The following is a 137,211-nucleotide window of genomic DNA, read 5'->3' as shown; positions in this document are numbered from 1 at the left end:
TGCCAAGAAGCTTTAATACAACAAAGAACCAATTGACCAAACACAAATTTTATTACTTAGTCCAAAAAATGAACAAGCAACAAAACAGTGACTAAAATCCATCCCACCATTTCTGTTCAAATCAAACAGATTTTTAATCCTTTGTTTTTTTTCCTAATATTTAAGACCCGATGCCTGAAGAAACTGGAAAACTATTTTTATGTTTAAATCAATAATTGAAGTTGTGGATTAGTTCAAAAATAGGTTTTCATTGAACGTAAACAACCTATTTTCCATAGTTGTGTATAACCTCATGTTTGATTCTGTGTTCAACAGTTTATCTGCTGAACACGAAATCAAACATTTAAGTTCATGGGATGAAGAAACTTCAACAAAAAAATAATTTGACAATTAAAGTATGACGCTGCAATAATGCTATAAATTGCAGTCGCTTTAATTGTTAAGTTTCGATCATGGTACTTAATATGTTCAATGAACATGAGAACTAGTTTTAAATCCAAAGCATTATAAATTTAGTTTGTTTTCTGAAAAATCAAGGGAGCCTTGTCTTTTAAAAAATGACTGGAAATCTGATAACCTTGCACGGAAATATTGAGACCGTTTAAAAAAAACGAGCAACAGGGATGTGTGTGGAAAAATGGGGAAACAAATGCATACATTGCATATCCTGCAGTAGAAAGCATCCTGTTAGGGGTGTAACGATACACAGAAATCACTGTTTCCTGTGGTACACGTGTGCTGGACCTCTAGGTTTATATTGAAATGTTTCAGTATAAATACGTGTACTGCTACACCCTTAACCTCTACCTTGAACCACTTTTAGTTTAGAGATCCCAGGTCCTTTCACGCGTTTTATAAGACAACAAACGTTGGATCAGACTGGATCAAAAGGAATTTGATGGGTTTAAAGTATGCAAAATTTAATTCAAGTGTGTGAATATAAATAGGAATGTGTCATTCGGTACATGTTGTCGTGTAAGTTAACAATTTGCCTCCTTTATTCCTGTACACGGAGCTAAACATGGCACAGGAAAAAACGTTGACCTGTTTGCCTTTTGAAAGATAAACATTCATAAGAGCCGTAGTCACTGGAAGTGTCCTGTGGGGGTATTTGTGTAAACAAGTTTCTTAATTAAATATAACTAACAGGCTTGTTTTTCTCTGCCATTCTTGGCATTAGGACATTTTTTACTACAGGAACGAGTGGACTGTCCACGCTTCATGCACATTTTAGACATGAGGATGACTCCAGTAAGACGAGATTACTTTAGGGGAAGAAAAAAAGGACCTACTTGTGGTCGACGTGATAAATCGCTGAATGGAGATCAACTCCGAGTGGCTAAACCTGAGCGAGACATTTATGGAAAAGTCATCAAATCATTCAGAAACCAGCGAAACACCGTAACTTCCTGTCTCATTAATTGTATAAATGCTTCCAGGTTGACACAACCGTGCAGCTCCCATCACTGCCTTTTTATTTGTTTTGATAGTTGCTTTCATAACTTCGGTTGTTTGTGGTCATGTAAATTTATCTTGCAGCTGAAGCTCTACAGAACCTCACAGGTTCTTTACAGCTGAGGTAACAAAAATATTAGGAGGGAGAAATGTAGAGCCGCCTTTGTCACTTTGTGCCAGTTCATTGTTGTTTATCGCGGCACATTAATAAATACATCCGTAGAACTTTTTAAAACAACTTTTAAGTCCAGATTTATTTTTCAAACTTTACTTTTTGTTGTTTTTTTTGGTCCCCATATTCCCATGATTATCACGGAGATGTGTGTCGTACATTATCACAAGAATTAAACTCCTGTGTCATCAGCATTAAAGGGATAGTCCGGTCATCTTTGAAGTGATGTTCTGGTTAATAATAGTTATCAATAGTTAGAACTAGATGGGGTGATGAAACTCCCCCCTCTAATTCACTGCTCCTAACAGGTCATGTTAAACATTACTGAATTATATTCACTTCCCAATCGTCCTTGAGACCCTGTTTAAACTGATATAAATGCTACTGTACAAACATTATTTTAAAAAGAGGTTTTGAGTTCACTTCTAAAACTTAAAGCTTAAACTTAAAGAAGACCGTGGAGAAAAGGCTCTGCTCTGCACAGTCTGCCTCCAACTTGTTGTTTGTTTTCATCACAGTGCTTTTCGTCTCGTTCTTCTTTGTTAGAAGACTGTGTCCAGTCTTGGCAGATGAGGGACTCGATGGTAGACATGATGGGCTGTTCACCATGAGACAGAGTGATGATAGATAGCCCTCATACTAACACTCAAACCAAACACCTGGAGTCGTGCAGACATGTAAAGGTTAAATGTTAGCTAATGTAGCGTTCTCTCACACTGGTATATTGGTTTTTTTAAGCCTAAGAAATGGTTCAAAGTAGCACTCATTTAGCTCGAAATTAGCCATACTGTTAGACAGAACGTCCTTTCAGAGTTGACTGGATTGTCCCTTTAAGTCGTTAAAAGAAAAGTCAACTTCTCTTAATGTCCAGGTCTGTAAAGTTTTGCACAGAATGTGTCTCTGCTCAAATAATAGACAAAAAAAGACAACTAGGAGTGGGCATTTCAAGCAAAACGACTTCATGAAAATCACTGATAATCATTTAATTCTTGTTCAAACACCCCCGATCCTCCCACTGTGGTGAATACAGTCTATTTCTCACATTTACCACCACAGAAAACATCGGGAGTGTTCGGAAGCAGAAGCTTTAATCAAAGTATGGTGGCTAAAAATCCTCTGACATATTAACTTCTTACTGGTTGGCTGAGGCTCCAGTAGGTGATTTTTTTTTTTTTTTTTATTAATTTGAAGCGGGCTCGTATCTGGCTTCTTGACCCCATCTACTTTGTGCTTTTGTCTGTCGTGTTCACCTGGACTCACAAGCCTGTAACACACCCGGTGTGTGTCAGCCGTGTGTTCCTCTGATTGTTTGTTTGTTTTGTTTCTGCATTAAAGCGAAGATGAACAGGTTAACCACTATTCTGTATGCCAACTCTTTAAAACGCTGGATTGTACTTTTTAAAATCTCTCTGTCTCATATAAAAAGCCTCCAACAAGCCTGAAACAAAAAATCTTGGAAGTTTCAGCTTTTTGCTGTAACTAACCTACCCCAATAACGACAGCAGGGTTTGTGTTTTGGAATCACACATATATAATTATCAGACGTTTAACGATAACCATGCAGATCGAATCAAGCAAATATTTGAACTTTATTATTGTCAGCAACATTTAGAAGACACAAGCACAATCTGAGCTCTTCAGTTCTTAAAACATTTAGAGAAATACACAAAACGAGGTGTTGAATGATAATTAGCTTACTGGAAAACGAAGCATTACAGCCGTTTGTTGTTGTCTGATTTCTTTTAGTAATTAGCCAAAACATTAGTCCTAAAAAGACCATTTAGTCACAGCTTGCATTTAAATTGTGTTTAATTGTCTGCATGCCGGTGTTAGCAGTGTTTCGTATTTAACTAATGAATTCCGTTTCATTCCAGTTGTGCTTGTTGAATGTCTTTTTAACGTCTGATAAACCAGTCTCCTCTCTTTCCAGCCAGTCCCCTGTCCCCGCTCTTTTCTCTCCCCCTTTAACCCCTGCGTTGGCCAGACTTTTAACTGCTGCAGTGTTTCTTTAACGTAGGGCTATATTCCAAAAAGCAAATGGGAGATGGACACGTCTGAAGCCAAACTTGGTAGGTATTCTTTTCTGCAAGTCTTGATTTCGTAGCTCACATTCTCTCTCTGTGGTTTAGAGGCTTTCGCTTCAGTATATTGCATTTTAAGCCTAAAAAAAATTGGTTTTGTTTTTACTTGTTGTAGCTAGGGCTGGGCAATATAGTTAAGATATTTAATCTTGACTCATTTGCATAAATTCAATTTGTAAATATTTACAGCTTGATACTTTAATGTGATTTCTAACCCTCATGTGTCTGTTTTAATAAAAACCAGACATGTAATTCCTTCCACCAGAGTCCCATGTTGAATAAGAAACATAAAAATACTCAATATAGGTCGTATTCGGACCTGACACATTAGGTCGGGTTTAGTCGAAGCAGAGTTTGTTTCCAGCGTTGGTCTGGACTTTTTGTGCAGGTGTGAATACAGTCATGCGAACTCCGGTGCGGATCAAACAACCGGACCGAGACCCGCTTTTTGAGGTGGTCTCGGTCCGCTTCAAATCGAACTCTGGTGCAGACCGGACTTGAACCGAACTAACTACGTAAAGCACGCACCTTTTTGGACCTCACGGGCCACCGTTGCGAAGCATCATGGGACAAATAGCATTATTGTTGCTAATGCTAACACCACCAGCATTTGCCGGCGCCGTTCCAAAATTCGAAGTAAAATGTCATTAAACCGACGTTGAACGAGCTGCTCTTGAATTTCAAAATGGTGCTGTAATCGTACCAACAGAACGAATGTGCACATAACAAATACAGCACACAGGACTTCCATCTTTATTTCGGGGTCTGTGCTCTAACCGCTGCCCCCGTCTTTCTGTCCAATGGGATCGATGAGCGTCACCCACGTGGCTTTGTTTATAAATTATAGTCCGCTTACAAAAAGGCACAATGTGAATGCAAACCGCACCAAACGAAGAAAAAAAAGTCCACTTTTGGTCCGGACCAAAGGGCTTTCCTGGTGTGAATACACCCTTAGTTCAGGCTGCAACAAGATTGTTAGCCTGCTACTTAAAGTTCATAAAGACCATTTTTAATTGTGTCCAGTGATTGTTGTTTAAGATGACTGTTGGCTGACTGAGCTCGTGTGTTTTAGTGAATCTGAGGATGTCAAATACCTAAACTATATTTAACATATTGCCCAGCCCTAATCACTGTGTCCTGTTATTACTTGATGGTACAAAAAGCTGAATGAAACGATCCCGTTGGTGAGTTAAGCACCCAGATGGCACCTAAAAACAGCACCCGGCGTTTCAATATGAAAGTCCCGGTGTTGCGTTTTTTTCCTTTGAGTGTTGCTAAAAAAGAACGGGGGGGGGGGATGATTGCTGAGATCGAAAGGTTGAAGCTGTTTTTGATTTGAGGGCACAAAAGACCTGAACAGTGATCTTCCTTTTATGAAGACAAGTTGGACGGTCTGGGGATCAGCGGGAAGAGGAAACGTGAAGGCGATCACCTGTCGGGCTTGGAGGACTTCCTTCAGCTGCCGGACGACTACGCCACACGCACGTCTGAGCCCGGGAAGAAACGGGTAAATTTCCATTCTACGCGACCCAATCGTTCGATACGGGAGGGGGCAAAGTAATGATTTATATGCACATTTTTAAAAAATTAAAAGGGTTGTTTGAACACATCCTGTGAAATGTTGTAATTCAGCTCATTCGTCCATTTCATGCTCACGATGTAACGCCCTGTGTTCCCCACCCCCCTGTTTGCTCAGGTTCGATGGGCTGACCTGGAAGAGAAAAAGGATGCGGAGCGAAAGCGTGCTATTGGTTTTGTGGTGGGTCAAACGGACTGGGAAAAAATAACAGATGAGAGCGGCCAGCTGGCGCAAAGAGCTCTCAACCGCACCAAGTATTTCTAAGAAGATGATCTTTACCTTCTTTTTTTATTACTTCATGAAAAGGTACGTAAGTTGGTTCTTTCTTTTAAAAAAAACCCCATCTCATTTCAATCATTCAGACATGAATGGCTTTTATAAGTTTGTAGTTTACTCTGATTCTGTACAATAGATGTTTATATTCAGTGGATTTCCTGCTGGGATCGAAACAGTAGCAATAGTTTAACAGCGTAGGATAATTTAAAATGCTTTTTACCGCTTTACCTTGCCTTTCAATAGAAACTACAGGTCTAATTATGTTTTAGCAGATTGTACAAACGTTAACTTTAAAATCTCTGACAAATCATTGGGGACAAATTTCAGGATGAGTTGTGTTCGGATCGAAATATGAAGAGCAAGGAAAGATAATGAACCTTTTGTAGAAAATTATGGTTCCTGCTCAGAGAGCTTTTTTTTCAGCATGAAATTCCACTTTTTTTAAGTAAATTTACTGTGTTTGATTAGTTTTATATTGTGTGTTAAAGTTATCAGAGTGGATTGAGTCCAGGGACTTTACCGAGGAAGATCTCTACTTCTTGCACAAAGCTTGTATTGTGTTGATAAATCTGACCGATCCGACACAGAATGACCTGATTTTACTCTCCACAGGTGTCCAGAATGTGAAGAAGCTGCCGCTCTCTGACGGCGAAGCAGAAGTGGAGGTGATATTCCCAACACTTATCAATTTTTAGTCAGTTTGCTAAGATCAGCTTAACATATTGTTTTTTTTCCCCTCTTGATAAATGACTTTAAATTTGTATTTCATAAACTGTTTCTCTTCTGGTTAAACATCCATTCGTGGTTTTTTTGTTGTCGTTGTTTTGTTTTATACTTCAATTCATGTACTGTAAATCTGTAACACTGTTACTCAATGTGTAGTGGAAATAAACTAAGTTTCACATCAACTTCTCAAAAAACCACAGTTCTTAGTTGGGTCTTTCTGATGAAAAGGTTTGTTGTAATCTCGATGTGATACGAGTGACATCATATCAGTCTGACCTACATTTGGGACGACTGATTGTTTGTTTGTTTACAGCTTGTTGTTCTGTTTGTGTATATTCTGTTTTAGAGTTCACGAGGCCAAGTGAACTGTACCATGAGGTATTGTCTTGAGGATTTTGTCTCTTGGCTTATTTTTGTTTTTTATTTTAAATTCCAAAGCAAATGCAACAAAACCACAACCTTTAAAAAACCTAAATTTAAGCAGTTTTAATGACTTCCAGTCGATCCTTTCAAGTACTGTTAATTTTGGCGTTAATGTCTTCTTTTTTCCTCTCACGTCTTAAGGTTCGTTTTAAATCAGCTGGTCGTTACCATTGCACTCCCATGTGCAGAAACTTGGACACTTTTGATTTTTTTGAACTTATTGGTGATGCCAGGGTGAGTTCAAAGAGGACTCATTTAATTTTAGCTCCTTCTTCCATTAGTTTGCTTTTCTGCAACAAAAGAGCAACACCATAACATAATGTTAAACGTCTTTTTAAATATATTGTTGAGACTAAAAGTTTATTTGTTCCATGTTACAGTGTAGTCTTACTCGACACTCTTATCCTAAAACAAAATTAGAAGGACAGAGAAGCATGAAGTGGTTATACCAAATCTGAGTTAATACTGTTCAAAACGCAAAAAATATATATATTTGGGACTTCTGTTGTAGGTTGTGTTGCTTATTCAAACAATTTCTTAAAGCAACAAAGCATGCCAGTACATGAACTACTGTTTTACTAATGTTTAGCTGTTCTTCACACTCAGTGATACATTTTCTGACCAATCACTGGTCGTTGAAGGTTACTACTCGCTTGGAAACCTTGTTGACGGTAGAATCTGAGTTAGTTCTTGTGGTTCTGCCTACATGCCCATCTACACTCTGTATAGATTGGAAAATGGATGTACTTATATGGAGCCTTTCTAGCCAATTAGGTCACTAAAAGCGCTTTACAACACAATCTGTCCTCGTTTACACATCCATCCACACACACACACAGCTCTACAAAGCTAGTCTGAATGAATCATCCTACAGAGACTAATCAGGGCTTTGGATCACATTCATACATGGATGGGGCTCATCAGAGGCAATTAATGCTTCAGTGTCTTGTTCAGGGGCACTTGGACATGTGGCATACTGGTGGAATCGAACCTCCAACTGTCATTGGAGGACGACCGCTCGAACCACTGATCCATTTAAACAGATTTTTCTTTTACGTATTCAAATAATTGTAACAAAAATGCTAAAAGCACCCACCTTCTGCCACATTGGCATATCGGAACACGCTTCACAAGGCGAAAGATCTCCCCCAAACCAATACTAACACTTCTTTTCTGTTGTTTTCTTTTAGTCATTTTCAGCACACAGTTGAAGTTTAATCGTGACAGTTTGGGATAAAGCTAGACGAGTTTAAAAAAATAAAAATAAAAACTTTAAAAACAGCTCCATTGTTGTTTTGCTTTCCAAGGCACAAAGTAGTCGTTAGCATGTGCTGCTACATTTCTCAAAAGATCTGTATTTCATGTTCATACAGACACATAAAACAATTCAATTTGTTAACCAATCCCCACATTAGAAAGTGTTTTAAAGTGATAATGTCATACCAAAAACTGCAACGTAAAAAAGGAAGAACCATCTTTTTGTTCGATACCAGCTCCTGCTTGTGTTCAAAGCTTGCTTTATGATACCGGCTCCAAACTAGAGCTGAAACTTTCTGAATAACTTGTTACAGAACGCATCCTTAATTTCTATGATCTCAATTTTCCTCATATTGTGATCAAACACTTAAATGCAACTTTTGTTCTTTTCTCAGTCCAACACTTTGACTTTTATGATTATCACAATTCACTGAGGGTCTATTCTGCCTAATTAAACTAAAAAACCCAAAACATTCCTTTTCAAAACCTGACAGCTACGTCCACTTTTTATAGTCAGTGGCTAAAATACAGCGCTGATGACTCTGTTTTTTTTTCTTTCTTTAATCTTGAAATTTGAGCACCGGACGAACCAAGAATTTGACCTTTCACACACTTGAATTTAATCTGGATTATCGACGCCTTCACTGAGAGGAACTGAAGACGAGCGGCGCGGCAAACGAAAAAGCACTTTGCTCCCGATGAAGACATTTATTTTGTCTGCGAACAGCCAGGAACTGTGGAAGAATCCGGATGGTAAGTATGAAGGAGACAATGTTTTAGCTGTTTTTTTAAAGGAACCAAACACAAAAGTTGTAAAACAAAACAAGAAATTCTGACATTTTAAAGAATAACTGTACATAATTCTGTATATGCAAAGAAAATACAGCTGTTTACTGAATAATAAAAACACTTCCTCCCCTTGGTGTTTGACTATATTTTGTTTGAGAAGTGCCTCTGATACCAAATGTTTGCTCTGTGAGTTAAAAATGTTTCACTGAGAACTTTTTCACTCACTTAGATTGTGTTGTGATTTTTTTATTTTTCCTTTTTTATCATCAAACGAAACATGTAAGATGGTAAAGTCAGTATCTCACCGGGCTGTGAATGTTGGCGAACGGCAAGGGCTTCACAGAACGTCTCAAACGTTTGCGGAGAGGAGGGGGGTTCCCCGTTTCACGGTGTTGTCACTTAAGTTTTGAACACATTTGGAAAATTTGTTGCAAAATTAAAAAAAAAAAAAAAAAAGCGTCAGACTTGTCATAGGCGTCTCTAATCTGTCTCAAATCCTTCTCAATTTGGATTCTTTCGCGTCCAGAGCTGGATTTTTACACCAACTCAAGAGCTTTCTTATGACAGAATGTTTAAAAACCATGCTGAAGATAAATTAAAAAAACAAATTGAAATCAGCCTATCTTCATCTCAAAAGTGTACGCTATAAGGTCCAAACATAAACGTGGGGGCAGCTGAGGCGGGTATTGTGTGCGGAGGAAAATAATGTGCGTGACCGAGAATACAGTCTTGCAAACTGTACACAAAATGGTTGCAAACGCTCAGAAATTGACCAGTTTTGGAGCCTAATTTCCAACAGTCACAGCTCGGTGAGACGTTAACAGATGCAGTCGTAAATGTTTGTGTTGGCTGCAGTAAACGGTTAATGATGCTCATTGCGTCCTCGTTACATTTAACAAACAACATTTTACTTTTCCAGAAACAAGTAAGTCCACATTTTAATGACCGCTTGTGGCACATGTTGTCCCCCTTGTTGGGGTTTTATCCAGAGTAATGCCTCTTAAACTCAGCTGGCACGTCGCTGTCCAGCTTGCAGATCACCTTGTAGATCGCTTTCTTCCAGGACGGATCGTGATCTTTGCCCAGCGAAATCGCGACGTAAAACTCTCTCAGTGTAATCTCAGCCACTTCCAGGAATCTCTCGGGGACCTAAGAACCCATGTGAGAAGATTGGGGTGAAGAATTAGACTTTTTACCATGCATGTTGTCCACTCTGTGTGTGTGTGTGTGTGTGTGTTTGGCAGCTCAATGGTTTGGATGATTGGCAGCACTTTTGACATAATTTCTTTCTGGTCCTGAAAGTCCAGGTAAGTAACAGAACAAGACTGGCTTTATGTGTTGTTCCCAAACTTTCCAGCTTCTGATCCATAACATAGGAGGAACAAGGACTTGCAACACTGTCGCTGGTTTAACAATTCTAAACAACCCACTCATTTTTTATTTAAAAAAAATATATATATATTTAAAGATTACTGATGCCCCTTCCTTTGGTGTCTCCCAACAGACGAGCAGGGTTCCAAATCCAATATGGGGAATCACTGACTACACCACGGTCGTCTTTTGTATTTTATGATACAGTTTAAGTTAATCACACTGTTAAACATCATGTTTAGTTTGAATAAGGTGACTCTAGAATGCATCGTTTGGATAGTTGAAAGCAGTGAGTTGTAAAATTAGTTTAAGCGATGGGGTTCCTTCGTTAACAGACTGGATGATTACCGAACACGAGCAGGTCCCGTTTGTCTCCAAAAGACAGCCTGTCTTCCCGATCATTAAAACTGAGATTGATTTGACTGCTGCAGGTAAGACACTGACTGCCCATAAGTGCTCTGTACAACCCCACTTTAAAAAAATCAGCCAGTTGAGTTTAGGTTTTTAACAGCAGTGCCAAAGTGTAATCATATTAATAGCCTTAATACATAAAAAATACACTATTTTAATAAATAGTAAGTAATCACTTCCTGGTTGTTTCAACATATTAGGGGGCGTGTTGGACTCTTCATGCTTGTTGCCGCGATTCGTGCCATGTCAGAAAAACAGAGCAAAATTTTTAAAATGGCTAAAATTTTTGTCTGTAGCCAATAAATGACCCGACACTGCTGGGTAAAGGAGCTGACAGAAGCACATTCACCCACAAAGTGAGTGAAAGGTGTTTTTATTTTTATTAAATTATTATTGTCTAAAAATCTAACTTATAAAATTCTACGGCCACTAATTGTACATCAAGTAAGACCCAAAGCCTAGTTTTCTAAGTGAAAGTTGTGTAGGAAATATTCAATTCAGTCTTCTTTAAAACATTTTTTTACTTTACTCTGTTTTATTTTTCTTTCTGACATAAAGGCATGAAGCTAAATATTTTCCACTTTATGGCCACAAAAGTTTTGCAAAGTAAACATATTTAGGAAATTAGGCAATGACAATACTTTCTTTAATATATATATATATTTAAAACAGCTGTCTTGTCCCCTTCATCAGCCTGCACCACCACTTTATTCCACTTATACTAATATTATTTGAATTAGTCATCAAAGACAGCAAAATCTAAAACTAAATTTATTGGTTTCTAAATACAAACACAAATCATACAGCTTTTTTCTTTACTTCTCTGTTGAGGGTATTTTTTCATTATCTTTAACTTTAAAATGTTGGCAGTATTTTATTTTCACAACTCCAGTTTTCCTACAGTCTGGAAAGGTCTGAGTATTTGACGGTCTGGATACATTTGTTTCCAGACTCGGTCTAATGTTGCTCAAACAGACGAGGTTTTGACTGTGTGTAAAACAAAAAAAACCTGACAGGTATTTTGATGTTCATGTTTTCTTTTTGTTTCCTGACTTGGGTTGCCAGAAATGAAAAAAAACAAAACATTTTTGTTCTTGGCCCCCCGTGTCCCATTTCTAATGTCACAAATAAAAAGGCAACAACTTTGTTCAGCTGAGAAGCGTAAACAGACCCAGGTAAATGACTTGAACGATTAAGAAAAATAATTATTTTTGTATGCTGGAGTGACGAGAATTTGCATAATTTTGTCTTGGCTAAAGTATTCACGTAGAATATTTCCTCAAAAATGAACAAATGAACACCTTTTGCAGGAGTAGTTAACTGTATATCCTCACAAAGCCAGTCAGAAATCTCTCCATAGTTTTCTACAAACATACAGATAATAAAGCTGCACGGCTGTACAAACTTAAATTACAGAAACTGTACAGATGGTTTGATTTTTTTTTATTTTTTTTTTAAATGACTCAAAAATCTGAGAATTGGAGTCGTGTTTTAATCAAATGACTTGTTCAGAATGGTAGAATTTGATCACTCACAGAGACATATGTTTCTCAGTAACCTTTTATAATAAACTGTACTGGTTGTAAATTATCGTTGAGGTTAGTTAGGTGTTAACTTCACTATTTAAAAAAGCTTGGAGTATTTCTCTGGTAAAACAGTAAAAGCTTTCGTCCCAGTCGCCTTTGTTCCCAGTTTCTGTGTAAAGAATAAATAAATTTAAAACCTACTTGAACCCGCCTGTCATGGTTGGCAGCACATTTAAACAAACTGATTATTTCACTGCATTATAAATGTTACTGATCCGAACCGTGCAAACTCACCCTCTGACGACGCACGCTTTTAATCCTGTCTTCACAGATTCTCTATTTCAATATTGGTGCAAAATAAAATTCTATGTTTAATGAGTGATTCACCTGAAGTTTAACTTATTCGTTTATAAAGCCGAGAAGTTATTAGACTGTAAAAGACCAAACAAGACATATCTACTTAACCTCTTTCCTTACAGAGACATGTTCAGTAAATTAAATGAGGGGGGGAAATGTCAAAATGTACAAATAATACTTGTTTCCTAGGTTAAGCTTGTAAATTTAAAAAAAACAATACGGGACTTTACTGAGAAACAAGAAATTCTTATATTTGTGTGATTTTCAGAATTGGCTGTTTAATGATTGTGGCTCATAGGTTCAGTGAATATTGTCCAGGTTAAGTTCTGCTGTTCGTCAGGGTGTCGAATGGTTGAGTAGACAAGTTGAAAATGTTTAGTAAATATTAATGTGCTGCAAAATCATGAAATCTAACTGAAGTGTTGGAAACTTTCGAAAACAAAGGACCAGATTGCGTCGGTCTGCCATACCTGTAGAGCTGACTTCTTCAAATATATAAAAGGAATGATAAATGTTGATATGAGGCATTTGCCCAACATCCACGCCAAGTAAAAGCTTTGCATTTAGACGATAACGTCCGAGTGAAACAGACAGACGTCTTTTCAGGGAGCAGTCGTTTCTTTTCTCTCACATTTAAGAGACTCCCGACGGCTCCTCCTCACCTGGAAGTCATTGGCTTTGTTGTAGTGCGTGTTGAGAGCTCTGAACAGTTCTGATTCTCTGTCTACGGTCAGGTCCCTCACGTCTGCCACCCCTTCCGCCAAAGCGTTTCGGGCGAACTTCTCCATCTGGATGTAGTAGAACTCCCTGAAGTTGCTGAACCACTTGATGAGCTGGGAGGTGATGCAGCGCGTAAACTGAGGAGGAGGGAGAGCAGGTGAGTGAGCCGATGATACGAGATGTTCGTAAAAACGACTTGTCTGTATCAAAACTAAAAAAAAGTAAAGCAAATAAAGTGAATGTGCAGCTTTTATCATGTTGTCGTCTTCATTGACCTCTGCTGTAACAGAACATGTCAGATTGGGTTTAATTCTAAAAAAACAATCTCTTTTAGTGACAGAGTAAAAATTGTGCTGTGACAGATGTTTTTCTCACCTGCACATCATGGAAACACATCCTCAGCACCAGGGAGCTCGGGTAGCGAGTGTAGAAGAACATCAGCTTTGCTTTCTTCAGGTGGTTCGTGGTCAGACACTCCTAAAATACGCCCGAGTTCAGGATAAAAACACGCCCGTTCTTGAGATTATCTCTGCAGTTTTCTGTAAAAGCTTGAAATCAGCAGGAAGCATGGGTGAAATTTAAACTATCGAGGTGGCCATAAAAGAAGACAACGCCTTCACTGAGCTATGAAAGATAAAAAGCTGTATTAAAACCAAAAGGATACGTTCAGCATGTACAGATTGTTTTTCTCCAGGTTGTCGGCTTCGAGCTTCACATGCGGGAGACTCAGGCTTCCCAAAAGCACTGGATCCATCGGCCCGGCGTGCCTCTCTGGGCTCCTCCCAGGTGCAGAGTTGACCTTTGATTTGACTTTAAACGGATTCCAGCGTGCGTCCTGCTTCGACCGGCCGGCTTCAGAGCCTCCGTCCCGCCAGCATCGGAGAGCGAGTCGATGCTCTGTGCTGCGACTTCGCTCCAAGCTTCCCTCCCCGTGCAGAGCAGACTCGTGGCAGAGGGAGGACGAGGACTTCGGAGCCGCGGAGCGAGGCTCGAGGACGAAGCTGTCGGGTCGTTCCAGCCCAGGTTTCTGGATCACCAGGGACAGAGCTTCCGTCTGGACATCTGGGATCTCTGCCGCCCCACAACAAGGAAATCCTAACCTGTTCTCCCTATGCACTGCTGCCTGAAGTGGCACGCCGGTTTCGGGGTTTTCGGCGTCCCTCGGCGGTGTCTGTAAAAGTGGCACGCTTTTAAAGATGGAGTCAACGCTCCTGCTCACAGCTCTGGACAGCTCGTACTTCAAAATGTCGGCCATCAGCTTTATTCGATCTGGTTTGGACTGGAAGTAGTTCATCAGCTCCACCTTCTTCCACCCTTGACTTTTTCTGCTTTCAAACTCGGTGCAGGAATCGGGAAACGCGTCATTTGGAGAAGCTTCGGGAGAATCGGCCCATCTCCTATCAGTTTCTCCCTCCGTGTGACTGAGGCACCGATGTTGGCTCTCAGGCTCTTTTCTCGTCGCCTGGTTCTGACCCGGGCTTACAGATCCAATTCGTTCCCTGCGTGTCTGGTGTAAAAGTTCTTGAATTCCTCCGTCTTCCTGCATACAGTCCGTCTGATTGAAGTGACTTGTCACGTCCGTGCAGGTCATGCCCTTGATGATGTTTTCCACTCTGGCACGCTTGGCTCGGTGGCCGCTCTTCATGCTCCAGCCGTGGTGATCGTAAGAACCGGGTGGAGGTATTCTGGCTAAATGTGCGGCGCCGCTTTCTCTGGATGGGTCGAGCTCAAACTGGCTGGGACACGTTGATCTTGAGCCAGCATTTCCAGTGCTATAAAGGGGTCTATCCAGCAGCCCCCTCGTATCCCTGCTGACCTCGTTTGCAGGTACAGAACCACCTGATGCATCTAGATTCAACGGTGAAGGGTCTGCTGTGCAGCCGTCAAGGCAAATTCCACTTGAAGAAAATGCAGCTTTGCTCCAAAGACTTTGAGTCATGTTTGACAGCTTAAAAACAAGTGTGGCAATGTTATCATTCATAATGATGAATATAAAAATTTCAATTTCTGCATAACTTTCTCAGTCACAGAGCTATGTACAATTAAAGCAGCTGATGATCTTACCTGCTGTGTGCAGTGAAGCTGCAGGAGGTCCTGAAGCTTGGAGGACAGGACGACTCACTTATTTGTAGGGAAACCTTCTGGGAGACCCCTGAGAATCCAGGAGGTGTGGTCTAATATGACAACCAATCCCATCCCTGCCCGCTGCATTAATATGACAGCCCTGGGGGAATAAATAATATACATTTTAAACACATTAATCAACTGGATGCATTCATTTGATCATCTCAGGCATCATTTTAAAAATTGTGGGAGAGGGTGAATTGCAAGTTTTTTGTAATGTAGTATTGTAGTAACGTCTGCAGCCAAATTAGACATGCAATGGTATAGTCGCGTTTTCATAAAACTGTTTTTATTTTGTTGTTATTTTACATTAATCAATAGCTCCACTTTTGTCTCTGCGAACAAAACAGTTTGGTATAATGTGTAGTGGTGTGTGTGATTAATAAATTCCCTCTAAACCCCCCACACCGCACAGCGAACCCCCCTCTAGCTCACCTTGCAGTGGTTCCTTCCAGTGGGAGCGACCACGGACCGGTGTTTTGGCGAAAAAAGTACCCCCGCAGTAAGAAGCGCTCATGAATGCATTTTGTTCACTAATGAAGTCAAAGTGACACATGACTTTGTTTTTCATGGCATTTCAGAACACAGCTGTTTACAGATGTTTAATTATACCTACATATAGGAGGTCTTTTCGTGACAACTTGGGCAGTCTTGCATTTTTCTGTCAAAGATAGATTTACAGCCATTGTGGGGCATTTATATCAAATTGGGGAGAAACTGAGTAGTTATTGTGTTCTCGAGAGAACTATAAAAGCAACTCTGATTTTCATTTTTCTATTTCACTCCATTTATAAAACCAAACTGCCTTCAAATGCGTCTAACTACGACAGGGTGGATTTTTTTGCACGGCAGGGGTACGTTTTTCGGCACAACACTTGTTAGCAGCGAGCTTCCGTAGCCCGCTGCCGCCTGCTTCCACTCCCAAAACACGGGCAGGAACAGAGTTGGTCACCAGCCGGCGGGATGTTGTCGCGGACCCCGTACGTGTACCGCACGCTTGGTCGCTCCGTGTCAGCGGCGAGCCAGGTGAGTCGGGAGGAGGAGGAGGCGGCTTTCCTGCGCGGTTGAAGAAGCGGCTAGCCGGAAGCTAAGGAGCAGCCGTTAACTTGGGAAGCGGCGGCCTCGCGCGCGCGGACCGACAGACTCAAAAGTTTTCCGAAGAACCTCTGATCGGTTCGGTTTTCCTCCCAACTGCTCAAAACTAAAGGAAAACTTAAATTTTCCTTGTTTCCAGGACAAACAGTTAAATTCGGCTGGCTAAAGAAGCTAATCACTGCTCAGCTCTTACTCATGTTAACGCGTTTGTTTTCTTATTTTTGTTACTTTATGATGCAGCCTAGTCCTCCATTAGCTCTGTCAGTGTTTAATTCATGAAGTACTTCTAAGGTTTTATTCAGTTTTATTTATTTTAAATTTATTACATTTTATCAAGGTTACTGTCAACTAAAAAGGGGTTTATTAAAGGGTCACATGAGTGAAATCTATGCTCAGATTGTATAATTACACATAACGACAGCAATAATTCAGTTTGTGAACCGGTGCATGTAAATTATACCATGTCATTTATACAAAAAGATGACATATTTGTTTTTTATTTGTGCAGATTGACTCTGTCTGCATCCTCCAAGACTTTAAACAAACATGTTTGAAGCTGAAGTCACTCAGTAACCTGATAAACTACAAATTTAATCTCTTTCTGCTCACTCCACCCTCCTCAGGCGTCTGACATCAGGACGTTTGGCCACAAATGTCTCCACAAAACTCCCTCCAGTGTAACAAAAAACTCAAAACAAAACGTTAAGAAGTCGACTCTGGAGGCCCAGCCCTTAAAACACACATACACACACTTGCGTGACTCATAACACAGCAATGATGTCGCTTCGCCGCTGCAAAACAAAGTGGTTTGTTTGCTCGGGCTGCAAAGGCTTCATGTTGTTTTGTTTTGTTTACGTGGGCAGATGTAAAAATGTAAAGGAAAAGAGAAAAACGACTGACTGATTGCTTAACTAATACGTGCAGCTGCTCTCGTGTCCAGTGAGGCATTTTCATGATCTTAAACTCCTCCTTTTTTAGCTAAATGAAGAGGTCAACAATCGGCTCTGATGCTCTGCAAAGCAATTAATAAATCAAATAAAAAGCAGCAGCTCGACTTAATCGCTGCTTTAGGTTGATATGATCTTTGCTTCACTAAAAAAATAAATAAAAGGATATGGTCGGTTAAATATATCTTATTCATCTCGTAGGGAAACATTTAAGCTACAAAGTGTCATGGGATGCTACAGTGTGTAACAAGAAAGGGGCGGGGAATAAATGAAAACAGGAACCAGGTGGGGTGGGGGGGGATGTCAGAGCTCATTAAGGCTCTGTGCACCAGGTTACACAACCTTTTATTAATGAGGATGATGGAGCTTCATGGCTGTCTTGACAATATTCTCTTTATTTATTTGCTTTACTTTAGATCGATCTTGAGAGCTCCGTCTTGCCGATTCACACCTGATACTTCTCCTTTTGTCTTCACTCAGAAGTTATTGATGCATCTATTTAGAAGACTCGCTAATTTAATCTGACTCGTAGGATTTTCGACTAACGTGACTTAAAATAAAAAATATCAGACATTTTTCACAATTTATAGGAATTAAAAAGAAGGTAAATTTGATTATCTCTTCTTTTTCCCCTCCTTTAAGGCCTGTAACGTGGTAATCCGACAAAATTTGCCTCGTAAGTATTTCGACGGTGGATTTGTCATCTTGGGAAGTCTTTTTTTATGGCAGCGTTTGTCATCTTTGCTCATTTTTTTAATTCATTTGTTTTTACTTCAGGTCACTCCCACAGGAAACATCAGCCGTAAGTCTCTAACTTCCTGTTTGCATTTATATTTCCAGGTTTGATGAAACTTTACATTAAAAGACGAGAAATTTGTCACCGTTTTGTGGATTTTTCATGTATTGATTAGTGCAGGGAAAAAAAGCATTTATTCATCTAATTGAGCTAAACATCCTAATAAAACTATACCAGCAAAACAATCAATAAAAGTGTGAGAATCTCAAGAATTAGAGATGGATTTATTCTGTTTTTTGACTTTCAGATGTCAGCCGCAGTTGTCGTTAAATGCGCACCATGTCCGATTCTTGAAGACGTCTGCTGCTCACAGTATGTACAGGACGCAGTGTCTTCTATAAAGTCTGCTTGGTGTGTGTGTTTAATTCAGCGTCTGTTTGTTTCGTGCAGGGGACGAGGTGGTCACGGTCAAAACCCCTGCGTTCGCAGAATCGGTCACAGAGGGCGACGTGAGGTGGGAGAAAGGTCGGTCCGTACCGTCGTCACATTCCGTCACCCGTGAGACCGGATGGTTGCTCTGCTTGTTAAATCCACGCCTCTTTGCGTTTATTTCACAGCGGTGGGCGACTCGGTCACTGAAGACGAAGTGGTGTGTGAAATCGAGACTGATAAGGTATGAGGAAGGAAGCCAGTAAACTCAATTTCTTTTCTTTTTTTTTATATATATATGTCTAAATTCAGCCGAACGTGTTTGTGTCTCTGTAGACGTCAGTACAAGTCCCAGCCCCAGCAGCCGGTGTCGTTGAAGAGCTGCTGGTTCCCGATGGAGGGAAGGTAGAAGCAGGAACGCCACTTTTCAAGCTACGCAAAGGAGGTTTGCTTTATTCCGACGTCGGAGCTGTAATGTTATTTTTTGACATTAACGCGGTGCAGAACGATAACCCATGTCTGTTCCCATTTCACTTCTCAGCTGCTGCTGCTGCCAAGGCTGCTCCGTCCCCAGCTGTGGAGGCAGCTGCTCCAGACGCTGCACCTCCTCCAGCACCTCCTCAACCTTCAACACCTCCTGCTGCAGCCACACCTGGTGTGGAGCTCAACAAACAGCTTCTTCTTCCAGCACCTAATATACTTACACTTATTATATATAACCTGTTGTTTCTTCTGTCTTCGTGTAGCTCCTGCTGCGAAGCCCCCACCTGCAGCTTCAGCACCACCTGCAGCTTCAGCACCACCTGCTCCTTCAGCAGCAGGAGTCAGAGGAGAAAACAGGGTAACACACGCTGATGGCAAATTTGATGCTATTTTTTGTTTTAATCACATTGACATAATTCATTCTACAACCAACCAGATAAGATCTTAACGAAGATGACTCACAGGTGTGTGTGTGTGTGTGTGTGTGTGTCTAGGTGAAAATGAACCGTATGAGGTTGAGGATTGCTCAAAGACTCAAAGAGGCTCAGAACACCTGCGCCATGCTGACCACTTTTAACGAGGTGGACATGGGGTGAGACAAAGCGACCGGCTTCAGTGTTTCTCCTGAACCGCGGTCCGACTTGGTTAACACTCTTCTCTGATGTCCGCCATTTCTCTCCAGTAACATCCAGGAAATGAGGAAACTCCACAAGGAGGCCTTTTTGAAGAAGCACGACGTCAAACTTGGTTTTATGTCGGCTTTCATCAAAGCTGCTGCGGTCGCTCTGACTGATCAACCTGCGGTCAATGCTGGTGAGTCCACCCAGACTCCGAGGACACCTGGGGTCATCGTGGGCGTCCGGTTTGATGACGTTCCTGTGCTCCGCCGCGTTTAGTGCAGTAGAAAACTCTGTATACGAGGGGGGAAACTGAGTAAATTAGCATGAATTAAGTAGTTGTAGGTGGGTATGATGAAGCCTGAAGTTTGTTTAACCTCAGCTTCCAGTCAGCAGGGAAACATTCGTCTTCAGCTCCGTCAGGTGGAGCACCAGGACTCCAGTTTATTGACTGCACTTCTTTTATCTTACAGCAAATTTACACCCAGTTTGTTTGTACTACAGTTATTGACGACACAACCAAAGAGATCATCTATAGAGACTATGTAGACATCAGCGTTGCCGTGGCGACTCCAAAGGTACGACTTTCGATGCTTTTTTTCGTTTAATGTTAAGCAGAGCTACAGTTGCTGCCAACCTCTGGGTAACATCCTGTTTTCTGCCCTCCGCACCGTAGGGTCTTGTTGTTCCGGTGATAAGGAACGTGGAGACCATGAACTTCGCTGACATCGAGAAAGCCATTAATGCGCTGGGAGAAAAGGTGAGGCTCCGGCCGGGACAGTTGCTCTCCCACGCGTTCGTGCCGTCGCTCCGCAGAGCCCTGAGTATCCTCTGACTTGTCGTCCCCAGGCTCGTAAAAATGAGCTCACCGTCGAAGACATGGACGGAGGCACGTTCACCATTAGCAACGGCGGCGTGTTCGGCTCCTTGTTCGGCACACCGATCATCAACCCCCCGCAGTCGGCCATTCTGGGCATGCACGGCATCTTTGACAGACCCGTGGTTGTCAGTGGCAAGGTGGGAACTACAAATGTCTGTTTGCGTTTAGAAAGGGGGGGGAATCAAATCTAAAGCAGCTGTCCGTCTGCTTCGGCAGGTCGAGGTCCGACCCATGATGTTCGTGGCGTTGACCTACGACCACCGGCTCGTCGACGGCAGGGAAGCGGTGACCTTCCTGCGGAAGATCAAAGCGGCGGTGGAGGATCCGCGAACGCTGCTCCTGGACATGTGACGTTCAAACCGCCGCGTTATCCTTCCGAGCTCCCTCGGCTGCATAAAAATGAACTCCGCGAAAGCAGAAAAACGCACAAAGCAACTCGTCCAGTTGTTGCTGATTTGAGGTCTGAGGGTGTGTTCCAACACTCATGGCGCTTTAATTCATGCTGTCACTCATTTGTTGTTATAGCCCGTCGTTTTCTCACTATGAAAACTGGGTTATAAAGTCGTTTCCTGCGTGTCTTTGTCCGTTGGGGGGTGATATGCATTCCTTCAAGAAATGCTGGTTTTATTTGATAATCGTTTAGCTACACTTCAGCATACAACACAACACTGTGGGAGAACTGACAAAAAGCTTAAACGTGCACGTTCTGCCCCTGTGCGTTCTTGGCATTGATGTGTAAATATGAAACAAATTGGCTTCCCAGGCAGCGGCTGGTTGCTCGTTTTCCACAGCAGCTCCGACCGCAGATACGAGCAAAATGTTTTCCAAGAGGCAGCAACTGGAAAAACTAGCTGTGTGTAAACCAGCACTACGTCTGTGTGGAGGCGACTCATTCATTCATCTGCTCATTCATTCATTCATCTGCTCAGTCATTCATTCATCTGAGCTGCTTTAGTTCTTAAACGTCCCTCCAGCCAACAAATTCTGATCAGACTGTCAGATTTCTGTCGTGTTTTCTTTGTTCGTTAGCAAAGTCTGTATAAAAGCTTGAGGCTGCACATTTTTTTATTTTATTACACACGCAGTTTGTTATTATATGGGCAATATATATGTATGTTCAAAACACACAATTTGCCAGATTTTTATGTTGGGCTTTAGTGTTAAAACCAACTCAGTGTCCCGTCTTAAATATGAAATTCTCGTATTTAAGAGAAACTGAAACATGAAACTTTCTTTTCGTTCGTTTTATGTTCTCAAACTTGCGTGACGTCACATCTCCGAGTTTGTCCAAAGCTGTTGTGTCCAACCTGGAAACCAATCTGATCTCAAAAATTAAAGATTTTAGCAACCAAGATATTTGATGTAAAGATTTGCTAAAGATTTTCAGCTTCCACTTTTTTAAAATGTCACGTTTTCCTGACGTAAATTATACCTAAAAGCAAAATGCAGTGAATTGCAAACCTCATAGACATATAATGTACTCCCAGTGGAACAGAGCAAATATATGAAATATTTAAACTAAGGAGTTATACCATTTTTTATTTACAAAAGGCTGTGAAAGGAAATGATATGAACAAGAAACAGCTGGAGGAGCATTTTGCAACTAATTAGGTTAATTAGTAACGAGTCAGGAAGAGGACTGGGAACAAAAAACATTTTAGAGAGGCTGAATCTCAGAAGTAAAGATGGGCAGAGGTTCAGCAGTCTGTGGAAATCTGTCTAAGATGGTGGAACAAACTCAGAATAATGTTCCTCAGCAGAAATTTGGGAATTATCCCGTCATCTACAGTTCATACTATCATCAAGATTTCAAGAATCTGGTCTCATTCTGGTTTTATTTACGTTTTACACAACGTCACAACTTTCCCTTGGAGTTGGGCTTGTGGTACACCTCAGAAACGCTCCGGATGAAGGTTGGTTGTCGGTGAAACGTGGGGGGGGGTCCAGGTCCGTCAACGCGGAACGCGGTCGGATAGAAACGGTCTTGGACGTAAAAACGGCAGCGAAACGAAAGCTCAGGCCCGAGGTAACAGCCACCTCACTGATCGATCTCCGCAGGTGAACATTTCATCTCGTGCCAAATCCGTTTCGGCTCTCTCGAACCCTCTGCCACCGACGGTGGCCCTTCAAAGCAACGTGGGCCGTGGGACCGCCTCGCAGCTCTTGAGGAGCTTCAGATAATGGGATCGTCTCTGACAAAGTCTTGAGGGTTGCTTGGCCTTTTCTCCCGCTGCACAAACACGAGCTCGAGTGCGTGCAGCTGCGTGCGACGCCTCTTCAGCGTTCCTGTTTACTTTAATAATCGCGGGGGGACAATGGTCTCCTAATGTACGTCTTTGTTTCTCTGCCAGAACCTACACAAATGTCTGAACAACTCTGTTTGTAGGGGGGGGATTCATTAGGAGACACAAAACCAGAACGGTAAATTACCATGAGAATATCGGAGGTTCTAATGGGCCCGAGCAGAGCGAACAATGACACAAGGGCTCCTTTAATTTAATTATTTACTTTTATGACCGCTCAAGATTCCATTAGCGCTTTTGAGATCATGTTAATTGGCCGCCGTGTGCCAGTGGGTGCATAGATATCTGAAGGGTTTGTTGGCAGCCTTTTTTTTGTTTGTTTTGTTTTGTTCCGTCTTCAAAATTTGGCCAAATCTGTGAATTTCCAATGGGAGCGCTCAATAAGATGTGGGTTTCAAGTCTTTGTGTCCATTCAGATGAAAGATGGCCCATTAGAAATTGGCAGTAGGCTGTTTGTTTTCATTAAGCCACATCAGAGGGATAATTTACCTAAATTATTCTGCTTTGCTCCTCTTTTAAACACGCTAATTAGATCAACACGGCGTTGCGAAGAACTGCGTTTTGGTCCAGTTCGAAGGCGGGGTTGAAGTCGAAGAAGATTTCGGGCGGAGAGGAGTTGGATTCAGAGGTTTAGGACGCCGCGGCGCTGGAGTTTTAGGCGCTTTTTGATGGGAAATGGCTCAACGCATAAGAACCTGTTTTAATCAAAACGTCAAATGGGTGCGACCTCATCCGCTTACCTGTGGGAGGGGTATCCCGCGTGTCGTCTGTGGTAAACTTTCAGAGCTGTTCAGTTGGTAACAGGCTTTGGTTTTAGCGATGAGGACAAAGAGGTCAAAGGTGTTCAGACGAGTTCGTAAACAAAGCTGGTTTGTTCCGTTCACGCATGACGGAAACTAACCAACGCAGGTTTGAGGTGATGCCTGGTGTCGTCGCGAGCCACCTGACGGAAACCGACCGCGCTGCTGGGTGTCACACCTTTACACAATCCACCAGCGCGCCCCGCTCATCCCGCCCGGCGGCGCCTGCATAAGTAATGCGGCGGCATGAATATTCAGTTCCTCCGCGGCGCGCCCGATTCATTCGCCCGCATCTGGTCCCATTCTTCGGCCCTTTTGATCCGCGCTCCTCCCCCCCCCTCTTGTTCCGTTGTCATACCTGAAGATTGTTGGGGGCGGCGGGTCAGAGGTTGATGCAGCTGGTCAGGGTCAGAGGTTTTTCGAGCGCGGCACACGAACCCGAAGACCCGCTTGTTCTGCTGCTGGAACATGAAAGACAAACTCGAGGAGAGCACGTGCGCAACTTTAATTGGAGGTTCCTCCTGCTGTACGTGGTCCTGCGAGGAGGCGGAATGTTCCTGGGACGGCTCAGCAGATGTGGCTGCAACAAGAAGACACACAGCTGGACGTCACTCCGGTCGAGGCTCTCAAACCGACATCGGCCGAAACAGAAACACAGCCGCGACCTTCAACTTCGCCGTAACCGTCGGGAGGGATGTCAGACTCTTTGCTGAACTCGAGATTAGCACCACAAGACTGATCATTAAAGTGATAGTTCAGATCCTCTGAACAACATGCAGGTAGCTGTGTGAGCCAACCGCTGCGTTCCAGTAGTGCTGCTGGGAAATGGACATTTCCGAGTTCCTCATCGTAAATTTCAACGGGAAAGCCCCCTGAAGTGGGACGTCCCAGTCAGAAAGTGGGAGCAACTCCGACTACCCCTGTTAGGATTTCAAGATGGCTGCTACTCGCAACTTTAGTAGGTTAACTCTGTTACTTTTACTGTTAATATTCGCTCCAATCACTCGTACAACTAGCACTTTTTCATGGCGTGTAGCAAGTATTAAAACGTGTTCCGTGAGTGGAGTGCTACACGGCTTTGAGGCGGGCATCCATCTTGTTCTCGACTCTCACCGAGCGGGACAACTGGAACACGCCGAAGCGGGAAATTACATCGCTCCGTCTTCCCAGTTAGGAGTTCCGATGTAAATGGGACGCACCGATGATTCACCTGACTGGTACTCCAGCCCTGGTCACGGAGGGCCTCCATCCTTCGTGTTTTAGACGTTTCTCTGCTCTTCAGCGGGTCTTCATGTCCTGCGGAAACCTGTTAGTCACTCGTTCCTTCAGGTCAGGTGAGTCAAAGCAGGGAAACCTAAAACGTGCAGGATGGTGGCCCTCCGGGACCAGGGTTGAAGCGACAGGCAGAACAATTACATTCTCATCCACTAGAGGGCAGTACAGCGTCGTGCTCCAGTTGAGAGGTTCGGATCTGTTAAGGAAGACCTCGGTGCGTCTTTCTTCAGTTCCTGTAAGAACATCAGCTTTGTGTTCAACTAAACAGGTCCATGTTTCACACCGGGGGAGTAAATTCAGTGAACCGAGGCTGGATTTTTATCAGATTTCAGTAAATACACTTTTTGTGACGTTTTTGTTCGGTGGCGCTTCTTGTCGTTTGTCTAAAGCGAAACGGGTGCCGTGGCTTGTGGAGATCAGGGAAGCGGTGCTCTGAACGAGCTCGGTTTGGAGACATTGTTTTATTCGGACCGAACCGACGAGCTAACGACTAGTCTGGACCGAAGTGGATGAAGATGAAACAAAAAGCCGTCTTCACCTCAATTTGAGCAGTTTCTGAAAATGAGCGAAATCTGAAAGATAAAGTTCATCTCGAGTTAAACCGATCAAACAAACATGCGTGAGAACAGGACACAGCTGGCTTCATCAGAAGCTTTCCTTTCTAAAGTCAACGTTGACCTCACGGACCTAAGATAAGGTGATTACAGATTAACTGTGACCCCCCAGAACCCGGACGGACCTGTACTTTATGGTGGCCGTGCAGTTCTTGTCAAACCTCCTGACCAACCAGTCCAGCTGCTGTTCGTCCAGAGGTGCTTTAACTTCCTGCGGGCGTGAACACTTCGTTAGAACACCGCCCGTTTGTTCGAAGACGGGGTTTCCGTGCGTTTCAAGAGGTCCTTGGTCCGACCTTCACGGCTCTCCTGAAGTCAGAGGTGGACACCGTCAGGGTCTTTCCTTCGTCCAAAGCCTGGAAGAAACTCGCAAGGGTCTCGCTTCGCTCTTTAAGGAATTCCTGGAAGAAGATTGCCAAAATGTCAGGACAGGTTTCAACGCTTTTAAAAAAAATGTTGACAGGAAGCCGGCGGACGTCGTGAAGACAGAGCATCTAAACCGCCAACCTTAAAGGTGTTCAGGGCTGACGTGTTCCTGGTGACAGAGCTCAGGACGCTGTAATGCACGTTCAAAGATGGCCGCTGACAGCGGACCTCCCTCAGCAGCTCCACGAAGGTCTCGCACACGAACACGTTCTGCGGCCGTGCACACACAGACAGTTTGACGGCATAAAAGGCGTCTCGCGTCCGCTAACGGCTTATGTGCTGGGCGATCGGAGGAGCTTACGGAGATGTCCAACTCCTCCACGGCCGAGTTCGTGTTGGCTTTGACCGCCCTGAGCAGCGCCAGCGCTCCGAGGCTCGTCACAGGGTTACCGCACAGCTAGACCGTTTGCACACGTTACAGAGCGGTTCAAGTCACCGTGAGAAACAACAGGCGCGCGGCGGAGTCACCTTGAGGACGCCGAGGGTGCCGTTGGTGCTCAGGCCCTGGCAGAGCGGAGCCACGGCCGGATCGTCCAAGCAGTTCCAGCTGAGGTCCAGCAGCGCCAGGGTGGAGTTCTGCTTCAGAGCCTGAGCCAAGGACTGCGCCTCGGCTCGGCCCAGGCCGCAGTGGGAGAGCCGGAGGCGCGTCAGAGTCGAGTTCACCTGAAGGGAGACGACAGAGAGGCCGTCAGGGGGGGACGGCGGCGTGGCGAGGGCCCGCGCCTGAATGAGGCGTCACCTTCAGGGCCGCGCTCAGGGCCGCGGCGGCGCCCAGACGGAACGGGTTCCAGCTCAGGTTCAGGAGCTCGATCCCCATGTTGCTGCCTTTAGGAGAGAGAGGGAGGGAGTCAGGAAACTTCACAAACTGAGATAAAAAGACACGAGTCCCTGTCTCAGGGAATGTCCCTGAGACAGGGACTCGTGTCTTCTTATGTAGCATTTATGTAGCTCTAAGGACCAAAAAGCAGCTGTTTGTGCTGAGAGAGACGCCCTCAAAAAAACAACAGCTGAACATTTACCAAACAAAAACAGTTAGAGCTGAGATAGACCGGTTCAAAACATAAGAATCAGTCAAGGGGTGATACTTTTAGCTTTTAGCTAGTGTTTAGCTACTTATAAATAGTCTTTAAATAGTATTTATCGTTAGCTAGCATTTTTGCTACTTTTTGACTTTTAGCTAGTTTTCTCCTTATTTTAGCTTCAGACTCAGCTTCAAGCTCATTTATGTAGCTCTAAGGACCAAAAAACAGCTAAAACCAACAAACTTCTTTTTTGCTTTATTTAACCAAAGAATTTTCTGCGTTCAGCACTTTTCCCTGCAGCTCTGATTGGACAAAGTCTGTTTCACCTGTTTTGTTTTCCACCGAAGCGCGTCTCCTTACCAGCTTGGTAAAAAAGGAACGATTCGGTTTTGAGGGGCCGGCTGGTTAGCAGCTCACCTAACATCTGAGCCAGCAGTTCTCCTCCTGCCTCGCTGAAGCTGTTGTTACTGAGGTCCAGCTCCTTCACCACGAAGTCTCCCTGCGAGGACAAACACGGGACACTCGGGGACTCGTCCCAGCTGAAAGCGCTCACCTGGATCCACAAACCGAGTGTCCGTGGCTCACCTTCAGCGCTTCGGATAAGCATTTAGCGGCGGAGTCGTCGAAGTTGTTTCCTGCAAGTAGAAGAAGAAGAAGACCCGTCTTTGTTTCCTTCCCATCTGACGGAAACTCGGAACCTAAAGGAAACGTTGGATCTGAGCCGAACACCTGACAGTTTGAGGGACGTGACGTTGTAGTTGTCTGAGAGCATCTTGGAGACGACGCCGGCTCCTCGGGGGCCCAGGTGGTTGTTGGAAAGATTCTGAAGCGAGGAGACTCTTGGGTTAGTAAGCAAACAGGAGAGAGGAGAAGAAGAAGAAAGTTTCAGAGCGTGGTCGTTCACAAGACTCCGGACGGTGTTGTTCTCCTGGAGCATCTTCATCAGGCACCGCGTCCCGTCTGCATCCAGCCCGTTGTCCTCCAGCTCAAGGTGGGCGACCACGCAGTCGTGCTGAAACAAAAACAGCCGAACCGTGGTGAAGCTGGGGCGCATAAAGAAGCCGAAAGCGCGGTGGGGTGGGGGTGGGGGTTACCTTCAGGGCGAGGGCCAGAGCTTCGGCGCCCAGACGCCCGACGCCGTACGAGTTCAGGTTCAGAGCGGCTGCACCCGAGTCCCGGAGGAAGGAGGAAACGGGCGCGGCTCCGAGCCATCGACAGGCCTTCAGGTAGACTTCTGCCCGCAGTGAGGTCGCCGTCTCAGCCGCCGCGTCTTCGAGGCGAGACGAGACCAGATGTCAAACAAAAGGAGGTTTTTAAGTTTTTTTCGTTTCATCAATCTGAAACGTTCATGACTTGGTTTTAATTTAAAGTTGTGGGGTAAAAAAAAAAAAACCTAGAGGGCTGACTGTGGGCGGAGTCACCTCATTGGTTAGAAGGAGGCTACTGTTGCAGCATTTGTCAGGGAAAGCAGAAGAAGAATAAGAAGCAAGTTTAGTTTGAAAATATGTTGTTTTTTTTTTCGTTTGGTCACAAAGGGGAAACCCTCAAAACCCTCAAACTTCACGACGACGTCACAGCATCTGCACCGAGCTTCAACCTGGACAGCGAGCGGGTTGGTGGCGGTCCGACAGGTCGGTGGTTCTTCTTCTGAAGGTTTGTGTCTCAGGTGGTCCACAGCCGGTCTCCAGACTTTAGGTTTACACCAGGACCTGAACTCACCAAATCCATCCAAGCTTCTTGTCCTCCTTGAAGCTGAAGAACGACTCGGCTGTTGGGCGTTTCGGGTCGATTCATAGAATTATTTACAACCATTTCACCCCAACTCTGTTCTTATTTCCTGTTTCCTGCCTTGTTGGCGTTCCCGTTTGGCTCTCGATGCGTCACACCTCGGAGGGATCAGGAAAAAAGCCGAAGAGACCCGAGGAGTGTTTTGGATCTTTGATTGTTCATTTTAAATGAACAAACTCTGAAAGCAAACAGCTTTTATGACTTTCTTTGGATTTATGTCTCCAAAACATTTTTCATTTCCCATTTAAAGGAAAGCGAGGGAAACCAAACAACCAGGAGGAACAAGGAAGAGGAAGGAAAATGGTGGCAAAATCCAGATAAAGAGATGTTATGAGACAAAAACGGCATTTATAAGGAACAATATCCTATTCAATAAAAACTGAGACAGAATATTTCAAAATGAGCCCAGAGGAGCAAAAATACACCAAGTCATTCAGATTTTTATCTGAATTATTAATAATCTACAAACCGTCAGCCTCCAGGTCCATGTCCCGCTCTTCATTGCTCAGCAGCTCAGACGGTTTCTCCTCTCCTTCTTTGGTTTGTTTCTCCATCACAACAAAGATGTTAAAGTGTCCTCCTGACCTAAGTTATAGGAGGAAACGATGAACGCAGCTTTGTTGTTGTTTGTTTGTCAAAGAAAGGTCGTTAGCATCTGAAGCTAATTTCGCCAAATGATTTTTTTAAAAAAAAACAACTGAAATGAACTACGATAATAAAAGTAGAAGAAGCTTGCTTTGAGTTATTTAAGGCAAAAAAATGAATAAATTCTCTAGTTTGACAACCAAATGTAAAAATATTTTCATTGTTAATAAATAACTTACTGTATCTGTGCAGCTTTTGTCACTTAGTGATGTTTAAAAAACAACAAGTTCTAGTTCTGAATTTTAAAGAATCTGACAAATCAAATTAAAGAAAAACAAAGAAAAAAGTAACTTATTTTACAACCAGTTACTCGTTAATATTAACCCTGCAGTTCGCAGAAGTGTCCACTAGATGGAGCTGTTCACTGCTGAGCTGAAAGAAAAACCTTCCTTATTGTAGTTTTTCTTGACCCATTCACTTTCCAAAAAAAAAAACAACATATGTGTCTAACATATGAAAAGATTATTTTGCTCAGTTTGTGGGAAAAAAGCAGGAATTAAATGTTTAATATAAAAACTTAGCTCCTCATGTTTTATTGCTGTGATGGATTTAATTCTTTGGAGCTGAGTGTTTGTTGGGAACTTTAGAGAAAAGTTGCCTTCAGTCTGAAAGTAAAAAATGTTTTTCCCTCTTCTGCCTGAAGCAGGACTTCTCCTTTTCAGCCGTTCAGAGCGTCTCCTCATGTGTTTTTATTGACAGCGTGAGAAACTTTTAGGTTTAGAAACTCATTTGTTGGAGCTGGTGCTCAAGCCATGACCGGAGTGACCCTGAACGCACCGTCAGACTGGCTGCGGTGCCTTCACTTGCTGCTGCTGCTGAAGGTGCTTCAGATTGAAACTTCATCCGAGCCAAGGCACCAAGCTTTCTGACATGTCAGCTAAAAGTCATGAGAATCGTTTTCTCTGCCGAAGCCCAAAAAAAGGAAGCTAAAGTAATCATGAAAAAAAGGAAACAAAAGCATGACCTTTAAAAAAAAAAAAAAAAAAAGTTGTGCAAATGAAAGTAAAGCTCTGATTCTGGCAACATGCGTTTGGAAGAAAACACGGTTGCACAACCTTCTGTCGTTTGGCATTTGTGGCGGCGTGGCGAGCAGCGCCGAGACTCCTGACACAAACAGAGAGCGCTTCCTTTTAGTTAGAAAATAAAATTTAATCTACTCAGGATATGATGCGAGCTCGTACATAGGTACAGGTGCAAAACAGACAGAAATACCTTTGTCTTCACAGCTGTTTGACAGCGCAGCGTGACAGATTGGAGACGAATCACATCGAGTGACCAGCGAGCGGTTCATACGAGGCAGTATAAAACAAGTTCAACAATGAAACAGACACGTCTTTTCTTTTAAAAAATAAAGGGTGTAAACATTTTGTGAATATGTGCTTTTCAGGACGCCTGCGTCACCACGAATCGGATCAACCGAGCTCAACGTTTTTAAAAATAAACAAACAACAAACTGCGCTCTGTCTGGTGTGTTTGTAACCTAAAACTCTACGCCGGTATGTTTTGACTAGCATACGTAGGAAAAAAACAAACAAACAAACTGCACAACGCTGAAGTTTCTGCGAGCCTCTGCGTGGAAGCGGCGCGGCGTGGCACGGCGCAGTAACAGAGCGCCGCGGGGCGCTGTTAGTGTCTCCTCAGGGCTGGCGCTCCAGTCGTACCTCCTGCTTCCGTTGGTCCCTTTACGTGGAGTTAGGTTGGAGTAACGACCGGGCGCAGGCACAGTAGGTGTTTCCAGTCTTCTGTCGGACAGAGCCAGCTCATGTAGCAGGGCTGAGGAAGAACCCCACAACCTCAGATCCTTGGGCAAAAGTCTCCGCTGTGGAGCTCAAGTGCTTGTTCAGATAAGTGTTTGTTTGGACGGCGCAAAACGGCCATCCCTGGTTCAGGCTTCGAGGACTTCCACGTCCCCGGCTTCCTGCCGTTTGCTTTCATTTGGTTTCGGCGGCCAGCTGCTCCAGCAGCGGGTTGGCCTCGTTCTCGGGCGTTTTGACGCTGTCGGTCCGCACGATGCAGGTGGGCCGGTGGAGGTTGAGCATCACCATCAGCTGCTGCCTCTCCAGACGGAGCTCCTCGATCTGGGCCTTCAGCTCGGAGTTCACCATTTCCAGACGCTCCGATTCCTGAAGACGAGGAGCAGAGAGATCGCTTGGAAAAACTTGACAGATTGGGGTTTATTGTAGAACGGCGAGCCGGGGATAAAAAAGGTCAGCTTATTCTTGTCTGCTTTCGTTATTCTGCTGTTAGTATACAGCGCTGAGTCATGAACCCACCCTTTGAAGGAAGTCAGTACGTTCCTTCTTTTTGTTTCGGCACCGGGCTGCTGCTACCTTGTTCTTCTCTCGTCTTCGTTTTCTTCGCTCTTCGTCTTCATCCATCTGCGAAAAAACAAGGTGTTACTTTTCTGCTCAAACCTGCTCATATCATCAGCATCACAGAACAGAAAAGACGCAGGGTCGGGGGACGAAGACGCGCCCGTCTCCTCCTCCTCCTCCTCACCTCTGTTTTGATGGCGAGCGGCCTCTTCCCCAGCCTCCCCAGGAAGTGCAGCGGCGATATGACAGTGCCCAGCCGGTGGAGGTCGGCCAGCTTCAGCTGGTCGGTGAGCGTGGTGGCTGAGATGCCCGCCAGCGGGCCCAGGCTGGGCAGGGAGCCCGCCGCCAGCGAAGGGTCGGGTATCTGTCCCGGCATCATGTCCAGCCCGGCCTCCGCTGCCGCTGTGGAGTTAAAGAGGAAGAAAGGGGAGCAATGAGCACAAAGTGACGATGAGGTTAGTTTACCGAAGCTGTTGGTCATACGGCGGAAAACCCAAAGTGCTTAATAAAATGTGTTTCCTGTTGCCTAAAGCAGAAACACAATTAGATAAACACGAAAAAAAAGATGACATGATGTAAATGTCAAAGTGTTTTGAAATCTTGTGTTTTTCTGTCATTCTGAAGCCATCTGGTAGCAGGGTGATCCCATTCTTCCACAGAAAACTGTTTGTTTGCAAAACAGAAAATAAATCAGCCTGCAGGCCCGAGGCTCCATTCTTATGTGCCGCCAAAAAAAAAGGTTTCCATAAACAGATCCCTCCTCTCTGTGATAAACACAACAAACCATCAGGGATCAGATGGGATGAAGGGATATTCAACAACGACAAAAACCAAAAACAATCCTTCCTGAGCTGCCTGCTGCAGGTGCCTCCATCTACGGCTGAAACAGAGAGAGAGAGAAGTGTGTCCCGCCCGTCAGATACCAGGAAACTCGTCTTTTTTTTAAAACTATTCTGTCTTCTGTCCTTGTCATCAAATGTCTCTCTAAATACGGGTTCCCGTTTCCAAGAATGTGTTAATAAGTAGACAGTTTTGACAGCTGGGTTATCGTTTTAGTCAGCAGCTGGTGGAAAAAAAAAAACAAACTTCACGCTGTCAGCAGCGACGCTCACGTCTGTAGTTTGTTGTGCGAAGGGAAGGGAAGCCTCCGGTTTGATCGGAGGAGCAGAGCGCCGACTTCCACATCCCCGCTTCTGATCGGTTTATTGCTTTTGGACTCCAGTGTTGGTTGGAGTTTATTGGGGCGAGGGTTCGGAGAACATCAAAGAGCAGCTAACGCGCATGGATTTGATCACCGCCCTTTTTCCAATAATTTAGGGCTGTTCAGAGGCTTTGACCGCAGCGATCTTTAATGCAATCAGGGGAGAAAGGAGGAAAAGTAAAGAGGCTGGGCAGGAATAAAGGTGCAGGCTGTAGAATTAAGATGTCTCTGTAATTACTCTGAGGGCTCCGAGCTGGAAAACTTCTGATGGCCAAATAAAAAACAAATGTTTCAGATGAGAACAGGGGGGAACGGACTCTGCTCTGCCCAACGCTGAGGAAGACGTGTCGTCTTCATGCCGAGGAGGAAGAGGAGCTTTCTCTTAAAGCCCCTGAACAAAGCGGCCGTGCCTTCGTCTGGCTGAGATGTTGCGTTAGCAGAGAACCAGTCACTGGGTGGATCTGAACAGTTTTTTTTTCGGCTAAACGCCTACACATCTGAAACGACTAATTCTCCAACAGCTTCTTTCTGCTGACAACAGACTGGGATTAGCAGGCGAACCCGAGGCTGCGGCGAGGGCTTGAAAAGTGCACATGATATCGGGGTAACTTTGAGATTAATGGCTTTATTCACAGCTGCCTCCTGAGCTGTGTCTGCAGCCGAACCTCTGCAGGTTTGGCACAAAGCGAACAAAGCCCCTCTCATATGGACCCAACAAAGACTCGTATTGTGAGGTGCTGTGAAAACAGCTGACGCCGCCGGTGGGTCACTATCCGACAGGCAGACTGTGCTGAAAGTTACAAGTTTTTCCTTTCTCCGCTTCTTTTTTTTCGGGTACAAAAAGACTGTTACAAAGCCCATAAAGGAGGTTATAAAAAAAGGAGGATTATGTAACTCTATTCTAATGTACTCCACCCAGCGTATGGGCCAGTCTCAGAGTGTTTTTACTCAGTCTGTTGTGTCTGAAGAACTAAATAAGCGAATCAATCAGCTTCTGTGTGGAAGTCCATCTGTCACATAACGCCTCACCTTTTACTTTTCCAACCAGCTCCTCTACATTATCACTCGTCGCCGCCTGGATGTTTTCTTCCAGGAGAAAAAGTTAAAACCCTTAAACATTATTTGCGGTTCTCTGATCGGCTCAGAGAACGATGTTCGGTGTCAGCCCCGGTCTGCGTGATTCGTTTTATTATATCTTGAATCCTTACTGCCACTCCCTCCTGTCTCCCGCTGAATGTATTCTCCCATTTATACCGAGAGGAAAGGAACAGGACAACCCTGGTTCCAAAAAAATAAATAAATAAAATTCCTTGTCTCTGAGGGTCTCAGAGGAGATTAAGGGGAGGGAAGTCTGACAGGACTGAGACTGATCTCCTGCACTTCCATGTTCTCCGTGTTCTAAAGGAGGTATTTGGGAGAACAGCCACGAGTATCGGACGGGCCCATTAGGACTGATGGAGAAAAATCCTGTTTAGATTCGAGCTGGCCAGACGCTCGTGGCTCGTTTACAGACTCAAATCAGGCTAAAACTCAGAAAGGGCAAGTTTTAAAATACCAAAATATAATCAGTTCCAGGATATTCTAGGATCACATCCATTAAATTCATTCCTTTTCAGTAATTAAACAATACTCTGAAAGAAAAGCCTAACCTTGCAGTCAAAAACAAGTATGCAAGGTAACATTATATCAGGTTCAGCAGATCAAAGATCTGAAAGGCGACTTTGCCAGCAGCTAAAACAAAGTTGAAGTATCAGTTATGACATAAAAGTCAGTTTCACGCCTCTCCAGACAACTGAAGTATTGCCGTAAACTCCAACACACAGCGGGCTCTTGGCACATCTCACTTTAGAGTACATTTGTTGTGTTTAATCTGTTCCGCCTCAGAAGGGTCTGAAAATCCCCCTCGCAAACTCAACACCCCTTCAAACCTCAAGACATGAAACGCTGGAGAAGTCTCCACTGCTCGTCTCGCAGGGCGTTAATTACGCTCAAGCCCAGGAGTCGAAGGGAGTTTCACGGTTATTAAGAGAAGAGCGTTTCTGTTGTTGCTGTTGTTGTTTTCTGTTCCCAGCAGCAGCCCGCAGCCAGAGATTAGTGGTCGGCGTTTTGATGATGCAACAAGCGTTACTGTGCTTTTGCAGTGGAGCAGAAAAGCCAGCGCCACAGTGTTTGGGCCCCCGCTTTACCCCCTCGGACAAAAGGCGCCCAGAAAACCCGAGCAGGAGACGTGGGTGCCACGGGCGCTCGGGGCGAACGGAGAGGGGCTGGAGGCGAGGGCGGGGAGCGGAAATGCCAAGTATTGCTTGTGGAAATTTAGAACCCTCAACTCATGTTCTGGCTTCGGCCCAAAGCAAATCTTTGCGAGGCGAGTTTGGAGTTAGGAGGTGTGTGAAGAGAGGAGGCCGGGTGGGGGTGTGGAGGGAGGTTAAACCGGGCAGATGGTGCAGTTCACCCGCTCCTTCGCTCACATAATTTATCTGTCTTCGGCTCGACTAAACGTGTCCATTTCCTGAGAGCAATTAGAAGTTCTGAGGAATTCAGCTCCTCGCCAACAGCCAGCGGCCCGGCTGGAGGCCCCATTATCCTCATTCCTGTTGAAACCTTGAATATGTGTGTGTGTGTGGGTGGGGGTTCAAAGGCTGCTCGCTACCTTTACAAACTGCTGCTTGTTAAAACCGCACATTACCCTCAGCAGCATTTGTGACGGGTTTTCGTGCTTATTTACCTTTGTAGGAAACTCTTTATTTTTTGTGCTACAGGAATATCTGCAATTAATTTGGGATAAATAAAGAACTACATGATCCACAGGCGGGAACCATGCAAAAAAAAAAAAACTAAACATCTGCAGACAGCTTTTGCAGGTCCAACTCGACATGAATGCTGAATATGAGAGATGTCCAAAAGGAGCCGGCAGCCAAGGCGCACTTTCTCCATCTTCAGCCAAGGTCTGAGTGATCATCGTTACCGTCTGCGCCGTGAGCTGAGTTACGGCGTTTCGCAACCCTCCGGGGAAACCAGGGGAATTTGGCAAAGACTCGACTCCAGGACGGGGCAGTCCAGTTATAAAGCATCGGGACCGCTCCAAGGGACGGGACCGGACAAGAGGAGACGCAGTCGGGGTCTGCTGGTGTCGCCGTGTCACCGGTGAAATCAAAGAGTGATGGAGCGGGAAGTGAAAGGGCTTCATTTCAGCTTTCGTTTCGTCCCCACGGACAGGACGAACCTTCCAAGATGTCCTCAGAAAACAAGTCTTCCCAAAACGATTCATCACGGTTATTAAAATTTAACCTGAAACTGCTGTCTCACAGTGATGATAAGTAAACATGAAGCTCAGACTGAAATACAAGACATCGGAAACTTCTGTAATCTGTCGACTTCAGCCAAAAAACTGATCTTTTTTTTTTATTCTATGCTTTACAATGTGATCCTTGGCTGGAGGCCTTCTTGGTCTGCTTCATGCTATTCAAACAGTCACACATCAGCTTGTGCGTCTGGGTGGTCCTGCTCGAGTTACTATAATGTTACTATTTTTCTTCGAGCTGTAAGTCAAGATTAGGCTGCATGGCAGAGAGCTTTGGCTTGGCTCAGACGCGGATTAAATCAATCAAAAAAAAAAAGAAAAAGGATGCAAACAAAAGCATTTGCAACGTATGGCAAATCTTAGGCTTGTAATGTGCAATCTCTGACGACAAGATATTGGCCAAGCACATCCAGAAAATTAGATTTAATGCGGCCTCGCTGAAGCAATCACCGGTGTTACGCAACGTGCGGTTGTCACTTCGGTGCTCTTTCAGACTTTGTCCTCTGATATTTCCTCATCTGCTCCATGTCAAGCGCACACATGTACGGTGCGGGCGCTGGGGCCGCTCAAACAGAGCCAAGGTTGAGTAGTGGATGTGATTCTGCGGTGTTATTCAGAGACGGGAAGTCTGAAAGTCGGGTCAATACTTTGTGACAAGGGTGTTTTTTGTCTAAACAAAGAAAGGCTGGTTTTGGTTCCAAAAGAAATTTGAGAAATCTGGAAAGCATAACTATGTAAAAGGTGAACCATTTCCCTTTAAACACTGGCTTTAATGTCTCTCCTTCCTGTTACACCTTTGGACATTCGGGTATTTGCTTCCACACTGTACATCTAGTCTGCCCCGATACTGTTTTTACAAGCCATGTGGAAAGGCTTACGGTGGACTACGACGCGATCCTGATAATTTGATACCCACAGCAGTGAATAGCTGCTCCCCCAGCATTAGCATTAGTACCACTGAGCGGTTGCATAGTTGGCTTGCTCGTCTGCAATGCGTCTGCTGTCTGTTCAGCGTGCTGGAGGAGCAGCTCGGCAATTCTAGCTCTCCAGAGACGCACTGGAAGGCATTTCTACTTAAAATAAACCTTGTGCGCCCACGTCCAGCCTCTGAGCCCTGTTGGCCCCGCGCTGCTTGCAGGCTCGCCAGCCCTTTCCCATTAATCCACTGCAGTGTTCCATTTATGCGGAAACCATCTCACGGATGCGTCCAGGCAGGCGGCGCTGGGCATTTAAAGCCTCTGCAACACGGGCTCGGTTACTTAGCGCCACACAAACACAGACGGAGACACAAAGGAAACATACATAAAAGAACACAAGAATAGTTTCCCCTGCAGCGTATATCTGTACGAGCATGCGCCGCGTAGGAAAACTCTGAACCTATGAACTTGTAAATGACAAACCTCTGCCCTCACCAACATCACAAATAAAGAAAAAAAAAGACAACAAATCATATTTCACGTTGCACAGATGACCTTTAACCTTCAGGCCACTGAGGGCAGGGACACGCTGTAACACAGTCATTTAAAGAGGGCTTCAAACGGGCGTGTGCATAGTGTTTACCGCTTAATGATTAAAATAAAGTGAATTAAAGGACCTGCAGTACTGGAATAAATATTTATCTGGTAGTGAAACCTGTAAATATGTCTCCCTCGTTCATTATGCAGAAAAACAGACGACGAACCAAAGCAAAGTTTACTTGGCGTGCTCATGTGCTGCCAAAAGAGACTTCACGCATCATTTAAATCACTTATGTTTCAAGGTGTGTTGGCTGTTCACAGACCTGTGTGCGTGTGTGTGTAGGTGTGTGTAACAGTGATAATCAGGAGGTAGAAATGCTTGATACTTACTCAGAGAAAACTTATCAGTCGTCTTCTGTCAATGATGAACTCCGTTTAGACGCTGTAGGAAAAAGGTAAAAGAGGATGTTTGTTAGTCTTCACAGTCTGCACTCTGAATGATCACAAAGCAGTCCTAAACAGTGAGGAAAAAAAAAAAGAAACTTACTAAAACAGATTACTTTAAATTATCACAATGACTATCAGGATTGTATTCAAATCAAATTCAAAACAGCTGATTTTTTAGGTGAAGCAATAATAAATACCATTAGCAAAAGTTGCTTTCTTTCCAGGTTTTTTTCTCCCGTGTAAATGAATCTGTCATTTTGTAAATGTGGTAGTCATAATTTATCTGGTTTTGAACTTATCCAAGGTGTGGGCTTTTCAGGAAGAAGCTGGAGACGCAAAGGACGAGCAAGCCAAGTTTAACGATGCTGGTCTAATGCAAAAGTTACAACAAATTAGTTACAAACTGTTTACGTAAGGATAACTAAACAAGTCTATTTTCAGTCACTGTCAGGGAAACTGTCCAATATTTGTTGTTTGTATAAAGACTGAGGTGCAGAAACAGAAACAGTGGTCGTGGAAATGCGATCCTTGCATTTTTAGTAGTTTTTTTTTTTAAACAGAACCAGATGAAAACAAAAGTTTAGAAGCTTCAAACTGCAGAACCTGCAGAACCGGGCTGTAATATTCAATAACATCAGTCAGACTGACTGAAGTGTCATCAAAAATCACAGAGGAAAAATGTTTCCTGGTAATGTTACTCCAACAGGTACATATGAAACATATATTAATACTTTATATTTCCCCTCAGGTTACTTTGTAGACAGTTCAGCCCTCATTAAACTCAGATTATGACTCATTTTAATTGGTTCTAAGTTGAAGTATCGGCTCTATTTCTGTTTCTTTCTTGCTTAGTTAGTTGGAATAATAGAAATCTGTACTAATCATAAACAGGAAAAGTACACAGATTTCCATCTGTCATGTAGTTGTTTACTTCCTGTTTCAGAGGTAGATGTAGCCAAACTGTGAACCTCTGCTCCAGCAAAAGCTGCTCAGGTTTTACTGAAGGAACCAAAAGACCCGTCGACTGAACGGACTGGCGGCTCATGTTTTCTACGACCCGTTTTCCAAAAATCAACCAACTTGATTCGTCAGCACTTCCCTTTTATTTGTCACCAGCTAAATATGGAAAGGATTAAGATGGACAATAAAGATCTATTGCTTTGTACACTGTGAGAGCATTTTAAAACTAAAACGCATATATTTTTTTGGGGGGTGGTGGGTGGGTTCTGAGTAAATTGCGCCATTTTTCCCGGCGTGCGTGCCCTCGCTCCCTGCTAGCAGGGGTTTTGGTCGAGCAGTCAAACGCGTCTGTACGCTAACGATGACGAATCAGACTCATTGACACATGCAGATGCATCACTTTGTTGGGTACGCTTTTATAACGATGTTAAACTCCAGACACTTGAGTCCCGGGGAGATCTGAGGGGCGGCGCCAGAGGAGGCGGTGGGCGACGACGTATCGCTTTGGTAACATGCGAACACACACAGGTGTTTAATAGTTTATTACATGCTAGTACTATCATTGGGGGGGGGGGTGCAGGTGGTACCAGTAGGAGGCCAGGGCACTCCCTCATGAAAGTAACGATACATGATTTGAATCATCTTTAAAGATCTTTGAATCAAAATTATTTGTTTTAACGTGAATTTTTTTTCTATTTTTTTATTCATTTAACCTACTTCTTTGGAACAACATATAGATGCAAATCCATAAAAAAAAGCTGGATTAAGAGCCCGTTCACACGTGGAATGATCTCTGGAAACTTTGGCAATTTTCTCCCGATGCTGAGCGTGGAAACGTGACGCGTTCACACGGTACAGCTGAGCTCGTGGGCCGTGGTTTCTGCGTTTCTACTCTCCAGCAAGAAAAACACTTAAATCCAGAACGGAGAATAACACAAATGTTTGTTTGGAAACTGTATTCAGCTCTCCATCATTGTTACTGTAGTTCCACTGCGGGGGACACAAACTAACCACTGCCTTATTGTGACTGTGTGATTTCTTCTTGAGTTGCAGTTTCCCCTTGAAACAATGGCAGGAGTTTCCAATAAAATATATATTTTTTTTTAAGTCCTGGATTGAAACGGTTTCGGTGTCAGAGAACATGGCCGCCGCTGCCGTGTGGACGAACGGCGCTCAAACCAACAGAGAGGGGCAGTAAATGCGGAGGGTGGTGGTGTCTGTGGAGGACAATGTGGGGGCCCCTTTGGCTGGGGGTGGTGGGGGGGAGGGGTCCCTGCTCCCTCTGAACCCGTCCTTGGTAACGGTTAGCGGGTAACTACTTCGGGGCGCGTGCGGCATTACATAACCGTCACTCCCGGGAGGCTAACGGACACTTTTAATTAGAAACACTCCGTGGAGGAATTCAGGAGATGAAAATACCTCCTGACAGTCACGGGCCGACGGGGGCGTAAATAACGAGCCGTAATAAAGAACCCGACAGTTGCTACAACAGTTGTAACAACAACGTCCTTAACGGCACCGACCTACCAGCAGCCCTGCTGCGGTGGGAGCACGGAAAACTTTAAACCGTCAAAAAAGAAACACAACTCCCACTTTTCACGGAAAATTGGTCATCTCCATCGCCATTTATTGACACTAACGAACGAAAACGTCGCACATGAAGTCATAAAAACTAACTTATGCGTTCTAAACCCCGTAACAACGTGTTTGTTTTCCCCTTTTAAATATAGAATAATGCAAATGTGACGCCCGTGTATCAACATTCAGCCAACTCCTGGAGAGGGAGTGTGGGGAGGGGGGGATAAAATGGCTGTGCAGTTAGCGCACAGGCTGGAATTTAAAGGCAGACTCACCCGTAGTGCGTCCAAAAAATTCCGCAGAGACAGTAACGCTGCGACGCGACGGTGGAGGACTCCGGAGTTGGGCAGGTTTATTGAGGACTGAGCAGAGGTCGTTGCATCAGCTCGCTTAAGTACAGACCCGAAGGCTCAGGAATGCGGAACTCGGGTCCCAGACGTAAGCATGGGTGAACAGAATATAGGAGGGAGGGGCCGAAGCGACTCTCGGCTCAGTTGGCTCCGCCCCTAGCAACCAGAAAACACACACACAAAGTTTCTTCAGCCCCGGCCGGCTCATAGCGACGGCGTCGAACGCGCCGTAATTCGCTTCCACGGGCCGTAAACGAGTCGGTAAATAAACGCGAGGGGTGTAACGACTGTCCTGCTTACGAGTTCACAGAAACTGGCTTCCAGCTGTAAAAAAAAAACCTAACTAAAGCAGGAAGTTTTTTTTGTCCTCAGTGGAGAAATATGGCTGACATCATGGACCGTTACCATGGCTAACAGGCTAACGGCTAATCTGAATGTAGACAAAACCAAAGTGCGTTGCTGTACTCTTGAAACTCAACTCTCCACAACCTCCATAGCAGTTCATGAGATCCCTCTTTTATGTACCTGTCAAAGTGGGAGGTTATTTGTACATTTAATATTTTACGAGTTGCATGTACTGTAGCTATTTGAACAACCTCAGTTTTGGAGAAATATGTCTGACATGGCTAACAGGCTAACGGCTAGTCTGAATGTAGACCAAAATGTGTTGCTGTTGTTTTGAAACAATGCAGATCTCCAAAAAAAATATAGCAGTTCATAAGAACCCTCTTTTGCAGCACGAAGTTAGTCATAAATTTAATGTTTTACATGTAGCAGGTACTGTAGCTTATTAAACGATCTACACCTTGACACAGCTAATGGCTAGTAGCTAAAACCAAAGCGTGTAGCTTTGTTAAAACAACTCAAACCCCCAAGATTTCCACAGCAGTTCATGATAACCCTCTCTTATAAGCCTTCACACTTCTGTCTATTTTGCATTACACGGTTAAATGCACAGAATTTCAAAGTCATTTGCAGGTGCAAGTACCAATGGCAGCAGCTAGCTGTAGCACTTCCAGCAGGAATATCATTCTGTTTCCGTCAAGATAACAACGTGACGCAAAACTGACAGCAGTGGAAACCATAAAACAGTGTTTGCATGATCCCCTTTAAAAGTTTGCTGACTGGAGCTGATTTAAGATGGCAGCATTTCACTTTGGTCTTAGCCGTTAGCTCTCCGGTCAGACTCCGGTCAGACTTCTGAAGGGCCTCGTTGCACTTTGGATGTCGGAACGTGGATCTGGTAATTGACGTCAGACCAACATGTTTTTGTAATAATGATTGGAAATTACTGTGACTACACTGCTGAGGTGAAAACTGACCCAAAAAACTAAGATTAAAATAAAAAGTTTGTTTCTGCAACTATGGCAACTTTTCATGCTCAGGTCAGTCATATTGGGTTCTGAGGGTGGGTTAGTCAGGAACCTTCAGTTTTACAGGTTTTAACATTGTCGGGGTGTTCCAGTTGATTTTTTTTTTTTTTTTTTCCAACTTGGAACTTGGAAATTCTAGCTTCCCAGTTCAAATGATGTGCAGTATTAAACTCTGTTTCTCCAAACTGAGGTGATTCAAAAAGCTATCTACAACAGGTAAGATCATTGTTCATAACTTTTGCACAAAAGCTTAAAAATAGCCCAAATATCCTTCTAATCAACATTATAAATTGTCTAATTGTAACTGTAAAAGTTTATTTCTCTTCATATATTACAATAATTATGAGTACTCTGGGTGGTGCATTTAAGGTTATTATTAATATTTTTAGAGCATTTCTGACAAAAATGTGTGTTTAAGTTACTTTAAAACTCAGTTTATTGTTAAATTGTCCTTTTGGCCTCTAAGAAGGAACAGCATTAGTCAACTACAGACAAACGTCTTTAACATGAAGTGATTAAAAATAACTTATTAGGTATCTTTCCCCATTATTTTCCACCCTTTACTCCCTGAGGTTTTCGATGCTGAACTCACCCCTGCAGCATATTTCCACACGCATCTTCAGATGCTCCTCAAGCCCGCTTCATATATTGTTTTATAAGCTGCAGTTATGCTTCAGTAATGGAAACTTAACACACAAGTTTGTGTCTCAGCATTACTTACTGTGGCACCAGAAACATTCAGGAAAAAAAAACACCCGAACAACTCTTCCTGCTGCTTCCCTCTAGTGCTGCCAGGAGTAACTACATCCTGCTGTTTGGTTATTAAAATTCAGATAAACCTCATTTATGCTTCAGGCTGCTGGACTGATTACCCAACCACGTTGTGTTGTGTGTAACCTTAAAGCACCTGTGGATTTTATTTATTATTACATTTATCACTGCAGACACGAGAAGGCTGTGTAAACTGTGACCTCCAGTAGCGGTGGAATCCAAACTGGAGTCGCAGCAGAACTGCGGGGTCACACCTGAGCCGGTTTCTGATGTTCTCAGAGCTTCGCGTTGCGGTGGCGATGACATAAAACACGAGCCGTTTCTTCATCACCACGTCTCATCCGAGCGTGATAGATTTGATCTGTGTTGTTGTCTGAGTGCTTTAACACGACACCAGCTCAGCTGTTCCACCTTGAGTGAGCAGCCGAGTTACTAGAGGCTCACCAAAATACCCCTGCTCCGTTCCTTTTTTTAGATTCTAATTTGGTTCTTCTGTGATTTATGTCTCGCATCTGAGAGGAGGAGGAAGAGGAGGATGGGGGGGTCGCCATGCGTCACAGTCGCTCTGAACGTGGATGACAAATTTTCGGGGAGACATTTGGAGTTAATAAAGCAGAACTGCGCCAACAAACAGACAGGTTTCATAAGGCCGGAGGGTCCTGGGCGCTTGTAGCTCAAACAGTGCAGAGGCATAACACAACTTTGGTGCACCTCCCAGCAGCTGCCAAGATGATGAATGGAGGTTGGGGGGGTGGGGGGGTTATTTTGTGGTTTTTCAGCTTTTGCCTCACTTCTGCACAGTCCCGGCTTTGTGGGCTTTGAGGTAAAAGCTTTTTTTTGTTAATGAGCATTTGCGCTTCGTGCTGTTTTAACAGCTAAATGTTTAGCAGACTGTATTTACAGTGGGCATCTGTGCAGGAAACTAGTGAAACGTGGTGATATAGTCAATGTGGCCTTAAAAATCACAAATCGGATCTAAACATCTATTTAAATATCTATTTTTTTACATTAGCTTTGACTGTAAAAAGAAACCAATTATACGGTTTAGACAAAAATGTTCCAGCTGTTCCAGTGTTACTCATTTCTACACAACTACAGAACATCGCTCACCGTAAAGGTTTACTCGAAGTCAAAATTATCATTGTTTTGTTTTTAATCAATGGAATCGCATTTCTGTGCGAGATGGTGTCCTTTTCTTAAACAACAGCACTTTAAAAGCTGAAATCCACCGTACATCCGTGGAAGTATTGGGCCTAAAAAAACAGGGAGCTCAGAGAAAAAAATATCTTGGTTCTTATCGGGCTGGACGGGAAGACAAAACCATCTGTAAAAAATGGGACTCTGTTGGTCAGTTCAACCAACTTTGTTCCATCTGAGGAGTGTTCAACCAACAAATATCGCTGCCAGAGAGCAGTTTCTTGGTTAGCTTAGGAACTACGACAGATTTTTGCCATGTTGGGCTCAAACTAAACTCTATAAACAACCTGGAGGCTATCTTTTACTGGGCAGGAGTAAAAGATCGTCAATGTCCTCCGAAAAGATCCAGCTCGTCTGTGGTTACACCACAGAAAGATGTGTGAACGTCAAAACATTTGCTTAGTGGGTTTTTTGTTGGTTTTTTTTTTTTTTTTTTTTGAGAAAGGGGGGAACAGAAGTGAACGAATCACATTTCATCTCCTACACATGGTGGTGGCGGTATCATGGTTTGAATAGCCTGAACTCTGGTGGCAAACACTGAAGGAAAACATCCGGGGCGTGTGTCGAAAGCAAACGCCACGAAAACGGCAAAGAAGCGTCCATCGAAGCTGAGATAAAGTCTGTAATTCAAAGGGGGGGAAGAAATCAATAATAATAAAAAGGGTGAAGGTTTTATTTGTTGACTTTTAGGATAAAATAAAAAGATAAAAAAACAAAAACAAGTGGACTTCTCCCATCCGGGGAGCTGAATGTTTGTTTGTTTTGGGGCAGATCTGAGCAGACGTTTCATCAGTAGCTTCATATATTCCCCTGAGGCTGTTTATTCATTTGTGAATGATATTAACTGTGCCTCTCCCAGACAGACGAGCGCGCTGAAAGTTTATATTTGCTTTGTCTGTCTGACTTCAACCAGAGGAGGCGAGTGGTTGTCCCCTATCAGGCTCATTTTGCTGAATTTTTCTTTAAAAACAAAAAGTAAAGTAAAATACCCCACACACACACCATCACCAGGCGCCCGCACAGCGACAGTTGTTTGGTTTCTCTCTGGGTGAAGGAAGATAGGGCTACGCAGATAAACTAAATATAAAATATGAATTTAAAAAAAACAGAGCCGTGCATCCATGTTTCTTTTCTCTAAGTTTCAGTCTGACTGTAATCTGCACGTCGAGACATTTTTTGGGGGGGATTTTTTTTGTCTTTAAATCAGATATTTTGGGGGGGAAATACCCAGAGAAGCAGATGCTTCCAGACCCAAACCTGACTCATCGTCCACCTCAGGCGCAGAAATAATGGACTCAGACTTCCTTCCTTACTTTTGTCCTTCCTTCCCAATATTCTCCGACAGAAGGAGACCGCAGAAAATGTGTGCAGTAGTAAGCGAAGCCATTTTGGGTCAGGTTATTTTAGGTTGGATGGAGAAGTCCAGCCCTTTGCCACTTTGACTGTAAAATCCAAAGAGATAGAAATTATTTGTAGAAAAGCCAATATTTAGTCACAAGGGAGAGCAGGGATGAGTTGAATAAGTACAATGAATTAAATATAGTTAATATGAGATATAAACTACATCTTCTTTTCAGTCCCACTCATCTTCCTCCTACAACAAAGTTTTATTAAATTGGCAAGAATTTACTTGTTAATCCTGAATGTGTAAAATCGGTCTGTGAGAACATGTTTTCTCGCAAACATCTCTTTATAGTTTTCAAATAATAACTTCCCCTAATGACTAGACTTTTTGTCCTCCAGACAGAGAAGTTAATTCTTTCAAAATAAAGCCCTAAATCAGAGAGGAGATCTTTAAACTCCACCGGGTTTCCAGCGTAAAGAAGCGGTGAGTGTTCACGCACGTACCAGCCTCGAGGTTACTCATGTTCAAGGGAGTCCAACTTTTCCAAATCCGTATGACGCTGATTTATCCCCCGTAAATATAGCACTTCCTCGGGAATATTACGGTAAGCAGGAAAGGGAACGGTCAGAAGGTGCATGAGATAACACATCTGGGAAACAGTGAGCTGCAGAAGAAGAATTACAAAAAAAAAAATGGAAAAACCAATCTGTAACCAGCTTTGTGAGAGATGTCACAAAGTAATCCCATCGTGAAACGCTGCAAACTTTTCCAGGATTTAGATCTCGGTCGTGTTAAACAGCGAACGGCTTGTTTTGAGTCCAGGAGGAGCAGCTTGAAACCCATCCTGAGACTCCGACTGACCTCAGAGCAGCAGAGGAGACTGACAGAAACCGCTGAGATGATGGAGGAAAAATCTGTTACTGTTAATGTTGGTGATTTCCTGATTTCAGCTTTAATTCAGTGGAAACATTCGTTCCACAAGTGAACAAGTCTGGTTGCTTTTTTACAACCACAAAACGAGTCTTCCAACATGTCTGTTTGATGAATAAGAAGCTTCCCATTGCATCAAATCAGATAACTCCCTGAAGCTAAAACCTTTGCTTTTCTAAAGGTTTCCTACTTTTTTCATACTTTCAGTAAAGTTTGCCTTTAAGTTCAGCTTTATTGACGCTAAACTAACTATTTAAATACAAATCGGTAAGAATTAAAGATATTTCTGGTGCTTTTTTCTTCTTCTTTTTACACCAAACCAACATTACCCTTGCTAATGTTAGCAAGAAACTCAGGTTTGCTGACTGAGCTTCAAAGTAATAACATTGTTAAAATACAACTAATGTGAGAATATTCATTTGTATGAAACGATGCAGAGATCCTCAAACATTTCAGCTTATAGCTGAGGGTTATGACCTAAACCTTTGCTGATTTATGACAGAAAACTCTTTAACACTATTAAACATGTCTTAGTGACAACACAAACAGTTTTAACAACTATCATACTGTTTTGTTCAATTCATTTTTTTAACAGTAATGGTTAAAATATGTCATTAGCAATCCTTTTTTAAGTTTAACTTGTCTGTAGCTAGTCTGAGGACCATCTTTTGGTTTTTTATGACCCATTTGCTGACATTTTGACTGTAAATTTTAAATATTCTTAGATTGATAAAAGCCTTTAATGGTGCAGTGACAAAGTTGTGTGATTATATTTGTTAAGATGTTTGCTTGTGATAAATGCTTTCAGAGTTACAGGGTAATAAGATCCATGATATTTTGACTCTTTTCTCATTCCAGTAAAGTGCTATAAGAATGTGGGTTAATTTTTTGATTTTACTTTTTTGTGCACACACCTAAGAGCACGTCGCAGGTGATGGTTATCGTCTCACCCAAACACTGTCTGACACGCAGCAGGTCTGAGGAGTGCAAGTCAGGCATTTCTTTGCGTTTCACTGACCTGAACCACAGCTAACGGTTTCAGATCTGGTGTGTTTGTCTTGCCCTCTTATTCTAAAGTCAAAAGGCATTTCAGCTGAAACTGAGAGCAATGGCAGGCAGCGAGTCCTTCCATCTTCCACAGCGAGGTTACGTTTGGTCCGAATGTGTCATTTTCTTACAGCCGTAAGGTGAGAAGCTGGTGGACGCATGGGCTTTGGACAAAAGAGTGAGTCAACAGACACCAGAGCTGCTCACAGATTTATTTGGTAACTTTTTTTTAAAAATAACTAGGACATGAGCAGATCGGCTACAAAGGCCGCTTCCTTTTTTTGTTGGCGACGGGCAGACTTTGAGCCACCTTCAGCTTGAGGCTTTGGACGTGAGGAAGGTCAGAGAGGATGTCGCAACAAAAATGCCAAAGATAACAGCTTGACGGGCGTAATATGCTCTGTCGTTTTGTTTTTGTTCCTCTGTGTTATAGATGTCTTGGAATGATAGGAGGGGGGATTTCAGCTGAGATGAGTGTGAGAAGGCAACACAACTCTTTGCGCAACATTTAGGAAGTTTCTGTTTACTCTGATCATAAATAACCTCCTTGAACAGAAGCCTTAAAGCAGTTTGTTTCTTTATTAAACAAACTGTTTGTCTCTTGGTCACTGGGTGTTGTTATATAAGATGTTTCAGACATCTAATTTTGCACCAAACAGCATTTGTTTGCGTTTAAACTCAGTATTCTTCTGAACCTGCTGAGGGCATCTGTTTTAGTTCAGCTCCAGGGCGAACACAAATGATCTGGTAACTGTGCGTGCAGACAAGCTGGAAGTGCCTCGACTCTTTGCACATTTCTGTTGCTGCCGGTTAAAACGTTGACGTGGGTTAACAAGTTAAGGCCAACCGAAGACGGCGAAGACAACTTGCTTCTTAGGAGGACAAAAATCAGCCATTTTTAAAGGTAGTGGGGACAGAGTAAACAACATGGGTGACAAATAGTCAAATAACAATGCATTTTAGGCATTTCAGGCTGTTATGTTTGGCACTTTCTGTGTAAGAGGCCACATGGCAGAGAGATCAGTTTGTTCTGTTTTGCTGTTTGTGTTTACAAAGAGAAACTATAAGTAAAACAGGGTCCAACTATAACCCCTCATTTGTTGTTGTTCTGATGAACGACTCAGTCGGATTAATCTAGCTGCAATACCGTTTATCGGATGGGTCATATCACTGGGGGTTCCCGTTTTACATGTTTGAGGAGCGATGTGAATTTCAACACACTCTTGCGAATGCTTTCTGTCAAATTATTCACCATAATTTCTCAAATAAAGCAACCCAAGTATCCAGCAGATGTGACGTTACAGGACCTTAAACGTGTATTACAGTGGTTCCTTTACACTTTATGTGAGGATGAGATGACAGAAATTTGCAGGGGAGGTTATTTGCCCTGTAGCTTTATAGAGGAGAGGCTGCTGATGCGTTTAAAGGCTCAGATTTTTCTTTGACAGAACTGACTTTAAAATCGCCTGTGTTCTTGATGCTTGCGCCTGCTTACTCTTTGGCGACCCCTACTGGTAGTAGATTAGTAAAGACGGCATTTAAAACAAAGTCAGCCCTTTAAAACACATTTCGTTCACCTTCTGTCGAGCCTAAAGTGACTCAGAGGAACCCCTCTGTGTTGAAATGAGTGTGTTATTACAGTCGTGAACGCGTATTAGCACTGTGGAGAACGATTCCCAGCAGGTTGTTGTCACTAAATATCCAGTTTGTAGATCCTGGAAAGACTTGGATCGATTACCATCACGCACGCGACTGTAATTGAAGAGAAAGTTTTGTGTATCAATTCTCCTTTCGGCTTTTGTTTTGGGTTTCTGACGGAGCTCCAGCTCCGAAAAGTGACACCCGTTGCCGTGGAAACAAAACAATCGCAGCCACCCAATTATGGTCAAAGGAAGTACGAGGACGCAGCGGCGGCGGCGTCTGACGTCACTCGCATGCGGCACGCCGCGCAGTGCGTAAAAAGTGCGAGGAGGAACACGGTTCTCTTCGCGTCCGTGACAACAATGGAGGAGCGGCGGAGACGGAGCTATGAATAAAAGATTAAGCTGCAGCTGCTGCGGCTCCCACTCAGTTTTAAACACGACTCGGTCCCTGACGGCTGCAGTTTATGTAACTCTGAGGCTAAAAATAGAAACGCTGACATCTTTATGGGCCCATACGTAGCAGATTCTGCCATGCTAATTTTACCGCACCTGTGGCTAAAGCTAGAAAATTATTTCCAGATGGTTTGAAGCCGATATGTTGCGCCTTAATATGAACAAGTCTAAACTTTTAACACCTTAAACCAAACAGACTCCAACTCAAACTTACAGATAATTCAGTAGCTCAAGTTTAATCTACAAGTTTTTTAGAATTTGAGTTGATGTATGAATGTCAGGTTATTGGCATTTTTTGTAGTTGATTATTTTTAAAATATAAGATATAAAAAATATCTTATATGTATTCATTCATATATACTAATTTGATCAATAACACACAAAAATTATTATTTTGAAAATAGTAATCAGGTGTTCAAAAGGGAGGAAGAAACTAATTTATGTAATCCCACCCGTGTAAATTCCAAATATATACAAATATTTAACAGCTATTTTTGGCTGCATAAGAAAAGATGTATTCACATGTACACACACGTACATATCTGCATGAATTTATTCATGCAAAATTAAAAATTTCTTTACATTCAAGCACTTATACTGAAACACAGGTTGTCTGATGTTGAATATTCATCCCCGAGTTTCATTGTGATAATATAATAATCAGGTTTTTCTTCACATAAATACTTCTTGAACATAATTAAATTGTGTTGTTGTTCAATCTGGAAGCTGTTTGGACATTCTTCTAGTTTAGACATAATTTCACCCCTCAAAGTAGAGAAACAAACTGTTCTCACTGCTCCTAATGCCTGAACTCTTTCCTTTTGTCTGTATTGGTTTATTTGAACCAAACCTTAAATACCGTAATGTTGTTTTGGGAGCTAATTATTCCACTTATAGATAGTTATGAGACAGGTGTGTCAGCTCTAATATTAAATATATTAAATTTTATACAACATAAGGTTCAACAAGCTATGGAAGAGATAATAGGCTTTAAGTGTCACGATTATGCAAGTTTGCACACATTCATAAGCACTTATTTAAACTTTAATAAGCTATTATGTTTTATTTGACGTACCCTAAGTTTTTCTGATTTGATGTTATGTTTAATTGTTTCTGATTACATGATTTTTAATCGTTTAGATGAGATCCATTACAAGCTTGTAGGGGTTTTCTAAGCTTGGTTGTGTCATGATTTAAGGATTTTTTAACATATTATCTTACAGCCTGGACATTAAACGTCAACTTTAGCCTTTTTCTGACTCATGTTAGCTTTTTATCTAGAGTTGAATTTGCACATCTATGCCAGCTGATCAACATTTGATGGAATCAGGGCTTCTTTTGTTTCTTAAAAGCCAAAAAGTGATATGTTGGAACGCCTCAGGAGCTGCCACATAAACCCCACATTTAACTGTTTATTCTCACGAATAAATACCCTTAGATTGAACAACAAACAGAAGGAAATGATTGTGAATGTCATGTTTTATTTCCTTTTTTTAATATTTTTGCATCTGCATCATTAATGATGAGTAAAAAAATAAACTATGCCATAAAATACAGTACATCTTGATAAAATACATGGTATGATAGTTGTTGGCGTGGATTTTTCTTCTTCTTCTTCTTCTTCATGGAAATACTGTTAGGGGAAATGACAGGGGACACCTTACACCTAAACGCTGCTACATGTTAGTAACTCTATATTCACTTGTCACCACTTTAGTCAACAGTATTACACATATATTGAGCGTGATTTGACGTCACATCACAGGTGGGGCTTTAAATCACACGTGGATGCCAGTTCTTCTCGGAGTACAGATGATTTGTATTTGCATGCATTTGGATTCCAGCACAAATTCTCATCTCAGACGACTGAAACAACATGGAAGAACTCAACCTTGTCACAAAACAAAAACAAAAATAAAAATCACATCGTCTACGCACGGCCTTTGATGTTTAGGTTTATAGGGCATCAAAGCTCACACTACAAGTTAACATCTGAGTAATAATCATAGCTTGCTGGCTGGTTAGGGTACGAGCGCGCCGTGTTGTTGCATAACTCCTTCACAAGGCCAGGAGGGTTGGCGAGTTGAGGCTGTCTTTCATCAGCTCGGACGCGCCGAGGCTGCCTTTGAGGCCGTCGCAGCTGTCGGCCATGGATTCCAGCTCGGCGTAGTTAAAGGAAAACGCTGTGCGGTAGCTGCTACAAGTGGGGCTGGAAGACGCGGCCGGCAGCGACTCGAGGTCGCTCGCCACAGACCTGTACAGGGTCTCCCAGTCCGGCAGGCAGAAGGGGCCGCTCAGGTCAATGTCGGGCACAGACGCGGCCGCCTCAGAGGTCACCGCCATCTCCAGGCTGGGCACCAAGTCGTCCAGGTCGTCCCCTCTCAGGTCCTCCAGGGTCTCCTCCTCCTCCTCCTCCTCGGCGCTGGAGCACAGGAGGATGTTGGAGTTCCCCAGGATGGCCGCGGCGGGGATGCAGGCGACACCGTCCAGGTCCTGGGCGGTGGGGGCCTCGCCGCCGGACTCTGGGGTCTTCACGTTCTCCAGGATGGACAGGAGCTGCGGGGAGGCCGGAGGATCCTGCAGCATCGAGTCAATGTCCTCCTGCTCCTCCTCCTCCTCCTCACTGCCTGCAGGCAGCGTGCAGGAGGGCTTGTGGGAGGCTAAGATCTGCTCCAGGCGCTCCTTCTCCTTCAGCAGGTTGTCTATCTCAGTCTGGAGAGCAGACTTCTCCTCCTCCAGCGAGTCAGTCTCCTGAAGGAACAGGAAGAAGAAGAAAAAAGAAAATAAAGCATTCATTGGGGTCTAATTTGGGCGCGTCAGGCTCATTTGGAGACGTGACTTCACCAAAATCCGGCACACTTACAGCTTGAAGGGTGTCTATCAGCTCCCTCCGCCTGTTCCGACACTTCGCTGCAGCGATCTTGTTCCTCTCCCTCCTGATCCTCCTTCTCTCCTCATCCTCCTTGGAAGGCTGAAATCAATCAGAAGAAACAAAGAAAAGAAAAAAAATTGGAATGAGCATCCTGCCAATTCTCGCCATATCTGCAGTCACTGGCTCCACAACACCATCTCTTCTGCCAAAAAAAAAAAAAAGAGAAAATCCTCTTTAGTAGAGAGTGCTGGGAATACTGATCCAGTCGGTGCAGTCTCTCTCTCTCTCTCTCTCTCTCTCTCTCTCTCTCTCTCTGAAATGCTGCACCGCGCTGGCACGCGGGCAGGACGTGAACGCGCTTTTTTTGTGTGTGTGTTTTATTTTCAGGCAATTTCCTCTCCTCATTCATAATTAACACAGCGGCGCACCTTCAGCTTTAATCGCCCATTAAATGCACTCCTCCTCTGGGCTGGTGTGTCACTTGTCACTTACCTTGCGCCTAATTTACGCAAGTCGGGTTTTGTCTCAACAAGTTAATTGCGCCTCGTCTTGGTAAAACATCGCGATAGGAGCGCATTCTCGCATTAACCTTTACTGGAAGGGAGAGGAGATGGAGTTGAAAACGTCACAGACTGGCGGAATTCGCGCCTAATTGACCTGCTAATTGGCTGGCTGATTGACTCGGTCGGCTCAGGCAAGGCTCAGGCGGTCGTACCTGCTCCTTTGGCGCCTTCTTGCCGCCGCAGGGTTTCGCCTTCTTTGCGCCAGGCGCGCAGGACGTCTGCGCCGCGCCGCGCGTCTTGCCCTTCCCGCACGGCGGCGCGGCGGCGGCCGGCTGCACCATCCACTTCAGCTCCAGCGACGTAGGGACCGCGGCCGGAGAGGGGACAAAGGAGGCTGCTGCGCCGGTGCCACCGTCCTGCACGGGAGAAACACGCGCACAGCCGCTCACTAATCTCCGAATGCGCATTTTCCTGACCTTTACCCATATTTGCACGGCGCATCAATCATTTATGGCTGACAGATGGCAAAGATATCTAAATCTGTCAAAGAAAAAAATGCTTATCATCGCTCTGAAAGTGTGAAATAAAATTTGAAAAAATGAATCTTTTCCATAAACAGTTTGCACTGTGACACTGATTAAATCCCCCTCCAATCAAAACAAGGCTGTTATCCAGAACATGTGCAGAAATAAACATCTTTTTTAGTTGTTGTTGTGGCTTGTTTTGGGTCCTTACCTTGCCCACTGATGATGAAAGCGAGTCAGGAGGAGGCTGGCTGCGCCCAGGGGTGTCCCCGCCGGGCGATGATGCTGCGCTGCAGCTAGAGGATGGCTCGAGCTCATCAGTGTTGGAGTCTGGATGCATGTTTGCCTCTGAGATCACTGCATTAAAACATGAAAAACCAATAATAATAATAATGCTTTAAAAAAAAGAAAAAAGAAAATGTCCAAGCAAGCCTCTGTCTGTTCAGGACTGGTCTCCCTCCCTCCTCCCTGCACGCCTACTTCTACTCCATTTGCCAGCTTTCATAAATGGTAACTGTGCAGATATAGTGGCGAGGCCCGCCTTTTATAGTGAGCTGGAATTTTATGAATGAAACCTGAGTGGCGAGACCGAACCATTCCGCGGGAGCGGAGCCGACCCGAGGAGACGACGCGGCGCGCGCGCGCGCTCCGTGCTTCGAACAGGCGCGAGCGCCGGACGCGTCCGAGCGGCCGCACTTCGCGGCCATCGCCGGTGTTCGGGGCTCTCACGTGTCCCCTAAAACGGCGAGCGGGTTTTGGACGACACCCCCCTCTGCCGCCGCCTGCAGAAGGAGCCCGCCACCATGAATGAACTACGTCACGTTATGTATGCAGCATCTGCATCACACGCGCACATCATGGCATTCAGACAAATCACGACATAATCCGGGGGGTAACAGAGATGCTCTCATAATGAAACAATGACATATAATTTATTCAAATCATCGTTTTTTATTCTCTCAGTTTCATTTTAAACAGCTTAAATTAGAACATTGTGATGCAGTCATGTGCCGTCATCTGTTTGGACCAAAAAAAAGAAAGATCAAATGAATCCTGATTAACGCACAAACCCCTCCACCACCATGCTTAGTTACAATCTGCTAAATTAGGACGCTCGTCTGTTTGACACACAGCTTCTTATGTGGGGGGGCTTCAGAACAGAGCTCCAGCAACAGAACTGTCGCTGGAATAAAGCAGCCAATCGCTTGAATGGACCGGCCGGACCATATATGGCTTTTCCGGTGGTGGTGGTAGTGGAGGGGATGGGGGGGGGACGTTGGGTGTCGGGAGCGCGCAGGACGGACGGACGCTGCGTGTGGCCCCCGCTCGCTCACGAGCACAAAAGAAAGAAAGTGAAACATGCCGTCACAGCTGATGGGAGGTGGGAGGACCGGAAGCGTCTGAGCGTCTGTTAGCAAAATATGTCACGGACCTGAGCACGGATCTCAACTAAACCTTTTAAAAAGTAATCACCAGAAGATGGCCGCCACGGCCAACCGACTTCATCGGACACAAAATGATTGTAAATCAGTCAATTTTACAGAAGCTCCGCTGAAATCTAGCGTGGTAGTAGCTGGCCCCGCAACACATTACTCTGAGCGCTACATACTTTAGCATCGACTGCTGGAGTCCACCCTGTCTGTCTGTTAGCAAAATATCTCATGAACCAGTGGATGGATCATAATGAAGCGCTCTGATATTAATCCATGGATAATCATCTATGACTGATTAACTTCTAGAGTCAGTCCGATTTAAGATGGCCGCCCCAGCTAATCGACCTTTGCAGACATAATAGTCGAGGCTCTGTCAGTTTTTACAAGTCATCCCCATCACGTACACCAAGCGCTGACAGATTAGTTTCCGAGCCTGTCCTAACTATATGTAATGTTTAAAACTCTGGCAGGAAAGGCGGCGGGTGACACGCATTCCTTTGAGCAATGCCAGGCCTTTAATCATGACGTTCCTGCAGTGGTTGGGAATGTTCCTTTTTAATCTAACACGTAATTTGCGCGGATTAAATTTGTTAGGACTGATGATGTAATCCATGCAGCTCGTGCAACGCTGACATAGATCACCTCACGTGCCAACACTGTTGTGAAAGGTTTTTTTGGGTGGTGAATAGAAGAGGAGGGAAGGGAAGGGAAGGGAAGGGAAGGGAAGGGAAGGGAAGGAGGGGTGCCGCACTCCCGGCTGCTTCCCGGCAGTCCCAGCCCGCCCCTCTCCTGGACCTTTTCCCGGCACATGGCTGTGTGGTCTCCACAGTCCAGAGTGACCCCGACAGAGTCCAAGGTCTGCAAAAGTTTGGACGCAACAACACGCACCTGTCCCCGCGGTCCTGTCGTCTTTTTTAAAAAAAAAATTTATTTATTATTTTTATTTTTAAACCAGCAAAACTCCAGAGACATGCAGGAGATTTGGCTCATTTGTGTTGCAGCCAAGTTCCACTAAAAATAAACTAACATAAAGAGAAAGCGGCAAAAATAGTAATATTATGTCGTCGTCAAATATTTTAATTTTTTAATGCAACTTAACAAATACGTGACTAGATATTACTGTTTTCCGCGAAGTGACTTTTTAAATTACTATTCTCAGACGCATCCCTCCCCTTCCCAGTAAACAACAACAACAAACAAATAGTTCGGGTCAGTTATATGGAAGTTCGTGTTCCTGCCGACGGTCCGGACGGCTTGTTCGGTTGTTCGGTGTCTCGTTTCACGCCGTTTGCACTGCGGGCACCGACGGCCCCGGAGATCCTCGCCGCAGACAGAGCTCTCACTCTGACGCCGTTTTCCGGAACCACCCCTTTTTTTTTCGTTCGGCTCGTTGGCTGACGTCAGCGCGTGTTTGCGTGCGTAGTGCTGCACCTCGAGCTCACAAACGATCTTCGTCGCCACGCAAACCGAATACGTCACCGACGTTGGAAGGGTTGGGCGTTGCCTTGGCAACCAAGAGCAGTCAACAAAACAGGCGCGCGGGAACCAAAACACAGTTCTCCCGAGACGAGGCGATGCACTTTGACACAATAACATCGTTTTAACACCGTCCATGAACGGAGGGTTTAGTCCAAAAATAGACATTTTATGTTAACAACACATCGAGTTGTCTCAGCTTTAAATAAAAAACTAAAAATAAACTCGATTAAAAGCGTCGTACTGCTTACAGAAAATAAAGTTATTGCAAAGTAATGTTACCCAAAATCCACTTTAAACTAAGAGGCGTGTTGAAAGACACATTTCAGTGTCACTTCCTAAACTTTCAATGAAACTCTCGCTTATATTTATGCAAAATGTTCTACAAACCTATTTTTAAAAGACCTGCAGAGAAGGGAAAAAACAAAACAAAACTGTTGGGATTCCCTTCGTGTGAATAACATATTTGTAAAATACCTAAATGACTCATATAAACAAATTCGAGGGGGAAAAGGCGATTTGAATGTTGCGTCGAACCACAAAGCACCTCCTCATGTAAGTCACGGAGGGTGAGGATTCCCTCATAGATCCTCCCAATAACTGCAGCCGGTTTGTTCTTTAGGGGAAAAAAAAACACACACGACAACTAAACACACCTCCCCTGGTTACACAACAATCAGAAGCTCTACTGTCTGGCTGCTTGTGAAGGTTGTTTATACAGAGCTGTTTTAAAGCGTACCATATGTCTGACAAGAAAAGGTTTATTTCAAAATAAAAGCTTCTCATGCAAAACGAGTTAGGCTACATTCACAGTGCAGTTTACTCTCTCTCGCTCTCTAAAACTGTGTTTAATCATAAAAAAAACATCTTAGATACTAAAAGGCTTTATAATCCTGAACCCTCAACTTGCTCATAAGTTTTCTGGTAGCTGTTTAACTTATGTTAAAACAACTTTACACGCGCTCTGAAAATGTTAGACATAACACACATTTTTAAAAAAAATGGAATATCCTATTGTTGACGTGAATAAAAACATCCGGTTTAAATGAGTTTTTGTAGGAGTATGTTAAGTATTAAAGTTTAGTTTTGATATGAGCAGGACGCTTTCGCGCTGACCATTGTCCCAGTTTTGTGTGTGTGTGTGTTGCGGTTCTCCGGACAGCCTCTGTTTGTTGTTTTACATAATGTCAGGCTGCAGCTGCTAGGCCGAGTCTCGGATGGTGTTTCCCATCAAGGCCCGCCCACCGCACAGGATGATGCACCATATTTGGTAAATGACGTATCGGGGATTCCTTTTTTTCTGGAACCTTCCACTTCTCGCCTAGACTTTTAAAAAACAGCACAGGCGCTTCTCGTCTTCGTCGTCGAGGCTTTACAAGAACGAGCGTCGCGTTGTCAGATTTGCCGAGTTTTGACGGAGAAAGCGGCCCGCTTCGTGTTGTTTTCACCCCCCGTTGTTAAGCTAGCGCTTGCATGGTTTCCTCCTCCAGCTGCCGGCCCGTCAGAGCACGCCCCCTTTGTGTCGACGTCATCACCCACAGCGGCTATAAAAGCGCTTCCAACGGCCGGAGAAGGCAGATTGATTTGGAGTAGCAGAGCGAAAACTACAGGAGTATAACCCAGCGCAGCGCTTTTAGGAGTTCATTTATGTTCTTTTTAGAAACCTACTGAAGGGATTTACCCACTTAAAGGTTAAAGTCCCCCTTAAGTAGATTTTCCTCTCCGAACGATGATGTTCACTGCTTTCAACACGGAGTGCGACTCTTCCTCCCGGTGCAGCACCGCTTCCCCGTCCGGGGACAACCTGGGATACTACCCGTCCCCAGCGGGATCTTACTCCAGCATCGGATCTCCTCAGTCTCAGGTATGTTCGACCAAATATCTTCAATATTATTATTAGGCTATATAGTTTAAATATTTTATGGCAAAAAAATTAACATACATAGTGATAGTTTTGGGATCTTAAAGAAAAAGTTTGAATGAAAGAAACAAGTTCTATTTTTTTATTCATTCATCCACATTGAAACTCCATAGAGAGTGTTTAACGTCATAAGGATATTTTTAAAGCTTTTAGTGCCTTCCTCAAATTAAATGTTTCTCTCGTTTGTTTCCTCCAGGACTTCACTGACCTGACAGTGTCAAGTGCCTCCTTCATCCCCACTGTCACAGCCATATCCACCAGCCCAGACCTGCAGTGGATGGTGCAGCCTCTGATCTCCTCGGTGGCCCCCTCTCACAGAGCTCACCCCTACAGCTCTAGCCCCAGCCCGGCCTACCCCAGATCAGCCATGAGGTCTGCAGCCTCCAAGGCTCACAGCTCTACCAAAAGGGGCAGGATGGAACAGGTAATTATCGCTTCATTCTGCCTTTATAGACATTACATGACGGCTTGAAGCGTACACAGAGCAGAAGTCTAATGTGTTTTGTATTCTTCTTGTCTTGTGCAGTTGACCCCTGAGGAGGAAGAGAAGAAAAGAATTCGCAGAGAGAGAAACAAGCAGGCAGCAGCTAAATGCCGCAACAGGAGGCGAGAGCTCACAGACACCCTGCAAGCTGTAAGTATTCCGAAAGATTTCATTTATCAGCATGGATTTACTGCCAGAGCTAATAGCAGAGCAGTCCAACTAAATGTCACTTCCTCTTTTTTTGTTCTCAGGAAACTGATCTGCTTGAGGATGAGAAGTCTAGTCTGCAGAACGACATCGCCAACCTGCTGAAGGAGAAGGAAAGGCTCGAGTTCATCCTGGCTGCCCACCAACCCATCTGCAAAATCCCCTCCGAGCTGGAGACTGACTTTCTCGTGTCCTCCATCTCCTCCACCGTGCCCTCCTCCCAGCCGGTGACCTCCGCCATCACTTCCAGCCAGCCAACCTTCACCTCGGCCTCCAACTCCATCTTCTCCGGCACCACGGTCTCCGACAGCGCCGCCGTGAAGATGGCGGACCTGGACGCCTCCGTGCTGGAGGAGTCCCTCGACCTGTTGGCCAAGGCGGAGATGGAGACGGCGCGGTCGGTGCCCGAGGTGGACCTGCCCAGCTCCATCTACACAAGTCAGGACTGGGAGCCCCTCCATGCCTCCACCAGCGGCAACAGCAATGACTTTGAGCCCCTGTGCACGCCCGTGGTGACCTGCACCCCGGCCTGCACCACCTACACGTCTTCTTTCATGTTCACCTTCCCCGAGGCGGAGACATTCCCCACCTGCGGCATGGCCCACAGGAGAGGCAGCAACAGCAACGACCAGTCATCTGACTCGCTCAACTCACCAACCCTGCTGGCCCTTTAAAGACTTTTCCAGAAACAATAACTCTTCCTCAACAAGCACACTTTCTTGAACAAGATGTGCAGCTTACAGGGCTATGGAGCAGACTTGTACCAGGAAGCAAATTATTTATGATTTTTACCTGCCTTTTATCGATATATATATATATATATATATATATATACTTGCCTATTACACCAATGTAGCAAGTTAATAAGCATGTTTCAAATAATAGTCGTTCTATGAGTTCCTATATGATTAAATGGTGCTAGATGACAAAACTTATTGTTTATTGATGTGTGGTCAGAGCAATGGTTATTATTTGTACTTTGGTTAAGTGAGAGTAACTGTGTGCTGTTTGTGAACCTTTTAAAACTGGCGTGCTTCGTCCTAACCATGGTGTGCGTGGTCTATGAAACTATGAAGTTTTCTGTGAAAACATTTGTGATTTTAATTTCTTAAATTTTTATTTTTCTACATAGTATTAAAAAAATGTTGTAAACTATGTGAAATAAAAAAATATAGAGAGATATTTAAATTCAACTTATTTGTTTGCTTCTCATTTCGCGTTTTCCGCCCACACCTCAGAAGACGTTTCTGATAAATATCTAAAAATGATCCTGTTCGGGGATAGCAGTATTTTTCCTTCTCCTCCACTGGCTCTATTTATTGTTCCGTCTGTTGCCAGGGCTGGCTGTACGTCAGGGCTCTGACGTCAGTGCGTTCTTTCCATTTTTTTCAATTTGCAAGCTATGCGCGGTGACGTCACGCTTCCGTGCCCAAATATAGAAGCCTACTGGGAGTCGCTGTTGCGGCAGCGGCGGGTGGCGGCGGAGGAGAAGAAGAAGAAGCCGGACTGCGGACGCATAGAAACGGGAGAGAAAAATCAAAAGCTCGGGGCCTCGCGGTGTCTCCTCTGACTTTAAAGGCCGTTTTTTTTGTTGTTTTTTTCCAAACGCTGTGGCGTGGTCACCGAAAAGCGGAAAGAAGCGTTCGCACTCATTCCGCAATCTGACCCCTCGAAGCGTTTCTCACATCTGCTGCTGCGCGAAATCACGAGAGGATCCGAAAGCGAGAGCGCTTCGACCACAACCGATGTTGGTTTGGTGTCTTCGGCTCCGAGTGCGTCAGAAGGCCCCAGACCGACACCCAGAGACGCAGGACTAAAGCAGAAATGCAAACATTCTCAGAAATGAGGTGGTTGAAAAGCAGTAAGAAGTTAGGACTACAAACTCACCTCCTCAGTACCGCCTTGCATGTACTCCAAATCTGTCTGTTTGCAAAATATCTCACGAACCACTGGACGGGTTTAAGTCAAACTCACATTAAATAATCACTGGGTGTACATGTACAACTAAATGACTTCTGGAGTCAACCCAATTCAAGATGGCCACCACGGCCGACAAAACTTACAAAACATAAAAATGGCTACACCTCAGCAGGTTTTACACATATTGAGCTATAATTTGGTGTTTTGGTAGCTGAGAGGCATTCCCAACACATACTCTGAGCGCTCATTATTTGTGCAAAAAAAGATTTAAAATGTTTGCCAATAACTACTGGAGCCAACTGTATCTGTCTGTTAGCAAAATATCTCATGGACCACTGGACAGATTTAAATGAATCTCACAGAAAAATAATCACTAGGTGTACATGTACAACTAAATGGTTTCTGGGGTCAACCCAATTCAAGATGGCCACCACAGCCAACTAAACATACGAAACATAAAAATGGCTGTACCTCAGCCAGTTTTGCAGATGCTGAGCTGAAATCTGGTGTGCTATTAGCCGACAATCCTCCCCAACATGTCCTCCAAGCTCTACACACTGCACAGTACTTTTTCTTTAAAACTCTGTCGGTAACCATTGTTTTCAACCCTGTTTTTCTGTTAGTGAAATACCTCATAAACCACTGCATAGGTTTTAACGAAACTGTCAGAAAGTAATTATTTCATGTACATCCACGCCTCATTACTATTTGAAGTCCACCCAATTCAAGATGGCCGCCACAGCTATTCCACCTGAGCCAACCCAGTCCATTTTACAGACATTGAGCTAAAATTTGGCATGGTAGTAGCTGAGAAAAGCTGAGATTCCCCTCAACACATTCTTTGGGTGTTAACACAACCCGGGAAATTGCGTATAAAGTCGTTTACTTTTGACCATAAGATAATCTCAATTAAAAACCTGAAGGACGGTGGGCGATATGCATTCCTTCAAGGAGTGCCAGGTTGTAAGTGGGTTATAACTGAAGAGATAAGCTGATTTATCACAACTCATGCAACCAATCTATTCCAAATAAGAGACAATGATTTCTCACTGATCGCTTTAATGACTCCAACAGGTGAGGTTTTCCTCACCACCTTTGCAAAACAAACTCGGGCATGTGTCTCTTTCGCCTCGTTTGCTTTATTCATCTTTATTTCGCCACAAAGAGAATAATCGGAAGAGGGGTTGCCTAATGACTTTGACAGGAAATGTGCAGTGAGTGTGTGTGTGTGTGTGAAAGACACACACTGCTCTGTGGAAGGCTACTGTCTGACAATAACTAACGAACTCTGACGTAGTTTGATGGTGTGGTCACACCCTAATGTGTAACACAACACTGTGATATGGCACTATCCGCAGAGGTAAAGGCCTTTTCCTCCAAGAACCTATGTTTTTAAATAAAAGAAAAAACACATTTCAAGCAGCTTTAATTGTCAAAGGCGCAAATATTTTTGCAATATGTTTGCAAATAAATCTGTTTCGGATGAACTTCCTGTTTCATTAGCTTGCTGCTGTTGCATAACAGCCATGATTCTGACGAGATCTGGTTTCCTTTGCACTTTTATGAGCAAAACCTCTTTTTTTTTCTCCCCCCCTCAACAAAGCTGATATGTGCGACCAGCTCTATTAATTCACCTCTGCCGGGCTGCAGGGAGATGGGGTAGCGGCAAAAATAGCAGGTGCCTATTGCTTCTTTTGAACAGCAGCATCAACAGCAGTAAAATTAGACCACTGTGACGCCAACCTGCGTCGGTGCTGCAACCCATGGGGAGGAACCATGGCAAGCGTATGGCGATAGCAGAAAGAGAGGAGGAAAGTAAAGCATGGCGGAGGGGAAGGAGAGGAGGAGGAGGAGGAGTATACAGCAGGGAGGGAGGCAGACAGAGATCCTTGCCTCAGTGGAAGTGTGAGAACAGCGATGATGAAACAGAGGAGTTCGTCTACGTGCCAAAAAACACAGGAGCTGTGTTTGGCTCTGCGTTCACAGAGACCCAGGTAGTTTTTCGTGATGAGGGGGATATAAGTGATGTACAGAGCCATAAATGGTCTTCCTCCTGTGGCTGAGGGGTCTGTGAGTTTGGGAAAAGTGACAGTTTTTTTACCCACTAACACAAATCCGTCTCAGATTAAAATCCCTTTGCTGCACGTCACCGCAACGAAGCGAAGACATCCAGTAAGTTAGTGTGTTAACTTATCCACAAAGGAGAAACAAAAATCAGCATGATATACTCCTCATTTTGATGGTTAATGTGTCCTTAAATTAAAAATCCATGAGCAAAATTTGCAAAGCTGCCGCGACCATTTGTTTATCTACGAAAACAGCCAAAGTGACTGAAAATAGGTCAACAATGGCGTACGTGGATGAGCCGTTTCGGACTGAAAAGTCAGTCAGTTTTGATATAATAGTGCGTAATTACGTACTTGTCGAGTAAGCTTTTAAAACAGTTATAACTGTTCCCAGAGTTAAAAAGACTCATCGGTCTAGCAGAAGTTTTGAGCTCCGTCCGTCGCTCGGCCTGAGCCTCTGTGTTTATTTCTAACAGTGGTTTTACTGTATTTTCCGGACTACAAGGCGCACTTAAAAGCCTTCAATTTTCAAAAAAATTGACAGTGCGTCTTATTATCCAGTGTGCCATAAAGTGTGGAAAACACGGTACTCGTTCTATCTCTTTTCATTCACATTTAGGAACAGGTCTGCTCTTATTTTCCACCTAAATATCTTGTCCAAAACTCCACACTTGACCGATTCACCATATTTGTTCACCTACACTCGGATTCAGTCTTTGTTTATATGGAGTGCCTACCCTCATTTCAGAATTGTACATCAGCATATCTGGAAAACTACTGGCATGTAGGTCACTATAACCAGTTTGACTATTTTTCTTTTAGTTTTATTTGTAACGAGTCGCTTTAATGCCAGTGAAGAACCAACACTTCTGGTTTGGCCTCATCTGGATCATGTGCAGTCATCTGCTTCCGGCTGCCTTATTTGGCTCGCTTCTTTATCATTTTCAGTATCAATAATGAGCACAACTGACAGGGTGACAGCAGTTATTTGCAAGGCGTGTAGACACTTGCGTCAGCGTACGTACACTTTTAAGGAAGTGGGTTATTCTGTGCAGTCAGCTTTGGTACGGTGCCAAGTAATAAAAAGGTTAGGTAATCACTTTACAAGCAGAGCATAGGTGGCATCCCACGTACAAGGGTTTGCAAAACTACTGAAATTCTTTCTGATCTCATGTCTTACAACCTGGAATTTTAATGGATTTTCAACTTGATTGTGAGCGATACATCTGCTTAAATGACTCCAAAGTGTTGAAGTTAAACTAAAGAGGAAAGCTTGTTTTAAATCGAAGGTGTAGCACTCCTTGAAGGAGCGCGTACCCTCCCCCTGCTGGCTTTCTTTTCCAGAGTTTGAGACTAAAATCACTCTATGTTGAGAAATGATGGAGTAAAGTCTGTTTTGGTCAAACATTTTTTTAGAAAAGTGCACAATCCCATGCAATATCATGAGATGTAATGCTCAGAGTATGGGTTGTGAATGATTCTCAGCTACTACCACACCACATTTTAGCTGAGTATCAGTAAAACTGACTGAATTATTAACATTTTTGTGTCTCGTTTGGTTGGCTGGCTGTGGCAGCCATCTTGAATTGGGTTGGCACATCAGTTGAAGGTGAAACTTTCTCACAGACAAAGTTGACTCCACCTTTTGGTGCCAAAAGTGACACTCTTTTCTACCTTGACCAAAATGACTCTAACTCCATCATTTCTCAACATAAGAAGATCTTCATTTCAAGGCTGAAGGTGATATAAATTCCTTCAACGAATGAGAGGCCTTTGCTTTAATAATGTATTTAATGGTTCTCGGTGGGATTTTGGAGTATGTTGTTGCCTAAATTCCAGTTGAAATTCCAGTTCATAAAGCAACAAAACACAAAAATTACCATCCCACCGTAAAAGAATAATAAGATCCACAATATATCTGTTCTAAAAATTACTGTCACCAAAAAGTGGCTACAAGCAAAACAGCTTCACTGACTTTAGTTAGGAGACAATGATTAGATGATTCCAGCCTATAAATATAAAGTCCCGTCCCTTTTCTTTCCGGTGCACATTTTTCTGCAGCACAGTGGAGAGTGTGACATGCTATTCTTGGAGGTTTTTTGACGCACAGAGCTCCAAGACTGGAGGGATTTCTCTATCCAATAATTACTGTTCACCTACTGCCAGACTCCCCTCTCTGCAGCGCGTCCTCGTCTCGTCTCGTGGGATCAGTAACAAGGATGTTTCCCTGGAAACTGGACAGCTATATTGTTCATTACTGTGCAATCCCTGAGCTGTTGGCAGAAAGGAAAAAAAAAAGAAAAAAAGAATAGCTTTTAGGATTTTCAAGCTTGATGGAACATTGTGCACGCATGTTAAAGATATATGAGTAAAACTGTTCAGCTGTGCATAACATAATTGGGAATATATTCAGGAAAATACCAATTCCCATCTCAGATTGTTATTTATTCAGCAGCAGAAATCAAAGCCCTTCGATCGATCGCCTGCGGTTCTCCCTGCCTTGAAATGATGTGTTTGCACAAGCCTTCCCACACACTGCCACTCAATATCAGTCTCAGTAAATGGCCACTCAGACCCACTAGGAGACCCACACTGACGATATTCTGTGGTTTATGTAAGACTCCCACTACAATATTGTCGAAAATTATGGCAAAGGAATGAACCTCACAGAAGAACCTGATGGAAAAATAGCTGCCAGTACAAGCTTACAGATGTGCGCTCCTCCTGTTTTTCGGTGAGGATTTAAGGAGTTCTGAGTTCTTTTTAAAAGACTGAAAAAGAAAACAACAAAGAAAAATCAATCTTAATCTTGCCTAAACTGATCACAGAGCACGCGAGGTCGGGTCTTTCAGGTTACGTTTATTATCCCTTCCACAGCCTGCTTGAACACGATGTGCGTTTACGACGTTTGAGTGCGCTCGGGCACGCACGGCTCACGTCACGCTGCCGCACATCAGCCACTGATGATCAGCGATGCAGATGTTAAATTATGATCCATGACTTGCTGTTACAAGGACAAACTTACACACTTTTTAGAAGTAAAATGAACCAAATTGCTGCAATAACATATTATACATTTGGAATACTGTGATGCTAATTAAAATAACCCTTTTATATAATTATATATGCATTTTTCCCACATTTTAACAGATATTTTCTAGAGAAATGGATCAGTTGCATTTAACTGATGAAACAGTTAAATGCAAGAAGTGACAGAAACAAAAACAATACCTTCAATAAACGTGCTGCACAAAGACTTGTTGCGCTGAACACCTTGTATTCAGTGCAACAAAACAATCTAACCTTAAATGCTCCCTCCCTAGCAGGCTTATCGCAGCTGAGAGATGTTCACACTTGCGTCTGCTTTGTTGGGGCAGATCGCTGAAACGCTGCAGGGAGTGGAAGTGTACTGAGATCTGCTGAACAATATGATCGGCGGGGGGGAAAAAAAAGGAAAAACGTCTTGGCGGCTTGGCTCATCGATGCAGGCTGATGTTTCTCCCAGAATGATCTTCGCTTGCGTAGTACTCTTTTGAGTTCTTTGTAAATACATCTGTAAAATCTTTGTGGCGTACGTGCTGGTGAAAAAAAAACAGCTGGATGTTTTTATTCAGAACAGATCTTATTCACACTTTTTAGGACTCTGCTTGTTTGAGATATAAAAAATGTAAAACTACCCTTACTTTGTCCTTTATCAAATGAAGGTAGGTGGGGGTATTTGTGCCCTTTCTCTTCTTTATAGAGACCAAGTGTCCCTTTGAATCTCTGCTCTTGTCTCCCTACATCACATACATTATTATAGCTGAAGATTTTGATTGCCTCTCGGTTCAGGCTTGCTTCAGTTTCAGTCAGACGTTCAAAAACAGCAGATGTGCTGTTCGCTGTGTCCCTTAGATAGTCTCTGTCGTTACTCAGTGTGTCTCACAGATGCAGCATCATTTCCACGCTGAGGGGCATCGGCAGAGAGTTTGAACTCAGGGGCACCACCAAGGAGGGGCCTGGGGGGGGCAATGTTCCCTCCTCGAAGAAATTTGCTGGTCCCCTCACTGCCCCCTCCCAATTTTAATGAACGTAACGACTGGATTAACCAAGTCGAGATGGCTAAAGCAGCTAATCAACCTTAGCAAACTCAAAAATGGCTATAATTCGGTTAGGGTTAGGGTTAGACACTGAGCTAAAATTCAGTGTGGTAGTAGTTGAGAGTCACGCCCAACACATATTCTGAACTATATTCAGTCATGAATATAAAAATAAGTGGGCTAGAAGGAAGGAAAGCTATGTTGAATTGACTGCTGTTCTCAGTGAAATTAGCTGTAAAGAAGAAAAAAAAGATGAAACAGTGTTTGCCTATATCAGAAGTTGATTCCCACATTGCAGTATTTTATATGTAGTTTATCAATAACAACAGCACAGTTAAAGCTGTGGAATTCTGTTATGACATTGGTGTTTTGGTGTTCTACCCCAAGATGAACAGTGGCCCACATCTGACTGCCGCTTTGACCTCTTTACTGCTGTTAAACCCTACAAGACATGAAGAGTTCAGGGCTCTGTGCAGACATCTGTACCGCCATTTCTCTGCAATCAAGCAAACTTATACAAGGACTGAGTCTGTGCAGATTTTAAAAGACCTTTTTTTACTGACCTACTGGACATAAATGGGTTCCAGTTCACCAATCATGCTCCAAACCTTCACTATAACAAAAACATGATTGTATAAAGCCTGTCTGAACTTTGCAGAAGGGTCTTTATGCACCCTTTTGATGTTTTCGTCCTTGTGGTTCATAATAAAACATCTATTTTCATAGTAACACTCACTTTTAGTTCAATTAAAAAGCTTCCGTGCTTGAATCTCACCACTATTCGACTGTTCTGTGCTTTTCAAAGGTTGCAGAAATAATCAATCCTCTGTGTAGGTGGACCACCAGTAGTGGGCGACCGCATTCAGGGGGACAAATAGGTTTATTCAAACACACCTTTTGCAATAGGGTTGCCATTTTCTGCGAAGTGACATCATGACTGCTTGTAACTTTTTGTTGTCAGACACCTTATCTGTAATGACATTCAGTAAAAACAACAACTTTAACCTCTGTGCAGAAAAACACATAAGCATGAAGATTTAATTAAAAATATATATTAATCTAGTCCTATTTGCATTTTTGGAAGATATTTGAGTGAAATCCCAATCAAAGCATTGTTTTGTTTATGCAAAAATAATTTACATGTAGCCTTTTCTTTAAATTTTACAAAAAACAGAGAAGCATTGCAGGGGAAAAGACATGGGCTGCATCTCTTGCAGTTGTAGGTAGATGTTTTTACGCCCAAGATGCTTTAAAATCAGTTAAAAAATCTTTAGAGTGGAAAAAGGTTCAGTTTTTTATGTAGGTAAGTAATTTCTCAAGGCAAAGGACATTAAAAATATTAATTAGTCACAGAATTAGAAGTTTTGTAATTGTTGTTTGATATTTTGAGAACTTTGTATTCTATTTATCGGTACTCAAAAAGTAAAAGTAGCTTAGAGTGGTTTTACTTTCTGTTTTGGTTAATTAAAACTATATTTATAGATTTTTCATCACCTTTCTTTATAAAGCAGGCTTTGGTGATTGGAGATTTTTAAATGGATGTAAAACACAGTTTAATGGTGTTATTATGTATAAACAGAGCTGCTCTGAATTATATATAAACAGAGCTGCTCTGAATGAATATAATTTCTTATTTCCCTGCCAGAGGAACACCGGGGTGCAGTTCTCCCTCCGGACCAGCGGCGGCGCTGCAGCGCGCGGGGAGACCGGTTGTGTGAGTTGGAGCTCGGCGTTAAGCTGGCTGGCTGGCACGGGCTGGTTGGTCCGTCGGTTGATGGTAGCCATGGCTCGAGTTGCTGCGCTCCTGCTGCTGCCGGTTCTCATTGAGTCGGTCTTCTCGATTTCCTTCTTCTTGCCGGTCAACTCCAGGAAGTGTTTACGAGAGGAGATCCACAAAGACGTCCTGGTGACGGGCGAGTATGAAATCAGCGAGCAGGCGAACACGAAAACTAACCTGAAGGTGAGCACAGACAGCCGGACCGGCAGTAATTTACACTTAACTCAACCTCATTGAGACCTTGAAAGGTACTAAACCAACATCGCAGTTAGGCAAAATCATTTTCTCATAAATACTGTTAATGGTGAGTGGCTGAAATGAGTAACAACTGTGTTAGCATGTGGCTAAAGCAGGCCCCAAAACTCGGCTTCCTGGTCTTACTTGCTAATTAGCTAGCTAGCTAGCTAGCGATCACCAATGCTTATAAATGAGTCCTTTCGGAATATTTAAAGTAATTCTACTTTTATATAGACACTCTAATGGCTCTGGCAGTAAAGAGCGCCCAGTGTGAAACCCCCCGGGTGTGTTTTAGGTGTAATAACTCCGTGTTGCGTTCACTGTCGCGGCTCTGTTGCTGTAACACGTCATTCTTACGGTCCACTCAGACAGCAGTAGTCACCACCCACACGTCCACATTAACTTAAATAAAAAACATTCAAATTAAATGTGACGATTTTCAGCCTTCAGCTCACAAGGGGCGTCTATTTATGCATTGATTCACTGTAATCCTATAAAGTTTTTTTTAATATAAACTGCAATTGTCCCTTTTTCCCCTAACAGCTGTCAGTGATTTGTGTGCTATAGCTGTAAATATAAACATGCTCAAAACACTCTTTACAATATTTATATTTGGAACTCAAGCTCCAATAACAAAATAGCGCATCATGGTTTTTTAACTAAAAAGTACATTTTGAAACCAACCTAAATAGACGGACGGGTACTTTTCTGCCATTTTGTTCCAGTCTTGTTTACAACTCTTTTTTTTTTTTTTTTTTTCTTTGTAGATCACAGACTCTTCCAGCCACACTCTGTACTCCAAGGAAGATGCAACAAAGGGAAAGTTTGCATTCACCACAGAAGACTACGACATGTTTGAAGTTTGCTTCGAAAGTAAATCCCCCATGGGTGAGTGTGTTAATTCAACATTCAGTCTGGAAGCTTAAGGCATCATACGGTCTAAATGCAATACTTTATCAGATGCCTAAGCGTAGTGTAATCATACACCATGATCTATGTCATTTTGTTGACATAGATCTATGATTAGGGGTTTGGAGATGCTTTTAAGTGGTTCTGAATCTAATATAGTCTTTAAATGCAATGACGGTTTGAATTTCTTTACCTTTATGAAATTGTGCACAATTTATTTGTAAACAAAACAAAGAATCACCCAGAAAAAATTAACATTTTACTTGATTGTACATGGTGCCGTCATTTTCAGGAACTGGACGAGTGCCCGACCAGCTGGTCAATCTGGACATGAAACACGGCGTCGAGGCCAAAAACTACGAAGAGGTACGTGTCGGGAGGCTCATGTCTCTGCTCGTAGATGTAGAACGACCCGAGCGCTGCAGAAAATTAGTCGCTCGTGTGTAAAGTCTGCTCTTTTTAATCTTTTATCTTAAATCTTGACCATGAAAGAGGTCTTTTCTGTTCTTAATTCAACAAATAACAAAATCTTTCTAGGTTTTTCTTTGTTGTTGACGTCTCTTGTTTTTTCTTAACTGTCATAACTGTAATTGTTGCTCAATTTTAAAATAATTCTCCCCGTTATTAAGTGTCAGTTTATCTGTAAATGAAAAGTTAAATCCAGGAGGATGTCTTTGTATCATTTTATTTTCACATACAAGATCCCAACGCTGCATCCTCACATTAGCTGGCAATCCTCCTGAGGATCTGGCTCCCTCAAGTGAATCTTGAGAAGTGAAGAAGGGAAAACTCGTTTGACCCGAGGATCAACTTCCCCGCCCGCACGCCTTGTGTAAACATTACAGGCTGTTGGTCTGAACGAGTTGCGTCGCTGGGTGTTCAGAGGGCATTCCTGTCTGTGCACAGGAGGGTGGAGCTCAAGTTGCGCACGTATGCACTTGCATCATACTCGAACAAACGTGCAAGCTTTAGGGAAGAGGGTGTTCTTGAAAAGTTTCACAACGCTTAGAAACGCTTGCTTGGCAGATACCAGTTGTGCTTTTGTATTTTTCCTCTCAGCTGTAAATTCCTCAGGTTTTTAATGAGCCAAACGCTTTAGGGGCTCCCATGTTTAATAGATTTTATTTATGCACTTTTTTTTCCATTTTCAGCTTCATAGGAGTTCAATTTTCATGAATGTACACAGCAAAATTGTCCCAAATGATAAAGAGCGAACACCATCGTGCAAGTAGGGTCAAAAAGGAGAGAAAACAGGTTCATGCTGCAGTTTATGTGCAGCTAACTAGATATTTATGTCAAAACTTTAAGTCGTTCTTATACAAAAAGTTAATCAGCCTCATTTTGTCTGGTTTAAAGGAAACGTGCTGTAGGGTGTGTTATACATGACGAATATAAGAAGAAAACGCCAACAAAACTAGTCATCTTGGTTCAGTATAGAGGAGAAAAATCATTTCTTTGTGTTTGTTGATTATTTAATAACCTGTTTATTAGTCATGTAACACGTTGGTGAGTCCTGAGGAACAGGGTTGAGAAACTGTGTCAAATAGAGTTCAGGAACAGGAACCTCGAATGCTTTCACCCCGATCATCCTTCATTACTGGACAAGTATAAAGTCATAATGCACTTTTCTAGTTGTCCTTTAGTCTCCTGGAAGTGGGATTTTACATGTTTGTTTCTTTTTAATTGTTTCTAAAAAATAAACATAATGAAGTCTAATCTCCAGGACTGCACAGAAACACAGTTGGCCGAAGCATTTCTGACGTAAATGAATATATCGGATTGCAACATGTACAGTACTAAGCTATAACGTCCTGTGCCGCTCCTCTTTGTCTTTGTTGCTTTCCAAGAGCAGGGTGTTGGCGTAATATTTTGACGTAAATTGGAGCAATAGTATTATTAGCTTTCTCAATATCTGTCTAAACCTCTCTTTGAATTTTAGCTGCCTTTTTTGGTCCTTTTCTGTCCAATTCTTGTGAAATGTCGTTTCGTGGTGCATCTTTAAAGGGTTGGAGACTGGAGCAAGGGGCAGCAGGAAGTGTGTTTGGCTTTTAATGATGTTCAGAAAAAATATTAATTTAATAAGCATCTTTTTATGATAAAAAACACTAACTATTAATAAAATGTATTTTTTTAAAATGAGGGCTCATTTAAGGCTTGTAATGTAGTGAAACAAGCAGAAAGCTAATTTTATGCAGTTATCTTTACCCACATCACGTTCAGATATCAGATAATTTAAGTGTTTACATGTCTGATGGCTCACCCAGCTGTTCAAACAGCTGTTTTCTAAGAAACCCAAGTAAACAGGAAGGCCTGGAGAGTCTTAAACCAGTTTACACAGCTCAACAGTGCCACCTGGTGGACTAAATGTTTACAGAGCTGCCCCTCGGCCTTTCAGCGTTTTCACTTCTCTTTGTCTCGTCCCTTCAGATTGCGAAAGTGGAGAAACTGAAGCCTCTCGAGGTTGAGCTGAGGCGGCTGGAGGACCTGTCGGAGTCCATCGTGAACGACTTTGCTTATATGAAGAAGAGAGAGGAGGAGATGCGGGACACCAACGGTGAGGAGATGCAGAAAATGAGCGATCCGTGAATGGGAAGTCAGGGATTTGTTCACTGGGGAGCGTTTTTAAAAAGAAAAAGTGGCGCTCCATGTCCAGTATTTTCACCGCCGTGTCTTTTCACTCCAGAGTCCACGAACACACGCGTGCTGTACTTCAGTATATTCTCCATGTGCTGTCTCATCGGGCTGGCGACATGGCAGGTCTTCTACCTGCGGCGCTTCTTCAAGGCAAAGAAGCTGATCGAGTAGATCGGATCGCCCGGCTCCTTTCCCTCAGGAACAAGGATCCTGCCTGCCAGTCAGCAAACACATCCCAGCATCCACCCTTCTTGGACTCGCTTCAACAAAACAGCAAGTGGGGGTCGAGGGGCTCAAAATCTAGTTTTCAAGGTCGACAGTGTCACGGTTTTCCTGATCGGGAGGGGGAAAAATAAAATAAAAAAAAATCAGCTGGTTTAGTAGCTGGAATCACAGAAAGCTCTGCAGAGAGAGACGCGGGTCACTGCTTCACTACGTTTCTCTCTGCGCCGCTTTTAGTGACGCAGCTCTCCGAATAAAATCTTATTCCCTCAATCGGTTAACGGTGGCAATTTTTTTTTTTTTTTTAATTTTGAGCTCAGCTTGAATGGATGTGCCATGAGTGAATGTTTCCTGCCCTCCTGTTGAAATACGTTCTCTGCCACGCCACACAAACTAGATCCTCGGTGCCCCTTTTCTCAATTGGAGACTCTTTAAAAACATGGTTTGTTGTTACTTTAAAACGATTGGCAACCACTGAAACTTTGTATTTGTGCCGCTTAAATAGCATACATGTATTTAACAGTATATTTAGTTTTTCACGTTGTAATTGCCACTTAGTTGCTTCTACTGGTATATTTCTCTTTTTTTGTTTTGTTATTTTTATTTTTTGGAGTGGGGAGGGTTTGTGTTTTCTGATTAATATTCCTCTTTATTGGAAAATTGAGTCACTTCTTGTCACTCTTGCATGTTCAGGTTGTTTCTGAAACATCCATCAAAAGTTTCCAGGAGCCCCCCAAAAAAAAAAGAAGAAAATCCCGTTTTCACTCCCGTGTCGCTTGTTTGATAGAGTCACGCCGGTTCCTCCCACCTGAAAATGGCGTTTGGAGGTGGCGTCGAGAAACGAAAGGTTATCCAAACGTTTGTCCTTTCCTCTCTTCGTCTCACCATTCATGTGACGGTTCTCAGATTATCAGCTCCCCCGGTAACAGATCCATCCAGTGTTGCTTTATTTTTAGTTTTTCTTCCGAAGCGTTTTGAGGCTGGGGTCACATTAACGTGGGCGGTTGCAGATATTCATGTTGTTTTCGATCGGGACTAATTGAGGCTGTCCTGGCACAGTTTTAACAACGAACATGCGCAGTCAGTGATTTTTATGTTGACTGATCAATTTTTGTAAATTTGTGTTGGGCTTTTATTCAATAAAATATTGGATGGATTTACATGAGTTGATTTGTTGTCTAAAATATCTTCTTTTTGCCACAAAATATATCAAATATTTATTCCAGGGAAATGGTTTTGGGTAAAACCTGTTTCTGATGCTATAATAACCTTTAATATAAAGACGGGATGTAAAAGTAACAGCAGTGTGTTTATGGACCACATCTTCAGATGTTTTGTCATTTTAACAAACTAAAAAGGTGAAAGATGACCCCTTTTAAATCTTTACTGCATTTCTGATTCCTTCACATCATGAAGACAAAAATAAAAAAAAATCCAGCTTCATTTAGCTGAGTCAACGATCAGACTTTGGGTAGATTTTGAGACCAGTCTGACTCTGAACCTGGAGGCTGATGTTCCCGCTCACGATGCAGACGTTCGGGGGAGAAAGAATCACGACTCCAGACTCCGGGGGATCGGGAACGCCACGTCGGTTCTCTGTAGAAACTCCTGTCGACCATCAGGACGGAGCCGAAAGATGTAAACTCTTTAACCTTCTTCTAATCGATCCACAGCTTTTATACGGTTACAAAATAAGACGGGGAGCTCGTTGTGTTGAATTTAACTCGAGTTTGAAGTTGTTCCATAAGGTTCCCATCTGGTAACGTTCCTCATTTTTGCCCCTTGTGCAGAAGATGATCCAACAACGGAACAAACCAGGAGAGGAGGAGGATGTGGGGAAACCACGTCAGCCTGAAAAAGGTGAGGCTGTGGACCTTTACATACTTTACTTTTCATCTTCAGCTCTGTGTGTGTGTGTGTGTGTATATATATATATATATATATATATATATGAATGAGGTGGTCTTGATTGAAAATCTGTGTAGAGTCAGGAAAAGGATGAAAGATGAGTTTGGCTCATCAAAGTTCTGAGGTTTGTGACGCCGGTTTGTTCCTGAACGCATCTTCACTCTTACCCCCCATGTATTCGATTTAAAAAAAAAAAATCTTCTCAGGACTATTTGCTCTGAGGACGCCTCTGACACACAGGTATGATAAATCCTGAGTCTCACACAAAAACCAAAACCCACAAAAGGATTTCAGGCGTTTTGTTGCTGCGTTTGTCATCTATAAACTGGTTAAAAGATGCTGCAGCGTGGGAGTTGGGGAGTCGACTTTTGATGCAGGACGACTTCATATTTTCTTGTTTGTTTGCTTTTACTTCACAGTAGATACTAAGAGCAGCACAGGGACTCCTCGTCTCACCGAAGCTCGTCCTCTCTTCTCTTAAACTCTCGTTTCTGAGTGAAACCAGCGTTTCTTGAACGAATGAGGCGCCCTTATATTTAATCAGATTCAGTTTTTTTTTTAGTACAGATTTAGACGACGTTTGTTCAAACAGAATTTCACGTCTTCTGTTCCCATTTCAGGTGTTTGGTGTCTGAGGGCACAAAGAAAGACGAACACATCTGGGCTTTGCTTGCAAATAACTTTGTTTTCATATAATAAATACACTTATTTACATGAAACAAATATCAAAAACATGTTCCTCTCAGTGAGAATCAGGTCTAACAAGCAGCCGGTTCAGAACTTTTTATTGGAGACAAACAGGAACTCTTTGGTGCCGAGCAGCTCGGTGAGCTCCCGTCCTTCACCTCCTCCCGCTCACTGCTGCTCCTCCTTATTGATGATGTTTTTCAGGAGCGTCACCAGCGGTTTTTGCCGCCCCTCCTCCCAGCTCTTCATGAAGCCCCCGTAGCGTTTGCCAGCCGGGGGGCCGCTCCAGCGGAAGTGCTTCATCTTGTACGAGCCGTCTTTCTTCTCGTGCGGGCCTCCCGTCAGGAGCTGCTGCTGATGCTGCTCCTCGGCCTCCTCCATCACCTCCTGAGCCTTCGCCGCCTCCTCCTCCTCCATGGCTGCCAGCAGCTCACCGGTGAGCCCCCGCCTCCTCATCTCCCCGGGAAAGACCTCGGCGGACTCCTCCTGCACGCCGTTGGAGGTGTAGACTTTGACCGGGCGGCGCTTCCGGCCGACGGGTTTCCCCCAGCGGAAGTGCTCCATGGAGTAGGAGCGCTTGGCCTGAGGAGGGGAGGAGGAGGAGGAGATGGAGGAGGAGGAGGGCTCTGATGGAGGAGGAGGGGGCTGGAGGTGAGCGTTTCCGGGGATGATGGGGGTCTCAGCAGTCAGGTCGGACCGACAGAGCTGGATGCACTCCTGAGACGAAGAGGAGGAAATCATGATGTGATCGAACCTGAGATAAAGGTACATTTAATTCATACTGAAAGAGAAACTCTACAAATGTCAGATGAATTAAATCAAAATGTAACATTGATTAAATCCAGGATTGTTTGTGCTGAAAACAAAACCAAAAAAAACCTTCAACTCTTTTCTTTTAACGAGAACTAAAAGTGTAAAAACACCCAGATGAGCTCTGTTACCATCATGCTGCTCTCTGTGTTCACATCCTGGCAGCTTGGATGCTCCCAGCATTGACTGACAGCTCCTCTGGCTCCGCCCACAACCACCACCACCAATAGCCACACAGGACACATCTCTGCACCAATCAGAGGAAGGAAGCAATAAGAAAAACGGTATAAAAGGTTGTAAGTCATGTAAAATACTGACAGAAGGCATCAGCTTTGGCTGTTTTTCTGCTTCTTTTCCTTTTCCAGCTTTACTTTATTTTACAATAAAAAAGCGAAACAGATCAAACAATAACCATTTATTTGAATTTATATCATCTCTGACACAATTTAAAAACATCTTCATTATATTGGCATCGTGTTGTAGTTGTTTCCTTCATTTAATCTTAAAATTTAAATCATTTACAAGTTCAGTTAGACCTGGTGTTTAAAATATTTTGGTTGGAGGCAGAAAAAAAGAGACATTTTAAACATTTCAACACATACATCAGTCAAATAAATACAATATTAGACAATATTTGCTTCAATCTCTCGTTTGCTTAACTGAATTTCTCCTATAAAGTGATAAAACTGTTGATTTCATCATCATGAATGTTTTTAAAGGGTTTAAACAAAAGTATCAGTCATGAAATACTTGATACAGAATACATTTTTGAGTTGTTGATTAAAGATAAATGGACAAAAACATTAGAGTCTCACCTGTTTAGCTTCTCCTCCTCTTCCTCTTATTGCTGCTGTTTTCTTCTCCTTCTCAATGAAGAGTTGGTGGGTTTTTGTGTCGTCGTCGTTGCTCCTCTTCTGATTTTTCGACCGGTTTTCGACCTTTATATCCTGCCTGTCAAGGACACACACACACACACACACACAACGTCATTGTCAGCATTCACTCGTGCTCGTAAACATCAATAAATAGAACATCTTCCTCCCTCCTCTTCCTTCAACCACCTTCATCCAAACTCTCTTTTCTCTAAAGAAAACAACTCAAACTTTTCATTTTTTGCACCTATTTGTTTGTGGGAAGTCTTTTTTTTAATCTGTCGGCTCTCCTTTTGCTTTCTCTTAATTTATCATTTATTTACCACTTTCAGCACAAACTGAATTAAAACATAAAAAAACTCTTAAACTGACCACAAAACAAAGAGAAACTCACAGTGTGGAAATCCTAATTTTTCCGCCTCACGCTGTTTGTCGTGTGTTAAATGTCAGAGCACAGAGAGACAGATTAACACCGAGGCGGCATGCCGTCATTGGGGGGGGGAGATGGGATTCAGACGTGTGAATCGGGGTGCACAGTTACAACCCCACACAGCTGCTGCAGCATCCTCCTTTTGTCCGAGTCCTCGCCGGCACTAATGCTGTTTCTGCGCAGGATTTGGGTTTCTGCGCACTGATTTTTCCAAATACGACAGCCGGATTTTTTTTTTTTACAGGCGTCACTGATCTCTCCTCTACATGAGTTTTATTCATACGTGAACTCACCTTTTCAGGCTTTACACCTTATAAAAAGTTTAATTTTTAAATTTTTTTGGACCTGATGTAACAAACTCCTCTTCAGGAAATTCTCACGTGATTTAATGTAACGCCAAACACGAATAAAAGTGCAAACTTTTCCGGGAGCTCTGTTGGATAAAAGGTTTTTGGATGAGGAGAGAAGCCAGGAAACCTGACGTGAAAGGTGCTATAGAGGAGGAAGAGTGAGAGGATGAAGATCCGGACCAAGAGGAGCGATGAGGAGGACGGTCCTGCTGAGGTTAATTGGATAATTGTTGTTACTTTAACAATAAAATAGTTTACACCAAATTGTTCAGGGACGAGGCATTCAGGAATTATTCTTGTAACTTAAGCTTAAATTTAAAAGTGTAAATTAGGACAGAGCCAGTTGTGGCCCGCGGGCCGCCAGTTGAATACTCCTGGCTCACAGTTTAGCGGCAGATTTTACCCAGATTACAGGTTTTAGGCAACAATTTTATCCTGTGGTTGAGTTTCGGCTGTAATTTTGAACCTGTGCCTTCTTTCGGTAATAGAAACACGCTGTTCGGTTTCGCCTGAAATCACTAAAGATGCTCCTCGGAGCCGCTGTATGAGCTCAGACCAGTGAAGAGCTGAAATCGTACCGTTCATTACAGAAAAGAAGTAAAAAGATTGATCCCAGCATTAGTTGATGAGACATGTGTCATCGTGGTTTTATAATCAGAGATATTGGGATCAACAGGAGGCTTAATCTGATCTTATATTTAGAGCATTACATACAAGATTTATATAAAACTGCCCATTTAGTGGAAATGTCTCTTTAGAGCTCTGAATCATTGAGGATCTCTCTTTAAGGAGGAACTGTATTCAGCTTTAATGTGTCCAGGTTTCTCTGCAGATTTCATTTCCAACATGTCTGTAGAGAAGAAAACATTTAAATAAAAACAGATCTCCTTAAAGGAACTAGTCTTTTTATTTTTGAGAAGAATTTTTCACCTAAAGCTAATTTTCTGGTAACTCTTACATCATGTCGTAAAGACACTTCAGTTATATTCCAAGAAGAAAAAAAAAAGATTTTGATGCTAACTTGGTGTCGAATGTGTTTTTTGTTCCCTCAGAGTGGACAGCAGCGGAGCACCAGTTTTCTTTTGTGTGGGATTTTCTAAATGAGTTTGTATTTCTGCAGACCGAAGGAAACATCTGAACTTCAGCTCAATCAAATGTTTTAAAGTCGTTTCTCTGAAGAGGGATTTTTTTTTTTTGTCGTTTTCTAATGGACCGACTGAAGAGCAGCACAAGGCAGGCAGGTAAATATAAACCCATTAGATCACGGCCTTGAGCGTCCATTCAATCCATTAACCGCACACACACATACACACACGTTGGGTTTTTCTGTCCCTATTAGGACATTGTATGGATGTTCATTTATTTGTGTGGTCTAAAACGGACCATAACGTAAACTCAGTTTCGCCCCAAACTAAACCTTTAACCCAAAGACGATCTTCCACCGTATTAGGACCGGGCTTTGATCCCTCTCAGGACTACGGGTCCAGACATAATAGGTAATTATACCAAAAAAGGTCCTTAAAAGGCACCAAAAACCAAGTGCACACACACACTTACACGTTCGTTCAGGAGGAAGGTAAAAACAGATGGACTGAAGTTAAAAGGAAAACTGATTCATCATCAGAAGAGGCAGCATTTTTCATTAAATCATCAAATTCATTCACACACACACCTCCATTATACTGTATTTTAGTCTTTATTAATCACTGTTTCCTGGTTCAGATGAAACACTTTTTAAAAAAGGCCATTTCAAATCAGTTTTAAAATATGAATCAATCATCAGTCCACCCATCCATTCATTTCCTCGACCCCTGTGACCCCTGCAGGATCATGTGTAGCTGGTTTGATTTATATCAAACCTATATCTGTAACTATAACTATGCTATTCTATACTATTTGTATAGTGCAGTACAGTACAGTAAGATATGGTACCGTATGGTACAGTACAGTACAATAGTATAGTAGGGTAGTATATGGCACAGTACGGTAGAGTACAGTGTAGTGTATTGTGGTACAGAATAGTATATTAATCTCTACTACAGTATTGTATGGTGTAGTTTAGTATGATACTGTACAGTGTAGTATAGAATTATGCCATTCTATATTATGAGTACAGTGTAGTATAGTATAGTATTATGCTATTCTATAGTATTAGTGCAGTCCAGTACAGTATAGTATAGTAGGATAGGATATGGTATAGTACAGTGTAGTGTGGTGTACTATTCTCTACAATACTACAGTACGGTATAGTCTAGTATGATACTGCACTGTACAGTGTAGTACAGTATTATGCTATTGTATTTTATTAGTATAGTGTAGTATATTTTAGTATCTATACTATTAGCATAGTGCTGATCAGTACAGTAAGGTATGGTACCGTACAGTGCGGTACAATATTAGTATAGTATAGTATAGTATAGTATAGTATAGTATAGTATAGTATAGTGGTATTATATTTCTATGATCCAAACAGAATTGCTGCATCTTCAGTCCACCAATCAGAGAGAAGCGCTGTCGCTCTGACCCGGATGTACTTCAGAATTACTTCCGCGTTAAAACAGTTCCCAGCAGAAATTCATCTAGTTCTCTTTTTTTCGACTGTAATTTATTAGTCTTTTTTATTTTTATTTAAACCATGCCGGGTCCGTACAAAGAGACGGACCTGACGGAGAGGGTCGAGGCTTTTCTGTCCGACCTGAAGCGGGGAGGCAGCGGGACCGGACCTCTGAGGGGTTCGGCCGAGACCGCCCGAGAAACGGCAGCGTTGCTCCGCAGGATCACAGCCCAGGCTCGGTGGAGCAGCGCAGGTTTGCTTTCATTTCAAGGAAACTCTGATATTGTAACAAAGAGGTGAACCAATATAAAAACCTGTCAAAGTGGTGCTGGGGTTTGGACCAATTACAGATGTTGTAACAGCTGTCAACCCCCTGATATTAACTATACAGATATAATTAGCCTAACTTTGAGCTCCAGCTGTTTATAGGTGCATGCTTTCTCTCTATGTACAAGACATAGATTATATAGACTAAAATGTTTAGCAGTGCGTGTATACGTTTTACTATTAATAGTGCCAAAACACTTGTTTTTAAAGTTGATTGAACAGCAGAATATATCTATATATGCAGCTTTTATGTTCATTTGTTTATACATTCTTCATTGCTGTGAGTTTATGAATATGCAGTGCAGTTTGGAGATGTGTTTAAAACGGTTAACATCTCTGATCGTATTTGACATTCCCAGATGTTTTTTGTTTCAGGCGATCTGATGGAGATAATCCGGAAGGAGGGCAGGAGGATGACCGCCGCTCAGCCATCAGAGACCACCGTCGGCAACATGATCCGGAGGGTGCTGAAGATCATCAGGGAGGAGTACGCCAGGTGAGGGGTCGCCGCTGTCCAAGCTGCTGGGAAAACTCGTGCTTCCCTAAACGTGCGACTCTGAATGACGCAAGGCTGGACTTCATTTGAAATTAGTGACAGATGATAAAACATTCGGCATAAAAAACCCAAAACAAACAGTTTTTTTAATTGGCACTCATATCTGATTTACTGACATTCGATCAGGTTTTTGTCACGGTGTTATTCACTGATTAAGTCAAATAAATCGGTCAAACTCAATTCTTTTGACAGGAAAAGAAGTTCAGTAACCTAAACAGTGGAACTTATTTGTGTTTGGTAGCTTTGCCTTTTTATTTTAGGTCGACAATATTCCTTATAGGTTTGATTATTTAATGATTGATGGTTTTTTACACGTTCCTTCTCCTCTGTCCTGACAGAAAAAAGACACCATTGAAACATTGATGACCTGTGTCTTGTTAAATTCAGAAAAGTGCATTTAGTGTTAGGAACCAAAGCTTGAACATGTTATTTTCCTTAGGTAATAATGAAGCAATTATGTTTTTCACAGCTTTCTAATTTCTAAAAAAAAAATAAACAAAGAGAAGCTCAGGTATACTAAAACCTTTAAGGAGAAAAGTTTATATTTATGGAAACTGTTATTGATCATCTTAACTCTCTTACATCGTACTGCAAACTTGCCACTTGCGTTTGTCGTAAGTCGTCTCCAGAGCCACGAGGCAGCTTTGAAGGACCCACATTCAGATCCTGAGTGATATAAGGCGATGACATCATGTGATGTCATGTCGTGTGTTCAGGTTTCGAGGTAGCAGTGAAGAGGCAGACCAGCAGGAGTCCCTCCACAAGCTGCTGACCTCTGGGGGCCTCAGCGAGGAGAACTTCAGGCAGCACTTTGCTCCCCTCAAGGCCAACGTCATCGAGGCCATAAACGAGCTGCTGACAGAGCTGGGTACGTCGCCAATGACAAGCCAAGCAAAGACGGACTCCGCGAGTCTAACGGGGTTTTCCTTTTTCAGAGGGAACGACCGACAACATTGCCATGCAGGCCCTGGAGCACATCCACTCCAACGAGGTCATCATGACCATCGGGCGCTCCCGCACCGTGGAGGCCTTCCTCAAAGACGCAGCGCTCAAACGCAAGTTCCACGTCATCGTGGCGGAGTGCGCCCCCTTCTGCCAGGTACATCAAACACATCTGAAGGTCTTGAAAAGTCAAACTCTTTGTTTAAGAAATAAACTTATCCACCTCCTAACAGGGACATGAAATGGCCACCAGCCTATCAAAAGCCGGCATAGAAACAACGGTGATTGCAGACGCAGCCATCTTCGCAGTCATGTCTCGGGTTAATAAGGTATTTACTCAAGCTGAAGATTTAACAGCAACACGATCAGGACACGCCGTTGAGCTTGTGTGGTGATCTGTGTGCAGGTCATCATCGGCACTCAGACAGTCCTAGCCAACGGAGGGCTGAGGGCCGTGATCGGGACACACACGCTCGCCCTGGCAGCCAAACATCACTCCACGCCGCTGATCGTTTGCGCGCCCATGTTCAAGCTCTCACCTCAGGTCCGAAGAACGCTCGAGTCTGTCAGAGTTGTGCACTTTCTTTGAATCGCAGCGAGTGAAACTCTGTTTCTCTTTGTAGTATCCAAATGAGGAGGACACCTTCCATAAGTTTGTCTCTCCACATGAGGTCCTCCCCTTCACCGAAGGTAACGTATCTGAAGCTGCGTTGTCTCTTTAGCCTTCAAATCAAACGCTACAGGTTTATTTTTGACATTTTAGGTGAGATCCTGTCTAAAGTCAACGTTCACTGCCCGGTCTTCGACTACGTTCCCCCTGAGCTCATCACGCTGTTCATCTCCAACATCGGAGGACACGCGCCGTCGTACATTTATCGCCTGATGAGCGAACTTTACCACCCAGAAGACCACGAGCTTTAATCTTTAAAACTAATAAATAAATTAAAATGCTGATGCTGAGGTTTGTTCACATCATAAACTATTTTTTTTAGCTACATGCTACAGAAAGATTTCCAACAAGAGTCTTGAAAAATATTGAGGAATTTTCATTTTATGGAAAATTTTGGGGCTTCGAGGAACCAAAACAGATAAATTCAGTGCTTGTTGATTTGCATTAAATTCTTGTTAATTTAATACGTAACCAAAAAGAAAAAACAGCTATATTAGAAAAGGGCAGCATTTTCTTTATTAATCACTAATTCAATCTGGTTAAACTGTAGGTCATGGATTTAATGAAATCTGCTGCAGTAGAAGTAATATCAGCTGTCCTCCAGAAGGAGGCGCTGCAGGACAAATATCTCAGCTGCTCTGTGAAGGTTCTGATTGTTAAAAGACGACAAAGAGAAGCTGCTGAAGCTGCTGAGTGTAAAGATGTAATGTTTGCTGTTTGTGTTGTGACAGTAGTTCAGTGGTGAGTGTTAAAAAGACCGAGTCTCGCTGTCTTACTCAGGCTGAACTGCAGCGTCTATTCACGGGCGCGATCCCACTACTGAGCGGTACGGGGGCTTTGACCTGCTCCGTTGCCGACCTGGGCCAGTTCACCCCTCCTTAGGCGACCTGGTGGTCCCGGGCTCCCCCAGGAGAACCATATCGATATCGAACTTAGTGCGGACACCCGATCGGCATAGTCCACTACAGCTCAGAGCTCCTGAGCTCAAACGATCCTCCAGCCTCAGCCTCCCAGCAGCTTGGATTACAGGCGCGCGCCACCACACCCGGCGAGGAGCAGCCAATCAGAGAGGAGATTGATCTGTGACTTACCTGATGACACCAAGAAACATGGAGCAGAACTAACATCTCATCATGTGTCAATCTGCACTGGAGGAACAAGATGAAACTTTCATCATTAAATCAGCCGAAATAAAAACAGATAAACACAGTGTTTAAATCCATTTTCCTACTTCCTAAAGTTCACATTGTTTTCTGAATTAAACTTTGTTTAACATGATGTTTTCACCTCTGGGTACATCTGGGGGACGAAATTAAAAAAAGAAACAAAAATTAGTTTTATTTTAAAGTTTCTCTTTTGTTAACTCCCATAACTGCTTCATGTTACCTGATCAAACAGCATTTAAAGATGTTTGCGCTGATTTCAATTTACAGATCAATCTCCTCTCTGATTGGCTGCTCCTCGCCGGGTGTGGTGGCGCGCGCCTGTAATCCAAGCTGCTGGGAGGCTGAGGCTGGAGGATCGTTTGAGCTCAGGAGCTCTGAGCTGTAGTGGACTATGCCGATCGGGTGTCCGCACTAAGTTCGATATCGATATGGTTCTCCTGGGGGAGCCCGGGACCACCAGGTCGCCTAAGGAGGGGTGAACTGGCCCAGGTCGGCAACGGAGCAGGTCAAAGCCCCCGTACCGCTCAGTAGTGGGATCGCGCCCGTGAATAGACGCTGCAGTTCAGCCTGAGTAAGACAGCGAGACTCGGTCTTTTTAACACTCACCACTGAACTACTGTCACAACACAAACAGCAAACATTACATCTTTACACTCAGCAGCTTCAGCAGCTTCTCTTTGTCGTCTTTTAACAATCAGAACCTTCACAAAGCAGCTGAGATATTTGTCCTGCAGCGCCTCCTTCTGGAGGACAGCTGACACACCAACCTCACTGAATCCTGCTGCTGCAGCTGGAGACAAACTACAACTACACACATCAGGAGAGTTGTAATCTGCTCTCACTGGCCACTGTATTAGTTACACCTGTTGCTTGTTAACATTAATAGCTAATCAATCAATCACACAGCAGTGATGTTATGCATTTAGGCATCTTGATGTGGAGAAAACAACCTACTGAAGTTTAAACTGAGCATCAGAATGAGGAAGAAAAGGGAAATAAGTGACTTTAAATGTGACATGGTTGAGTATTTCATAAACTACTGATCTGCTCAGATTTAAAACCAAAACCATCTCTAAGGGTTACAGAGAATGATGCAAAAAAGAGTCAAGATCCAGTGAGTGGCTGTTGAATTGATAAAAAAAGTCTTGCTGATGTCAGAGGACAGTGAGCAGACTGCTCAGAGGTGATAAAAAGGCAACAGCAGCTCATTTATGACCAAGGTCTGCAGAACACAGCCTCTAAAGACACAACACATCCAGCCTTGATGCAGATGATCTACAGCAGCTGTGAACCACACTTGGTGGCTCTCCTGTCAGCTAAGAACAGGAGACAGAGGACACAGTTCACACAGACTCACTGAGATTGAACAATAAGAGATTAGAAAACGTTTCCTGGTGTGACAAGTCTCTGCAAACCCTACAAACGGTTGAACGTGAAAATCCCTGTTGATCAGAGGTCTTGTTTGATACAAACTATGAACACGACTGTGTTGATAGTTGGATCAACCGGAAATGAAGCAAGAACTGCAATAAAACAAAAACAAGTGAAACTAGAAACATGGATTTCATCTCCAAACAGAAGAACTTTTACCTGATGGTGTGTTTATTACGAACTTTTAGAATCTGTCTGATCAAAAGCTGTTTTTGGAAAGATTTTATTGCTGCTAAAGTGCTCAAGATTCAGATCTGCTCCACAGTTTGTGTTCACATAGTTCTGATCACAAAACAACATAAGGAAGCCCATTCTGTCTGAATGCAAAGTTACTGAATTAAAAAAGGGTTGTTCTTTTTTACTTATTTGAGCATAAACTCTCAGCTGTCAAACTAGTCACTGAGTGTAGGTCCTGACTCTCAGCACCAAGATGTGTGTAGTTGTAGTTTGTCTCCAGCTGCAGCAGCAGGATTCAGTGAGGTTGGTGTGTCAGCTGTCCTCCAGAAGGAGGCGCTGCAGGACAAATATCTCAGCTGCTTTGTGAAGGTTCTGATTGTTAAAAGACGACAAAGAGAAGCTGCTGAAGCTGCTGAGTGTAAAGATGTAATGTTTGCTGTTTGTGTTGTGACAGTAGTTCAGTGGTGAGTGTTAAAAAGACCGAGTCTCGCTGTCTTACTCAGGCTGAACTGCAGCGTCTATTCACGGGCGCGATCCCACTACTGAGCGGTACGGGGGCTTTGACCTGCTCCGTTGCCGACCTGGGCCAGTTCACCCCTCCTTAGGCGACCTGGTGGTCCCGGGCTCCCCCAGGAGAACCATATCGATATCGAACTTAGTGCGGACACCCGATCGGCATAGTCCACTACAGCTCAGAGCTCCTGAGCTCAAACGATCCTCCAGCCTCAGCCTCCCAGCAGCTTGGATTACAGGCGCGCGCCACCACACCCGGCGAGGAGCAGCCAATCAGAGAGGAGATTGATCTGTGACTTACCTGATGACACCAAGAAACATGGAGCAGAACTAACATCTCATCATGTGTCAATCTGCACTGGAGGAACAAGATGAAACTTTCATCATTAAATCAGCCGAAATAAAAACAGATAAACACAGTGTTTAAATCCATTTTCCTACTTCCTAAAGTTCACATTGTTTTCTGAATTAAACTTTGTTTAACATGATGTTTTCACCTCTGGGTACATCTGGGGGACGAAATTAAAAAAAGAAACAAAAATTAGTTTTATTTTAAAGTTTCTCTTTTGTTAACTCCCATAACTGCTTCATGTTACCTGATCAAACAGCATTTAAAGATGTTTGCGCTGATTTCAATTTACAGATCAATCTCCTCTCTGATTGGCTGCTCCTCGCCGGGTGTGGTGGCGCGCGCCTGTAATCCAAGCTGCTGGGAGGCTGAGGCTGGAGGATCGTTTGAGCTCAGGAGCTCTGAGCTGTAGTGGACTATGCCGATCGGGTGTCCGCACTAAGTTCGATATCGATATGGTTCTCCTGGGGGAGCCCGGGACCACCAGGTCGCCTAAGGAGGGGTGAACTGGCCCAGGTCGGCAACGGAGCAGGTCAAAGCCCCCGTACCGCTCAGTAGTGGGATCGCGCCCGTGAATAGACGCTGCAGTTCAGCCTGAGTAAGACAGCGAGACTCGGTCTTTTTAACACTCACCACTGAACTACTGTCACAACACAAACAGCAAACATTACATCTTTACACTCAGCAGCTTCAGCAGCTTCTCTTTGTCGTCTTTTAACAATCAGAACCTTCACAGAGCAGCTGAGATATTTGTCCTGCAGCGCCTCCCTCTGGAGGACAGCTGACACCACAGATAAACTTCAACTTTAAAGACGATCATGTTCTCCCTCTGCTCATGTGAGTTTACTCCGGGTTCTCTGGTTTCCTCCCATCGACCAAAAACACGAATGTTAGGGTAACTGGTCACTGTAAATTATCCCTCGGTGTGAGTGAGAGTGTAAATGGTTGTTTGTCTCGTTTGTCTCTATGTGTCCCTGTGATGGACTGGCGACCTGTCCAGGGTGTCCTCCCCTCTCACACAGTGATGGTTGGAGATAAGGACTAGCTCCCCTCGGCCTGGAAAGAAGAAGCAGGTAAAGAAAATGGATGGATGGATGGATGTTTGGTCAGTCTGGAGGATAAACTGAAATATGTAACTTTAAGTTAAGTAACACAAGATGAAAACATAAGTCTTTTTCAGGGAAAACATAATAATTTCTTGTGATGCTGATTATATTGTTTTAGATTTAAATGTAAAAGTTTATAAGTGATTTAAATAACATTAAAACAAACATTACCAACACATGTTCACAAAAAGACAAAAAACTAGAAACTAAAAACTGTTTTATGTTCAGAGATGACTTGAATTAAACTTTTAGGAAAAGTAGACATAGATACATTTATTGAAAAATAAATTATTTTCATTTAGGTGTTAAATTAGATAAATGAAGCATTTTAAACGGGAAAACAGTTTTTTTATTTAGGCTAAAGATCTGGAATGATTTTACTTCCTTAGATTTGATTCAGGTCATTTTAAAATTTTTATTTCACTTAAAAAGATCATTTTCTTCAAAGATAAAGGTGTTTGACGGCTTCACTTACTGTTATATTTTTTAAAGGTTTTAGGAAACAAACTTAAAAAGCAGCATGTTGTTAATAATTTAACTGTTTATTACTAAACTTTGTTTGACAACTAAAACAACAACATTCTGTATCAGTTTATATAATGATTTTTGTCCAACCAAATGTTTACATATTTCTAATAACAAAAATTAATTTGAAAGAAAGAAAAATGGATGTTTTGATAGTTTAATGGTTTAAGTTCAGCAGGAACTCTGTTCAAGTTAAAGAAAACTACACACACAATGTGGGAAACTATACATTTAAAATGATTTCTGAATATGTGTTTATTAAACAATCGAACATTTATCAAAGAGCTTAACTTTAGTTTCTGTGACTACAGGTCCTGACTCTCAGCACCAAGATGTGTGTAGTTGTAGTTTGTCTCCAGCTGCAGCAGCAGGATTCAGTGAGGTTGGTGTGTCAGCTGTCCTCCAGAAGGAGGCGCTGCAGGACAAATATCTCAGCTGCTCTGTGAAGGTTCTGATTGTTAAAAGACGACAAAGAGAAGCTGCTGAAGCTGCTGAGTGTAAAGATGTAATGTTTGCTGTTTGTGTTGTGACAGTAGTTCAGTGGTGAGTGTTAAAAAGACCGAGTCTCGCTGTCTTACTCAGGCTGAACTGCAGCGTCTATTCACGGGCGCGATCCCACTACTGAGCGGTACGGGGGCTTTGACCTGCTCCGTTGCCGACCTGGGCCAGTTCACCCCTCCTTAGGCGACCTGGTGGTCCCGGGCTCCCCCAGGAGAACCATATCGATATCGAACTTAGTGCGGACACCCGATCGGCATAGTCCACTACAGCTCAGAGCTCCTGAGCTCAAACGATCCTCCAGCCTCAGCCTCCCAGCAGCTTGGATTACAGGCGCGCGCCACCACACCCGGCGAGGAGCAGCCAATCAGAGAGGAGATTGATCTGTGACTTACCTGATGACACCAAGAAACATGGAGCAGAACTAACATCTCATCATGTGTCAATCTGCACTGGAGGAACAAGATGAAACTTTCATCATTAAATCAGCCGAAATAAAAACAGATAAACACAGTGTTTAAATCCATTTTCCTACTTCCTAAAGTTCACATTGTTTTCTGAATTAAACTTTGTTTAACATGATGTTTTCACCTCTGGGTACATCTGGGGGACGAAATTAAAAAAAGAAACAAAAATTAGTTTTATTTTAAAGTTTCTCTTTTGTTAACTCCCATAACTGCTTCATGTTACCTGATCAAACAGCATTTAAAGATGTTTGCGCTGATTTCAATTTACAGATCAATCTCCTCTCTGATTGGCTGCTCCTCGCCGGGTGTGGTGGCGCGCGCCTGTAATCCAAGCTGCTGGGAGGCTGAGGCTGGAGGATCGTTTGAGCTCAGGAGCTCTGAGCTGTAGTGGACTATGCCGATCGGGTGTCCGCACTAAGTTCGATATCGATATGGTTCTCCTGGGGGAGCCCGGGACCACCAGGTCGCCTAAGGAGGGGTGAACTGGCCCAGGTCGGCAACGGAGCAGGTCAAAGCCCCCGTACCGCTCAGTAGTGGGATCGCGCCCGTGAATAGACGCTGCAGTTCAGCCTGAGTAAGACAGCGAGACTCGGTCTTTTTAACACTCACCACTGAACTACTGTCACAACACAAACAGCAAACATTACATCTTTACACACAGCAGCTTCTTTTTGTCTTCTTTAATCAAAACCTTCACAAAGCAGCTGAGATATTTGTCCTGCAGCGCCTCCTTCTGGAGGACAGCTGACACACCAACCTCACTGAATCCTGCTGCTTCGACGTCTTACTCTAGATTTTTTTTGTTACATCTTTTTAAAACAAATACATCAATATCGACAACCTCAGAGTTCTGAGCCCATGCGAAGATTCTTTTTTTTATAGCTTTACGTTAAAAATGCTATTTCCCTCCCCATCACTGTCATCCTATAACCCAGAGGTACACATCCCAGGTCCCTGTGGCTCACTGCATCCTTTAAATGTTTCCCTGCTCTAAAGCACCACATTAAAAAAGTGAATACCTTCTCAAAATGTCGTCAGGTTTTGCTGAAGCCTGTCAGTGAGTCATTTATTTCATTTGTTGAGGCAGGGAAGCAGCTGAAGCATGCAGGACAGGGTTGGGGCCCTCTGCTATAAACCATAAAGATAAAGAAAACTATTTATAGATCTTTGTACCAGGGGAAAGATATGTATTCAACAAATGCAGGCCTATAAACTGATGGGGGGTTTATATTCTAATATTTGACTCTGAGTTTCCTTCAGCTAACAGGTTTGCGGGTAAACCAGCTGTTTGCAGCAGGGACATCTCCTGGCCTCCGCGACGTCACGTGGAGGGGTGAGTGTGAAGCTGACGGGGGCTGAGGGTCAGAGCGCAGCATGTGAAGGGCTTCGGCACCCTGCTACGTTCTAACAGAGCGAGCGCATTGTTCCCTGACCTACATTTCGCGACGTGGAACTGGAGGGGGGAAAAAAGGTCAGAGTGAATGGGACGCGGCGGCAGTTTCTTGTCGCTCCTCACTGCCCCGCGCTCGCTGGTCAGAACCATGACATGACCCAACCGTCAAACAGAACTAATCGGATCTTTTGAAGGTGCGTTCGATGGCAGCAGTCCACTTTGCTCTTGGCCCTGCTCGGATTGGCTGTTAGCTTGTGAATCCAGTCAGAAATACAGGCCTAGCATGGACATTCCTGCTGCCTTTCGTGACATCATTTTAAATGAAGCTTATCTTATGTTAAGAAGTTAAAACCATTTTAGTCAAACCTTGACAATATCGTTGTGTGTGCCATATCGGTGCGTGTGTTATGAGTCCCACACAAAATTGTAGCTTCGTATCTGCAAAACCAACCGAGTTAAAGTCATTTTTGTGTCTGCTAAAGTTGATTAGCTGTGGCAGCCATCTTAAGTTGAATTGACTTTAAAAGTTAATCAGCTGTAGATGTCCATCCAGTGATTATTTCCTGAAAATTTCATTAAAATCTGTGCAGCGGTTCATGAGACATTTTGCTAACAGACAGACAGAGTTGTATCCAAACAGCTAATGGCAAATATCTGTTAGCGCTCAGAATGTGTATTGGGGATTGGCCTCAGCTACTACCACACCGAGCTTTAGGTCAGTATCTGTAAAACTGGCTGAGTTATAGCCATTTTTGTGTTTATTTTATATATTTTTTTTAAATTGGGTTGACATCAAAAGTTCATCAGTTGTAGATGCACATCCAGTGATTACTTTCTGCAAGTTTTGCTCAGACTTCAGGGATTCAGGATTTATTTTGGTAACAGAAAGACAAACGAACACGCAAGCAGACAAAAGCAGAATCATCCGCCTTTGATTTTTGATACCAGGTGATGACTATTTCTCTAAACAGAGGTCGTTCAGAGAGCTATCTACAACAGGTAAGATATTCATTTTCTATAACCTTTCCAAAGAAGCCTGTTCCTGTTTTTTTTTTTTAAATATGAGCTATTCTTTTAAGCTAAAGAGACTTTTATTGTCATTTCAGTTCCTGTAAGCTGTCCATGAAGGACATTTTGGGAAGTCTCACTGAGAGAAGCAGATGTGCATATTGTAACTTTAACCGTCTATTTTCGCTCAGCTGTTTGAACTTTTATCTTTTTAAACAAATCCATCAGCATTTCAAACCCATCCTCCATGGGCCTCTTTTCCCCTCTGTGAGGAGGATGAGCGCTGGGAGGAGTAAAGATTTTCTCCATCCAGAGTCATCATGAGGGATGAGGCGGTAGTTGGATCCGGTCGCGCCAGAGGACAACCGGGTTCCTCTGGATGTTTCTGGTCAGAACTCATCATGGCTGTCATGGTCGTACCGCAGCTTCAGACAAGCTGCTTAGTAGTTGTTTCACGTGTCAGGGAACGACAAAACCCAGCTGAGAATGGATCAGATTAAGATTGGCCTGCACAATCGCAACAGTTTGGTTTCTGCGTGAACCCCCCTCCCTGGGGGTATTGATGTGCCGCCAGCAGCCCCAGCTGTTTCCTGGTGATGCCGATCATCAGACTGTGGCGTGTTGTCATCAGTGTCTCGGCGTCTCGTGGGAGAGCAGAGGTGAGCGCTGTAATTAGTGGAGAATGAGGAGCGTTCCTGCGAAGCCACCGCAGGTCCCAGGGGGGGCCGTGGGGCGCGTGGCCAACCTGTGAGGCCCTACCTGTGGCTCTGAGGCCTGATTGGTTGCATTTATTCACCACAAGACAGAACTGTAAGACTGCTGGACTGCAATAAAGACATTCTGATGGTTTTTTTAGCAGAAAAAAAGAGCAGGAGATGCTGCGTTTTCTGAAGAGATACAGTGATGAGTGCTGAATAACGGCTCACGTTTAGTCAAAAAGGCGAAACTGAGTTGGTAAAGCTAGAAGAAGCAGAACATTAGCTAAAAGCTAAAAGAAAGCTGCGGCGGCTCGGTTCTCAGTGCTGCGGGCTTAAAATCCTGAAGGTTGCAGGTTTTTAAAAGAGACAAAACATTAGCTATAAGTGGCAAAGACTAGCTGAGAGCTAAAAGTAGCCAAAGGCTAGTTAGAAGCTAAAAGTAGCAAAACCCTAGCCAGAAGGTAAATGTAACAAAAGACTTGATAGAAGCTGAAAGAAGCAAAATGATAGCTAAGAGCTAAAAGTAGCAAAAAGCTATTTAGAAGCTAAATGTAAGAAAAGACTAGCTCGAGGCTAGCTAAAAGTAGCAAAAGCTAAGAACTAAAAGTAGAAAAGGCTGGCTTAAAGGTAAAATTGCAAAATGGTCGCAAAACAGTAGCTAAACACTGAAAGTAGGAAAGGAAGACAAAAAAAGTACACTGAAGCAGATTTCAAAGAGAACATTTTTTAATTAAAGGACTTGAACAGATATAAATGTAATTCTATGGGGAAAATATTTGTTAATACAGTTAAATCTTTTCTGAGTTTAACGTTTTGATATTTAAACGAGTAAAACAGCTGAAAAAAAACAGGATAGTTTCCGGTTCACTTTGGGTACATTTCATGTTGCGTTGCAGTCTCTGATGATCTTGAAATAAAACTGCAGGAAAACCATTATTCTGTTGTTGTAAAATTTGCTAAATGTCTGGTGTTTAAAGAGCCTAAAGATGGTGTTGAAAACAAGATTTAAAATAAATCATAAATCATTCAGGAGACACCAGACTAAACCAGCACACAAAGCAAACAGCAAACTGGTAAATCCAAACATCAGTGTGACCTACACTGTAGAAATTTACCTGTTAAATATCAGCTGGAGCAAATATGAACGTCAGACCTAAATACTATCAGTAAGTCAGAAATGTTGTCCATAAATAAGTTAAAATAAATAAAAATGAACGTAGCACGGAAACAAACAAAAAAACTGGAATGCTAAATGCCGTGGTACTCCAACACTCCCAGTGTGTTTGCCTAAATTACTGGTGTTACTGAATCACTGGTGTGTGCAGGTGTGTGATGAACGCTTGTTCCCCATCTGTGTCTGCTGCTGATGAGGAAAACTGTGAAATAGATCCAGCTGGAGATGCACAGTGGAGCCCGAGGCCTCCTGGGAAATCATCCGCAGCCTCTCCACCGGCACCGTGTCCGCTCCTTCAGGACCCCAGAGAGCTATCAATAAGTGGGTAATTGAATTTTAAGCGCAAACACTGCCGTGAAACGCGTGTGTGTGAGTGTGTGTGTGTGTGTGTGTGATGGGGGATGCTTAGCTGTGTGAACATGGCGATGCTGTCATCAGACCCTGAAGGGTTTCGCACAAGAAGGATGAATGTTTAATCCATCGCAGCCTGTGGTGCAGAGTGGGTAGGATGACTAAACAGCCTCTAAATGACACATCCTTCTGATTAAACACGAACACACACACACACACACACACACACACACACACTGACAAACAGAAGCAGGACGGATAATAACATGCGCATTTACAGATTTTCTGTCACGTTTTCAGGCTAATGTTTTATTGCGTCAGGCTGGCACAAAGTTGCAGATGCTTATCACTGGCACAGATTTTATTGGCCATTTTTAGAGCAATAATGGCTGCATTCTGACCTCAGTGTGACAAATCAATTCATTAGAAATGTAAATGTAATCGTAAACCTACCCAGTTGTCCAAAAAAAATTGGAAACATAAGTTGCTGTTTGTTGTGTGGAGCTCATTGGATTTAACAAAAAAGTCACTCATCACACTTTTAACTCCTCTAATCAACCCCCAGCATGATTAGCAGCTCTGCTTGTAAAGAATACAGTGATTTAGTTCACAGGTTTGGAAATCTTTATTTGGTTTCTGGAACTAATTATAGGAATTCATTATATCTGAACCATTAACATCAAAGTTAAAGTTCAGATCTTCCGAAATACGGTTCTGAGGAAAGACGGTTAATATCTTACTTAATATCTGCTGCAGATGACTTCAGTTTGGAGAAACAGAGTTGAATTCTGACCAGACTGATGAGTTTATGAACTGCTTCCATCTTAAAACGACTCAAATCTCAAAAAATGTCATTGTGGTTCAGTCAAACACTGTTTTTATGCTGTTGGTTTTGCATCACATGGTTATTTATGGCAAGAAATATGAGGATATTCCTGCGAAAAGTGCCTCAGGCTGCACCGGGAGTGCCACAGCTAGCTGCTGCTGCTCGCAATTTGCGATCGGAGCTGTTTGAAGGTGACAGCAGCTCACTTTGGTCTTGAACCCGCTCGAACTACCTGGGGAGAATTAAGCTCTATTTCTCCAAACTTAGGTCAGTCAAACAGCTATCTACAACAGGTAAGATGTTTATTGTTGACATTTTTTTTTCCCACAGAATCCTCCGTAATAAAATCTGAACTGTCACATCAAGTTTAAAAAAAAAAAGAAAACAAAACCTTAACCTGTTGTTAAATTTCTCCACCCTGGCCAGGAGTTTACAGACTTTCTTTACACGATTGGATTCATGTCCCAGTCTTGGGGTTTTGTTATTTATTGTTGTGTTGTGTTGTGTTGTTTATTTTTCTGCTTTCAGCTCCTTTCACACACCTGTATGTCATCTGCTCATCAGCCCAGGTGTGAAATCAGTCACCCCCCCCCTGTCCACACCCTGACTGTCAGGTTTTACCGTCTGCCTCCTGGAACTTGAATTCAAAGCTTCTGGGTGTTTTTTTTTCTTCTTATTCCAGTTATGTCTTTTTTTTGTTGTTGTTGTTGTTTTCTTTTGTTGCCTCCAGGTCTGCTCTTCATGCTCTCTTCGCCAGTCGACAGTTAATGTCCATGTTTCAGTTCGTATGTCATTCCAGCATTCAAAAGAAGTAAGTAAAAATTTATTTGTATAGCACATTTCAGCAGCAAGGCATTCAAAGTGCTTTGCCTCATAAAAACATCATTAAAATCATTACAATAATCAAAAACATCACACGGTAGATCAACAGGAATGTGAGACTAAAACAGGCGGCTGTAGGAAGCTTTTCAGGTGAAGAGATGTTTGAATAAATTACATTCCTGATCCGACTGGAAATGATGTGATCCCCGCAGTAAAAGTCTTGAGTCTGGGTGTCCAAGATGGAGAAATGGGTTGATGTGAAGCTGCAGACGTCTGAACAGATGACCCAAAAACTTGAAAAGACAGCTGCCTGAAAATCTCGGAATATTAATTTGCCAACCTCTCATTAAAGTTCAACAAACAGACATTTGATCCGACATTTGAAACTACAGAATATTTAACTTTTTAGACATTTGAAAGTTAGGAATGCCCCGTGTTTAAAGCAGCCAAGATGCTTGAAATAGACACACACACACACGTACACACACACACACTACAAACACAGTTTGTCAGTGTGATCGTTTAGTTGCGCTCGTGATCCAAAACGAGTTTGCTAGCTGCGGTTTTCTCATGCTGCTCGCACAATGGCCCGTGTGTGGGAGCTGCCTGGTGGCGTTGCTTAATTAGGCGAAGAGTTGATTCGTTTGCACTAATTGACAGCTAATTAAAGGAGCGAGGGCACATCGAACTGACGTCCCTCTGAGCTGCGCTTTGACGTTACGAGGAGGGAACTAATATGAAAAATGGAATCTTCTGGGCGCCACCTGCCATGCGTGGTGGCCCCTAACATATGGACCTCTGTGTGTGTGTGTGTGTGTGTGTGTGTGTGAGATTAGTTAAACAGTGCAGAAATGCAACCTGTAGAGCCAAGCTGCTTGTGGTCCAAACTTTTCATCAGCAGCAAGAAAAAAGAAAGTGAATCTGACAAATCTGGGAAGACTTTTAATTTTTATTTAGCGCAACAAAACGCACAAAGCTCGGAGTAAATTTGACGCTGATTAGATGAGCCACATGACCTTTGGCTGACTTAAAACTTCTGTCAGAAGCTCTTTTTTTCTTCTTTTCAAACACATAAAAGAGTCTTTTGTCTTTTCAGCGCTTCGATTATAAGTTAAACACGAATTGATCTGTTGGTGAGGATGACAAACTATGGAAAAAAATGTTTTTATGTTTTATTATTTGAACTGTGTAACTAAAAATAAAGTTTATGTGTAAAAATGACACATTTTAAGGTAACTGAATGCTCATTGCTACTCAGTTCATGACTCACAATGAGGAAGGCAACTTTTAAATCTAGTCACCAATTAACATTGATTATAGGAATTCATATCGCCCAACGCATTTCACGCCAGAGTTTTAGACTAAGACCATCTTATTTTGAGAAATGGCCGTTATAGCCATTTTGGTAAATCCCTGAAAATAACATTATATAAGATCTAAACTGATTTAGTGAGATCCTGCTCGATCTGTCAGTGCTCGGAGTTTGTGTTGGGGATGACTCTCAGCTTCCAGCTCTACAACTTTGAGCTCAATTGTCTGTAAGTTTGGCTCAGTTGAAGCCATGTTTTTGTCGGATAAGGTCACCTGTCTGTGGTGGCCATCTTTAAATGTCATTTCATTAATTCTTTTCTGAGACTTTGATTAAAATCTGTCCACAGGTCCATTTGTGAAGGGACGAATCCCTGTGTGCTTTCGGCCCCCATGAGTTCTGCTGCGGGACGTCAGCGCACACCGACTGGAGTTTGAGGTCCGAACAGTTAATGTCCCCTAAAAAGAGGCTTTCTTTTTTTAAGCATCTCAGCCCCTTTTCCTCTCGTCTGGGTCTCTACAGGACGGCAGGAATAGGCTGTCCATGTGAAACGAGGAAAGACAATTAGGGGCTTATTAGGGTCTTGGGGAGACGTACCTCACGGGGCGTCCGCTCGCCGACTTGGCCGATCCGCTGCCATAGCTCGAAACAGTCGGGGGCATTGTCTCACCTAATTACGCTGAAGGCAGGGGCCCCCTTTTTCTGCGCTGCCACCGCCGCCCCTGTCCACTTCCCCTCTGCTGTCTATAGCTGCCCGTCCCTGTCCGCCGTGGGAGTGTGCTAATTAGACAAGAAACAGGTCCGAGTAATTATGTCAGCTCCTGTTAGGAGCTGCCACAAGAAAGTTTGGGGTGTTGGAGAGGGATGAGGGGGGCTTTCCTCATTATGGCGATAACACATCTACACAAGCAACAGGGGAATTTGGTGAGTCCAAGTTCCCCCCGACAAACTTCAGAGAGCAAACAGACGCACTCGAACAGAAATGAAGACTATAGAATGACAACAGCATGAAGTTATTGCCCTAATTAATGCTTTGTGGCCGGAGAGTAAACCGGTGGCACATTGTTTGGACTGTGGGAGCTTTTTGTTTCGTCGCCCCTATTAGGATGTTTTGATCAGCGGCTGCTTGGCGACCCAGCTCCGCTTCCTGAACGCCGAGTTCTGGGAAAACGGCAATTAGCTCGATTAGGGGAGCCACTTCTGGAGCGTCTAACGAGGACAAAGATGGAGCAGGGAGCGGCGGAACAGGGCCGGCCCAGACCGAATTCATAACCAGGGTTTATGGCATTATTAAACGCTTCAGGTTCAGATATGTGAACTGGTTTCATAGCGTTTTATTTTTTACATGAAAATGAGGACGTGGTCAGTCATTTTTAATGGGGGATCAATAGTTTATTCCAACAGGTTTCACAAGTTTCTACAAAACAAGGTCAAATGAATGAGAAATTACAATATTTTATGGTTTCTGTGTCTTTTAGAGCAATAATAAAAAGGGTACAATATGTGGGAAAGATGCTTTTAGAGTGGTTTGGGTGAATCAATGCTGCATAATATGGGTGATGAATTTAATTAAAACACATCAGATGAGTTTTTAAACATCTCACCATTAATTTTACAAGCATTTATTGGCAGGTATGGTGACTAACATGTTCTGTGAAAAGATAATTCCTCAATCAGATTGTTTGGTGTTTCTGGTGAACACCTCTGTCTGAACAACTGCTCCAGTTTTTGTTCATCGGAGTCATTTTTTTCTGTTTGTTCCTTTTTGCCAAGGCTGACCACATCCTGGTGTGTTCAGTATTTTCTTTCCTCACATATAAACGCAGATAAAGGGACCGCTGCCGTCACATTTTTGACCCCCGGGTCTCTCCTGCAGACATATCATCACTGATTCTGCTGAAACATCAGGAGCAGTCTCTGTCATTGTTAAAGCTACTCAGTGAAATGTCAGGAAGACCTATTTTTTTTTTTTTAAATTGAAAATCATGACGTGAGAAACAAAATCCATTTGCAGAATCAGAATCAGCTGGTTCTGCAGCTGCTTTACCTGTTTGTTTGGACAAGATTTCACTTTTTTTTCCTGCAGTTTATTGATTTTAAAAAAGGGCAGATTGTACATTTAATCAATTTTTAAACAAGTCAAATATAAAATGTTCTCCTTGCCCAAAGGAAGCGAACCGCAGCAACAAAAACAGCCGTCAAAAAAAGATCAGAACATTAAAATATAAATAGATAGATACATGCAGGAAACATAAACCCGAAAATTGAGAAACAGTTCATGTCATTAGAAGGGCAGCTTAATGATGATGGATTTTCATAAGATTCCACGAGTGATAAGCTGATCTTTGACATCCAGCCTTGGTGATGGAGGGGGGGGGGGGGGATTATGATCACATAATCATCACTCTTCAACAGATCAGGACAGGAATTTAAATCAAGCCCTACTTTTATTTACTTTCCCCTTTAATAGTGTAAATGATATTAAAACACCTTAATATCTATTGGATGTCCAGGTTGGCTGCTGTTTAAATGTTCAACTAAGAGGCCAGCAGCAGGCTTGGAGACATGTTCCACAGGTAGGAAGATCTTCAAATAATGAATCAAAAGTCGAGCTTTCACATCATTAACTCCTCTTGGAGCTAACTGTACTCTTTGCAGATTTTTTTTTTTTCCAAACAGCAGAATCTTTTTTTTTCTGCTTCTAATCTGAGCAGAGACAGAAATGAGAGTGGCTTTCTCTTTGTGTGGAAATATCAGTGGAAGTCATGGAGAGAAAACCTCCCCAGCAGCTGCTGATTCCTCCAATCAAGCCTCCCTCTGATTCCGGACACTTTCACTGGTCCTGAGAATAAACCTGTAACAGCAGCAGGAAAGTTTCATCAGCTTGTGTGTACCTTTTTGTTGAAATGCTGAAAAACCTGACGCCCTCAAACCTGCCACCCCCACCCTCCCCACCCTGCCCCCGGGCCGATCCAACCTGATCTGATAACAGACTGGATCAGTTTGACGGTCAAAGTGTGGCAGCCTGTCTCCCGGGGACTAAACTGTCCCACGGGGAGCAGCCCGTTTGTTTATTTATTCATCCCATTGATGGCTGCTTGCGCGTCCCCTCATCTCCATAGGGTCCCGCTTGTGCGTCCAGATGTCCCAAAGCGTGCCGCGAACCACCCCCGAACCGCGCCCTAATTGAATAATGGCTGATTAGAGGCGATTAGAGGACAGGGGGTGGGGGCATCTTTTAACCTCGTTCCCAGGTTTAAACTGAGTTCAGTTTGGTGATAAATGGAGCTGAGGAGGATCCTGCTGACATCCTCAATGTCTCGCGCGCTGCTCTCACTTTCCAGAGCGGATTAACTCGCTGGAGCCCCGAGTCAGGATCCCATCCAAACCCCCAAATCCAAAAAAACAAAAAAAAAAAAACAAAAAACAAAATCACTTGAACCTAAAGAGTGAAGGGGGTAAATCTGCTTCTGTGCTCTGGTTTGGTGTTTGTCTCGTCTTTAATTGCCACCCTGATGTGTCCTACATACTGTGTGGCCTCATAGTGATAATAATAATAATAACAATAATACAAACCTGATTAATAAGGACCAACAGATGCTCACAAAGACAAAAAGAGATTTTTTTGTGAACGAACCTAATTAGAATATGTAAATGAGAGCGGGAGTAAACTGGAGGCTGACCTGATTAATCGGTTTATGATCGATTTACTGAAACGTTGAAGGTTTTATTCTGTTTGTTTGTTTGTTAACATATGAATTAATTTGTTGCAGTAGAAGAACTGTTCACATGCAGCTCTAATATTATTAATAACAAGAAGAATAAACCCCACAATTTTAGCTCTATGCAAGACTAATATTATCAAAGAAAAAGCCTAAAATTCAAGTTTATTTGATCTCTTTTTATATATATTTGTTGTAGATATAGGGTTTAGACATATTTGTTTGTTTTCCTATTTTTGGTGTCACTTGCATGATTTTATTTATTTGAATCTTTTCATCTTTTCATCTTTCTGACTTCATTCAGCTATATAAAGCTGCAGTAAAATTAACTTTTTTTTTAGTTTTAGTCCTAAATTATCCTCAGAACATTAAATGGAGTTATTCTGTCTGAGGTTTCTGACTTCAGGCTGAATGGTGGAGACTTGCCTGCAGGTTTTGAAGCAGACAGAAAACTCAAATCTTCCGCCTGTTGGGGTTTTATTAGCTGCCGGGGGAGTTTAATGTGTCAGAAACCCGCAGATGCACTCCTCTGATTGGTTCCCGCCTGTTGCCCGTCAGATTATAAGGCGCAGCGGAGATAAAGAGACACCGTCTCCTGTCTGCGGAGGACGAACCCCACCATGACGGGGAAACAAGGACTCGTGTTTTCAGACGACGAGAACGAGCGGAAGACGCCCCAAAGCGGCGGGAAAGCCCCGGCGTGGAAGGCGGGGGCCCCCGCGCAGCGCCGCACCGGCTTCGGCATCCAGGAGCTGCTCGGCCTCAACAAGGAGCCGCCGGCGGCCCCGCCGAGGAGGCCCCTGGAGGCCCTGCCTCCCAGGGCGCACATCCTGACGGCCAGGGCGGCCCTCGGACACGCGGGGCTCGGGGTCGGGATGGGCTTACTGGCTCCGGATGGGATCCACCCGTTTTACGGTCAGCCCGCCTTCCTGGAGGTTCTGTCCGAGGCGCAGAGTGCGCAGCTGGCGCAGCTGGCGGCGCACAGGGAGGCGCACAGGGAGGCGCAGCAGTCCGGGGCCAGCTCCGGTGAGAGGCTTTAATCAGATTAAAACTCATCAGAAAACTGCAAACTTTAGTCCCTGCAGGTCAGAGGGCGGCTCACTCTAATGAATTTGTTTTTATTTAAGCTGAAAGTCAGTGTTTTTCTAGGCAAAATGACGATTATAAATATTTCTGGATGCTCAGGAATCTTAAAATAGAAAAACAATAATTTCATTAAGCTAAAAAACGCGAGGCCTTCATCAAATTATTCAGCGCACTGAAATAAAATCATCACATTTTAATGTTTTTAACTGGAAACGAAAGATCTGCGCCGGAAGAAGTAAATATTTTTAATAATTAAAATAAACGACTTATGAGAAAAACAGGGCCTAAAAATCCCACAATAAAAGCTGCGTTCTATTATGTTTTTATTTCACTTATTTAAAAATTAAACTTTGATCAAAATGCTGCCGAAATGAAGGTTTTTACTGTTTTATTATTTGACAGATTCAGATGATTTGAGCTCCGGAGATCCACAGCTCTCCACATCATCTCTGAGCAAGAAAAGAAAGAAAAGACGACACAGGTAAAAAAAAAATATATTATTATTATTATTATTATTATTATTATTATTATTATTATTATTATTATTGTTGTTGTTGTTGTTGTTATTATTATTATTATTATTATTATTATTATTATTATTATTATTATTATTAGTAGTAGTAGTAGTAGTAGTAGTAGTAGTAGTAGTATTAGTATTAGTATTAGTATTATAAATCTCAGACCTTTGATGGTCCATAGTCTAGTATTATTGTGTGTTAATCAGTGTAATTTCTGAAATTATTGCTTTTTTTTAAACCCTTGATGTTGTTTCATCAATAAATTCTGACATTTCTGTTGACAATATTTAGGAATATTTGATGAAAAGCTTTAGAGAGGCTTTTCTGATTTTATAAGTTTTATGTGAAACGTTTGCATATTTTTAAAACAAACAAAAAAACAGAACAACAACATATATTTGACTGAGATCCACAGAAGAAAAGTCTCAGATTTGAATTTAGTGAAGCGAACTGATTGTAATCATCTGTTTGGATGTCACAGAGTCCCTCTGCCACCTGAAACAACATGTTGCTAATTTAAACATGAAGGTAAAAAGCTCTAATAACGAGGATAATAATAAAACTGAATTTTAAAAAAAAACAAAAAGAAAAACCAGACAATCAGGAGTAAGAAGGATTGTCGTGTTGCAAAGCTTGAAATTACAGCTTAACTGAGTTGGGATGAGGTGTAAATAAATAATAAATATTTTAATTTTTTGTGTTGTTTCGTCTGCAGAACCATTTTCACCTCCTATCAGCTGGAGGAGCTGGAGAAAGCGTTCAATGAAGCTCACTATCCAGATGTTTACACCAGAGAAATGCTGTCCATGAAGACCGAGCTGCCAGAGGACAGAATACAGGTGTGTGTGTGTGTGTGTGTGTGCAGGAATGTGCGCTCTCTGTTATCCTAAAAACCTAATTTTCCTCTCAGTCGATGGTAATCTCCAGCACCATCCTGACTCTCCCCTCCACGTGAGCAGCTGATTCCCTCACAACAGATAATTAGTTCATAGAGAAGTCTTCCTCTCTCTTCCTCTTCCTCTTCCTCTCTCTCTCTGGGTGATTCAGGCCTTCAGCCCTGAAATGAAGCCATAACTATAAAGGAATAAATCAGCAGAGGTCAGGGGGGCTGCAGCCGGCTGCTCGGAGTCTTTTAATTTCCCCTGATATTTGACGAGTCTGCCCCCCCCCCCATCGGCCAGGACTGAATGAACTTATTTTTCAATCAGCCCTTTTTGCTTCTATCTAACCTCTCAGAGGAAGCAAAGACACACTGACTGCTCTCACCGATGGAAGAAATAATAATAAAAAAAAGGTCTCAATTGCTCATCTGGGGCTCGTCTTTTCTATGAGACGGACGTTTAACCTGAGTAGTTTTGCAGTCGGGATTGTTTTTGGTTATTTGTTTTTTTTTTTTTTCTCCCACTCCTTTTCCCTTTACTGACATTTTAAGAGTCCCTTTCCTTTGTTTTGTTTTTTTAATCAATATTACAAGAAGGTGGAAAACAATTAAGCCACACGAGGAGCCAAAACGTTTCTCCTCACATAGACAGGACTGATGGATTGAGGCTGACTTTACTAAGAGTCTGAAATTAATGGGAATAAATACAGGAGAGATAATCAGAAACTCTCCAAACTTTCATTAGAAACCTTTTAAAATCATCCAGCAGGTGTCATAATTCTTCTTAAGCCCTGGAGGATGTGTTCATTGAAGCCTTAATGAAGACTGAACATTTAATTAAATGAGCCTCTCAAAATGAATTTAAAAATTAATTAATTGGCTTTTCTTTTTTTTTTATTGCACAAAAATGCTCCTTGTTGCCATGACTACAGCCCCAGCCGAACCTGTGGACACTAATGGAGAAATTAAAATCCTGAACAGAGGACATTTGCAATAAAATTTTTACATTTTTGAAGTGCCTCAGCTGACTCCCTGCCTGCTCCACTGCAGATATGACGTCATGATCAGAACGGACAACATTATTATTGTTTAGCATTTTAAATCAAGATTCATCTGAGGGTTGATATTCTCGCAGAATAACCCCAAAAAAATGAAATAAAAATAATATTAACTATAGTAATAATCAAGATCGAAATCAGCTTGTCTTCTTTATTCCCTTGTCTGAAATATTTAGTCTCAAATTAAATGTAATCAGCAAAATTTACCATAAATAAACAAGCTAAACTCTTATATTATATTATTTAATATTATTTGATAACTCATACTAAATAAGCAACACCATAAAATTACAGTTAACCAGCAGATAGTTCAATAAATATACATTACAAGGCAAACAATAGGGTAATTTATACAATATATATGTCACGTTTAAAGTGTTGTAACAATTCTCTCTGAGGTCTGTAGCTATATTTGTTTTCTATTCAAAAAAATGCTGTGAAATTTATGTTTTAAATTTTTGAAATGATATGTATAGTCATCTGATACATTTATGATAACAGGGAGGAATGGGGAAGTTTTGCAGCAGTCCCCCCTCCTGCAAGACTATAACTGTGGACACCGAATGTCCCATGAGATGTCCACGGTTTGTCTGTTTGCACCGGAGGGGTGGAGTTTCTGCCTCATCTGCGTGTTGAATACGAATTAGTTTCCAGTCGATTCATCACAAAGGCTGCTCTTTTCAAAAGACTTTCCATCCATTTTCTTTTCTTCAAAGTAAAAATGCCTAAAGAACAAAGTGGAGAGGCGACAGATGTTTCAGGCCGTGTCTTGTTGTCTGCAGGTCTGGTTTCAGAACCGCAGGGCCAAGTGGAGGAAGCGGGAGAAGTGTTGGGGCCGCAGCAGCGTGATGGCCGAGTACGGTCTGTACGGCGCCATGGTCCGTCACTCCATCCCGCTGCCCGAGTCCATCCTCAAGTCAGCCAAGGACGGCATCTCAGACTCCTACGCCCCCTGGTTACTGGGTAGGTCAAAGGATTAATGATGCCTCTTATCAATTCAGAAACTCAGACGGAGAAATTACAAGAAAGCAACGAAACGCCAGCTAACAGCTTTTTGCTTTTGGTTTAAAAAAAAATTCAAATTTTTCTCACTTTCCTGTTTTTGTGAAATTGAGCTGTATCCTGAAAAGGAATGATGGGTAACCCTGACTTATATGAGGCTCAATAAGGTCATCAGTATGTCAATAATCAATAAAGTGATAATCCTTCCTTGATTTAAACTAATCAATTGACATGAAGTGACATCAGACTAATCTGTCCTGATAAGTGATAATCCTTCCTTATCAGGACAGATTAGTCTGATGTCACTTCATGTCAATTGATTAGTTTAAATCAATTAGGTTGCTCTAATTGAATAAGAAGCTCGTTCTAATCACCTATTGGTCTTTATTTTTTACACTTTTTTATTGCTAAACTCATAACAAATCTTTTTTCATGTTTAGACCTAATATCAGTGAACTTCCCTCCCCTCCAGGTATGCACAAGAAATCAGCTGAACCTCCACACACCTCCCCGGGGAAACCCAGCTGCTGCTCACCGTTACCGGCGCAGGAGAAGACGGCGGACCGGTTGACGGAGGAAGAGAGGCAGAAACAGAGCACGGACGTTTCCAAACAGGAACTGAGGGAGAACAGTATCGCCGTGCTGCGAGCGAAGGCGCTGGAGCACAGCGCTAAGGTGCTGGGGACGGTTTCTGACAAATCCAGCAGCAGCAGCACGACGCAGAAGGAGGAGGCCGAGGATCAGGCGGCCGAACAGGAGGTGAAGAGGAGCAACTGATGGAGAAAAACCTGCGGCTTTTATGACCAGAGGCAGACGTCCTGGTCAGCAGGACGATCCTTCATCAATGAACTCCACATTCAGAGTTTGTCCAAATGGGATGCTTTCTTTGACCTTTGTCCTCCCAGTGATGACCAGAGTTTAACTTCTACTGCCACATGCACCAAATCCCAAGCCTGAAACGTTGTATTTCCAGCTGTTCAGACTGTGACGTACATCATGACAGGTGCCCAATCGTCCCACTTGTCTCCTTATAAGTGTAACTGTAGCTTAATTAAAAATGTGTCATATTTAAATTATAAATGGTTCACCGATTGAGCGTCTTTGTGCACAATGATGTAAGTGTGTGTGGTGCAGAGCTTGAACTGACAGGGAGCGAGTGTTTTTTGTAGCAATTGCAACAATCAAAACCCTGAAGTCAAAGTAACATCTGCGATCAAACCAAGCTCAGAAGTCTTTGGACCTAAAACTAACTCCTGTAAATATGCGCTGGTGTAGATTCTCAGTCATACAGGACATGGTAAATTTAAAAAAAAAGGTTAAAAACAAAACCAACAACTGAAATAGAAGTCCAGTTGTTTTTGTTTTTAACCTTTTTTTTATTTGATTGTCGTGTAAATATGATGAGACTTTGGTTCACTGAGGAAACTTTTTGGTATATGTTTGGTAAAAGCTAACTGTTTGAATGGCTTCCACCTTCCTAACCCGCTGGGGAGCTGGTGACAATCTCCGGTTTAATTTGGTTGTCAAAATGGGCACATTTTTGGGGGAAAAAGAGGAATTTCAAACAGAAAAGTCCAGAAAAAAAGACTCTTTAGAGAAACCGAATAGAAACCGGATCACCATGTTTAAAAAAAAAAAAGATCAAAAACATCAATTCATGTGGACTCGAGCCTGGTGCAAAACCTATGATGCTGCAGATTAGACCAAACTGAGTGGATCTACTTTACTGAAGTTATGAGTTATAATTTAAAGGAGTTTGATTGTGTTTATGGTCTGTTTACAAGCTGGTGCAGGTTCATTCAAAAACTGACCTACAACAGTTATTTGCTTAATGGTTACCATATGACAACGATCTAGACAAAATATAAACAATCATGAGTTGGTGTTGGCTTGCTTTTGAAGAAGTGGCTCATGGGACTTTTTAAACTGCTAGTTTTCTAATTTCCTGTACTGGCTAGCTGAGCTGCTATGCTAACGTTAGCTTGTACGTCAATAGGAACAATTACAGAAGATTGGTTTCTGCAGTCTCATTACCACCTGTTGCAATGAAAGGCTGGAAATCGATTTTATTGAAAGAAATCACTGGATGTGCGTCTACAGATGATTAACTTTTGGACTTTACCTGATTCAAGATGGCTGCCACACTTAATCAACTCTAGCAAATACAAAAATGGCACCAATTGACATTTTTACAGATACTGAACAAAAAACCTGATGGGATTGTAGCTTAATCATCCCTAACAAACTGCTGGGTTATTTTGATAACTCAACTGTTGGGTCAAAGGTTGGGTTGGGTTTGACGATTCACATCCCGCCATTTTCAGCCAGGAGTTGACCAAACTTAAACCTGACTCTGTTTTAGGACGTAATAATTAAAGCTAAGACATTAAAAACAACTTCTAAGAAGACGTTTAACCTGACTGGCTTTGTTAACCACTTTAGTTTGCACTAGACAGAGAGTTTTGGTTCTTAAAATTATTAGCTGATGCTAGCTAGCTGAAGCTAACAGTGGTTAGCGCCAGCTAGCTAACACAAACCCAAGTTGTAAATATCTAATGAGGCAGAATTTGGGTTTTTCTTTGAAACCCAACATTTTAGAAGCTCTAATTCAATAAATTAGTCATCGTAACTCATTTTTTGAGTATAAAACTGAAACTGTTGAGTACCCAGGGTTGGCTTGGTCCAAATATGAACCAGGGCTGGGATTTTTTTACCCAGCAGTTTTTAGCATTTTCCATTTTTTAATAACTCTGAGTCATATGGTTGTTACAAATTGCTGTATTGTTGGAGGTATTCTTACACTAATCACTGATATTGTTCAAATGTATTGAAAAGATGTCTTGTTTCCTGTTATGTTAGGCAAAAATGAGTAGAAATGTGATTTTAGTGGCCAATCTCATATGCAGTATTTAGAGTAACCATAGAGATATGTGATCATAATCTTGAAGGAAATGTATTTGTATTTCAAGTAGGATTCTCTATTACTCCTTTCAGCATTATCCAACATAAAGAAACCACATATTATTGGAGCTAGAAGCCAAAACATTTTACTCTAACTACTGTGGATCGCTCAAGGTGAGTATTCAGAGGGTCGAACAGTTTATGGCATTGAAGGTCTGATGCTTCCTGGATGATATAAAAGCATAAAGAACATTTTTATTTTCTGAGAACAAATTCAGTTCAGCAGAAATGACTGAATGAATCACATGTAAGCTCTTTATTTATACAACAGTAACCCTGTGGGTCACGTTGGGAAACCAGAATTACAGAAGCATTACTGTAATCTCAAAAACACACGCCGCACAAAGAACGAGGTAAATATGGTTTCTGTGGGATTACTTTCTAAATGATTCTGCTCTGCCGAAAGAGCTTCCAGCTCAGTCTGCTCCACGAACGATCGCCGCTCTGCTCGAGCAGTGTGATTGTTTTATCATCTCTGGGCACAAATGTTCGAAGATGGCAGACAAACAGGGTCACGGCGTGCTGCTCAAACAGTTCTCCCAGAAACGTTTGCTTTTCATTAACGTCCTACACCTCAGGTTCGACAGAGGCCAGACACCTGAACAGCCAAGGCCGTTGGGTTGTTTGTCTCAGAAGGGGCGGCGCCGCTCGCCACACCCACCCCCAGTTAGCGTTGGAGGCGAGGAGATAACATAACGGCTGCCACGTGTGTTTGGACTATAAATAGAAACTGTGTTTGTTTTATAGAGAAACCAGATGTCTACTTTAAGTCAGATGCATAAAAAAAGCCTGAAGAATTGGGTTTGTTTGTTGCAGATTTTCCCCAAACGCTCCTAAATGATTTTATGATCAGATTATTCCTCGTTTCTTTGTTCATTCATTAACATTTACCACGTTCCGGAGCAGCTCCAGCACTGTGCAATTCATCACTTCTTTATGTGTCACCTCCGGGGAGTCGGGCTTTCTTGTAAAATTTGAAAGTGGTGTTGATTATTGTTCTACGGGTTTTATGAAGCTTTTAAAAGGAGTTTATTCTTTTGGACTTTGGCTGGTTTTTCCACTAATTTTCCGTTCCACTCCTGCACCCGACTATGCTGTGCAGTCTGTGCTTAAAATATCAGGAAAGTTTAAAAAAAAAGAAGAAGCTTCAGATAAGGATTGAACAGAAAAAGAAACTTTAGAAAAGGCTGAAGAACTAATGACCAAGGCTACTTTAAAGCTACTTACTGACAAACAAAATCTGCACAATAGTTTTTCCCAAATCGACGGTTAACGTGTCCTTAAAAATGAAAGTTGTGAGCAAAATTTGTGGCCAGATATCAACTACCAGATGTGTTTGTTTGCCTACGGAAACAGCTGAGGAGACTGAAAATAGGCCAGCAGCGGCCACGTTTATAGAAGAGCCATGTGGGATAGAGAAGTCCGACAGTTTGGAGGTCTTGGTACGTATTTACGCTCAGATTCGTTGAGCGAAACCCGGTATTTAGTCGTCTCTTTTCTCATATATTTTCCACCTAAACGTTGTCTTCAAGTCGAATGACTCATGGTTTTCAGTTTTGTTTACACTGAGCGCATACCCGCAATTTCAAAATTTTACATCAGTGTATCTGGAAACGTACTGCAGTGAACTCTTTCTTTTAATGTTTGGTTTCCTAGTTTAAAATGAGTCGCTTTAAAAGAAACTTTGGCTTCTTGTGAGCAAAATGCAAAGAAATCAGAGTGTAGGTTTAGAGCTTAAAGGAGCAAGGAAGCCCCATTTCAGAATAATCATGTGTTTTCTTGAAGGGGGTGTTCCTTGATGAGCTGAATTCAACTTCAACAGGCAGGGAGGGGGAAAAAAGTGTCGGCAGATTTGTTTCAGACCGCCCTTTAACGCATCACTCCTCAAGCCCTTCCTCTCAGGACTTTCCAAGTTTTCTGCGACGACAACAACAACAACGAAAGAAAGAAGGAAAGCAACAGACGCCAGCAGAGGATTTCCTGCCCAAAATATCTGCACAGATCTGTTGCAAGCGTGGCGGAAATGAGCCTCTCCGCCCGTTCTGACGGCGCAGACTGAGCACCCCCCCACACGTCACCATGTGGCCTCCTTGCAGAATAAGATGCGCTCTGAAGTCGGCGGCCGCTTCCCTCCGCAGCCGGGGCGCCTCCGCATCTCCGCGCCGGAGCAGCGGGAACGCTGCGGCCTTCATGCCGGAGGCGGCGGGCTTCCCGGCGGGCGTGTCGGGCCGCGACGCGCTGCGGGACTTCTCGGTGGCGGACGGCGACGGCTTCTGGGCCGCCGTGGCCCGCCACAGGCTGCACTGGATCCGACCCTTCCGCCGCGTGCAGGACTGCGACCTGAGCCGCGGGAGGATCAGCTGGTTCGAGGGAGGCGAGCTGAACGTGTCTGGTGAGATTTGCGCCCTAATCCTGGCCCCCTGAAAGTGCACACGAGGAAGTGCGTTTCATGCGAACTGTCGCGTTTGATTGTCGGAGCAGCGAACGCACCATCGAGCTGTACCCTGAACGCACCGCGCGGTGATGCAAGGGACAGTGATTGACACCTCTGCCTTTGTGTTTGTGTCTGTGCGCGCGTGCAGTGAATTGTTTGGACCGCCACGTGCACACGTGTCCAGAGAGGGTGGCCCTGATCTGGGAGCGGGATGAGAGGGGGTCAGAGGTCAGGTACACCTACAGGTCAGTGCTTCTCTTTTTTTACATGAAAGCCAATACAAACACCATACTTTCCTCTTTTTTTGTTGTTGTCTTTTCTCTGCTTTAACCCACTTTTTGCCACCTCTGTTAAAGACATGAACAACAACAGATAACATTCAGTCCACCAGCTGCAGAAAAACCCAACAATCTCTGGGATCAGATGTCAAATTTATGTAGCAGAGCTTTAAAGAAAACAGACCTTCAGATAAAAACGTAACAAAGAAATCAGCGCCAACGTTACAAACAGGGCGATCTGAGCACCAAGCAGCCTGTTTCCCACTGTCATTAAAGGCAGAGAACATTTGATAATAATAATAATAATCATGACAGTAGCACAACAGAAACAATACATTTCTACTCAACCCACATAAACGATCGCTTTGTTTATATCCTTTCTAATCATTTAAAGCTGCTTCTCATAAAGGTTGACAGGTTAAACCTAATAATTAACTTATTTTTTATGCTTTTCTTCTGCTCTGAACGCAGAGGCCAGAAATGAACTGGACAGTCATTTAAGCCTGAAGTAACTCGGTTACAATTTAACTCCTAATGCTAATAACCTGGCTAACATAAATCCCTTTATTTGTTTGTGCCTTTTAGATTCATTGAAGTGCAGATAATTATAGGGGTTTGATTTATAGATGTTTGTTCATTAGCAGGAGTTTGACTCGTCCCATTTGGAAGTCTTTTTGATGTTTTTTTCCACGTTAAAACATTCAAGGTTCATTTTCCCGGCTTTAAAGATGGCTAATTTCTATAAGAAGTCTGCACAACCGTGTGCAGCTTCTATTAAGCAAAACTACACTTGATCTGCTGTCAAAGATTGGCTGGCTAATTCTACTACATTTAAAATACCGTCTCACGGGGCCGTGAAGGTTGCAGCAAGCGGCCGCATCTGGCCCGCGAGTCTCGATGTTTGGCACATCCGCGTGTCGTTTTGCAGGGAGCTGCTGGAGATGACCTGCCGCGTGGGGAACCTGTTACGGCGGCACGGCGTAAAGAAGGGGGACTGCGTTACCATCTACATGCCCACCTGCCCGCTGGCGGTGGCGTCCATGTTGGCCTGCGCCCGGATCGGCGCCGCCCACAACGTGGTGTTCGCTGGCTTCAGCGCGGAAGCCCTCGCAGAGCGGATCAGAGACGGTGAGGCCTGCTGATGCTCAACAGGTTTACACAACACATCAGAAAGCTGCTCCGTGTTTGATATCAGCAGGGGAGCCAAAGTACGGCAGGCAGTTGTGTCAAATAATCAAAGCACGCTTCTGTCACTTAGTCCAGCAGATTCAACAGTCGTCATTAATCTCTCCTGAGATGGGTTTTGTTTTTATTTTTATCATCACTACACATCGCGGCGGCGGGAACAAATTTCTCCGTCTTTTCTCTTCGTCGGGACACCTGCAGCTGAGTCCAGCACCGTCATCACGGTGAACCAGGGCGTCAGGGCGGGGAAGGTCAGCGAGCTGAAGAGGACCGTGGACGCAGCCGTGCAGAGCTGTCCGACCGTACGGCAGGTGTTTGTCGCCATGAGAACGGACAGTCCGGTCGCCATGACAGCGATGGACATCCCAATGGATGAGGTGAGAACGACGGAGGCAGCGTGAACACACTTGTGTCGGTAACAAAACCAACCGGTAAACAGTGCGATGCTTTGACAAGTAGTTTCAGCTTCGATGTGAGGGTCTTCTTGATGTTTTGCCTCCATCTTTGTTTCCGCGGCAACGCCCCGGGCTGCAGGAGATGCTGAAGGAGGACGCGGTGTGCGAGCCTGCAGCTATGGACAGCGAGGACGTCTTGTTCCTGCTCTACACGTCGGGCAGCACAGGAAAGCCCAAAGGCCTCGTTCACACGCAGGCTGGATACCTGCTGTACGCCGCTCTCACACACAGGGTAAACCAGCTGCAGCGTCCTCGTGTTTTTCACAAAGGCGGGAAGTATTATGGTATGGCGCCGTCTGGCAATCCGTCCGTCTGTCTGTCTGTGGACAGTTTCTTCTCCGAGCTCTAAATTGATATCCCTTTAATTTGGAAATGTGAAACTGCACAACTGGACACCTCATGTGTCAAGGATGATCCCTACTGATTTCTAGGTCACGGGGTCAAAGATCAAGGTCACAGGGGACCCCTTTGTGAAAATCTTGTCTGTGGTCCAACTGCAACCGTGTAACGTAGGAATGTCAAACTGTACAGCCAGACACCTTATGGGTCAGGGATGATCCCTACTGATTTCAAGGTCAAGGTCACATGTGACCCCTTTATGAAAACCTTTTCTTTGCTCTAACTCTTGACACATGTACTCAGGATTTGTTGTGCTTTGGGTTTTGATACTCTGACGGTTTTCTGACGGGTGTGTTATGGACAGCGTGTTTCGTACCGCCAGCAGCGAGCATAAAACAAAACTAAATTCTGCTTACTGATCTTTAAAGCTGAACTTTTAGCTTATGGTTCTAACATCGTGTGAAGAACGTCCCTCCGTCTCGTCTCCAGTACGTCTTCAGCTACCACGACGGCGACGTGTTCGGCTGCGTGGCAGACATCGGCTGGATCACAGGGCACAGCTACGCCGTCTACGGACCCCTGGCCAACGGAGGAACCACGGTTCTGTTTGAGAGCACTCCGGTTTACCCCGACCCAGGTAGGAACAGAGAGCAGAGCGGGACCTGCTCGGGTGTTAAAGGTGTCATTTTCAAGTCAGCTTTCACAAAAATCACCAACTCCTTGCTAGAAAACGTACTGCAGCCAAGGAATAATTGTTTACCTGTTTATTTGGGATATTTGTCTTTTTAATGTAAATATTGCTGCCACCAAAAGGTGAAAGTTAAGCAGGGTTGTTTTTCCTGTCTGTTAGCAAAATATCTCATGAACCACTGGAGGGATTTTAATGAAACCTTCAGTAAATAAACATTAGATGCACATCTCCAGCTGAATACATTTTGGAGTCAACCCAATTCAAGATGGCTGCCACAGCTAATCAACCTTAAGAAACGCAAAAATGGCTACAACTCAGTCAGATTTATAGATTTCGAGCTAAAATTTGGTGTGGCAGTAGCTGAGAGTCATCCACAACACATACTCTGAGCATCAACTGATCGCTCCATATCTTTGTTCAAAACTTTGGTATTAACTTAGGATGTCAACACTTTGTCTGTTAGCAAAATATTTCATGAACCACTGGATGGATCCTAATATAAATAATCATTGGATATATGTCTATGACTGAATAACTAATGAAGTCAACCCAATTCAAGATGGCTGCCACAGCTAATCAACCTTAAGAAACGCAAAAATAGTTATAACTCTGTCAGATTTACAGATTTTCAGCTAAAACTTGGTGTGGTAGTAGCTGAGAGTCAGCCACAACACCTTCTCTGAGTGCTAACAGATCATTTATTTACAAGGTTTGGCCAAAATGGCCACAACTCTGTCATTTCCCAACACCAGATTCGAGGCCTTTAATCAAACACTTTTATTTCTTAGTTTTTCAAGGAAATTGAATGTAGCTTCCTGTGAGCGCCGTTTCCCCATGATCTTGCTTTGTCATGAGTTCTTCAGGCCTGTATCTCTGCCGGCGAATAACTTTTTTTTTTCTCCTTTTAACACTAAGAGTACCGAGCGCACACCCACACAGGAGCCAGAACCACAATCGTCCCACTGTGTCATCTGTCCCACTTTAGTGGGTTCAAAAGGAGGCGAAAGCACAAACAAATCACCACAGTAGTTTCTGCCTCTGAGCTCACAGGCTACTGCTTTAGGTCGTCCTCGCCAAACATCTGCAAACATTCGTCTAAACGTGCCATCTTCCCCGCAGGAAGATACTGGGACATGGTTGAGAGGCTCAAGATCAACCAGTTCTACGGGGCGCCCACAGCAATCCGCCTCCTCATCAAGTATGGAGACCAGTGGGTGAAGAAGTACGATCGCTCCTCCCTCAAAACTCTCGGCTCTGGTATGTGAAACATGATCTTCTGAAAGACTTTTTTTTTTTTTGACACACCGTCCTCATTTGCTAACTTTGCTGTTGGGTTTACATGTTTCTGAGAAATTCCAGCATGCAGCACGAGTTGTGAGGCCTTCGTGCAACAAGGGAACTCCTGTTCAGCTAAAACATCTCCAAAGCTTCAGCCCGGATTGTAGTAATCATCTATTTATTAACTTTATGTTATTTCTCCTTGTTCGGGTTCAGCGCACACGGACCAAAAAATGCCGTCCGGTGTGGTTTTTTTGTCCTCTAGAGAAGAGTCGTGCAAGAAATGGTTTGTTCTGTTTTACTAAAAGTACAAGAAGGTTTGGTTTGCCAGCTCACCTGAGTGCCCCTCAGCGCCTAAAGGAAAGGTCAGGAAGATTTACAGCCAGGAAAATACGTGCACCTGCATCTGTTTGCTTAATTAAAGAAGGTTAAAAGAGGAAAAAATGGAGATTTTCAGTTTGGGACAGATTTAGTTTTTGTACGTGGAGGGGAAAGGTCGCAAAAATCCCTGCAGTCAGTTCTGTGCCCTATAGTATGAAGCAGGTTCAGCTTATTCAGGGTTTCTTTAAGAAATCTGGCTTAACTAACCCTAACGATGAGGAATCGTGGATCTGCATCTAAGGACCACAAATCAAAAATTTTACCAATTCTGCGGCGAGTAGATCTGACCGTAAAGCTGCGGTTTTCTCTTTATTGCACTGATCTTCTGGAGGTGTCACCTGAGTTTGAGACAAGAAAGTTTAAACTTTATGCTCCTTTAAAGCTCTTTGCATTAAAAGCAGTTCAGTCCAGCAATCGGGTCGAGTTAAATTCAAGTCTCCATAATGTTGCATTAACTGTGTGATTTTAATCAGGCGTTCAAACATTTTATACGATTCTTGTTGAAACGGGCACGCAGACATGATGTGTTTTGCACTTAGATGCTTTAATTTTTTATAATTAGACTGCCTTTAGTGTAAAGATGTTCTTTTTTTAAAGATATTAATCAGTTGAGAGGCAGCATGTCGTCATGTGAGCTCTAATCCAGAAACCTTACCTAACCTGCCTTGGAGCAAAAGTTGGCACAATAACCAGCCCAAGTAAAAAAAAAAAAAAAAAGTGAACCGGCTTCATGATTCTGAAAATCCCAAACGGAACCTGAAGTTGTCTCATAAAGACACCAATCGGACACTGTGCTGCGCTGAGCATGACGGCAGCTACTGAACCGCTGCGAGGTGAAACAAACTTAGTGTTTGGATTGGCAACAAAGGCTCAGATTGTTATGTATTCGATAAAATCCATGGAAAAAAAGACAAACTCCCAGAGACTTTTGTTTATATTTCATTTTATTTTGTTTCAGTTGAATCCAAGGCAATGTTTTATTCCTACAGAAATTTAGAAACAGTAGTTTCCTTAGAAACCCGAGTTTTTACCTCAGTTTAATAGTTTTATTCCACACATAAAGATATAGAAAAGGCCCGAAGAACTGCAAATGAAAGGTGTCACATCATCAGTGTTATGGTTCATCTCTTTGTGTTCGGTGTCACGGCGTTCCAGTTTGGAGTCAACATGTCTGATTCAACAATCTGTTTATCTGCTCGTGTGTGTGTGTGTGTGTGTCTGACATCAAGACGACGGCAAAAAAGCATAAATTTAGACGTCGGCCTTCCCGGAAAGTGGAAATCCAGATTGCCAAACAGTTTGGACCACATGGCAGCTTTTCTAATTATCAGAAGTTAAAAATAAACCCCTCGGCCGTCGATCTCTTGAGTTTCTTGTGAAACCACGACCAGCTCCGCTCTGTCGGCTCAGTCGGCTCGATTCGGAGGGACGTCGTTGTGGGTGGCTGCCCCGTTTTGTTGTTGCTGCTGACCGTGTTCCACTTTCACACCGGGTCTGATTACCAAAAGCCGTATGAGTAATTTAGACCCAAAACATGCAGTGACATCATATTATATTAATTCAAGCTGTTCCTGTCTGTCTGCAGTGGGCGAGCCGATCAACACCGAGGCGTGGGAGTGGTACCACAGGGTGGTCGGGGAAAAACGCTGTCCTGTGGTGGATACCTGGTGGCAAACTGGTAACTGAATATATCCTATATTTAGAGTTCGTATCTTCAGTTTAGTTGGCTGGCTCTACGGTTTATGCTGCCCTGCCTTCCCTTGCTGGTCCGGAACATGACAGCACATGCATAACTCGTTTCTATGCTCGTGTCGAGGATTTTAAAATAAATTTTTAACAACTTGCTGACGCCTTCTCAGTCCCAGTTCAAGTGAAAGTTGGGTTCGCAGGCTCCACTTGAAAACCAGCCATGTCTGCAGTGAAACAGCCCACCTTAGAGGGAAGAGCTCTCAGCTCCGGTTCTCAAACCAGGATAGTGTTACATAACATCTGCAACTGTGTGTGTGTGTGTGCATGTACACACACACACACACACTCATATGGGTGTGTGTATATGTTTGAAGAGAGGGAGCTTTTCTCTTTCTGTAGACTCAAGAATGAGAGTCGACAGAGCTGCACAAATATTGCAGATTTATCATCATTGCAATATAATTTAGTGCAATATCACTACCTAAGGGCTGCTTGGACCGCAATAAGTCATAGGTTATTAGATTTCATGCCTTGGTGCTCACACCAAGTTCAGATAATGGCGATGACAGAAGAGAAACTGAGGAATATTATGAAATATTGAGAAACTCTAGGAACCAGAAGTAAACCTTCAGTCTGAGAGCGAAGTGCTCTGTTAGGAAAATATGGAACAATAAGATGGAGCCTGGTTGTTGGGAGGTTTGGATGTTAGAAGTAAGAACCAGGAGAATGAAACGATTCACATTGTCTGCCTTTAATTTTCTAACTGAAACAAAAAATAATTTATTGGTTTTAACATGATTTAGAGAACATTAGGTGGATGAATCACCTGCCTACAATTTTGACAACAGGAGGCAGATAAAACGAGTCGCTGTGGCCGACAGAAAACGACTGAAAAAATATTTGTAATATTTTCTAAACAGTTCAAAAGTTGCAACAAAATAACCGTTTTGCCTCCACAGCTGTAGTTTATAGGGGACATAATGGCAACATGTTGTAAATCAGCTGATTTTGCTAATAATGTCCGAACACCGGACCCGTCTGACACGACGTGTTTCATCCTCGGGCCATCCTAATCAGATTGAGTAATACCCAAATGGGGCAAACCCGCATTAATTACCATACGAACGGCAAAAAATCTATTCCTGATGATAATTAAACATCAGCGCATCGTGAGCTTAAGAGTCGCAGACACAGATAACGACCCAAATACCCTACTTCACCAAAAAGGATTATGTTGTTACGGTATTTTTTCCGGACTAGTGTTTTCAATTAGGGCTAAGTGGCATTATTCATAAAGGCCATTTGGTTGATCTGGACGCAAGTAGCCCGTTCAGAGAGGGGAAATGGATTTTCACCCGTCGAGGGCGTCCGATCTGTTCGTCGGATCATCCAGGGCAGGCGAGGGGAGGAGATGGAGGAGAGGCCTGAAGGCTTCAGTCGACACAAAAAACGCAAACTGGAAGCCGAGTGAGGGGATACGCGGCGCTTCTCGTCTTTAAGATGAAACAGCTGCTTGACACAGAGGAAAAAAGATTAACTTTTTTTTTTTTTTTTTTTTGGCCTGGGACCGTATTTGGACCTGAACTCTCACAGTTCACATGAACAGGACGCCGGCTCCTAATGCCATTGTGGCATCATCTGTCGTGTCCTACTTTTTTTAGCCGTTTTCCAGCACTGGTGCCACCGACACCATGAGGTGGATTACCACTGCCCCCCCACCCCCCGAGGCCTGGACGGCTCTAATTGTTTTAATTTACTTAGTATGGCTGTAATTCCACAATCTGCATCTGGAGCCATGAGAAGGGCTTACATCGGATTCACAGACCGTTACTCAGCTCTGCCTTTTATAGGTTCTATTTTGTTCCGTTTCTAAAGTACGCAGACATGTTTTTTGTTATTAGTTCTTTCTAGTCTTCAATATTAGAATGTTAATTTTAAATGATATATCCATTTCTTCCATTTTCACATTGCAGAAAAATGTAGGAAAAGATTAAGTGAACAAGAAAAAAGGTGTTATGATGCGCTGCTTGGGGTCAGAACTGTTACATATTAATACCAGCAGTCATAAATTATTAATACTTTAATAGCTGTTTAGGACAGAAATGAGATACTAAATTATTTAAACCACATTAAATAGAGAATACATAAAGGTTTCCTTATAGAATAATGTTTGGAAAAACCTTAAAAACTGACCACGGGTGTATCAAGTGTGATCTCAGCAAACAAGTTAATTAGTATCTGCTGCCACAGGTGGGCGCTCACGTGGATCGCCTGTGTCTGTTAGCTAAATATCTCATGAATCAGAGGACAGATTTAAATGAAACTTTCGGAAAGTAATCGTTGGATATACATCTACGACCAACATTTAGTGTTTATTAAAATAAACAGAGGCCCATGGAGCCTTGAGGAACACCAAAATGAAACTGTTACTTGTTGTTTAGGTCATTTTTGTTGTTGTTGTTTAAAACTACGATCCAGTTTTTAAGCCCAAGTGTCAGGAAATCCATGTTTCATGTTTTAAAAATGATCTTCTGGAACCAGGTAGTTTGAGGCTGAGCAACACAGGCATTCATAGCAGCTAAAACGAACACACATTGAGCTCTTCTTTCATTGTTTGTGAACAAAATGTGAAACTGTGTGTGTGTGTGTGCGCTCAGAAACAGGTGGCATCTGCATCGCCCCAAAGCCTTCAGACCCAGATGCAGAGATTGTCCCGGGGATGGCTATGAGACCCTTCTTTGGCATTAAGCCGGTGCTCATGGACGCTGAGGTGAGGGCTCGATTGTGTGTGTGTGTGTGTGTGTGTGTGGATGAGAATGGCCTGGAGGAGACGAGGTCAGATCGGGATTATAAAATCGTCAGCAGCTGTGTCACTTTCTGACACCCACCCTGAAAAATCTGTCGCACTGTTTTTTGCTGTGGATGTGAGCTCTTTTGCAATGCGAAGATTGTGACAGAGTGATGTTTTTTTTGAGCGGATACAAACTTCCTCTTTCACAAGCTTCACAGGGTTTAATGTTGTGTTTCAAACAGCCTTAAAGGCGCACACTGACTGGCTTCATTCTCTCATTTTTGATGCTTTTATGTTAACAGATGTAGCTCTTTTTGTTGTTTCTCCAGGGCAAAGTGCTGACTTCTAACAACGTCTCTGGAGCTCTGTGTATGGCTCAGCCTTGGCCCGGTATGGCCAGAACCATTCACAACCACCACCAGAGGTTCATTGAGACCTACTGCCAACCTTATCCAGGTACATTATGATGCGTTCAGGGACCAACCGCTTAACTAGAGCAAAAATAAAAACCATCTGGATCCATGCTGTAGGTTACTTCTTTACTGGTGACGGTGCCTACCGTTCCGAGGAGGGCTACTACCAGATCACAGGACGCCTCGATGACGTCATAAACGTGAGCGGCCACAGGATCGGGACGGCGGAGATAGAGGATGTCGTGGTAAGTTAGTTTAAATGTCAAAGCGTAACTGAGCACGAATACATGAATCGTTCATCACAAACTGGAATTTGGCCTCAAGCTGGTGGTTAAAAACAAGAAAAGTCATGCCACATGTTGCCATTTTATTCACTTTTTTCCATCTGAGAAGCAGCAATTTACAACTTAACTTTCTCAACAGTTCGTTAGGTGTTTAAGATAAAATCACAGCTTTGATGACAACATTTTCTGTAAAGCATAGCTACGACATATTTATTGTAAAGCCATTTTTGGATAAAGGTCTTTAAATGTGAAATGACTTTGATTGTGACGTCCGTGACAGAATAAGTGTCCTGAAGTGGCCGAGTCTGCCGTCATAGGATACTCTCATAACATCAAAGGACAAGGCAAGTAACCTGCTGATTTCAGTGTAAATTATCACACGTGTTCTCCAGTGTCCACACGGATAAGAACACAAATCTCTTCCTCTGCCAGGTGTGTATGCTTTCGTGGTGCTCAAAAAAGGTGTGGAAGTCCAGGAGGCAGATTTGTCCAAGCAGCTGAGCAACATGGTGTCGGAGAAGATCGCCAAGTACGCCTGTCCAGACTTCATCCAGGTACGAGTCGGCTCGGGCTTTTAAACACAAAGATCCTAAAACCCGACTTTCCTCGGTGACCCTTCCCTCTGCTCTGTGTCGGCAGTTTGTCAAGCGTCTGCCGAAGACCCGCTCGGGCAAGATCATGCGGAGGGTCCTGCGGAAAGTCGTGGAGTGCGACCTGGACGGCCTGGGCGACCTCAGCACGCTGGACGATCCCGCAGCCGTTCAGGAGATCATTGAAGACCACGAAAAGCTCTTACGTAAATGACGAGGTTTGCAACAAATTGAATCGTGAAACAAAACATTCCAGTCGAATGAAGACTACCCCCGATCACGTCGCCGTATTTTAATTAACCCAACTTGTGCCTTAAAAAAAAAAATTAACGACCAAATATTTAGTTTTTATTGAATATATGAACACTATGAAATCAAATAGCTCTTAAACTGTGAACTGATCAGATGTACTTTGTTCTAAGTAGGATTTCCTTTAAGAACATTGAGATTTTCAGACTAAAATTACCAAACACCACTCATAATAATGCAATGAACTGTAATCAACATGAAAGTATTTCTTTTAATGATGAGAGAGCATTTTGGGGCTTCTGATTCTTAAACTCAAACCTTCAGACAGTTAATGTTGCATTCCCACTTTTTTTTTTTTCCTGAACATGTCAACATAAAAAATAAAAAATAAAAAACTGAAGGTGCACTTTAGCCAACTGGGCCGATGGCGCCGAGCCTGAGAGCACCTAACGCCACAAACTAATGAATAAAGGAGTCTTTTCGCTCTTGCCTCCCGTGTTTTCTGGTGTCGCCGAGCTCACGTCGCCTCCTCTCTGGCTCCTTTTAATTTGGTCACCTCCCACCGGCCGCCTCCGCACAGCTTCAGCTGGACGTCGTGGTACTGAGACAAATAGTTCGACAGTTAATGTAGTCCTCCTTTTTTAGATTCAGACAGCAGATTTAAGGGAAAAAAGCTCATCTATGATCAACTTTTGTCAGGCTACAGAGAAGATTCTTTTATTATACTTCTGTTTGATTGATTTACTAGTTTTGTGAGAAGGTTAAGGTTAAAAAAAAGGCTTATGTCAAACAAAATAAACCAAAAAATGGTTTCTCAATTGTAGTTTTCATTTTCTTACAAGCCACATTTTGGTCTAAACATTCAAGAGTCTTAAAGGTGTCTGCTCAGGATTTGGCCTACCTTTACCAGACTGCTCCGGTGTCCCAGACTGACCAAAGTCATGCCCAGCTGTTTGCACAATCTGTACAGCTGTGCCTCGGCTTCCTCAGTCAAAGCGCTGGTGGCCTCATCTAAAACTGATGCATTAAAGCAAAAAAAAAAAAAAAGAGTGAGAGAAGGATGGAGGGTTGTTCAGTATAACAAACATTAGATATGGTGAATTGTAATCAAGCTGTTTATTCCTGAGGTGCTCCGGTAAGTACTTCAGAGGAACATACTGGCATATTTCGGCTGCAGGTAGAAGAGCCGTGCAAAGGAGAGGCGCTGCATTTCACCGGGAGACAGAACGTCAGACCTGAGGGGGAGAAAACGCCCGTCAGAGCTGGGGTGGTTTGTTTCACAGAGCCGTTTTTAATTTGGTTCATACCAGTTCCAGTCAACCTCCTCATCCAGCCCTCCAGTCCTCTTCAGAAGGCTGGACTGAAAAATACCAAGTTAGCTTCAATATGAGCACATAAATAAAAGCTTAATATTTAAAGAAAGCACATCATGATAAAATGGGACTTTATTTTTTTACTGAAAGAACATTTTTGAATAAACAGAACTCACCACTCCAGCCAGTTCCAAGAACTGAATAATTCTGTCGTCGTCCACTGACCCTGAAAACAAAGATAGTATTAATTTATTCAACATTTTGCAGATACTCTGATGCGATCCTAATAGGGAGAGCCCAAAATATCAAAGAAAAAACAGGACAGAGCTAAAATGTTTCCAGAATAAATATAACCTCAGAGTTCAGTTTGACTTAAAACACAAACTAACCTCTAAAATACCTTAATGATGGATTTTATTTTAGTGTTTTAGTAGAAAAACCATTAAGAGATTTTCCTTCTCTTTGTTAAACAGTTTTAATGGAAACTTCTTGGTCATGATATGTTACCTGATGCAGGGTAAATATCCTTCAGTGGATAAATCACCTGTTGGAAAGAAGAGTTTCAGTAAAAGAGAAAATGGTCAGTTTTTTGATGATTGTAGTGGTTATAAGACCTGCATTTCATAATAAATGACATGTTTAGAGACACAAATGTTACAGATTTGTTACCTGTTCGCGCAGAGTCCCATCAGTCATGTAGGGTTTCTGTGGAAGGAAGAGCGTTCCTCTAGGCCCGAAACATGTGGTCATCTGAACGAAACCTGCACCAAAATGGACAGGCGTTAAGCCACGAATGTGCAGGAATTCTACAAATCAGTCATTTAGGAGCCTTTACGAGATTCCCAATAACTTCCTCCTCATGCAGAGACAAAGGGTTTAGGTTGAGCCCTCACTGGTCAGGAGGAAAAGCTACAAACGGGTTCGGTCCTCTCGCCGTCTCACCGCTGTGGGCTTCCCAGAGCCGGTTGAGGACTCGCAGCAGCGACGTTTTCCCGGTGCCCGTGTTTCCCACCACCAGCAGATGAGCACCCTGACTGATTTTCAGACTCAGATCCTCCACCAGCAGCTGGTCCGAGAACGGAGATTTGTAGGAGAGATGGTCCAAGATGAAGGCCGTGTCCACGGGGCCCGCGTGGACATTGAAGTCGCTGTTTGAAAAGAAGAAAATGATATTTAGATGATGCTGCTGACAAACATTTTTCACGTCCTTTTTCCATTTTCCTATTTCCTAAAATGCCTCGACAGCTCAGATTATTTTCAAACGGCTCACGCGGACCTGTCAAAGTCATAGCTTTCTCCTGACGCAGGATCGTAGTCGCACTGCTTCCTCAGGACGTCATCCATCACCTCCATCAGCTCCCCGATCCTGACCACAGAACGCACACACACAGAGTCGGTGATCCACATACAAAGCCTGCTAATATTATTATTTCTCCTGCGGTTAAAGTACGCAGCAGGATACCTGTGGGTGTAACCGGCCACATCTGACAGAGTCGTTGACAGGTCTATTAGCTGTGTGAAGCCGTTTATTAAGTAGATGCACACAAAGGCGTTCTGAATGGACAGGAAGAACATCGAGCAGAGAGTCAAACACAAAAAGAGAATAAAACAGTAACACAAGTTTACAGTAAACTTATAGATGTGATGTTCCAGTGGTAAACTTCTGAAAGAAATGTGACCCAAAAAAGTTGGAGGAGAGAGCTTTGGTGCCATCTAGTGGCTAAACTAAAAACAACAGCTCTGATTTCTGCCCTTCCACACTGGATGTTATCCCCAAATGTCAGTAAGGAACACTTAGCATGTTTACATCCTGTCCAATTATTAAGTTTTAATATGTTTCTGTTTCACTGTTCTGTGGCTGGTAAGTGACAAAGCAGGCCTACCTTACTGATGAGTGCACTAAGTTCACCAGGAGTGAGCCCATCGTAAACACCAGTGAAGATAGGAATGGCGATTATAATGTAGCTGAGGAAACCTCCGAGGTAGTCAAAGGTGTTCACCCCGACTGGGAGAAGACAAGTGTCGGATTAAATCAGCCAGTGTCAAAGAGAAGCAGCTCGGGTGGCGGCAGCTGAAAGGCAGTGTGTGTAACATGTTACTTTCTTACTATAGAGCCAGAGTTCCTTGTTTATGAGACTCTTCTGAGTCTGCAGCAGCGTCTGCAGTCGTCGGTTCGTTCTCACATGCTCCACTTTTCCTGCTCTGAAGAGACACACGCGTCAAGCTGCCGTTCGGCGCGACTTCACGTTGGGACGAATCAAAGAGCCACATCGCGTGTTGAGAGCCTACGTAACGTGTAAGTGCTTTTTTTTTCTGTCTCACCTGTAAAACGCTGCAGACTCTGCATTGACACGGATTTGCATGTGCTTAAATCTGTAAGAAATGTCAAAAAAAAAATACACTTTTAGTAAAGCTGTGCTATGACCTAAAATGCAACGTGATTCGAGCTTTAAACAAAAGTCCGCCTGTTTCAACATGGGACTTGGGGAACAAAAACTAAACTCCAAGCTGATGCATATCCTGTTATTAGACGGCAAAAGGCTCTGAGCCAACATCCGCAGACACTTCCTTGTAACAAAGAACCTGTTTCCCTGACAGCAAACACTGGGAGGATCCGCATTAAGTAAAGCTGGGGAGAGGCCCAGCTGCTCTGTTGTTACCACAAACTCTTTGTTTACGCAGACACTTGTGTGTGTTTTTGGTCACATGACCAGGACTGTGTGGCAAAGTCACCTGAAGTCCCCCTCCAGTTTCTCTTGCTCGAACAGGGTCGACACAATCGGACCCATGAGGATTTTGTTGGCGATCGTTCCAACGACGAAGTATCCAAAGATACTCACAGGACCGATCCAGCCGGTGCTGCAAAGCAAAGAAACCTCATTTGTTTACGTTTCCCTTCCTTCAAAAAGACAAAGTAAAACATTACATTTAAATCCTTTATGAAACCGAACGCTAAAACGCCACAAATTAATACTCAAAATTTAATCTAAACAAATATGGGAGGATTTAGTTTTTAGGTTTTTAGGAGCATATTTTCGGACTGGAACAAACACGTGAGAACTACACCCTTTTCCTGCTTTCCTGTGAGTTAAAGAAAACTGAACTACTTTCATGTTAACAAACTAAAGCTACCGATCAGATGACCAGAGTGAGCAGTGGGGTTAAAAAAAGAAACCCCAGCTAAACAGATGAGACAAAAAGTATTGCTCCTGGTTCATAGTATGGGCTTCGAACACTCCCGTGCTGTAAATGTAGACGTCATTTTAAAAACAAATAATAACCAAATGTTTTTAATTTGGCTAAAGCTCCGCAGCGCTCCAGCAGAGCCCGGTGTAACGTTCAGCTCGGACGCTGACCTGTGAAAGCACTGGTAGGTGTAGTAGGAAATGGTGAACGGCGAGATGATCAAGCGGCTGGCCATGGTGCTCATCTGCTTACAGAAGCGCTCTACATCCTGACTGATCCGCTGGTCACTGGGAGACAAAAAAACAACAACACACACAATTAAAAGATCGGCCTCAGCTGCTGCCACTCCAAATCTCAGCTTAATAGCTGCAAAACGGACTGAGTTATAGTTGCTTTTGTCTTTGCTGTGTCAGCCATCTTGAACTGAACTGACTCCAAAAGTGAATCAGTTGTAGATGTGAATCCAGTGGTTACTTTCTGAGAGTTTTAATGAAATGTTGCCAGTGGTCCATGAGATATTTTGCTAACAGACAGACAAATTAATACACACACAGAGACAATTATATAATTGCTTGCCTTTCATAGCAGTGGGCAATAAAAATATCATGAAATATTACATAGAACAAACAATATACGTCAAACTTTTAAAAAGTACTGGTTGACAATTTGAATAATACCAAACTGGAACATATTTATGTCTTTAAATACAAAAACACCCGTCGCTGAAAGACTGAGTAACAATGTGTCTGTGTTTGTGTGTCTGTTAGCAAAATATCTCATAAACCACAGGACGAATTTTAATGAAACTCTGAGAAAGTAATCATTGGATGAACGTCTACAACTGATTAACCTTTGGAGTCGACCTGATTCAAGATGGCTGCCCTAGCCAACTGACTTTAGATCATAGCTCAGTCAGTTTTACAGATATTGACTAAGAATTCGGTGGAGCAGTAGCTGAGAGTCATCCACAACGCACGCTCCAAGTGCTGCTCAGCGCATGAAATCTCTGTTTAAAACTTTAGCGTTGGACTGTTGGGAGACAACTCTGTTAGCAAAATATGTCCAGAGCAGATTTTCCCGTCATTTCTCAGCCTGCAGCTCCGGCACGAAAGGCGCCTTCCTTCGAGTGGCGCTCGGCCTTTAAATGCCACCACTTTGGACGATGTCAACATAAGAGAGCAGCTCACGCTTACGGGTTATCGATGTCCTCTCGGAGCACGTTGAGGATGTAATAGACTCTGCCCTGGAAGTAGGCCGAGTGGAGGCTCTCCGTCAGCGTCCTCCTCCAGCTGACGTACATCTGGTTGCAGATGTACTGGTCGAGACTTTTCAGCTGTGGCGAAAATAACACAGAGAGGAAGGAAGAGACGGGGCTTACTTGTCTGCGAACGGAGGTAAATAACACAAAAACTTCAAAACTGTACAACATTTTAAGGGTGTAGTTGTGACCCAAATGACTGCAAAACTTAAAGAAGGTTCAGGTGCAACAAAATCCAACACGTAATAAGACATTAGATGATTTAAGCGAACAAATCAACATAATTTGGTGGTAAATTATCTGCTTCTTTGAGAGAAAGGGAACATAACAGATATAAAGTGTGTAAAACTACAAAGTAAGCATGTCAAGCTGACCTTGTAAAGTCGCTGCAATTCGACCGTTTTATAGACAAAAGCCATGTTTTAAGTACCAAACTGATAACCTAAAACTGAATACCACGAATCTTATCTAGACAGCCGTTGTAAGTGCTGACTCTAAAGTGATAAAAAAAAGGCAAAGAAAATGATAAAAGGAACAAAAACAGCTGACTTTGGCCACATTCCAGGGTGTAACAGTACGATCCATCAGTAGGATCTTAATCTCGTTCGGACCCCAGGACGAGAGATAAAAAAAAAAAAGTTCCTGCGGCAGAAAACCCAAAAGTCCAACTTACTGTGGAGTTGAGCAAAATGAGCACCAGGGCGGCTCCCACCAGGCTCCTGAAGCCGGAGTAATCTTTGTCTGCGAGCACGTTGTAGAAGTGACTGGGGAGGACGCCCACCTGGTAAATGATCAGCTGCTCTGGTGGCAGAAAATGATGTGTTAGCAGCTCGTTGTGGTTTTTTTTTTTTTTACTTTTTACTTTTTAAAAGACTGTCCAAACGGAGGCTTGTTAAACAATACTGAGAGATGATGAAACAGTTTGAGCTGCAGTCATTTTGAAGCTGGTTTGACCTGATTATAACCATTAATTTCCTTTTTTTTGGGGTGTGGGGGGAGGACAGCTTCCTTTTGCAAAACATATTTAGTAACTTCAGCTTTTTACCTGTCAGAGTGACACCGAGCAGCGTCCCGAACATCAGAGCACTCTGACTGGACCATGATGGAAACAGGACTTTCTGGATGCTGCAGAACCTCTGAACAAACCTCCAGTCTAGTTTTGGCCTAAGTTACATAGAATGAAGAAGCTTGTTGAGACACCCATTTGTTCATTTTCATGCATGATGCAACACTGCTGCGAGCTCCTTATGCTGTAACAGCACCAGGAAGTCCAAAAAATAAAGAAATTAATTTAAAAAGGAAGACTTAGAGCTGTCTTGGTTGTTAAATGAGATTCACAGTTTCGTTTATTATTGATAAAGTTTCATTTTTACCTTTTTCTTCCTGTTCCTTTTGTCTTCTCCTGCCGAGGCATCTGCACCAGCAGCCCAGAGCTATTATTTCAGCCCCCTCCAAGTTAAAAAACTTCACATGAGTTGTCCGTATTTTATTTAGGCGAACGATATTCAGCAGGTCAAGAAAAACAGCGCAACTAGAGCCTCAAATATTATGAAACGAGCAGATTTGTAACACCGGCGAGCGATGACAACACTCACCAAGCGCAGTTTCAAACAGATTTTATCGACTTTATGTTAAAATAATGTTGTTTATTGTCTCTGCGACGCCACATAAGTAGTTTAAACGCGTATCCGACTTATCTTAGAGCTGTTTCACCTTCGGCTTCAGGTGAAATCAAATGTTTTGGTCAGCTGCCGTCAAATTACAAACTTCCGGTTTATCTGATTTCCGTTTCCATTTTTCCAAAATAAAAGCTGCAACCTACTTTGGTTTAAAATGAATTCCAACGAATTTTAATGTTTTTCAAATAATATTATAATTGTGGTTTATACCTACACTCATTTTGAGAGGAAAAATTAAATATAATAATTCAGTTTCTTACCGACTAACGTTTAATGGAGGGTCCAATCAAAATGCTGTTCACAAATTGCAAATATTCACATAATATTATTTTATCGAAGCATTTAAACACTGCTTCCCTACAGATTGGCTTTATGTGATAATGATTAAGGTCAAGTAAATCTTTGTTTAACAGTTTTATGTGTAAAAAGAATGATAATCACCATTTGAACCAAACAAATTGTGCCATTGGCTATTAAAAGATTGTATTTCTCATAAAATCTTCTAAAACCTAGTCTTAAAACAATGTTTTTAATGAAATAACAGCTACAAAATGTGTACTAATTTATTTTATAAAATTAAGGGGACTTAGAGTACTTTATTTTCAGTCGTGGTTGATTAAATCCCTGTACATTATGAGTACAAAAACGTGGTTTTAGCCTTAAATATATTTAACACACCGTCAGTGGAAACCTCTATTACCTATTTTCCCCACAATGTCTGAGTCATTGATTTTATTTGGATTAGAAATAACTAAAACAGCATGCATGACAAATTTAGTTAACTCAACAAACAAAATAAATAAACAAAACCCATAAGCAACGACTGCAAAAAAAAGAGCTTTTTAAAAACATTTTTATTTATTGTTTATATGTTTTCAGTCCTGGTAATCTTGTATAAAGGACAAACAGGGAACAACTGAAAATGATAGCAGATCTAAATGCTCCTATGACAAAAATTAAGAACGAATATTCTGGTTTCCATCATAGAATTGCCATTATTATAACATCACAAACAAATTACAACAATAACAGAAGTTCAAGAGACAAAGTTTCCATCTAAGGAGAAATGCCTTTGGAATACAAAATAAATAAAAGAAAATCATTGTAGAATTTGTTTCCTAGAGCTATAATTTAGATAATGACAATTAGAGTACTGAAACAATTTATCCACAATAGTGTCCTTCTTAATTCTTTTTGTGCCGATTAATATTTCAGAGTAAAACAAGAATGTGCAGCACAGGTAATACTGAACAGAAGGGCTGTGATAAAATGTTACAATAACGTAGAAACACAGCAACACAACAAACCTGCTTTAAAAAAAAAGCCACACAATTATTCGTCAACACTTAAATGTATCTTTCATTCCTGCAGCGTCTTCACACTTTACTCACTCGGGTTTTGATTTATTCCAAGAGCAGAAAACTCTCCAATAAAATACTAAAGAAATTCGGACAGATTAACAAAATGTACAACAGAGTCACCATTACAGTACGTCTGAAGGTCCGTTCAACACTCAAATGTCCTGACAGCAGGTAGAGGTTTAAAGGATAAAACAGATGATATTGTATTTGATGCAACCAAAAAAACCAAACAGAAAAACGCAAATCGATAATGTTTATCTCAAAACATTTAATTTCTTCTATTATAAGGTTGTTAGCTCTTTAAACACGACAGGTTCTCTCAGTAAATATTTCAAATCTAGCAGCAAATAATGAGAATTTGTTCATTTTAAAGAAACAATTTGAGCAGCTGGAGTTTGCTCTTTTTAACCCAATAATCCAAAAGCAGATTCTAACATAAGATTAAATCTATAATTTCTTGTATTGTGACTGAACATATAAACATTTAATGATTGTTTTCTTGGCGATAGAACAGAGGGGTGGACTGTGAAACAGAATTACCAGCTGTGTTAAGATGAGAGTTTTTAATTTGATGAAAGAGGCTGTAACTGAGCCCGGCCGGCACCATGAGGTGTTTGTTGATTCTTCTCCTGATCCCAGACAGAAAAATCTGACTGAAACATTTAAAGGTGATTCCTGATGTTGGTACAAACTTAAAAAACACAAAAATAAGAAATTTCCACCATCATCTGAAAGGTCAGCCAGTGTTCCACAGAAAGACATCAACCAAATGTTGACATTTATTAGCTAAATTTAATTACTAATCATTTCTTCACAGTTTTATTAACCAGAGTCTATTTGTGACCAGGAAAGGGATTCAAATCTTCAAATAGTCATCCCGTTTGACTAAAACTTTTCATGAACTTACATGATTCTCAGCATGAGAAATATGAGAAATACTATCAAATATGATAGATTTGAAATTCGCTCAAAGACCTTTATTCGCTCCTTTGTTTCAATCAAGAAATCAAGAAACCTTCCAGTAGCAAAAATAAAAACATACAGTGCATATATGTGCTGTTTGCTAAAAGTTGTTAAACTGTTCATATTAGATTTATTAGTACTATTTAATAAATACTACAGGCTATCTAACCCGTTTGGACTGATTGTGGAACCTCTCGGGTTCAAAGTAAAAAAGTTTAAGAGCTTTCTGTCGCGACCACACAGCAGGTAGGTGTTTATTTACTTGTTTGCACAAATAGCAGCTTTCTGAAGAGTTTAACTCTTGTCCTCTTTGTAGCAACAACGTTCCTCCTGTCATGATTTTTACTGTATGTTTTAAAGCACCATGCTGGGTTTCTGAACGAAGCGTCAGTGCAAGTAGTTTGTCCCTTCATAACTATTTGGGCAATCGATGTGTTTTGAGCAGAAGAAGCATCAAATAAATGAAGTGCTTCGTTTTTTTAGATCCTGAAGAGAGTTAAAGTTGCAATCTGAACCTTTGTCACAGTGGTGATCCTTTATCTTAGTAGTTTTAGGTTTTATCAAGCCAGCTACGTTGAAATTGCTTCACAGTCCAGCCCTTTAGGTGTGTTTCTGTTTTAGTATTTTGGAATTTGGGACTCTACAATATCATCCATGTATCCTTTAATTCAGCGCCTGTCATACAGAAACAGAGCTTTTGTTTTGTGTTAAAATAAGCAGCAAGTTTCTAAATGCTGTCGGCCTTCATCATGTCACAGGAACTCAACAGTCTGCACTTTATACTCAGGCGAGGTTCAGGACCCTGAAGAAGACAGGGACAAAGCAGACGCAAACGAAACCCACAACGCTGTAGACGATGTAACGGTACGGCAGCTCCACCTTCATGTGCTGCCTCGCCTGTCTTACGTCGTCCGAGGGCAGCCCGAACAGCCGGCACAAGAACGGAACAGTCACTGCCTTCATACCCATCCTCGTGACGAGGAGCACGGCCACGCCGATGAAGAAGCGCAGCAGCGAGCGCAGCACCAGGCCCACGGTGAGCGGAGGTAAAGTCAGAGGAAGCGAGGACGCTGGTGGGTCCAGCAGCAGCCCCAGGTGATAGTTCGCATGGGTGGCCAAAGCCGCCCCGGCCCCGGTGCCCAGAGCCTGAGCCGTGTCGCCCCGAGAGGTGCTCCACGAATCCAGGGAGAACGCCACGAGTCCCAGGCTGACGTGCGACACAACGATCACGAGTGGCGCGTAGGAGCCCATCATGTAGTAAGTGTCGATCTTCTCCAACAGCGGGCGGAAGAAGGCGAGAACAAGAAGGCTGTACAGGAAGCCAGTGATCACCTCCTGCAAAACAAACACAAATTATTTAAAAAATAAATAAACAAACTGGAACATCCGCTGCATTTTATCAGAGGTATCCCTAAAGTTTCAACATCTTCAAATAAAGGAACAAAAATTGTGCTGCTTTCTGCCCTGAAGGAGGCGCTACGCTTCACTTCTCAGGTCCAATTCTCCCTGCAGTCATAAAGGAAAACATCAGATGAGCTGCAGAACAAACATTATCTGTAAAATCAGCTGCAAGCTCACACAATCTAATCTGACCTTATCTACAGGCTTTCATTAGTTTATGGTCTCTACTTGCATCCAATTTAACAAGAAACTGGTGTTGTCAAGGACTCATTTATCTATCCACGCATTAATGTTTAATTATTGAGTAAAATAATGATTAAAACAAATCAAATTTAAAAAAAAAACGATGCAGTTTGTCCACATGGTTCTCAGGCGCAGCTGAGAAATCAACAACAAGTCATTTCTATTACTGAACCCAGTTTATTTTTAAAATTCTTTAGTGTTCTTGTCAATTTAGAACAGTTCCTCAAACAATTCTCTCATCTATTTAATATCAATCTTAAAATTAAACCCAGCAGGTAACAAACCAAGTGAAGCAAAATCTGTTTTTGTTAACATGAAACAAAAAGAATGCAGAAGAGATTATGACTATACTACTACTACTAATAATAATACATAGAAACCAAACTTGGTTTCAAGGAAGGAAACAGTAGAAACCAGCTAATACTGATCAGAGTTTTTGTGGCTTATAGTTTGTATAGTGCAGCTGTTCTACCAATAATGCTAAATGTTTAAAACAACAACATCTGAGGCTTATGAATGGCAACATTTTGGAATAAGTTTATAGTTTTTACTTCATTTATTCAAATACATCCATAAAATAAATTAGGAGACCTGTGGGACTTGATACAAAGTAACTCCAGTGTTGTTCACAATAGAGATATTAAACAAATATGTTGCTTTAATTAGCAACAATCTGAGGATTTTAAGTCACGCGAGAAAACCGTGGCCACGTTTTCTTTATTTTTTCCCCACAAAACAACCCAACTTTTAAAACAGTATAAGAGCCAGTCTGTGGCATGAGGTCCAGCTGAAGCACCATGATATAAACATTTCAATTTACTTTGTATTTATGGTTTTTTTATTACTAATATTTATCATTTAATCTTCTTACCAGAACAGAGTGCATGCCCATGTAGACTCGGCTCACGCAGACCAGGACACTCCAGCTGAGAGCCACAGAGAAGCCAAAGAGGAAAGGATACTGCAAAGAAAAACACGGGTGTGAAGAAGTCCATGTCTTTAGAAATGCAAACATAAAGATAAAAGGTTTGAGCAGCAGAGTCAACGGAGCAGTTGTTATCTTCTAACACCTTTAATGAGAACAGGACTGCGATATGAATACGTTTAATTTAAACATTTATCTCCATTCGGTCAGGTTTTTATCTGTCAGCAACTTTTAAAAACTACTGTAAGCTTCAGATATTTTGCTGATATCCGTCTTGGACTGAAATGATGCAAAGGTCACGGGGGGAGAAGTCTCCGTCAGCCTGTACTTTAAAACTCACGCTAACAATGACAACTCTGCAAGTTTCACGTGATTACCATCTCTGAATCTGCTGAGCAGCATCCAGACCAAATGGCAACAGGAGAACGTTTGTACAAAGTCAGGGTGGCTGAGTCTGCTGGAGGTGCATTCAAGGGTTGCTGAGAAATTGATTGCAGTGTCATAATTAAGGTTTAATAGGGTTTATTCTCTGGAAAACTTGAAAAATCGGTATAAAATTAACTGAAGGTGGACTGATCGATCCAAACTCCTTGAGCCGCCACACGTATAACATCACGAGCGAGCTTCGAAACTCTTTGTTTGTCTCAAAAATCTGCTCTCTCTTCTTCAAAACGTTCCCACTTTTTTTAAGCGTCAGCTCTGACGCTGCAGGAAGCGCGCTGAAACCAACAGGTCAGACAGCTGCCTGTGTTCAGCTCCTTCCTGCTGGTAATCTCTTTGTTTTTCTCGATCCTTCCATCCAAAAGAACTGCGCGATCTTCCTGTATCTGTTCCTCTTCTTTTTGCTTCCCTTCTTGCGCGTCTGCCACGGGACTCACCGCGAACCCCGACAACTTCTGCTTTCATCCGCCTCCTCCCCGGAGGATCTTTGAAATGGTCAGGAGGTTCTGTCAGAATGAGCGCGCACGTTAACAAGACGCAGCAATGGAGAAAAGTCAAATGTCAGTTGCTTTTAGGCACTTAAAAGTTTCAATATAGGGAAAAAAAACTACTTAAAAGGCTCCAAAAAGGTATTTTTACAGTCCAGAATATGTCAAATAAAAATCCACTTGGTATTATTGATTATAAAACAGACTAATGTAGGAGATAAACATTATTTTGCCATCATATCCATCATATCCCAAAGATTTATGACAAATTTGTAATAAAGTGTCTTGCAATAACAATCAATCGATCAATAAAAGATTTATCCCTGCCGCTTTATGACAGTCTTAAGAGATCTTTCCTGGAACTGAAACAGACTCTCAGTACTAAGAAAACAATTGAACTTTCTGTTCCTCTTTTGTCACCTTCACTGCATGAAATAAACAAAGCTGCACCTCACTGCCTCAACATGCTGATCGAGGAGCAGTGGAACAATTATCGTTTCATGCGGGCAAGTTTCAACTTCGACTACCGACTGGGACCCGAGATGAACTTGGATTGAAGTCGTTTTAAATCAGACAAAAAGGTGCCGACAGGCCCCGGAGGGAACGACAAACACCTCTACGCTACACGTTTCATTCTTTATTAAATACGACGCCCTGCGTGTTTAATAAAGACCTTTTTAAAGCTTAGAAAATCTGCAGCTTTTAGGCCCTGATAAATACGCCAACCTTCCCCGTGAGATTATATTAATTGTCTGACAATGTTGAGTGGATTAAATTAATAATAATAATAATAATAATGATGCAAGAAGACCAACCCTGGTGTGGCACTTTTGTTGGGTTAAATTCATCAGGCTGCACCTCAGCCTTTAAATAGGCAACTTTTGTACCAATTGGTACCCCATAATATTGCATGTGAGTGTTTTATTCACTAGATTTAACTGCCTTAGAGGGTAATAATTCTATCTAAAATGTACAGTACATGAACTGAAAACCTAATAATAGGAGTACGGAAAAATAACTACATACCAGGATTATAAAACTGGTGAAAATGTGAGATTTAAGGAACTAAAACTGCACTAAAATTAACACAATTCTTCAAACTCAAACATGACCTATTGAGTCAAAACTCTAATTTATTCTTGCTGCAAACAATAAATATAAAGAAAGCTCATATTTTACTCTTTAAAAAGGCGGTCTGCGCAATTTTTTTTTTAAAACACTGACTTTTGTCATGGACAGATTTAATTGTTACCTTTAATTCAGACAACACAGCTTACAGTGAGCATTTAGCTGCCGGCGGCGAGTCACAAACTCAGCTCCACTGTTTACAAACCCTCCGTTAAAATGCATCAGCACTTAAGACGTTTAAATCATACCTGACTGGAAATGCAGGTACAAACAAAATAACAACAAAAAGGGCAACAGATCCCTGATCAGACGTGAGAAAACGAGCAAAAGTAAAACTGCTTAGCTATTCATTAAAAGACACATTCAAAGAAGTAGATTGCTCAGCTGTTTTAGGTAAATATGCTGTTTTATTAAGTCACAGAAGTTGGCGATTATTGTTTAAAAACCCCTCCTGGATGAGCAGATTCTGCTGTGGTCTGAGACATCACCCTGAAATTAAATGTTTACACCCTGTTCAATCAATTTGCTTCAACTCAAATGAGTTATATTCACTTTAAAAATTTATTCTATATTGTCCTTTTTACCTTTTGAGCACCTGTCCTTTTCAAAGGTCTCTGCACAGCCCTGCTCGTGTCTTTCCCCCCTCTAATTAGTAAAATAATAAAGACACTGACGGGATGAGCTTCACTGAAGTGTGTTTTTGGTGTTTGTGCATGTATTTCTCCCGGTGTTTGGAAACAGGCTCACCTGCCACCGCCCGTAGGTCAGCATGAAGAGGCAGAAAGGGATGGCTGTCCCCGTCATGGCGTGCGTGGAGGGCATGCTGTACTCGGAGTTGTAGAAGACCTCCACCTTCACCACGGGCGGGGAGGCCGGTCGGGACCAGCGCACCATGTCCTTGGTGGACTGTCCCACGAACAGGTTCCAGGCCCAGACCACGATGAGCCTCCTGCTCACCAGGGCGTCGATGTTCCAGAAGAGGAAGGGGAAGAAGACGATGAAGAACATCTCGTTGCCCAGCTCGGTCCCGAACGTGAAGAGGTAGAAGAGGAGCTTGTTGTGGATCAGGAACTCCTGGCCCACGTCCCCGGTCAGGGAGTTCCTCCGGAGGGGTTTAGCTCTGGTGGTGTCAGCCGGCGGCAGGGACCCGTCACCGTGCCCGGTGTCCTCCTGCATCCCGTTCACCTGCGCCGCGGCGGCATCTCCGTTCCCCACGCCTCCATCCCCGTGCTGGACCCTCCTCCTCAGGCCCGGACCGTCCGGACCCGGCTCGGTCTGCTTCTCCGGGAACGTCCCCTTCACCCCGCACAGTCTCTGAAACCTCGCCACATGGATGGGGTCTTGGAGATAATTACACATTCGCACAAACTTATCCAGGTTCGCCATGTTTAGCAAATGCACCAGCCTTTCTTTTCTTTTTTTTTCTTTTTGCCTAACGTTGCTGCTACTTCAACTATTTCCCGTCGTGATAAATACGAACATCATCGAGGAGGCTAAGCAGAAGTGTAGCTCCTCGGCGGGCAAATAATGCAGCAAATAAGAGCGCTTTCAGCTCAGCAGGTCGGAGCGGAACTTCTCCGTTATCTGCTCCCCGCATTTAAAACACCGACCTTATGAAGTGGCGTGGTCGTACTGGACGGAAACATCCAAAGTCCGTTAGAGT

General features: G+C 42.9%; 14 protein-coding genes and 1 long non-coding RNA gene across 22 annotated transcripts in view; 8 read left to right on the top strand and 7 right to left on the bottom strand.

Moving 5' to 3' along the window:
* ylpm1 (YLP motif containing 1) overlaps nt 1-9,226 on the top strand; it is a 24,644-nt gene extending 15,418 nt beyond the window's left edge. For all 4 annotated transcript variants that reach the window (XM_037981553.1, XM_017427286.3, XM_037981554.1 and 1 more), the window contains 4 exons: nt 3,645-3,696; nt 5,088-5,215; nt 5,405-5,593; nt 6,176-9,226. In XM_037981553.1, the coding sequence (XP_037837481.1) occupies nt 3,645-3,696; nt 5,088-5,215; nt 5,405-5,551 (327 nt within the window). In that variant the 3' untranslated portion in view covers nt 5,552-5,593; nt 6,176-9,226. The remainder of the gene's footprint in view (nt 1-3,644; nt 3,697-5,087; nt 5,216-5,404; nt 5,594-6,175) is intronic.
* Nucleotides 9,227-9,716: 490 nt separating this feature from the next.
* Nucleotides 9,717-15,450, bottom strand: LOC108242450 (prospero homeobox protein 2-like). The gene is made up of 5 exons (XM_017427273.3): nt 15,208-15,450; nt 13,808-15,091; nt 13,519-13,620; nt 13,086-13,280; nt 9,717-9,907 (listed from the first exon to the last, which is right to left on the bottom strand). The coding sequence occupies exons 2-5, from the start codon at nt 15,080-15,082 to the stop codon at nt 9,740-9,742; spliced, it is 1,740 nt and encodes a 579-aa protein (XP_017282762.2). The 5' UTR covers nt 15,083-15,091; nt 15,208-15,450; the 3' UTR covers nt 9,717-9,739.
* Nucleotides 15,451-16,120: 670 nt separating this feature from the next.
* Nucleotides 16,121-21,808, top strand: LOC108242425 (dihydrolipoyllysine-residue succinyltransferase component of 2-oxoglutarate dehydrogenase complex, mitochondrial). Its single transcript, XM_017427237.3, has 15 exons — nt 16,121-16,293; nt 17,952-17,985; nt 18,087-18,111; nt 18,353-18,417; nt 18,496-18,570; nt 18,663-18,718; nt 18,811-18,919; nt 19,016-19,129; nt 19,221-19,315; nt 19,452-19,549; nt 19,640-19,770; nt 20,079-20,152; nt 20,251-20,334; nt 20,424-20,591; nt 20,671-21,808. Exons 1-15 carry the CDS (start codon nt 16,231-16,233, stop codon nt 20,803-20,805), a joined length of 1,326 nt encoding a protein of 441 aa, XP_017282726.1. The 5' UTR covers nt 16,121-16,230; the 3' UTR covers nt 20,806-21,808.
* A 2,203-nt stretch (nt 21,809-24,011) lies between these two features.
* LOC108242451 (leucine-rich repeat-containing protein 74A) lies at nt 24,012-30,324 on the bottom strand. 4 transcript variants are annotated; one of them, XM_025008367.2, is made up of 12 exons: nt 29,152-30,324; nt 27,989-28,164; nt 27,624-27,906; nt 27,480-27,529; nt 27,312-27,393; nt 26,612-26,697; nt 26,341-26,535; nt 26,174-26,269; nt 25,954-26,082; nt 25,743-25,847; nt 25,572-25,657; nt 24,012-24,137 (listed from the first exon to the last, which is right to left on the bottom strand). In XM_025008367.2, exons 1-12 carry the CDS (start codon nt 29,234-29,236, stop codon nt 24,125-24,127), a joined length of 1,386 nt encoding a protein of 461 aa, XP_024864135.2. In that variant the 5' UTR covers nt 29,237-30,324; the 3' UTR covers nt 24,012-24,124. The 4 variants fall into 4 exon arrangements, with proteins under 4 accessions (XP_024864135.2, XP_037837485.1, XP_037837484.1 ...); XM_037981557.1 differs by lacking the exon at nt 24,012-24,137 and having other exon boundaries at nt 25,307-25,657; nt 27,624-27,717; nt 27,799-27,906; XM_037981556.1 differs by lacking the exon at nt 24,012-24,137 and having other exon boundaries at nt 25,307-25,657; nt 29,152-29,267; nt 29,507-30,324.
* A 131-nt stretch (nt 30,325-30,455) lies between these two features.
* On the bottom strand, nt 30,456-41,005 carry LOC108242495 (jun dimerization protein 2-like). Its single transcript, XM_017427361.3, has 5 exons — nt 40,862-41,005; nt 37,992-38,043; nt 31,827-32,044; nt 31,601-31,705; nt 30,456-31,450 (listed from the first exon to the last, which is right to left on the bottom strand). Exons 3-5 carry the CDS (start codon nt 32,019-32,021, stop codon nt 31,259-31,261), a joined length of 492 nt encoding a protein of 163 aa, XP_017282850.1. The 5' UTR covers nt 32,022-32,044; nt 37,992-38,043; nt 40,862-41,005; the 3' UTR covers nt 30,456-31,258.
* Nucleotides 41,006-51,295: 10,290 nt separating this feature from the next.
* Nucleotides 51,296-54,519, bottom strand: si:ch211-153j24.3 (proto-oncogene c-Fos). The gene is made up of 4 exons (XM_017427261.3): nt 53,806-54,519; nt 53,283-53,486; nt 52,559-52,666; nt 51,296-52,446 (listed from the first exon to the last, which is right to left on the bottom strand). The coding sequence occupies exons 1-4, from the start codon at nt 53,932-53,934 to the stop codon at nt 51,754-51,756; spliced, it is 1,134 nt and encodes a 377-aa protein (XP_017282750.1). The 5' UTR covers nt 53,935-54,519; the 3' UTR covers nt 51,296-51,753.
* Nucleotides 54,520-58,068: 3,549 nt separating this feature from the next.
* On the top strand, nt 58,069-60,308 carry fosab (v-fos FBJ murine osteosarcoma viral oncogene homolog Ab). The gene is made up of 4 exons (XM_017427255.3): nt 58,069-58,367; nt 58,621-58,848; nt 58,951-59,058; nt 59,160-60,308. Exons 1-4 carry the CDS (start codon nt 58,233-58,235, stop codon nt 59,787-59,789), a joined length of 1,101 nt encoding a protein of 366 aa, XP_017282744.1. The 5' UTR covers nt 58,069-58,232; the 3' UTR covers nt 59,790-60,308.
* Nucleotides 60,309-68,887: 8,579 nt separating this feature from the next.
* On the top strand, nt 68,888-74,124 carry tmed10 (transmembrane p24 trafficking protein 10). Its single transcript, XM_017427330.3, has 5 exons — nt 68,888-69,140; nt 69,962-70,082; nt 70,396-70,469; nt 72,531-72,657; nt 72,787-74,124. The coding sequence occupies exons 1-5, from the start codon at nt 68,955-68,957 to the stop codon at nt 72,906-72,908; spliced, it is 630 nt and encodes a 209-aa protein (XP_017282819.1). The 5' UTR covers nt 68,888-68,954; the 3' UTR covers nt 72,909-74,124.
* A 1,402-nt stretch (nt 74,125-75,526) lies between these two features.
* On the bottom strand, nt 75,527-77,280 carry LOC108242478 (pro-opiomelanocortin). The gene is made up of 3 exons (XM_017427329.3): nt 77,180-77,280; nt 76,496-76,611; nt 75,527-76,271 (listed from the first exon to the last, which is right to left on the bottom strand). The coding sequence occupies exons 2-3, from the start codon at nt 76,607-76,609 to the stop codon at nt 75,723-75,725; spliced, it is 663 nt and encodes a 220-aa protein (XP_017282818.1). The 5' UTR covers nt 76,610-76,611; nt 77,180-77,280; the 3' UTR covers nt 75,527-75,722.
* Nucleotides 76,183-79,997, top strand: LOC112450888. Its single transcript, XR_003039615.2, has 3 exons — nt 76,183-76,319; nt 76,530-76,648; nt 79,069-79,997. It is a non-coding gene; the product is annotated as an uncharacterized LOC112450888 (long non-coding RNA).
* A 546-nt stretch (nt 79,998-80,543) lies between these two features.
* eif2b2 (eukaryotic translation initiation factor 2B, subunit 2 beta) lies at nt 80,544-83,347 on the top strand. The gene is made up of 8 exons (XM_017427327.3): nt 80,544-80,823; nt 81,273-81,393; nt 82,170-82,321; nt 82,389-82,552; nt 82,629-82,724; nt 82,802-82,939; nt 83,019-83,085; nt 83,159-83,347. The coding sequence occupies exons 1-8, from the start codon at nt 80,652-80,654 to the stop codon at nt 83,314-83,316; spliced, it is 1,068 nt and encodes a 355-aa protein (XP_017282816.1). The 5' UTR covers nt 80,544-80,651; the 3' UTR covers nt 83,317-83,347.
* Nucleotides 83,348-92,931: 9,584 nt separating this feature from the next.
* On the top strand, nt 92,932-106,442 carry LOC108242453 (visual system homeobox 2). Of its 2 annotated transcripts, XM_037981414.1 has the most exons (9): nt 92,932-93,891; nt 95,276-95,361; nt 95,478-95,558; nt 97,228-97,316; nt 101,159-101,626; nt 102,089-102,167; nt 102,920-103,043; nt 104,925-105,105; nt 105,617-106,442. In XM_037981414.1, the coding sequence occupies exons 5-9, from the start codon at nt 101,221-101,223 to the stop codon at nt 105,919-105,921; spliced, it is 1,095 nt and encodes a 364-aa protein (XP_037837342.1). In that variant the 5' UTR covers nt 92,932-93,891; nt 95,276-95,361; nt 95,478-95,558; nt 97,228-97,316; nt 101,159-101,220; the 3' UTR covers nt 105,922-106,442. The 2 variants fall into 2 exon arrangements, with proteins under 2 accessions (XP_037837342.1, XP_037837343.1); XM_037981415.1 differs by having other exon boundaries at nt 92,932-95,558.
* A 3,536-nt stretch (nt 106,443-109,978) lies between these two features.
* On the top strand, nt 109,979-121,319 carry acss1 (acyl-CoA synthetase short chain family member 1). The gene is made up of 14 exons (XM_017427313.3): nt 109,979-110,497; nt 110,688-110,784; nt 111,746-111,945; nt 112,204-112,379; nt 112,537-112,689; nt 113,286-113,433; nt 114,607-114,744; nt 116,732-116,824; nt 119,493-119,605; nt 119,956-120,082; nt 120,157-120,284; nt 120,604-120,667; nt 120,756-120,877; nt 120,963-121,319. The coding sequence occupies exons 1-14, from the start codon at nt 110,185-110,187 to the stop codon at nt 121,125-121,127; spliced, it is 2,037 nt and encodes a 678-aa protein (XP_017282802.1). The 5' UTR covers nt 109,979-110,184; the 3' UTR covers nt 121,128-121,319.
* A 160-nt stretch (nt 121,320-121,479) lies between these two features.
* On the bottom strand, nt 121,480-128,678 carry abcd4 (ATP-binding cassette, sub-family D (ALD), member 4). The gene is made up of 19 exons (XM_017427314.3): nt 128,293-128,678; nt 127,965-128,083; nt 127,593-127,720; nt 126,855-126,994; nt 125,832-125,948; nt 125,209-125,334; nt 124,798-124,848; nt 124,583-124,677; nt 124,359-124,480; nt 123,938-124,029; nt 123,752-123,841; nt 123,418-123,623; nt 123,145-123,236; nt 122,983-123,019; nt 122,652-122,701; nt 122,470-122,522; nt 122,321-122,397; nt 122,064-122,179; nt 121,480-121,763 (listed from the first exon to the last, which is right to left on the bottom strand). The coding sequence occupies exons 1-19, from the start codon at nt 128,331-128,333 to the stop codon at nt 121,680-121,682; spliced, it is 1,836 nt and encodes a 611-aa protein (XP_017282803.1). The 5' UTR covers nt 128,334-128,678; the 3' UTR covers nt 121,480-121,679.
* Nucleotides 128,679-129,434: 756 nt separating this feature from the next.
* The window catches only part of LOC108242494 (sphingosine-1-phosphate phosphatase 1), a 7,869-nt gene continuing 92 nt past the window's right edge, over nt 129,435-137,211 (bottom strand). The window contains exons 1-3 of the mRNA XM_017427359.3: nt 136,296-137,211; nt 133,438-133,527; nt 129,435-132,257 (exon numbers count right to left, since the gene is read on the bottom strand). The exon at nt 136,296-137,211 is cut by the window's right edge and continues 92 nt beyond it. Coding sequence (XP_017282848.1) covers nt 131,706-132,257; nt 133,438-133,527; nt 136,296-136,934 — 1,281 coding nt within the window. The 5' untranslated portion in view covers nt 136,935-137,211 and the 3' untranslated portion in view covers nt 129,435-131,705. The remainder of the gene's footprint in view (nt 132,258-133,437; nt 133,528-136,295) is intronic.

Source organism: Kryptolebias marmoratus, linkage group LG19 (genome assembly GCF_001649575.2).
Source record: "Kryptolebias marmoratus isolate JLee-2015 linkage group LG19, ASM164957v2, whole genome shotgun sequence".
NCBI lineage: Eukaryota > Metazoa > Chordata > Actinopteri > Cyprinodontiformes > Rivulidae > Kryptolebias > Kryptolebias marmoratus.
This window is presented reverse-complemented; position numbering and strand designations above follow the sequence as displayed.

Excerpts from the sequence above, each read along its gene's own strand:
- LOC108242450 (XM_017427273.3), bottom strand. The coding sequence starts at position 15,082 with ATGACTCAAAGTCTTTGGAGCAAAGCTGCATTTTCTTCAAGTGGAATT. Across the intron at positions 13,621-13,807 it reads ACAATCTGTACATGCTGAAC|GAGTGTCTGACCACGAACCA; the intron begins GTATCCTTTTGG and ends GGCGTATTTTAG. Across the intron at positions 9,908-13,085 it reads ACAAAGCCAATGACTTCCAG|GTCCCCGAGAGATTCCTGGA; the intron begins GTGAGGAGGAGC and ends ATGGGTTCTTAG.
- LOC108242425 (XM_017427237.3), top strand. The coding sequence starts at position 16,231 with ATGTTGTCGCGGACCCCGTACGTGTACCGCACGCTTGGTCGCTCCGTG. Across the intron at positions 19,316-19,451 it reads GAGTCAGAGGAGAAAACAGG|GTGAAAATGAACCGTATGAG; the intron begins GTAACACACGCT and ends GTGTGTGTCTAG. Across the intron at positions 19,550-19,639 it reads TTTAACGAGGTGGACATGGG|TAACATCCAGGAAATGAGGA; the intron begins GTGAGACAAAGC and ends ATTTCTCTCCAG.
- LOC108242451 (XM_037981555.1), bottom strand. The coding sequence starts at position 29,236 with ATGGAGAAACAAACCAAAGAAGGAGAGGAGAAACCGTCTGAGCTGCTG. Across the intron at positions 26,698-27,311 it reads ACTGCTGGCTCAGATGTTAG|GCAGCAACATGGGGATCGAG; the intron begins GTGAGCTGCTAA and ends TCTCTCCTAAAG. Across the intron at positions 26,270-26,340 it reads GCACCCTCGGCGTCCTCAAG|CTGTGCGGTAACCCTGTGAC; the intron begins GTGACTCCGCCG and ends CAAACGGTCTAG.
- LOC108242495 (XM_017427361.3), bottom strand. The coding sequence starts at position 32,021 with ATGATGCCGGGACAGATACCCGACCCTTCGCTGGCGGCGGGCTCCCTG. Across the intron at positions 31,706-31,826 it reads CGCTCGCCATCAAAACAGAG|ATGGATGAAGACGAAGAGCG; the intron begins GTGAGGAGGAGG and ends GTTTTTTCGCAG. Across the intron at positions 31,451-31,600 it reads GTACTGACTTCCTTCAAAGG|GAATCGGAGCGTCTGGAAAT; the intron begins GTGGGTTCATGA and ends CCTCGTCTTCAG.
- si:ch211-153j24.3 (XM_017427261.3), bottom strand. The coding sequence starts at position 53,934 with ATGCATCCAGACTCCAACACTGATGAGCTCGAGCCATCCTCTAGCTGC. Across the intron at positions 53,487-53,805 it reads TTTCATCATCAGTGGGCAAG|GACGGTGGCACCGGCGCAGC; the intron begins GTAAGGACCCAA and ends TCTCCCGTGCAG. Across the intron at positions 52,447-52,558 it reads TGATAGACACCCTTCAAGCT|GAGACTGACTCGCTGGAGGA; the intron begins GTAAGTGTGCCG and ends CTGTTCCTTCAG.
- fosab (XM_017427255.3), top strand. The coding sequence starts at position 58,233 with ATGATGTTCACTGCTTTCAACACGGAGTGCGACTCTTCCTCCCGGTGC. Across the intron at positions 58,368-58,620 it reads TCGGATCTCCTCAGTCTCAG|GACTTCACTGACCTGACAGT; the intron begins GTATGTTCGACC and ends TGTTTCCTCCAG. Across the intron at positions 58,849-58,950 it reads AAAGGGGCAGGATGGAACAG|TTGACCCCTGAGGAGGAAGA; the intron begins GTAATTATCGCT and ends TGTCTTGTGCAG.
- tmed10 (XM_017427330.3), top strand. The coding sequence starts at position 68,955 with ATGGTAGCCATGGCTCGAGTTGCTGCGCTCCTGCTGCTGCCGGTTCTC. Across the intron at positions 69,141-69,961 it reads ACACGAAAACTAACCTGAAG|ATCACAGACTCTTCCAGCCA; the intron begins GTGAGCACAGAC and ends TTTTCTTTGTAG. Across the intron at positions 72,658-72,786 it reads GGAGATGCGGGACACCAACG|AGTCCACGAACACACGCGTG; the intron begins GTGAGGAGATGC and ends TTTTCACTCCAG.
- LOC108242478 (XM_017427329.3), bottom strand. The coding sequence starts at position 76,609 with ATGTGTCCTGTGTGGCTATTGGTGGTGGTGGTTGTGGGCGGAGCCAGA. Across the intron at positions 76,272-76,495 it reads ACACAGAGAGCAGCATGATG|GAGTGCATCCAGCTCTGTCG; the intron begins GTAACAGAGCTC and ends TCTTCGTCTCAG.
- eif2b2 (XM_017427327.3), top strand. The coding sequence starts at position 80,652 with ATGCCGGGTCCGTACAAAGAGACGGACCTGACGGAGAGGGTCGAGGCT. Across the intron at positions 81,394-82,169 it reads ATCAGGGAGGAGTACGCCAG|GTTTCGAGGTAGCAGTGAAG; the intron begins GTGAGGGGTCGC and ends TCGTGTGTTCAG. Across the intron at positions 82,725-82,801 it reads TCATGTCTCGGGTTAATAAG|GTCATCATCGGCACTCAGAC; the intron begins GTATTTACTCAA and ends ATCTGTGTGCAG.
- LOC108242453 (XM_037981414.1), top strand. The coding sequence starts at position 101,221 with ATGACGGGGAAACAAGGACTCGTGTTTTCAGACGACGAGAACGAGCGG. Across the intron at positions 101,627-102,088 it reads GCAGTCCGGGGCCAGCTCCG|ATTCAGATGATTTGAGCTCC; the intron begins GTGAGAGGCTTT and ends ATTATTTGACAG. Across the intron at positions 105,106-105,616 it reads CTACGCCCCCTGGTTACTGG|GTATGCACAAGAAATCAGCT; the intron begins GTAGGTCAAAGG and ends CCTCCCCTCCAG.
- acss1 (XM_017427313.3), top strand. The coding sequence starts at position 110,185 with ATGTGGCCTCCTTGCAGAATAAGATGCGCTCTGAAGTCGGCGGCCGCT. Across the intron at positions 112,380-112,536 it reads TGGACATCCCAATGGATGAG|GAGATGCTGAAGGAGGACGC; the intron begins GTGAGAACGACG and ends CCCGGGCTGCAG. Across the intron at positions 113,434-114,606 it reads TCCGGTTTACCCCGACCCAG|GAAGATACTGGGACATGGTT; the intron begins GTAGGAACAGAG and ends TCTTCCCCGCAG.
- abcd4 (XM_017427314.3), bottom strand. The coding sequence starts at position 128,333 with ATGCCTCGGCAGGAGAAGACAAAAGGAACAGGAAGAAAAAG. Across the intron at positions 123,624-123,751 it reads GAAAGCTATGACTTTGACAG|CGACTTCAATGTCCACGCGG; the intron begins GTCCGCGTGAGC and ends CTTTTCAAACAG. Across the intron at positions 122,398-122,469 it reads GAGGAGGTTGACTGGAACTG|GTCTGACGTTCTGTCTCCCG; the intron begins GTATGAACCAAA and ends TCTCCCCCTCAG.